This window comes from Microcaecilia unicolor, chromosome 3 (assembly GCF_901765095.1).
Source record: "Microcaecilia unicolor chromosome 3, aMicUni1.1, whole genome shotgun sequence".
NCBI lineage: Eukaryota > Metazoa > Chordata > Amphibia > Gymnophiona > Siphonopidae > Microcaecilia > Microcaecilia unicolor.
Genome location: NC_044033.1, coordinates 177,993,991 through 178,115,886, shown reverse-complemented (window position 1 = coordinate 178,115,886; position 121,896 = coordinate 177,993,991). Strand labels below are relative to the sequence as shown.

Genomic DNA, 121,896 nt, shown 5'->3' with positions numbered 1-121,896 from the left:
TGATACATTATGGAACTTGCAATTGTGCTTTCAGTGGCAGGGCTGCCGAGAGGGGGGGGGGGGGGGGAATTCCACGAGCTTGGCCTCCAAGGGGGGGCCCGGCACCGGCAAGCTTCTTCTGGGTGTGTGTCTCTCCTGCTCCTGCATGCCAGCCAGAAACCGGATGATGGCATTAACGCGATACTCCAGCATTAATGCAATCATCCCCTTCCCAGCAGACAGGAGCAGGCGCAGTCAGACACAGAAGGTACGGGAGTGGGTGTCCTGAATGGGGGGTGGGGGTTGGAGGATGGTGTGAGTGTATGTGGGGGATGGTGTCATTGCAGCCCAGGTGTGGGGGGTAGAGCTGTCGAGAGACTGGGCCGGGCCCGGGGCAAGGCCGCCCCCTGGGCAAGACCGCCCCTGCCGCCCTTGCTGCCCCACCCCCTCCACCCCCCTGAGGTCGCCACTGCTCCCCCCCGAGAGCACTGCAGCCACTTCTCTCCCCTCCACCCCCCCCCCGAGGTCACCGCCACCGCTCCCCCCATCCGTCCGCCACCGGGACGGGCCCCCTGCATTGAAATCGTAGTCTCACCTCCGTGAAAGCAGTGCTGCTGGCAGCAGAACGCCTCCCTTCGGCCCTCCTTGTGTCCCACCCTCACGGAGGTATCGTCAGACGAGGGCGGGACACAGGGAGAGAAGGAAGCTGAAGGGAGGCGTTCTGCTGCCTGCAGCGCTGCTTTCACGGAGGTAAGACTGTGATTTCAATGCAGGGGGCAGACCGTCGATGACGGAGGGCGGGTGGGACTGTGGCGCCGGGCCCCCACCCTGCCCCCCCTCTCGGTGGCTTTGGTGAGGGGGCAGTCTTGCACTGGGCCCGGCTGTCTCTCGGTGGCCCCATTCAGTGCATAGAATCAAGGTCTATAAATCCCACATTGCTTTGGGGTATAAGTCCAGAACAGTATTGGCCAAAAAGTCTTAACCCCCTCCTGGAACTGGGTAACTTGGCATCTCAGTAGGTGATTACACAATTGTAGAAAACTGAAAGATAATCTACTTATAAGTTGACACCACTATGGGTGAGCATTTTTCAGGACTACTACTACTACTATTTAACATTTCTAGAGCGCTACCAGGGTTACGCAGCACTGTACAAATAACAAGGAAGGACAGTCCCTACTCAAAGGAGCTTACATCACTGCATCAATACTGCTTGTATCTTTTACTCTGGAATGGCGATCGCCATGACGGATCAGTGTAAACCACATTGAGCCTGCAAATAGGTGGGAAAATGTGGGATACAAATGCAACAAATAAATAAATAACATTATGGTCAGAATACTAGACAGAACTGCCAAGTTACCCAGTTGTAGAAGGAAGGCTTTTTGGCTACTCTTGCAGAGCTGCAAAATTACCTATTCCAGGATCGAGACTCTTTGGCCAGTCCTGGTTTTAAACTTGCATCCCAAAGCAGTGTAGTTTTGTAGTCCATGATTCTATCCATTGAAATCGGTGCTGCAGGTCCTATAATGAACCAGGATGAGGTTGACCGAAATCCAGGACTAGCCAAAAGGTTCTCCCTCCTGGAATGGGTAATTTGGCAGCTTTGCTTTCATACAATTCTATTGTTTTGTCACCTTATGATCACCTATCCATTTCTCCCTGTTTCTTACTCCCCCCCCCCCCCCACCCCTTTCCTCTTGAGACTTTCATTGGACTGCTTTTATGCTTCACTTATATATTCTGATTTTGTCATCTTTTGCTCATTCCTGACTTGAGGAAAGGGAAATGGGACTTGATATACTGCCTTTCTGAGGTTTTTGCAACTACATTCAAAGTGGTTTACATATATTCAGGTACTTATTTTGTAGAAGAAGCTTTGGCCTTGGAAGGCCTGCCAAAAAATATTTTCATTTAGTCCAATAAAAGGTATCATTTTTTGGGTTTTATTTTTTCTATTTATTAATCTTGTATGTTTAACATTAACTTGAAAGTGAAAAAAATATTAATGAAAATATTATTAATGACTATCCCCAACATGATTCTCAATACATTTGTTCCTCAGCAACTCTAACCATGGCCCTCATATATTATAATGTTTTCTTTGTCTTTACATAAGTTTGTATGCTAATTAGAGGAGAAATCAAAATGTATAGTGTGATCTCTTATTAGCTTCCAGTCATAAGCATTCTGGGATCTGTGGTTTGGGAGCAGGGAGAAAGAGGATTATTGCATTTAATAAAACTACAAGTCCCAGAACACTTAGTATTGAGAACTTAAATGCCTGAGATGGATTCAAGCAGGCCCCTCGTGGTCTGAATTTAAGTTAATTGCTCTGAATTTCCATGTCAGTGAACAGAACCCCCCCCCCCAAAAAAAAAAAAAAAAACAAAAAAACAAACAAGCAAACACTATTTCCAGTTCCCATCTACACAAGACTCAGATATGGCCCAAATGTTTTATTTTCAATAGTTAATTCCCAATCTGACAAAAATACATTACGAAGCTCAGACAGATCCTTAGAAGTTTCATTGTAAACAATAGGTCTCTGAAACTCATACATATAAGAACAATGCTAAGGATCACCACCTAACCAGGTCAAACCTGCTGCATTGTCAAGTTACATTGATCATGAGGGAGATTTGGGTCCAGTCATGGATTTCTATCCTGATGTATTATGGGACCCGCTTCAGTACTGATTTCAATGGGTAGAATCAGGGATTACATATACCACACTCCTTTGGGATAAAAATTCAAAACCAGGACAGTCCAAAAAATCTCCCTCCTGGAATTGGACACCTTGGCAGCTCTGAACCTGACAGGCTATATCAAGCTTGCACTTGTCTGGTCACGTCTCCAGGGATACCAAAATACCAGTTTTTTTTTTTTTTTTTTTTTTTTTTTTTTGGGGGGGGGGGGCGATTTTTCTTTTGGCCAATCCTGATTTTGAACTTACATCTCAAAAACAGTGCAGTATTTGCAGTCCCTGATTTACCCATTGAAATCAGTGCTACAGGATCCATCAAGTACCAAGATATAGTTGTCAGAAATCCTGAACTGGCCCAAATCTACGGCCTGAACTAGGGTAATCTGGCAGCTCTGTATCTTTAGACTTGTAGTTAAGAACTTCTTTAAGAAGGGCAGATGTTCAGGGCCAGGAGGAGGCTGTTCTTTCTTTATACTCCAATCTCATGGATTTATAAGCCCAGTTTTCTTAGGGAAATAAGAGTGGAAGTCTTGAATTTCAGTAGTACCACAACAGGTCTAGCACAGAGTGTTCCTGAAAGTACGTAAGTACATAAGTAATGCCATACTGGGAAAAGACCAAGGGTCCATCGAGCCCAGCATCTTGTCCACGACAGCGGCCAATCCAGGCCAAGGGCACCTGGCAAGCTTCCCAAATGTACAAACATTCTATACATGTTATTCCTGGGATTTTGGATTTTTCCAAGTCCGTTTAGTAGCGGTTTATGGACTTGTCCTTTAGGAAACCGTCCAACCCCTTTTTAAACTCTGCTAAGCTAACCGCCTTCACCACATTTTCCAGCAATGAATTCCAGAGTTTAATTACACGTTGGGTGAAGAAACATTTTCTCCGATTTATTTTAAATTTACTACACTGTAGTTTAATCGCATGCCCCCTAGTCCTAGTATTTTGGAAAGCGTGAACAGACGCTTCACATCCACCTGTTCCACTCCACTCATTATTTTATATACCTCTATCATGTCTCCCCTCAGCCGTCTCTTCTCCAAGCTGAATAGCCCTAGCCTCCTTAGTCTGGTTGAAGGTTGGTTGGTAGTTGGGTAAGCAAACTGTAGGCAGGGTGCCACTAGAACAGATAAGTCTCTCCTAGTTTTTCTCATTATTATTATTACAGTGATACCTCGGTTTCGTTGATAATCCATCAGAAAACAATCAACGAAACCGAAACAGACAAAAACTGAGGCAATTATTTCCATATGAATCAATGTAAATCCAATGAGCAGGAGAACGCGTGGGTTGCCCTTTGTTTTTGCAAAATTAGCAGTGAAAACCGAGACAACCAACAAAATCCGAGACAAATGTTTCACTGAAAAAATCAACGGAAACTGAAACCGACGATAACCGAAGTCAACGAAAACCGAGGTTTCACTGTATTATTATTATTGAAGGGACCCCCCCCCCCCCCAGAATGCTTTGAAATAGAAGTAGAGCAGTCACCAAAGATGCCAAGTTGTCCCATTCTAGGAGGGAGCTTTTGGCTAGTCCTGGATTTCTGACACCCCATTCTGATGCATTATGGGATCAATAGCACAGATTTCAATGGGGGACTACAGATACCATACTGCTTTTATTTGTGTGTGTGTGTGTGTAAAATCAGGACAGAAGTCCAATGGGAACCCTACAGTGGACGGTCAATAACTCTGGGATATGGGGCAATTTGATTGCCACAATTAACTTCCCAATAATTAGCTTATTGTGTCCCCATACAGTCTGTGGCATTCTAGTCCCTGTTTTTCTAATGGGAATGAGAACTGCAAATCCAGGTATACCATGCAGAAAAAACAGGTCTGGATCATTCCTTCCCACCTTCAGTCCCTCTCAGTTTAACTCCTGGGTACAGGAGTGCAAAAGCAAAAGGATCTATAGCTAGAAAGCAGATGAAACCACATTCCTGCTGCCTTTCTACAACACTGCGGCAATAGCAACATCTCCTAATACCCTGTAAGGTCTTTTCAGTTTTGGCAAAAATATTTCTAGCGTTTTGTTTTTTTTTGTCAGAGGATTTGTTTGTTTTTACCTGAACCTAGGTGCAGAAGCCGACAAACTCCATCACCATCCGCAATATAGCGATACAGAACCAATTGATTTGAAAACTGGTGAGAAGGTGATAAGGAGGGCTTAAAAAGAAATAACACTCCCTGTTTGCCTATGTCTTGACTCTAGTTTCCTCTTTAGTCTTATATTTAAGTCTGCTTTCATTTTCAATTTGTTTTATTTTTTATCTTGTCACACCTTTCTCTCTAGAATGAAAGGAGCACACCTTTGATTAAGACCGTATCCTCTGTTTTTTTAAAATTGCCTTCCTCAAATCCACTCTCCAGGTATCCTGCCTTATATTTATCAGAGCAATCATGCACTGGTCCCTCTAAAGCAGGAGTTCTCAACCCAGTCCTCGGACACACCTTGCCAGTCAGGTTTTCATGATATCCATATGTATGAAGCAGATTTGCATGCACTACCTCCATTATATGCAAATTTATCTCATGCATATTTATTTATTTATTGCATTTGTATCCCACATTTTCCCACCGATTTCCAGGCTCAATGTGGCTTACATAGTAACCGTGATGGCGATCACCAGTTCCGGTATAGCAGATACAGAGTGACAATGCAGAAGGTTCATGTAGGATAAACACATCAGGGAATAAGGAGGAAGGGTTGAGTTGTGATCAATTCGAGTCTTAGTTTCGTTGTGTTGTGGGATCAAGGCATTTAAATTGGGTCATCAGGGTATGCCTTTTTGAATAAGTAAGTTTTTAGTGATTTCTGAAAGTTTGATGGATCGTGCATTGTTTTCAAGGTGTTTGGTAGTGCGTTCCATAGTTGCATGCTTATAAAGGAGAAGCTGGATGCATAGGTTGATTTGTATTTAATTCTTTTGCAGCTTGGGTGGTGTAGGTTTAGGTATGTGCGTGTTGATCTTGTGGTGTTTCTGGCTGGAAGGTCAATGAGGTCTGTCATGTATCCCGGGGTCTCACCATAGATGATTTTATGCACTAGAGTACAGATTTTGAAGGCAATCCATTCTTTGATCAGGAGCCAATGTAGTTTTTCACGTAGGGGTTTGGTGCTTTCATATTTCATTTTTCAAAAAATCAGTCTGGCTGCGGTGTTTTGAGCGGTTTGGAGTTTCTTTATGATTTGTTCTTTACATCCCGCATAGATTGCATTACAATAGTCTAGGTGCCTTAGTACCATTGATTGTACCAAGTTGCTGAATATTGCCCTCGGGAAGAAAGGTTTTAATCATTTGGGTTTCCACATTGATTGGAACATTTTCCTTGTTGTATTTTTCGAATGGGTTTCTAGCGTGAGGGTATCCTAAAAACCTGACTGACTAGGTCTGTCCCGAGGACTGGGTTGAGAACCCTTGCTCTGAGCTGAGCGGGAGTCCTCCACCTACAGTCCTGCCAGTAGGGGGTGCTGTTTCACTATCACATTGTCAATAGTGAGGTACAGGCAAGCTCTGTAGGACACCAGGGGACCTGCCTGTCTCTAGCAATTGAAAACACAATATTGAAGCACCACCCCTCACTGGCAGCAATGCAGTTGGAGGACTCCCGCTCAGCTTAGAGCAGAGGTTCTCAACCAAGTCCTCAGGACACACCAAGCCACTCTGGTTTTCATGATATCCACAATGAATATGCATGAGATTGGTTTGCATACAATGGAATCAGTGTATGCAAATTTATCTCATGCACATTTATTGTGGGTGTCCTGAAAATCTGACTGACTTGTGTCCCGAGGACTGGGTTGAGAACCCCTGGCTTAGAGGGTACAGTGTTGCCATGTTACCCAGTAACCAAAAGGTAAGTGAACAAAAAGGTCCCACGGGACAAGCAATAATACACAAAGGAGTGGGAACAGAGGAAAACCTCAGGAACAATACGATCACAATGTATTACTTAAAATACTTATAAAAATAATGTAATATATATAAAATAATAATACACAATAATATAAATATGCTAAAAATCCAATAATGCACATTAAAATCAAAGCTCAAGACTCGACACGGCACTGTGTTTCGGCATGTAACGCGCCTGCTTCAGGAGTCTTACAATAAATGTGTCAGAAAAAGGCTGTTGGGTGAAAGAAGGAGGTCTTTAAAAAGACTGTGTATGTATATAACTAATGCACCCAAAGGCAAAATAAGTGTCAAAAGTCAAAGGCTATCATACCGAAAGAACAATGTGGCAGCATGTCTAGTTGATGCTATGTTCCTGAGGTTTGCCTAGCCTTCCTTTGTGTATTATTGCCATGTTACCCAGTCACAGCAGGGAGACCTTTTGGCCAGGCCTCATTTTACTCTTATATCCCAAAGCAATGTGCTGTCCACATTTTATAATGTGTTATCCACCAAATTCTATAAATGGTATGCAATTGGGCGCGCAGTCATAGAATAGCCTCAGTTATGCATGTAACTTAATTTGCCAAGTAGCGCTAAATTGGCTCTTAATTGGTGACAAGTATTAATAATTGGAAGTAACAAGCACTAATTTGTAGCTATGCATGTAACTGATTTACACTTCTATTTTATAAACCGTGCACCTAATTTCTATGGTGCGTAACTCCAACGGGGGTGTGGATGTTTGCATACGAGTGCAGTCTATGCAACAAGCTGTAATCACTGTGAGAGAAGCAGCCTGCTGCTTTGTGAGCCTTCATTTGTCTGCTGCCTTGCATCAACCAGTCAGGAAAATATTGAACTGCTCCTGCTGGATGTGGACGGTATTTTTTCATCCTTGTTTGCTACACTCGTTGTACTGTTTACGTCAAGGCTCTTGAGGAAGGCACATCAGCCAAAGCATGGTCGTGTTAAATCCTTTGACTATATGATTGCAGTATTTCAGAAGCAATAAAGAAGATCTATACCATTGTGCTTGGACTTCCTTGTTTTTTCAATACCTCATGTTGTGTTTTTGGGTTGTGGATATGGGAAGAGCATGGGTAGATCGGGGCATGCCAAGCAATTAGGCTCAACGTTGTAGAGAATACTGTCATGTTTATACCTAACTGCCCTACCCAGCGTGTTTTTTCTAGCAAAAAAGGTGCCGGTACTCAAATGCCAGGCCATCCTTCAGGGGTGGGGTGATTACTGAGGGACCCACCCCACAATAGCCAGGCCTCCTGCAATCTGTCACAGAACCTATGGCAAGGCAGAATTGGTGTGTAGAGCCTGAGCTCTTTCATTAAAATTTGGGATCCATGGGTCAATTTTAGCAGTGGAAAAGGTGCCGGTATTCAGTACCCCCAAGTACCCCCTCAAAAAAAGCCCTGGCCCTACCTAGGCACAAACATTTAGAGCAGTCTTTGAGCTGGTGTAAATGCGTGATGTAAGAATGCAGACTCGCAGTAGTATTCCATGTGGAACTGCTGTTCTAGAATTTGCACCATTCTGCTGCCATTTCTTGAATTTTGACTTCTCGGATTCTATATAGCACGACTTAAGTTGTGTGCGCAAATCCAGTCATATTCTGGATTTGTGCATGCAACTTAATTAGTTAACAAGCCAATCAATGCTGATAATTGCCCATTAACAAGCAATTATTGATACTAATTGGCATTAATTAGAATTTATGTGCACAACTGTCTAAGCATATTCTGTAATGTGATGCGCATAAATTCTAAGTCGCATATTTGAAAAGGGGGTGTGGCCATGGGTGTGGAATGGGTGGGTCATGGGCGTTTCTAAAATCTATGTGCATTGTTATAGAATACACCCAGTCCACGCCTAATTTAGGCATCAGTCTTTACACCAAGTTTTACTTGGCGTAACTGCACTCAACTAGATTTAGTCACATAGGTGGGCACTCGGTGTATTCTATAAACCATGTGGAAATTTAGGCGTATTCTATAAAGCATGCCTAAATTTAGGTGTACTTTATAGAATGCTAGTGGAACCATGCCCGTTTCCTCAATAATGAAACGAGCCCTAGGAAGGCTGTCATGTAAGCTTTTTTTTTTCTCTCTCCCCTGCCCTCCCCTCCATGTCCATCAGTTCTTCCCTCCCATCCATGTCCCGCGATTCTCTCCTCTACTGTCCTCCCATCCCATCCATGTCCATCAATTCTCCTGTGCCCTGCCCTCCCCTTCCTCCCTCCCTCCCCTCAATGTCCCGCGATTCTCTCCTCCCCTCAATTTGTACCTGAACGTTCTCTGGCTGGATGGCGCTGGCTTCCATTCCATTCGTAACATCCCTCCTGACGTCAGCTCGCCTCTAGTGTTCCCTTCCCTCTCACTGTTCTGCCCTCTGATGTCATTACGTCTTGACGCAAGGGCGGGACAGTGAGGGGGAATGGAACGCTAGAGACAAGCTGATGTCAGGAGATGTTAAGAACCCAGGCAGTCAGACATGGAACGTTGGAGGTGCAAATTATTATATAGGATACCTAGATGTATTTTTTTTCCATCACTGATTTTTTAGGCGTGATATACAGAATCTAGTCTTATGTGTGTTAATACTACAAACTGCACGGAAGTGTGATGAAAGGCATTCTATAAATTAGTGGTGTACATCCAGGTATTTTTCTGTCCCTGGAGGGCTCACAATTTAGCAGCTGTCGGTGTGGAAATGCTGAAACAGCCCATTCACTTGAATGGGCCATGTCCGCATTGCCGCGTGGCAGCTGCTAGCGCGGCTTTGTAAAAGGGAGCCTAAGTTTGTATCTGAGGCACTAGAGGGTTAAGAGGGAGATTCTATATATGATGCCTGGAAAATCCATCTGGAAATCATTTTCTCCTAAGTATATTCCATAAGATTTAGGCCCAGTATATAGAATACACTTAGTTGATATCCCAGCGCCTAAAACTACATGCGTCCATTTACATTAATAAAAATGTGGCGTGTAGATTTACGTGGACGGAGCCATATTCTAAAACAGCACGCATAAAGTATTTCTTCACGGAGAGAGTGGTGGATGCTTGGAATGCCCTCCCTCGGGAGGTGGTGGAGAGGAAAACAGTAACGGAATTCAAACATGCGTGGGATAAACATAAAGGAATCCTGTTCAGAAGGAAAGATCCTCAGGAGCTTAACCGAGATTGGATAGCAGAGCCGGTAGTGGGAGGCAGGGCTGGAGGTTGTGAGGCGGGGATAGTGCGGGGCAGACTTATACGGTCTGTGCCAGAGCCAGTGGTGGGAAGCGGGACTGGAGGTTGGGAGGCAGGGAGGTTGGGAGGCTGGGCAGACTTATACGGTCTGTGCCAGAGACGGTGGTGGGAGGCAGGGATAGTGCTGGGCAGACTTATACGGTCTGTGCCAGAGCCGGTGGTTGGGAGGCGGGGCTGGTGGTTGGGAGGCGGGGATAGTGCTGGGCAGACTTATACGGTCTGTGCCCTGAGGAACACAGGTACAAATCAAAGTAGGGTATACACAAAAGTAGCACACATGAGTTGTCTTGTTGGGCAGACTGGATGGACCGTGCAGGTCTTTTTTTGCCGTCATCTACTATGTTACTATGTATAAATTTGGGAATGCCAGTGAAATGCCTATTTCCCTACCAATAACCATGCCCCTTTTTGGATATGCGCATTAGAATTTAGACACAGTGGGTTACAGCATATACTTAGCGAGTTAAGCATATAAATTCTAATTATTGATAGTTAGTGCTCATTATTGCTTGTTAAGTGCTGTTAACAGTGCTGATTGGCTTGATAATCCAATTAAGGGCGTGGAATGCTAGGCGTGAAACATAGAATCCGGCAGTAAGAGACAAGATCATAAGCAGCCACAGTGGGATTTGAAGTGGGCTTCCCTGGTCCTTAACCCTCTACTCTAACCATTAGGCTACTCCTCCTTCTAGTTCTTGATTCCACTCACCGCAGAACCCATAATGAATCAAGACGGGGGTTGCCAGAAATCCAGGACTGACCCAAAATCTCTATCCTGGAATTGGGCAACTTGGCAGCTCTGCATTTGTCAATTGGATGTCCGCAAAAGTCTGTGTGTGAGGGGCATTTTTAATAGCAAGTAGCACCAAAGTGTCTGCTGATTCCACTTAAGTCATACAAGCAGCAGCTAAGCAGTTGGTACTTTCCAAAACGTTTAATTAAACATCACCCAGCAATGAAATCAAACAAAGGAAGAGGGACATTAATAATGCTTGCTTAAAGTTACCATATTTTCTAATGAAAACTATTTCCTAGTGCTGCTGTTGCTTTAAACCAGGGATTCCCAACCCAGTCCTCAGGACACACACCTAGCCAGCTAGGTTTTCAAGATACCCACAATGAATATGCATGAGACAAATTTGCATACAAGGAAGGTAATGCATGCACATTTATCTCATGCACATTCATTGTGGATATCCTGAAAACCTGACTGGTTAGGTGTGTCCCGAGGACTAGTTTTAAAACCGCTGCTTTAAACTAGAAAACTCAACTGTTGGGAAGGTCACATGTGCTGACTAGTTTTGTGTGTGCAGTTTGTTGGATAATGATTTTATATCTTTGGAGGGTATCATAGGATGTCTAAAGCAGTGTTTCCCCAAGTCTAATCCTGGAGTGCCCCTTGCCAGTGAGGTTTTCAGGATATCCACAATGAATATGCATGAACTTGGATTTGCATACACTGCCTCCATTGTATGCAAATCTCTTTGGCAAGGGGTACTCCGGGACTGGACTTGGGAAACACTGGTCTAAAGAGCTTGGGTGCTGCTGGCTAACAAAGTAGAAGAAGAAGAAATTGTTGCACTTTCATGCTTTGGATACATGAGGATGGCACACGTTCTCGCAGCAGCAACCCAACTGGCTTGTCAAAACAGCAGCAGCTTTTAGGACAAAAAAAAAAAAGTCAGAAAAGGGTAATGTTATTTAATCCAACCGCTGATGGACTTATTTTAAAACAAAACATTCACCTCATTAGGCAAAATTTCTGAAATGAGCACATTCTCCAGGAAAGGGTATTAATTATTTATTTTATAGGAAACTGGAATCAAAGAAACATATTTACCTTGACAGTATCTTTTCAGAATGTACAGTAAGCACAATAAAGCTGCAAGACTAGCAATATGTAGCAGCAGTGCTCTGAGGAAACATGCATTTACAGTGAAGAGCCCTCACAGCCACCTTGAAAGTTGGGGCCATCTCTCTCTGAGTCTTTGAAGCTCTAGTTAATCACCTTGTACCTGAAAAGCAGGAAAATATATGCAGTGAGATGACTGATTTTATTTCTTTCCCTGCAATGAGTGTTCAGAGATGCCTACAGTGGCCCGTTCAGATACTGTGATTTACCACCACAATGAGTTAGACTGAAGGCCAATGAGTGAGATTTTCTAGTGGCGCATCCAGGATATACATTTGGAAAGATCTGCATGTTGTTTTGCTTTGCAAATGAAAGGAGCACCGCAAATTTATTACTTGGTGCTTTTTTTTTTTTACTTGTAATTCTTCAACCTCATATGAAAAATGGATGCAAAACATACAAGGAAAAATCACACACTAACAGAGTCCCTTTCCCTGAAGTTCCAAAATAACAAACAGAGCTAGCAGTACTCACCAAATTCAGAATTAATGACCACAAATAAGAAAATGTGGTGACAAAAAAAATAAAAATAAAACTGAAACAGAGACGCTGGGAAGCCAGACTCTGCTCTGCATACAGTCTGATGAACCAGTAGAGAATCAGAAAACATTTCTTGTACTGTGCAAAATGCAAACATGCAAGAGGTCAGTTGGTGGCAAAAAGTTGGGGGAGAGGGTGAGAAAAGAAAGTGACAAGGGGAATGTGAAAGTCAAAATGATTCAGGAAGGCTTGTAGGGGGTGTCTGGGGAGCAGACAGTGAGAGTACCATGGGTAGAGTGAGTCAGGAGACTAGAGGATGGGGAAGTGTGAAGGCAAAAGGTAAGTGAGGGAAGGTCTGGGAAAGTGAATATGGGGAGAAGGTTCCTGAGGAAGAGAGAGAGGGGATAAGAAAGGATACAGGTGAATAAGGGGACAGGATGGGAGAAGGTTTGGATTGTGTGAAAGGGGGGAGGAGAATGAATGTGGATTAGAGAGGGATGCAGGAAGAGAGAGAGATGGGATCTAAAGGGGGTGTGGGAAGGTGGAGGGATCAAAGGGAATGAGGGAAAGTTATGCAGGGAGTGGGGAGAAAAGGGATCAGAGTTGATACTGTGGAGAGTGAGTGACTTTCAGAGATGGCGATGGTGCTGTGGGATGTGAGTAGGGATCAGGGGTACTGTGGAGCGTGAGTGGAGATTGGAGCTCGTAGGCAGGAAGAGTGAGGGGATCAAAGGACTCTGGGGTTTGAGTGAAGGAGAGGGGGGTGTGGGCGTGAGTCAATTCTTCCCTATTTTAGGATCCCAGAACCCCTTCCCACTCAAGGATCCCTTCTTCTTCTTCTTCCACCCCTTCATGAAGCCCTTTCCGTCTTCTTCCTCTGACCCATGATGAACTGTCTACTCATCTAAACCAGCACTCTTGCTTTCTGTCTGTGCATGTTACACAGATCTTGGACATTCATAGAAACAGAGAAAAATGAAGGCAGATAAAGACCATATGGCCGTTCCAGTCTCCCATCCATGCTATCTACTATCCCTTCCTCTCTGTGAAAGATCCTCTTTACTTGTCCCAAACTTTCTTGAATTCAGGAACAGTTTTTGCCTCCACTGGGAGGCTGTTCCACAAATTCACTGCCCTTTCCATAAAGAAATGGGTTGTTTTTTTCATATTAGTCCTGGGTCTGTCCCCTTCCAGAGTTTCCTTTCAATTAAAAGAGACTCACCTCCTGAGCATTTATACCATAGAATTATTTAAACATCTCTATCATGGGGAGTTATTGCTCTGATCTACCATCCAAGAGTTGGACTCCAGGAATTCATGTGACCAAAAAGCTCCCACACAAGGCCACGACTAAGAAGACTAAGAAGATGGTTATGCCTATGCAGAACCATACAACTTGCAAATTCAGGCAGGCAGGAGGAGTCTCAGTCTCTCACAGCATCTCTGCCAATGTTCACACTTGGCTCTTTTTTTGGAGACAGTAGAGGAGGGGCCTGGCTTTCCCTGCAGGATGCAGGCCAGTGGCAAGGCATAAACATCAAAGTGCACTTGTATGAATGTGATAATTGTAAGTGTGAATTTAGGCCCAATGTCCTTAGGTAGAGCAAGAGTTAATCTGTGAGCCAGAGATGGCTGAATAAACAGACAAAACTGCATTTTTTTTAAGTCAGCAAAAAATCAAACTCAAGATCAATAGTAACTGTACTAGAAGGGAGGAAACCATGTATGTCATGAGAAGTCTGAACCTGAAAAGAAAAAGTGATAAGATGCAAATGTTTATAACTAATTCCAGAGAATACAGTATGTCTTTTCCTGAAATATATAAAAAAAACCAACTTGGTACTCTGTGTTCAGACACCATATGAGGACTTTGCCCGTGATGTCTCTCTGTAATATGCCGGCATGCAAATGAAAAAGATATAAGTTTTTCTTTTTGACATACTGAAAGTAAAAGTGACCCCCACCTGGATGCTTGAGAAAAGGGGTGCCTGACATTTAAGCGTGCTAGGTCAGCTGAATGCATGTCATTTGGTATCTCTGAATGTTTGGCTCCAGTTTCATTTGCTCCTGTAATCACAATTTGGGATAGGGTGGATAACCATGAGTGATGTCACTCCCGACCTACCTAATCTGGACCAATCAGATCATGGTAATGCAGAAAGCTCTTCCAGTCATGATTGTTCCCAGTGTTTTTGGAGGAAATACTCATTTTTAAAATACAGAACATTTAAAATAGATGCTAGCATCCTTTGTCAAGCATATACTTTTCAAATATTGTACAGTTCTTCATGCAATGTATATTCTGGAGATCTCATTTTATATGTGGAAGGGGGCAACAATTCCAGATTAATTTAATAAGGGTTGTTACTCTTACAGGGGGGAGGGCGGTAATTACATGTCATCATTTTTCTGCTACGGAGAGGAGAGGACGAGGGAAGTTAGTAAAACCTCCTTTTACTTACTTGCTGCTCTTAAGGGCCTAGCTTGTTCCATGGCTCCTGCTTGTCTTTCTTCACCCAGCTGCAGAAAGGAAATAAAGTGAAAACTTACCAATATATAGGGATGGGGGGAGGGAACAAATTATAATGTTAGTGCAAATAGACTTGTTGTGTTCAAAAAAATTGCCTTTGGTTTTGGTCTTTCGGTATTTTATCAATATTCTTACAAACACATGTGCACGCTGTCAACACTGGAAGCCTTGTATCCATGGCAACCCTGGAGCTGTTCACCTGTCCTTCAAGTGTAGGTGCATCAGGGATACCACAGCAGCAATAAAACAGGGCAATTTCTTGCCTGCTAGAAGTCAAAGGATGTTATACAATCAACATGAGTGGTGGTACAATTTATTTGGCCATTTTATCTGCCTTCAAATTTTGCTAAACCTTTTTTCTTCCTCTGTGATATTGCAAAAGGGTTGTTGGGTAAAGTTTGCCTCTTTGCGGGTGATACCAAAATCTACGATAGGGTAGACGCCCTGGAAGGTGTGTATGACATGAGGAGGTATCTAATGAAGGTTGAAGAATGGTTTAGAATTTAGCAGTTACGATTTAATGCTATAAAATGCAGAGTCACGTATTTGGGCTACAAAACCCAGGGGAGTAGTACAGTATAGGGGATGACCTACTTGGAGGGGGGAGAATCATTTCTGATCAACTTAAGGTGGCCAGACAGGTAGAAACAGTGATGACAGGATGCTTGGGTGCTTAGGGAGAGGAATATTCAGCCACGGCCACCGAGAGGGGGGGGGGGGGCAAAATTCCCTGGGCCTGGAACCGGGGTCTCTCTCTCTCCTGCTTCTGATGGGACATGAGTGATTGCGTCCCGACAGGAGCAGGAGACAGAAAACTCTGGCGCCGCAGCCGGACCCTCCTTAGAGGCTGGGGAGAACACGGAGGAGCACCTCCAGCGCTGCTCTTCTGCCCAGCTGAGCGGCTGCTTTTCCTCTCAGGCATGCATACTTGGTTTTGAAACTGAGCATGCCCTGAAAGAAAAAGCAGCTGGCACATCAGGCAATCGTCAGAAGAGCAGCACTGGAGGAAGACGTCTTCTGCTGGTCGGGCCTCAGGATCCCCGCCAGCCAACAAGGTATTTCGATTGCAGCAGTGATCTGGGGGGGGGGGGGGCAGCAGTGATGATTGTGGGGGGGGGGGGGGGGGAATGATCCAGGGGGCAGCAGCCACGATCCAGAGAGCTGGTGGCTATGCCCCGGGCCCGGTTCAGTCTCTCGGCGGTCCATTATTTGAATTCGGATGAATAATATTTTTCATTATTCGTATTTGGCCGATTAGTAAAATATGCTGTTCGGTACCACTCTAGTGGATAATACTTTCTTTCTCCTTAGGCAGTCTTTTTAATTTTTAGCCCAGTTGGTTCTTCCTATTCCTTTGGACTTCTAGCACAAATGAACTGGGGCTTGAATTCAGCACCACAAGCCTACCTCTATGCTTCAGAAACTTACATTGTTGCTGTTGTTTTGGTGTTTTATCAATTTTTGTTGCACTTGTGCTTTACAAGCACTGCTGGATAGTGAGATTCACATCGGCAGTGAAGTCATCAAAGAGTGGGGGTCAGTGCTCAAGAAAAAGATCTGGGTGTAGTTGTAGATAATACACTGAAATCTTCTGCTCAGTGTGCGGTGGCAGCCAAAAAAGCAAACATGGTGCTAGGAATTATTAGGAAAGGGATGGTGAGTAAGACCAAAAATACTATAATGCCTTTGTATCGCTCCATGGTGCATCCGCACCTTGAGTATTGCATTCAGTTCTGGTCACCGTATCTCAAAAAAGATATAATGGAATTAGAAAAGGTTCAAAGAAGAGCGATCAAAATGATAAAGGGGATGGAACTCCTCTCGTATGAGGAAAGGCTAAAGAGGTTAGGGCTCTTCAGCTTGGAAAAGAGGGGAAATATGATTGAGGTCTACAAAACCCTGAGTGATGTAGAACGAGTAGAAGTAAATCGATTTTTTACTTGTTCCAAAAGTACAAAGACTCAACTTACATGGAAATCATTTTAAAATAAATAGGAGGAAATATTTTTTCACTCAACGAATAGTTAAGCTTTGGAACTCTTTGCTGGAGGATATGGTAACAGCGGTTAGTGTATCTGAGTTTGAAAATGTTTTGAACAAATTCCTGGAGGAAATGTCCATAGTCTGCTATTGAGACAGACATGAGAAGTAACTGCTTGCTCTGGGATTTGTAATATGGAGTGTTGCCAGGATTTGGGTTTCGGCCAGGTACTTGTGACCTGGCTTGGCCACTGTTTGGAAAACAGGATACTAGGCTAGATGGACCATTGGTCTGACCCAATATGGCTACTCTTATGTTCTTATGTAACAGGTAAATGTGACTTGCTTGTTTACTGTTTCCAAAAATACTAGGACTAGGAGGCATGCAATGAAGCTACAAAGTAGTAAATTTCAAACAAATCAGAGAAAATATTTCTTCACACAGCATGTAATTAAACTCTGGAATTTGTTGTCAGAGAATGTGGTAAAAGCAGGTAGGTTAGCAAGGTTTAAATAAGGTTTGAATAACTTCCTAAAAGAAAAGTCCATAAGCCATTATTTAAGATGGACTTGGGGAAAACCCACTGCCTATTTCTGGGATACTGTCAAAATGTTAAGGCGTTCTACTTATTATGTTCAAAAGAACATAGCAAACATGTACAAAAATAGGAAGTAGAAAAGAGAGTGCCACCAAGTACTGTTCTAATTGAATCTCAGGGACGTCTCATATAATCTCATTTGGCTGTATATGTGACAAAATACTCTTGTCTACCAGCCACGGCAGTCTTTAATCATTGACGACCCCCTCCATCCAAATTTTATAAGTATTTTATGTGCAAAAATATATATTAATGTGAAGAGTACTTAAAGCACACACTTAAAAAACAGTAGGAAGGCATCAATTTAAACCACCACTGTTTAACAATCACAATCACTTATCTTGTGCATCTTGTGTATGAATGAGGAGCATCCAGGAACCTTTGTTATCCCGACAGGACCTGTTTCGCTGGATTGCTTTGTCAAGGGATAATCGGTTTCAACTTCCTGGTATGCCTTATGCTCTCTCTAAGCATGTCCCAGTATGACAACGCTTATGTTCTTATGTTAACGTATATCTGCATGGAACTGAACTGACTTATGCCTACCTCTGTGCTTCAGATGCTTGTGATTTTGCTGCTGTGTTGTTGTTTTATCAATTACTGTTGCACTTGTACTTTACAAGCGCTAATGGGCATGAAATCCATATCAGTATAATCAGTTTATTTATTTATTGCATTTGTATCCCACATTTTCCCACCTCTTTGCGGGCTCAGTGTGGCTTACAATAAGATATGAATAATGGAAATACATTTGTTACAATTTGGTTATGGGTTACATTGTACAAGTTATGCGAGATCATCGAAGTTTCGTTAGGAATATAACAATGGGACATCAACATTGATACCTTGGAAGGAGACAATGGGAAGCATAAAGGGCAGTATTAAGACACAAAGACATATGGTGTATATATTTCTGTGAGTAAATGTATGAGTGATGTGGAATTACGGGGGTTGAGAGATCAGAAGTGGATGTATGATGCATTGATGAACAGTGAGTGTGGACTCTATGTGTTTTGGCTCTTTCCGTAAATTGTTTCAAACAGATGGGTCTTCAATAATTTGCGGAAGGAAGCTTGTTCGTTAATCGTTCTTAAGTTGCGCGGCAGTGTATTCCAAAGCTGCGTGCTCACGTGAGAAAAGGTTGACGCGTGCAGCGTCTTGTATTTCACGCCCTTGCAATTAGGGAAGTGGAGGTTGAGGTATGTTCGGGATGATCTTTTAGCATTTCTGGGTGGTAGGTCTATCAAATCGGACATGTAAGCTGGGGCTTCACCATGAATGATCTTGTGGACTAATGTGCATACTTTAAAAGTGACGCGTTCCTTAAGTGGAAGCCAGTGTAGTTTCTCTCGTAGTGGTGTTGCCCTTTCATATTTTGGTTTTCCGAAGATGAGTCTGGCTGCTGTGTTCTGGGCTGTTTGAAGTTTCCTCAGTATTTGCTCTTTGCAGCCTGCGTATAGTGAGTTGCAGTAATCCAGATGGCTGAGGACGAGGGATTGCACTAGGTTGCGAAAGACGAATCTTGGGAAGAATGGTCTTATCCTCTTCAATTTCCACATGCAGTAGAACATCTTCTTAGTTGTGTTGTTTGCGTGGGTTTCGAGTGTTAGGTGGCGGTCGACAGTGACTCCAAGGATTTTTAGCCTTTCTGAGATTGGAAGGTTTAGGCTTGGTGTGTTTATCGCATTGTATTGGGAGGTGAGTTTCAGGCATTGAGTTTTTTCTGCATTTAATTTCAGACGAAATGCATCTGCCCATGTATTCATGATGTATAGACTTTGATTGATTTCGTTGGAGATTTCTTTGATGTCTTGTTTGAAAGGGATGTATATTGTCACATCATCAGCGTATATATATGGGTTGAGGCTATGGTTTGATAGGAGTTTTGCTAAAGGGATCATCATTAGGTTGAAGATAGTTGGTGAGAGAGGTGATCCTTGTGGAACTCTACATTCAGGTGTCCATGCCTTGGATGTGGTTGAATTTGATGTGACTTGATACGAACGCAGGGTTAGGAATCCCTTGAACCAGTTCAGGACGTTTCCTCCAATGCCAAAGTATTCAAGTATGTGTAGTAGGATTCCATGGTCGACCATGTCGAAGGTGCTTGACATGTCAAATTGTAGTAGGAGTATATTGTTACCAGTTGCTATTATTTATTTAAATTTGGACATAAGGGTGACTAATACTGTTTCTGTGCTATGGTTCGACCGGAATCCTGATTGGGCATCATGCAGTATTGAGTGTTTGTTTAGATAGTTTGTGAGTTGTTTAGTTACCATTCCTTCGGTTATCTTGGTTATTAGTGGTATGGATGCTACTGGCCTGTAGTTGGTTATTTCGCTCGTGTTTTTCTTTATATTTTTAGGAATTGGGGTGAGTAAGATTTTTCCTTTTTCTTTTGGGAAGAGTCCGTTTTGTAGCATATAATTTACATGGTTCGTTAGGTCTATTATGAATTGTTGAGGAGCAGATTTCATGAGGCTATTTGGGCATGTGTCTAGTTTGCAGTTAGATTTGGCATATCTTTTGAGAGTTTTAGAGATGAGGTCTTCTGATAGTAGTTCGAATTCGGTCCAGGTTCTGTCTGCTGGGTGTGTTCCTTCTTCTGGATCTAGACAGTCTAGAAGAGTGGCGTATTCTATAGGACTAGCGGATATTTTGTGTCGTAATAGTATAATTTTCTCCTTGAAGTATTTCGCAAGGTTGTCGACATCTGGTATATCTTTGCCGTTATTTGTAACTGGTGTGGTGTCTAGCAGTTTGCTCACGAGGTTAAAGAGTTTATGTGTGTCTTTGTAGTTTGGTCCTATTATTGTTTTGTAATGTAGTCTTTTTGTCTGTTTTATGGCGTATTTGTATTTTCTCCGAAGTAATTTCCAGTCGTTTAGTGTTTGTTCGTCTTTCTTTTTGTTCCAAGCTCGTTCTAGTTTCCTGACTTGTGTTTTAAGTTTTTTCAGCTCTTCAGTGAACCATGGGTTTGCTTTTTTCCTTTGTGATGTTCTGGTTTGGATTGGGGCGATTTTGTCTAATGTTGTTGTACATAAATTGTCCCATTCTTGGAGGAATTGGGTGGTGTCAGCGTTTATTGTCCATTCGTTCTGGTAGATCTGTTGCCAGAATGTTGTGGGGTCTATTTTTCCTCTCGTTGTGTATGTTGTTCGCTCATGTTTATTGGTGTTTAGATGTGTTTTTCGCCAGCAAAGATTGACATTTGCTTTATGGTGGTCTGACCATAACGTAGGTGTCCATCTGAGTTAGTACCCTAATATGTTTAAAATGATGCCAGGTTTGTAGCATGCTGATATAGGCATGCCAACGAAGGGGAATGACTAAGAAGCACAGCCCCGCCCCTTCATACTCACCCCAGCCCCTTCATGCTCACTGAGTGTGCTATATATGTGGATTGCTGGGACTTCCATAATTTTAATAATTCTTTTTGTTTTCAATACTGTGCTATCAGTGACTGATTATGGGTCTGCCATTGAAGTCGTATGTGGGCAGGGGACAGTGGCAAAGCTGAAGGTGGCCCACACACTTCAGGCTCAGGCCCATCCAGCAGTGGCTCACCTTGCTGTGGCTAGCAGAGATCCCCAAACTCTGCCAGCTGAAGACCTTCTCCCCTAGCAGCCAGAAGTCCTACCAAGCTCGGCAGTCAGCAGCAGTGGCTCTGGGCTGATGATGTCACTGCCAGCACACTGCAGATGCTCAGTTTTTTCCAGCTAAAGGATTTATATTTTGAGTTGAGGGGCACCAGGGATTGTTGGGGCAAGGAGGGGCCAGAGAACAGGGGAAGGGCAGGACAGATTGAAAATTTCATGCTCACCCATTTTCAGCTCAGCCCCACCCAAAATTGGCCATGTTATTTGCATGAATGAGGTAATTTTCTAAAGGCAATCCTTTTAATAGATGGTTCTGTGCTGGACTTGATGAACCTTCAGTCTGTCCCAGTATGGCAAAACCTATGTTCTTATGTAATGTCACATGCACTTCTCTACTCATAGCTAGGAATTACTACTTCTGAAGAGGTGAAAGGTGGTGGGAAATCCACAAATGAAGATTTGTGAGGGGAGGGGGGAAGTAAAGGATAAATGTGGCTCCATGGTGCAGGGGGTGGGGGGGGGGGGAGCACAAATGTATGTTTGCCTAGGGCCCAATATAGTGTCAATCTGGCCCTGATGAAGGTATAGAGGGCAATGTTTGGTGGGAAGTTTTCCTCCCATGAGTGAAGAAACTATATTATCTGTTTTGCATCACACACATCCTATAATGTGTGCTGTGGGCTTTATTTCAGTATCTGGTGTGAAGTCATTAGCTGATATTTTCGGTACATTTCCTAGAGATGTGATGTCAGCTTCTCATAACTGAACAGCTCCTGGCCATTTTTGAAGGAGACAGTTATTAAGCCTATCAAAAACGAAATTGTACCTTCTTTAGTCAAATGTGCTGATTATCATTTTGAAAGATGGCAGCACTCCTGCTCTTACAGATGGGTAGGGGAGTTGGGAAGTTAGGTAACCATGTCTGTGGTGGGGACATATAAATAGAGCTTCCCTTTCAAAATTTGGGCCGGATTGGAGAAGTCCAGTGGTACAAATGTACCTGTGCACATACTAAGTAAAGGGAAGTTTTCAGCTCAGGGAATTTACTCAGCTAACTATTAAGTTACCTGGACAAATTCCTTTGAAGACTGGCCTAATACTATCTCCACTCTATTTATATTCTTTCACAAGCATCAAAGAAAGCTAAATGTCATTTTCTTTTGCTTCTTCTTCCATTAGTGAAATGTTTCACGGGTAAAACTCAGACACATCACCCATAAATCTCACTCTTTCAGGGCAGTCCATCCTTGGCATCTCTAGTTTCTCCCAGGGGGCCATGGAGGATGGAAATGACTTGCTCAACCTCCTTGGTTCTCAGCCTGCTGCAGTCCAGAGCTGTCACATTACCCAGTTCCAGGAGGGAGACTTTTCGGCCAGTCCTGCTTATGAATTTACATCCCAGTTCAGTCTGCTGTTTATAGTCCCTGATTGTACCCAATAAACCGGGATAGGTTTGTCAGAAATCCAGAACTAGCCTAAAATCTCCTTCCTGGGTCTGGGCAACTTGGCAGCTCTCTAAAATCTAACTGTTAAGCTTCTCCATTCAAAGCATGTGCTTGCCTTGTTCCAGTGCTCACTCGCAAACTATTACTGCTGGCCATACCCACAGCTAGGTCCTGCTCGTTCCCTGTTATTTCTGGAGAGGTGAAATGTTGGGGCAAGGGAGCAGGGAAAATTAATGTTATTTGGAGGAGGGGGGGGGATTTAAGGGGTTCCATGGTGGTGGTGATGGAGAGTTCAGTGCTGTATTTGTATTAACCTTTCATTCCTGTGGAGGAGGGCCTAGTGGTTAGGGTGGTGGACTTTGGTCCTGAGGAACCGAGTTCAATTCCCACTTCAGGCACAGGCAGCTCCCTGTGACTCTGGGCAAGTCACTTAACCCTCCATTGCCCCATGTAAGCCGCATTGAGCCTGCCATGAGTGGGAAAGCGCAGGGTACAAATGTAACAAAAATAAAATAGATACTATTGGAGATTCTACATGGAATGTTGCTACTATTGGAGATTCTACATGGAATGTTGCTATTCCACTAGCAACATTCCATGTAGAAGGCTGCGCAGGCTTCTGTTTCTGTGAGCCTGACGTCCTGCACGTACGTGCAGGACGTCAGACTCACAGAAGCAGAAGCCTGCGCGGCCACATTGGTGATCTGCAAATAGTAGCAACAGTGGAGGAGTGGCCTAGTGGTTAGGGTGGTGGACTTTGGTCCTGAGGAACTGAGTTCGATTCCCAGTTCAGGCACAGGCAGCTCCTTGTGACTCTGGGCAAGTCACTTAACCCTCCATTGCCCCATGTAAGCCACATTGAGCCTGCCATGAGTGGGAAAGCGCAGGGTACAAATGTAACAAAAATAAAATAGATACTATTGGAGATTCTACATGGAATGCTGCTATTCCACTAGCAACATTCCATGTAGAAGGCTGCGCAGGCTTCTGTTTCTGTGAGTCTGACGTCCTGCACGTACGTGCAGGACGTCAGACTCACAGAAGCAGAAGCCTGTGCGGCCACATTGGTGATCTGCAAATAGTAGCAACAGTGGAGGAGTGGCCTAGTGGTTAGGGTGGTGGACTTTGGTCCCGAGAAACTGAGTTCAATTCCCACTTCAGGCACAGGCAGCTCCCTGTGACTCTGGGCAAGTCACTTAACCCTCCATTGCCCCATGTAAGCCACATTGAGCCTGCCATGAGTAGGAAAACACAGGGTACAAATGTAAAAAAAAAAATTATAGGCTTTTCAGCACTGTACTTGTATAGAATTAATTTGGACCTCACCCCTTTTTTGATGGCTTTATTATTTATTTATTATTATTATTTTTTTTTTTTACAAAAAGTACTTTTTCATGGCAGGTGCAACCAGCACATTCGTGAATAATTTATGTTTGTTTAAACTTTTACATTTTTTACACTCTTAGATGTTTTCCCGCTGTTCTGGTGGGGTTCTTAACCCTCTAATTATAGGCTTTTTAGTGTTTTCTCCTACACCACTTTGAGTACCTCTCCGTTTAGTACTTCATGTGCATATTTAATTGGCATTTTCTCCCATATATCCATTTTTTGTGTACATCACTTCAGATATGTCCACACGATGTTTTCACATCGTAGATATGGAAAGTGCTCCTTTGTGCTAGTAATCTTTTCTATGACAGTAACTATCTTTACATAGAACTTTTTTTCCCATGACTTCATGTATTTTACACATCTTTTAACATTTTTCCTTCCCCCATATAAGTATATATTTTTCTCTCTCCTCATATGAGCTTTTTTTCTCTTTCCCCATATGAGTGTTTTTGTATATCAACATTTTCATTATTGATTGGTAAGCAAATATCTCTTTCTTCCTTGTGTAGGATTTTCAACAGTAGCTTTTGCACTTATTTTCTTTGTTTCATGAGCAATTTGTTGATGTCATATTATTGGTGAATTCGACTTGAGGAAGTCTATTATTTTATTATATATGAGTGTTTTTTGTTTGTATATGTAAGTTTTATTACTTTCATCATGTTACATTTTAAATGAGTGTCTTCTGTTTGTACATTTAGGGTTTATAACTTTTATTATGCTATATTTTTGGATATATTAAAAAATTCTTTATATTTTTTAATTATAATTTTCATTATATCTTTAATTGTTTATATTATATGTTTACATCAGATTCGAAATGTCTTTTAGACTCCTGAGGCAGGTGCTCTGGCACCAAAACACAGCAGCTGTGTCGAGTCATTTGTGTTTTTCAATAAAGATCTGGAATTATACATACAGCTCCCTCATTGTTTGGAAAGAGCCAGCTTATCCTGCTCCTCTTTTTCACCTGATTGACTTTCGTAAGAATTTAGTGCACCCCCACTTTTTGTGGGTGTTTCTTATTCCTTGCCAGGTGGTGGGGGGCCTAAAGATATATGTGTGCCTTGGGCTCAATGTAGTGTTAATCTGGCCCTGATGAGGTATAGCCATGGAGGATAACATTCAGTGAGAAGTTTTCCTGCCTTTGAATAAAGAGACTGTTGAGCTCATTTTTGAAAGACAAGGATGCCCATCTTTCGACATAAATCAGAAGATGGGCGTCCTTCTTTCAGGGTCGTCCAAATCGGTATAATCGAAAGCCGATTTTGGACACCCCCAACTGCACTCCGTCACAGGGACAGCCAAAGTTCAAGGGGGCATACCGGAGGCATAGCGAAGGCGGGACTTGGGCATGCCTAACACTAGGACGTCCCTGACGAACACTTGGATGACTTTACCTGGTCGTATTTTTCATACGACCAAGGCACAAAAAGGTGCCTGAAATGACCAGATGACCACTGGAGAGAATCGTGGATGACCTCCCCTTACTCCCCCAGTGGTCACTAGCCCCCTCCCACCCTCAAAAAACATCTTTAAAAATATTGATTGCCAGCCTCTATGCCAGCCTCAAATGTCATACTCAGGTACTTCACAGCAGTATGCAGTGCACTGCAGTGCACTTCAGGCAGGTGGACCCAGGCCCATCCCCTCTACCTGTTATGTTTGTGGAGGAAACAGCAAGCCCTCCAAAACCCATCACAAACCCACTGTACCCACATCTAGGTGCTCCCCCTATTGTAAGGGCTATTGTAGTGGTGTACAGTTGTGGGTAGTGGGTTTGGGGGGATTTGGGGGGCTCAGCACATAAAGTAAGGGAGCTATGTACCTGGGAGCAATTTATGAAGTCCACTGCAGTGCCCCCTATGGTGCCCGGTTGGTGTCCTGGCATGTCAGGGGGACCAGTGCACTACAAATGCTGGCTCCTCCCACGACCAAATGGCTTGCATTTGGTCATTTCTGAGATGGTCCTTGGTTTCCATTATCACCAAAAATCAGAAATGACCAAGTCTAGAGATGACTATCTCTAAGGACAACCAAATTTCAGGATTTGGGCGTCCCTGACTGTATTATTGAAACGAAAGATGGATGTCTATCTTGTTTTGAAAATACAGGTTTCCCCGCCCCTGGATCGGGATGTTTTGTGAGGACGTCCAAATCGAAACGAGGACGTCCCTTTCGATTATGCCCCTCTATATTGTCTATTTTGGATAACACACATCCTATAATGTGTTCTTTGGATTTTATTTCAGTGGCTAGTGTAAAGTCATTAGCTGATATTTTGAGTACATTTCATAGAGATGTGATGTCAGCTTCTCATATATCTGGACAACCCTAGGTTCTTTGAAGTCAGTTATTAAGCCTATGAAAAAGAAAACTGCACTTGCCTTACAGTCAATTGTGCTGATGATCATCATCATATTTCTGCTTTTGCCATTTTGGGGGCTGAGTTTGACCTTCTGCAACTACAGTTAGATGACTATGGGGAAGACAGGGGTTGTTAGATGTATGACAACATGGTTGTCGATTAGGTCATGGATCAGAAATGCTGATTACTTCAGCGCTCAATTGCCTTTTGAAGGGGATGGAAGTGAGAAATAATATGTTTTTGCAATAATTTATAGATATTTCTGCTGCGTTTGATTCAATTCTGAAGTTTCTCAGATTTTATTGAGGTGTTTGAGGGAGTTAGGATTGGGGGGGGGGGGGGATAGTGTTATTGTGGTTTGCCTCGTTTTTGAAGGATGGATCATACCAGATACATAAGAACTATCTTGGTGGTTTAGGCATCCCTCAGGGCTCAGTTCTTTCTGCTACATTATTTAATGTATAGATGTATTCTTTATGTGGTCTTTTGGAGTAGTTGGGGATTGATTTCTGTTTCTATGTTGGACCCCATCATTCTAAGAAAGTGAAGTATTTTCAGTCAGTTTGGTTTTCATTGAATGGCCTTATGATTAATTTAAAGGAAAGTGAAGCTTTGGTAGTTCATACTGACCAATTTAACTATCCTCCTTGTGCCTAATGGTTGGACTCTATTTCTGAGCCTGTTCTTATTCATAAGGAAATTTCTTAATTGGGGATAGTGCTAGATTCTATGCTAACTTTTCCCTCACATATCTATAAGGTGCTTTCAGGGATTTTTTTTTAAAGCGGTGTGGTCTGCATTTTGTTTCAGAGATAGAGGATTTTTGTCTTGTCATTCAATTACTTATTATGCCTTATTTTGATTATTGTAATATTCTATATTGAGGTGCCTTTGCAACTCACTTAGAACATAGCTGCCCAGTTGATTAGCAGGAGTTAACATATAGATCATATCTCGCCTGTTCTGAAAGAGTTTCGGTTTCAGTTATAGTGCCAAAACTGGCCCAAAGTCCTTTTTTTGCCTGGTTTTCAGCCAAAAGGTTATTTTAAATGTTCAGTCATATTTTGGGTTTTGGCTGAACATGACCATATGTTTTTGGTGGAAGCTGAAAATTTGTGCTTTGCCCTGTTTCTCTCCCTCCCTCCCTTCCCCTGAACAGGCATTGCCCTTCTTCTCGAACCCACGGTTGTCTTTTCCCTCCCCCAATCTGGACCTACCCTACAATCTCTAGTGGTCTAGGGGTGTTGTTGGCACAGGAGTGATCCCCAGTTACTCCTGACCATTCTGGCTCTGCTCTCAAAATGGCTGCCGTGACTGGGGCATCGCTCCTGCCCTGACTGCACCACTAGACCACAAGGGTTGTAAGGTAGTCCTGGAAAACTCAGGTTTGTTTTTTTTTGGTCCATTTTCAAAAAAATAAAAATAAACACAATCTAAGTGAAAAACGTAGAAAATTGAGCCATTGGGATGTAGGAGGAGCCAGCATTTTTAGTGGACTGGTCTCCCAGATATCCCAGGAGATAAATGGGACACCCTAGAGGCACTGCAGTGAACTTCATGCTCCCAAGTACGCATCTCACCGTTGCTTCCTTATCTTTTCTGCTGAACCCCCCCAACCCACCCAAAACCCACTGCCCACAACTGTACACCACTACATAAGTACATAAGTAATGCCACACTTGGAAAAGACCAAGGGTCCATTGAGCCCAGCATCCTGTCCATGACAGCGGCCAATCCAGGCCAAGGGCACCTGGCAAGCTTCCCAAACGTACAAACATTCTATACATGTTATTCCTGGAATTGTGGATTTTTCCCAAGTCCATTTAGTAATGGTTTATGGACTTGTCCTTTAGGAAACCGTCTAACCCCTTTTTAAACTCTGCCAAGCTAACCGCCTTCACCACATTCTCCGGCAACGAATTCCAGAGTTTGATTACGAGTTGGGTGAAGAAACATTTCCTCCGATTTGTTTTAAATTTACTACACTGTAGTTTCATTACATGCCTCCCAGTCCTAGTATTTTTGGAAAGCATGAACAGACGCTTCACATCCACCTGTTCCACTCCACTCATTATTTTATATACCTCTATCATGTCTCCCCTCAGCCGTCTCTTCTCCAAGCTGAAAAGCCCTAGCCTCCTTAGTCTTTCTTCATAGGGAAGTTGTCCCATCCCTGCTATCATTTTAGTCGCCCTTTGCTGTACCTTTTCCAATTCTACTATATCTTTCTTGAGATGCGGCGACAAGAATTGAACACAATACTCAAGGTGTGTAGCACCATGGAGCGATACACCGGCATTATAACATCCTCACACCTGTTTTCCATACCTTTCCTAATAATACCCAGCATTCTATTCGCTTTCCTAGCCTCAGCAGCATACTGAGCAGAAGGTTTCAATGTATTATCGACGACGATACCCAGATCCCTTTCTTGGTCCGTAACTCCTAATGTGGAACCTTGCATAACGTAGCTATAATTCGGGTTCTTTTTTCCCCACATGCATCACCTTGCACTTGCTCACATTAAATGTCATCTGCCATTTAGCCGCCCAGTCTCCCAGTCTCCCAGTCTCGTAAGGTCCTTCTGTAATTTTTCACAATCCTGTCGCGAGTTAACAACTTTGAATAACTTTGTGTCATCAGCAAATTTAAATACCTCGCTAGTTACTCCCATCTCTAAATCATTTATAAATATATTAAAAAGCAGCGGTCCTAGCACAGACCCCTGAGGAACCCCACTAACTTCCCTTCTCCATTGTGAATACTGCCCATTTAACCCCACTCTCTGTTTCCTATCCTTCAACCAGTTTTTAATCCACAATAGGACTTTTCCTCCTATCCCATGACCCTCCAATTTCCTCTGTAGCCTTTCATGAGGTACCTTGTCAAAGGCCTTTTGAAAATCCAGATACACAATATCAACCAGCTCCCCTTTGTCCACATGTTTGTTTACTCCTTCAAAGAACTGAAGTAAATTGGTCAGGCAAGATTTCCCCCCACAAAAGCCATGCTGACTTGGTCTCAGTAATCCATGTCCTTGGATGTGCTCTGGGTGAAGGGGGCACCTATTTGTGAGTACAGTGGTTTTCTGGTGAGTTTTGGAGGGCATACAGTTTCCCCCACAAATGTAACAGGTAGAGGGAGATAGGGACCAGAGTCCCCCAGTCCATTGTGCACTGCACTGACCACTGCACTACTCCAGGGACCTGCATGCAGCTCTAATAGACCTGGCTCTAACATCTGAGGCTGTCATAGATGCTGCTAAATCATATTTGTATTCACATTTGTTGGGGTTGGTATTGCGGGGATCAACCCTGATTCCCTCCAGTGGTCATCTGGTCACTTAGGGTACCCTTTTGTGCTTTATTCGTTATGAAAACAGGTCTAGCTCAAAACGTCTTAGTTTTAGTCCTGGAAACTTTTGTTTTGTTTCATTATGGCTGAAAATGTCCAAGTGTTAGGAACGCCTAGATCCTGCCCTTAACACACCCCTGACACGCTCCCTTGTGATACGAGCACACTTCTGATGGACTTCATAGAAAAAAAAACATCTAAAAATTGGTTTTGAAAATACCAATTTGGACATTTTTGTGCGAAAAACCTCCAAATGCAGATTTATATCACATTTTGGATGTTTTTCTCTTTTGAAAATGAGCTCCATAGTGGAATAAGAAAAGAAGGGATGGCTGAGGGGAGATACGATAGAGGTCTACAAAATCCTGAGTGGAGTGGAACAGGTAAATGTGAATCAATTGATTATGCTTTCAAAAAGTACAAAAAGTACAAGACACACCATGAAATTACATAGTAATATGGTTAAAACAAATAGTTGAAAATAGTTTTTCACTCAATCCATAGTTAAGCCTTGGAACTTCTTTGTATGGAGTGGAGGAGTGCCCTAGTGGTTAGGGTGGTGGACTCTGATCCTGAGGAACTGAGTTCAATTCCCACTTCAGGTACAGGCAGCTCCTTGTGATGCTGGGCAAGTCCCTTAACTCTCTATTACCCCAGGTACAAACAAGTACCTGTATACAATATGTAAGCTGCATTGAGCCTGCCATGAGTGGGAAAGCACAGGGTACAATGTAACAAAAATAATGAAGGCAATTTCCAAAAGCCATTTAACTGGGTAAATACACTATTTGAAAATTGCTTACCCTTCCAGCAAGTAATATTAAGCACTCACATTTCTTTGAGTTAGTCTGTCTGGACCTATTGTTTTGCTTTGACTGTAGCTGCTTTTGCTGCCCCCAGAACCTGCAGCTCCAGGGAACTGCCTAATCTGCCTAATGGTTAAATCAGCTCTGAGTTACTGACAAGGGAAACTTTAGGGCCTCCTTCCCTTAGTATCATCTGCAAAAAGACACATTTTTTTCTACTAATCCCCTCTGAAATACCACTCATAAAAATATTGTTCTGAATCACCCCACAACAACTGATCCCTGAGGTACTCCATTGATAAACTCTCTTTCCTTGACATTGTCAGTAAAATGCCTCAAGGGTTTGAGCTTATGATCAAAAGACAACCAGATGGCTGAACGTCATCGTGTGGGGGTGGGGGTGGGGGGGGGGGCAGCCTTATGTGGCTTTACGTTGTTGCATCTATGGATATGTAATTCCACTTTCTCTAAGAAAAGCAGGGTCATAGTTCTTTGGATAGAACTGAGGGCAAACAGGGGCTGGCTCAGCCCGTCCCAACGACATGGAACTATCTGGTATTCCTATAATAATATTCTGACATCTGGAAATGCGACATGGGAGGAAGGGGCAATTCATACCTCAGGTCCGGGCTGAAGAGTGCCTGTCTCAGCAGGTAGAAGGTGGCAGTGCCTATTCCCAGGCCCGTGAAGCTGATAAGTGGGATAAGCTGCAGAGGGATAAAAACAAATACATGTACATCTGAGAAAGAGAGCGTGAGATGTTTACCAAGGGTACCTGAGAACTACCATCAGAGGGTTCATTCAGCCAATGGCAATCAGTGTTGTGCTGACTGCTGCCAGCGTTATACCTGGAAATTCAATTCCGGGCCATCTCTGGGCTCCAGCATTGAATTTCCGGGTTTTATGGAGCTGGCAAAACCATAGCCGGTTAAGTGCAATATTCAGCACTTAACTGGCTATGGAGAAATGCATAAAGATAGGACTGATTTTTGTGCGGTCCTTTTGCACTTATTAATATCAACACTTAACTGGCTAACTGCTGACTTCACCCCCAAAATAGCCAGTTTCGAGTTGGGCGCTAACCGGACATTTTCAGCGGCATTAACTGACTGGACATCACCAGTCAGGAGCCCTTTGTGGCTGGTTAAAGTGGTTTGAATATTGACCTCAATAAGTTTAACAGTGAGTAAAATAAATAGCTAAGTGATTGGACAGAGTCTGGTACAGCCACAGGGTACTGGACTGAAGGCAAAAAAAAGGTGGGCACTGGGAAGGAAGGAAGAACTATTCAGCTTTAAAAACAGAGTTTGGAATCTGGTTAGAAATCATATACTGCCTCTTCTCTCTCCTTCTTGCTCCCTCTGTCTCTTTGTTTTGTTACCCTCTCCTCCTCTTTTGTTGTCCTTGGATTCATAATTCCAAATTGCCTGATATTCACTAGTGGTCCTTGAGAATTATAAATAGGTTGGGTTTTCAAGATACCCCTGATGATGATGATGATAATAATAATAATATTAATAAGTACATAAGTACATAAGTACATAAGTAGTGCCATACTGGGAAAGACCAAAGGTCCATCTAGCCCAGCATCCTGTCACCGACAGTGGCCAATCCAGGTCAAGGGCACCTGGCACGCTCCCCAAACGTAAAAACATTCCAGACAAGTTATACCTAAAAATGCGGAATTTTTCCAAGTCCATTTAATAGCGGTCTATGGACTTGTCCTTTAGGAATCTATCTAACCCCTTTTTAAACTCCGTCAAGCTAACCGCCCGTACCACGTTCTCCGGCAACGAATTCCAGAGTCTAATTACACGTTGGGTGAAGAAAAATTTTCTCCGATTCGTTTTAAATTTACCACACTGTAGCTTCAACTCATGCCCTCTAGTCCTAGTATTTTTGGATAGCGTGAACAGTCGCTTCACATCCACCCGATCCATTCCACTCATTATTTTATACACTTCTATCATATCTCCCCTCAGCCGTCTCTTCTCCAAGCTGAAAAGCCCTAGCCTTCTCAGCCTCTCTTCATAGGAAAGTCGTCCCATCCCCACTATCATTTTCGTCGCCCTTCGCTGTACCTTTTCCAATTCTACTATATCTTTTTTGAGATACGGAGACCAGTACTGAACACAATACTCCAGGTGCGGTCGTACCATGGAGCGATACAACGGCATTATAACATCCGCACACCTGGACTCCATACCCTTCCTAATAACACCCAACATTCTATTTGCTTTCCTAGCCGCAGCAGCACACTGAGCAGAAGGTTTCAGCGTATCATCGACGACGACACCCAGATCCCTTTCTTGATCCGTAACTCCTAACGCGGAACCTTGCAAGACGTAGCTATAATTCGGGTTCCTCTTACCCACATGCATCACTAGGGGGTATGTTTACTAAGGTGCGTTAGAGTTTTTAACATGCCTTTAAAGTTAAGGCGCATTAAACACTAACATGCCAATACATTCCTATGGGCATATTAGCATTTAACGTGTCAATCATTAACGCGCATTAAAACCGTTAATGCGCCTATATCGTAAACACAGTCCTTTATTTCTTACCCACTATATCTGAAACATTCTAAGCGGGGTACAAAAATACATACAAAGTAAAATATAGCAATACAAATAAAAAAATCACATCAAATAAAATACAAAATCATACAGTACTACAAAACAAAACAGCATCATTAATCTAACAACCCATATGTTTGAACGAACAAGTGGGTTTTTAATTATTTCTTGAACTGGGCAATGTTCTGCACAGCAAAGGGCTCAGTAGGCAAAGAGCTCCACAACTTGGGGCCCTTCACATAAAAAATAGAAAAACTATACTCTTCCAAGTGAACCTGCCGAAATGATGGACTCTCAATCAACTGTTTTTGAGTGTGAAGGTCGATAACATCTTAGAGTGGAACTGAGTGTTGGGGAAACACATCCATTCAGTACTTTAAAAAAACAATAATACAATTTTAAACTCAATGTGAAACTTCACAGGAAGCCAATGCAGATACTTCATAATGGGAGTAATATGATCACAATGTGCTATAGAGTTCTGAGGAACTTGTAAAGCCCTAAGTGAACTATTTGCAATGCTATAAATAGGCATTGCAGTAGTTCATCAGAGGACAAACCATTGATTGAACAACCTTGCATAAATTATCTTCTATAACAAAAGGTCTATGATGAATATGCATGAGATTTAACACACGTACCCATTTATGGAATAGCATACCCTTTTACAGAACAGCGGTAAGTCCAACGCGGGTTTACCGCTCGCTCTTCCGGGACTACCGCTGGCCTAATGTGGCCACCAGTTGCAGCCCCGCCCTGAGCGCGTGCCATTTCCAGGGGAAAAATAAAACCCTGGAAATGATTTGCGTGGCAGTAACCCGGCAGTAATCGGGCATCGCCATGTGCTGCCCAGTTACTGCTGAATCAGCACAGGAGCCCTTATCGCCACCTCAGTGGGTGGTGGTAAGCGATCCCCACCGCATGGCCACGTGGTAAGAGTTCTCTTACTGTATGGCCATGTGTGTCTGGGGACTTTTTACCCACTGCGTGCCAATCCGGAACTACCACAGGAGCCTGGCGGTAGTTCCCACCCCTAATGTACACCATTTCCAGCGCTACAAAAACATGTCCTATTTTTGTAGTGCTGGAATTTAACTAGCAGTAATTGTGTTCAATTCTGGTCGCTGCACCTCAAAAAAGACATAGTGGAATTGGAAAAGGTGCAGAGAAGGGCGACAAAGATGATACAGGGGATGGGACGGCTTCCCTATCAGGATAGGCTGAAGAGGCTGGGGCTCTTCAGCTTGGAGAAAAGGCGGCTGAGGGGAGATATGATAGAGGTCTGTAAGATAATGAGTGGAATGGAACGGGTCGATGTGGAGCATTTGTTTACGCTTTCCAAAAATACTAGAACAAGCGGGCATGCGATGAAGCTGCAGTGTGGTAAATTTAAAACGAATCGGAGGAAATGTTTCTTCACTCAACGCGTAGTTAAACTCTGGAATTTGCTGTCGGAAAAGGTGGTTAAGGCGGTTAACTTAGCTGACTTCAAAAAAGGGTTGGACGGCTTCCTGGAGGAAAAAGCCACAGAATGTTATTGAATGGACGAGGGAATAATACAGTATTTCTAGGATGGGCGGGACAAATTGCTTGTTCTTTTGGCCGCTGTCGGTGACAGGGTGCTGGGCTCGATGGACCCTTGGTCTGTTCCAGCATGGCGATGCTTATTTACTTATGTACTTAAGTGCCGCACACTGCCTGGTTACCGCTAGGTAAGCACAGGAGCCCTTACCGTCATCTCAATGGGTGGCGATAAGGGCTCCCCACTGAAATGGTCGTGCAGTAAGTGGTTCACTTACTGCATGGCCTTTCATTTTCTTAAAAATGGACAGCGTTTTACCTGCTCCGGTAAAAGGAAGCCTCTGCGTGAGTCAAAAACACATGCTGACGCTTGCGCAGGCCTCCTTTTCCTGCAGCTTAGTAAAAGGACCCCCTACGATTCTACAACACTATTAGTTACATACACAACTGCAAGATTTAGTAGCAGTCATTGATACGGCATAAGTGGCTGCATGTAAATGTTGGCATGGCTCATGGCAGTAATGAAGTAGAGAACTAATTATTGCTGTTTAGGGTTACACGTTAATTTACCTTTTCTGATATAAAAAAGTTTCTTACTTGGTTCTCTTTTTGTTTTCCTCCTCCCCCCCCCCCCCCCTCCCTTCCTTTGTAATTAGTGGTCTAACGTTTCAATGGGATTATTAGCTTTCTTTTATTTGATATTTGTTGCTGTGATTGTATGCCCTGGTATTTCCGTTGATACTTTTCTTCTTCTATACGATGTTATTGTATAAGAGTAAAATAAATTTTAAAAAATATGTTGGCCTGTAAAAGCCCACTTATGCTGGTATTCTATTATGCACATCATCGCTATAATAGAATATGCCCTTAACACAGCATTCTAGTGCCTAAATTTTGACAATCTTTCCAGAATTACCCCTAAGCAGTGCAAACCTGGTGGCACTTTTAGGTGGACTGAGAAGGGAAAATTTCAGACAGGCCAGTTTACTGGACAAATAAATTTGAAACCTGTCCTTTCTGTAGGTTTATTTTTCCTACGATTATTCCCATGCTTTTGAAAAATTCTGCCTTACACATATGCATTCCAACCTGTGCAGAAATTTGCAGTGGCCTATGATAATTCCTTATATAAACGAATATATTTCCCTTTACTCTGTGTCCTTTCAGAGTTGTGTTTTCTTTCTTATTTGACTCTGTTGACCTTCTCCTCCGCATCACCATTCTCCATGTCCATGTAATGGAAGCAGCCTAGGACAGAAATGGTTTCAAGGCCAAATTTTCTGTACCTGATTTCAGTATTTTTCTTTCTCAGTCATGTTTACCTTTTCTATTCCTTTTTTTCCCTCATAAGGACCTTCATTTTCCTTGCTGCTGAAGACTTCTGTCTCCCCTGCCCCAACAAGACCGATTCTTCAGACCAATCCCCTGTGCTTTGCCCCCAATCTGAGTTTGTACACGGCATGTTGACCCCTCTTTAAATGATTGTGACCTGCTGTGTGTGGTGCCTGGGCAGTCCGGCTCTCTGTAATGAACCACTGCCACCAGCTCCTCAACGCAGTTAGAATATAACAGGCTAGGTAATCTCAGACGTGCACCTTCCTCCCGTTTGTATTTCCAGGGTAAAGAAGAAGGAAAGAGAAAACAGATTAATGAAGGCTAAGAGAATGTTTCTTCATACAAGTGATTTTAAGGCTGCACGAAAGACAAAGAAATCTACTCTCCACATACTTCATCCCATCCCCAGTGTCTCTTTATACGCCTGTATTAATAACAACAACAAAAAGCAGAAGACACTTTAGGTTGAAAATTCTTTAACAAAAAACCCCCCACACAATAAAATGGTGAAAGCTTTAAAAGAAATGCCTATGCATATATCAAATGCATGACAGAGTGTAGCAGCAAAAAGCAGCTTAAAAAAGGATCCATTTATCATGTCAACCACCACCAGATAAATGTAACACTGACCTAACATGCTTTCTTCAGACCCAATCTGTCTCTAGAACTGAATTACATTTTTCAGTGTCCCTTTGGATTTCGAATATAAGTTTCCTAATAGCTGCAATCACAACCAAGTCTTCTCTAGAAGCCCCCCACCCCCACCCGGAGGAATAAATTCCCCTCAAAAAGGAATTGTGAGTCTAGCCACATGTTTTTTTTTCATATTTGCAGAAGATTTTGGTACATTTTTTTCCATGTAATTTTTTTTCCATCTCAGAAATAGCAGGAAATCAAACCTTTGAGCAAAAGGTACATTATTTCATGCAAGCAAACCAGCTTGCAGACTTTTCCCTGGAGGGTGTGGATGGCATGAAGAAGGATCTAGCGAAATTTGAAGAATGCTCCGATAATTGCAAACTAAGATTTAATGCTAAGAAATGCAGGATCAGGCACTTGGGGTACAAGAATCCAAGGGAATATAGGGGGTGAAGTGCTTCTGTGTATGAAAGAAGAGTGGAACTTGGGGGTGATTGTGTCTGACAACCTTAAGTTGGCCAAAAGGTGATGGTCAAAGCCAGAAGGATGCGCAAATGAATAGGGAGATGAATGGCCAGCAGAAAAAAAGAGGTGATAGTGCCCTTGTATAACTCTCTGGTGAGGCCCCATTTAGAGCACTGCATGCAATTCTGTTGACTGCGCCTATGGAAAGATATAATCAGGATGAAGTCGGTTCAGAGGGTGGCTACAAAATTAGTAAGCGGTCTTGGACGTAAAACATATAGGGACAGGCTTATGAACCTCAACATATATACGCTGGAAGAGAGGAGGGAGAGAGGAGATATGATAGAGACGTTTAAATACCTCAGTGGCGTTAATGTACAGGAGGTGAGCCTTTTCAAATGCAGGAAAACTCTGGAATGAGGGGGCATATGATGAAGTTAAGAGGAAAAAGGCTTAGGAGTAATCTAAGGAAATACTCTTTCACAGAAAAGGTGGTGGATGCGTGGAATGGCCTTCCAGTGGAGATTGTGGAGATGAGGACTATGTCAGAATTTAAGAAAGTGTGTGACAGGGACGTGAGATCCCTTAGGAAAAGGGGAAATGGGACTTGATATACGAATCTCAATCAGGATTTCTGGTGAATCACAGCACTGAAACTGTACTAGTGTCCGTAATGAACTCATTTAAGCAAGAAATAGCAACCGGCAATAACATACTCCTCCTACAATTCGACATGTCCAGTGTTTTCGACATGGTCAACCATGGAATACTACTACACATACTACAATACTTCAGAGTTGGAGGAAAAGTTCTCAACTGGTTCAGAGGATTCCTGACCACAAGATCATACCAAGTAACAACGAACGAGGACATATCAGCCCCATGGACACCTGAATGTGGAGTTCCTCAAGGATCCCCCCTCTCACCAACACTCTTCAACCTAATGATGATACCCTTAGCCAAACTACTAGCCAACCACAACCTCAACCCCTATATATACACAGATGATGTCACGATTTACATCCCGTTTAAACATGATCTTAAGGAAATCACCAACAAGATCAACCAAAGCTTCGAAATCATGCACTCCTGGGTGGATGCATTCCAGTTAAAACTCAATGCTGAAAAAACACAATGTCTGGTACTCACCTCTCAACATAACACAAGCAACTTCTCCACCATAACCACACCTAACTTTTCTCTTCCCGTCTCAAATAATCTGAAAATCCTTGGAGTCACCATTGATCGAAACCTCACACTCGAAACCCACGTAAAGAACACAACGAAAAAGATGTTCTACTCCATGTGAAAACTCAAAAGAGTAAAACCTTACTTCCCGAGATCCATCTTCCGTAGCCTGGTGCAGTCAATGGTACTAAGTCACCTGGATTACTGCAATGCACTGTATGCTGGCTGCAAAGAACAGACTATCAAGAAACTCCAAACAGCCCAAAATACCGCCGCCAGACTCATATTTGGTAAAACAAAATATGAAAGTGCAAAACCCCTAAGAGAGAAACTCCACTGGCTCCCACTTAAGGAACGTATCACGTTCAAGATTTGCACAATTGTACACAAAATCATCCACGGAGACGCCCCGAGCTACATGCTAGACCTCGTGGACCTACCCCCCAGAAATGCCAAAAGATCATCTCGCAAATTTCTCAATCTACACTTCCCCAGCTGTAAAGGTCTAAAATACAAGCTAATACATGCGACTACCTTCTCTTACATGAGCACACAACTGTGGAATGCACTACCAACGGACTTGAAAACAATCAACGAAACATCTAACTTCCGCAAATCTTTGAAGACATATCTCTTCAACAAGGCCTACAAAGAGAACCCATAGCTTAACTATACCACTTCGCCAACAGATTTGAAAGCTATCTTTCCATAACTATCTGCTTAGACCTCCTTTCCTATCCAGTATCTTTTTTTTTTTGCATTACCAATTGTATTTGATATCCTGGAATGGCGACGCCATAACAGGTCTCTGTAAGCCACATTGAGCCTGCAAATAGGTGGGATAATGTGGGATACAAATGTAATAAATAAATAATAATAATATACTGCCTTTCTGAGGTTTTTGCAACTACATTCAAAGTGGTTGACATATATTCAGGTATTTATTTTGTACCAGAGGCAATGGAGGGTTAAGTGACTTGCCCAGAGTTACAAGGAGCTGCAGTGGGAATTGAACTCAGTTCCCCAAGATCAAAGTCCACTGCACTAACCACTAGGCTACTCCTCCACTAGCAACAGTCCATCTAGAAGCCTGCCCTTGCAGATCAGCAACGCGGCCGCGCAGGCTTCTGTTTCCATCTTTTTCCTAATGATACCCAACATTCTATTTGCTTTCCTAGCCACAGCAGCACCTTGAGCAGAAGTTTTCAACATATCATCAACGACGACACCTAGATCCCTTTCTCGGTCTGTGACTCCCAACGCTGAACCTTGCATGACGTAGTTATAGTTGGGTTCCTCTTTCCCACATGCATCACTTTGCACTTGTTCACATTAAACGTCATCTGCCATTTAGATGCCCAGTCTCCCAGTCTCGTAAGGTCCTCTTGTAGTTTTTCACAATCTTCCTGCGATGTGACTACTTTGAATAACGTGGAGGGGCATAATCGAACACGAACGCCCATCTCCATGGGCGTCTATGTCTGAGAACGGGTACGTGAAGGGGCGGGACAGACTGTATTTTCGAAAAAAATGGGCGCCCATCTTTTTTTTCGATAATACCGTTTGTACCGGCCAAATGCATCAGATTTGTGCGGATTTGAGCAGGGCATAATTGTTTTTCAGCGATAATGGAAACCGAAGGCGCCCAGCTCAAAAATGAACAAATCCAAGGCATTGGGTCCTGGGGGCCAGGATTCATAGTGTACTGGTCCCCCTCACTTGCCAGGACACCAACTGGGCACCCTAGGGGGCACTTGTAACAATTAGAAAAAAAATTAAATACCTCCCAAGTCCATAGCTCCCATCCCTTGGGTGCTGAGCCCCTCAAATCCCCCCCAAAACCCACTGCCCACAACTCTACACCATTACCATAGCACTTATGGCTGAAGGGGGGCACCTACATGTGGGTACAGTGGGTTTTGGGGGTGGTTTAGAGGGCTCCCATTTACCACCACAAGTGTAACAGGTAGGGGGGATGGGCCTGGGTCCACCTGGGTGAAGTCCACTGCACCCACTAACAACTGCTCCAGGGACCTGCATACTGCTGTGATGGAGCTGGGTATGGCATTTGAGGCTCACATACAGGCTGGGAAAAAAAGTTGTTAAAGTTTTTTATGCTGGGAGGGGGTTAGTGTTTCCTACCTTTCAGCCAGTTTTTAATCCACAGTAAGAGACTACCTCTGATTCCATGTCCCTCTAATTTCCTCTGTAGTCTTTCATGAGGGACCTTATCAAACGCCTTCTGAAAATCTAGATGCCATAGAATCTGGGGGATGGATGGCAGTATCACATTTAACTGAATTCTGTAATTACATACATACTAAAATGGCTTAGCGTGTGATTGCAAAGGGAGTGATCACAGGGGAGGGGCATGGGTGTATCATAGGCATTGCTAGCATTTAATCAGGCAGATTACAGAAGGCTGTTAAGTTACATGGCTACATGGCACATTTATTCCAGCCATAGACCTGCCTACATTCCAGTGCATCAGCGCTGGTGTATTTTAGTATTCCTTGAGAATTGATGCACACAGAGTTTTTACAGAAGAGGCTCATTGCCCATCCAAATATGGCATCTAAATGGTGAAGGTCTTTTGTAGAGTTGTCTCCTTTGTGCCTCCAGTCTGACAACAGGGAAATAACCTGCTTAAACCAAAGTCAAAAAGGAGCTGGTGGTAGGGAGACAGGAGCAGGGTTCTCTCTGTTTGTGGCTCCTTGTGCAATAAGGACTTTTCTAAGATGTGTCAGTGAAAGGATGATGTGCAGAGGTGGGATTGGAAGAGTGTGAGGTGAAAAGGAGGTAATATGTGGAAGGTCTGAAAGGAAAAACAGAAATACTAAGACTGGCACTTTAGAGAAGATATACAAATCAGAATTAATGTAATACTCAGACAAAGCCTTATTTCAAAATATTATTTCTTGTACCATCAATGTACATAATCTGTAGTTTCTTAGTATCCAGTCAAACTCAAAGAAACCAATTCTTCAATAAAGATTTCAAAATACTTTCATTAGCTTTTTATATTTTTTAAATATATTTTTATATATTTATAGTGACCTCAGCTATGAACATCGCTGAGGTCACTATAAATATTTAAAAAATATAAAAAGCTAATAAAAGTGAATTTGAAACCTTTATTGAAGAATTGGCTTCTTTGAGTTTGACTGGATACCTAGGAACTACAAATCAGAATTAAGACATCTAGGTTGGGATGTGTCAAGCTCTGCTAGTATTTTAGAACATGATCTGCCGATGTAGTGCCTGCTGTGCAATACATGATGAAATGGATGTTTATGTGCTGGTTACATACAGCAAGAGCATCCATTTTAAAACCATAGCCATCTAAAACAGCAATGAGGTGAACACAGCAACATAAATGTATATGTGCTGGCATATACATGTGTATATTGAGCCTGCAAAAAGGTGGGAAAATGTGGGGTACAAATACAATAAATAAATAAATAAATAAATAAATAAATAAAATACCTACATGCATGTATATGTGCTGGAACATACATGTTTATGTCAGCCATTTAGAAACATGTGTATTTTTTCTGAGGCTGTCACACAGAGGGGCATAATTGAACGGGGATGACCATCTTTAAGGGCACCCATCTCTAAAGACGGCACTGCGAAGGGGCAGGGAAACCCGTATTATCGAAACAAGATGGGTGTCCATCTTTTGTTTCGATAATACGGTTGGGGATGCCCAAATCTCAACATTTAGGTTGACCTTAGAGATGGTTGGCCTTAGAGATGGGCGACCTGGGTTTTCGCCGATAATGGAAACCGAGGATGCCCATCTCAAAAACGACCAAATCCAAGGCATTTGGTCATGGGAGGAGCCAGCATTCATACTGCACTGGTCCCCCTTACATGCCAGTATACCAACCGGGAACCGTAGGGGGCACTGCAGTGGACTTCCTATATTGCTCCCAAGTCCATAGCTCCCTTCCCTTGTGTGCTGAGCCCCCCTCAAACCCCCAAAACCCACTCCCCACAACTGTACAACACTACCATAGCCCTTATGGGTGAAGGGGGGCACCTACCTGTTCCACTTGTGGTGGTAAATGGGAGCCCTCCAAAACCCACTGTACCTACATGTAGGTGCCCCCCTTCAGCCCTTAGGGCTATGGTAATGCTGTAGAGTTGTGGCCAGTGGGTTTTGGGGGGGATTTGGGGGGTTCAGCACCCAAGGGAAAGGTGCTATGCACCTGGAAGCTAATTGTTTTATTTTTTAAATTTTTTAAATGTGCCCCCTAGGGTGCCCGGTTGGTGTCCTGGCATGTCAGGGGGGGGGGCAGTGCACTAAAAATGCTGGCTCCTCCCATGCCCAAATGCCTTACATTTCGCCGGGTTTGAGATGGCCAGCTCCAGTTTCCATTATGGCTCAAAATCGGAGTCGGCCATCTGATCTAACCGGCCCCCGAAGATAGCCGCCCATCGATTTGGCCGGCGCCGTTCGATTATGCCCCTCCATATCACCTTGCCATATACATATTTTTGTGTTTTCAATGTGTATAACCCAGCTTTGTACAATCGGGATTTAGGCATGTATGTAATATTTATGTCTAAGTGCTGATCTATGCTTCTATGATAAACACCTAGTGAAGGTCAAAGTTCCAACATAGTTCAATTTGACTTGTCCAGTGCTTTTGACCTAGTGGATAATGGTGTCTTGCTCTCCCTTCTTAACTCATTAGGGATTCAAGGACTTGGTTTATCCTGGTTTCAAGGGTTTTTTTTTAAAACAAGATCATATAAAATAAAGATGCAAGGTGAACTTTCTGACCCTTGGGATGCAGTGTGTGAAGTGCCCCAGAGGTCTCCTCTTTCACCCTGGTTGTTTAACATCTTAATGCAATCCTTAGCAGACTATTTAGACTCACTTCAGTTGCAGTTTTATATATATGCAGATGACATCACAGTGTTGATAGCTTTTACTCCTAGTACTTTAATCCATGAGGCCAACGTGTTGCGCTGTTTACAGGCGGTTGACACCTGGGTACATTCATTTAGGTTGAAACTAAAAAAAGAAAAAACTAAGTTTCTCTAGATTGATCCTCTGACCTTTTTGAAAGATAATCCTATTATTAAGCTTGGCAATTTTGATTTAATCCTTGATTCAGTTTCGAGAGTTCTAGGTGTGGAATTAGTCAACTTTTTTTTTAACACTCAGGTTAATACAGTGATTAGCAAATCTTTTCCCCTTCTTAAAAAACTTTGGGTTGTCCGTAAATACTTTGAGCCAGTAATTTTTTGCCTAGTGGTTAAGTTATTAATATTGTCATTATTGGACTACTGTAAGTCTATTTATATTGGCTGTACAAAATCCTTAATAATGAAGTTGCAGAGAGTGCAAAATGCTGCAGAGTTGTTTTCTCAGCAAATAAATGTGATTCTATTTCCCCCATTATGTTACAGCTGCACTGGTTGCCAGTAGAGGCTAGATTATAGTTTAAGGTTCTGGTTCTATTCTTCAAAGCTTTTCATGGGATTTCCCAGTTTATTTAAAGAATCATTTTGCTATTTTAAATAAGAACCATGGAAGGATTACTAGAAAACATTTTCTGTTAGATTCCCCCACTGTTCGTAAAGTAAAGGCTTTGCGTCCTTTACAGTCCTCAATGACTTACCAGGCAGCCTGTAGCTGGAATTCTCTTCCTCCTTTTTTAAGGCATATAGATAGAACATTATTCTGTATTTTGGGAATTATTAAAGACTTTCCTTTTTAGAAAATATGTTTAACTTACAGATGTTGTATTTTAGTTTTTAAGATTATGATTATTTTGTGTGATTGTGAAGAAACAGTGTGTTTTAAGTCTGTAAAATGTATTGGATATTTTCTTGCAATAATTATGTCTTGCTTTAGTTTAACATAAACAGGAAGCAAGATGCAGTATATTTTTGAAATGTTGTGTTCAGGGCTCTGATTGGCCTGGAGTTTGAAACTAACTAGCAGTTACTGGTATTGAGTTCAGTCTTAGCCAGGAAGAAAAGAGAGCAGGATCTCTTTGCTGAGACTCAGTAAAACAAACAGTTATATGTCCTGATCTTCCCAAGTACTTTTCAGAAAGTATACAAATGTTTAGCTAGTGTTATAATTGATCCATATTTCAGTTACCTGTTACTGTTTGCTGACTGCACATTTTTTGTTCATTGTTCAATATATTTTTTAAGACAATAAGTAATTATTTATTGCCTCTGCCTGTCTGAACTAATGAAGAATCCTGGTGGTTTGTGTGTTGGGTTGGTGAGTGCTTTCTGGGAACTGTGGGACCACTGGGAGTATGGCTCCAGTAACCTAGAAATCATTAGAGATAATTTGAGAACAAAAACTTTGCCCAGAGGCATTTGTGATCCAGTTGGTGGGAGGAGGGTGCTAGTGTAGACCACAAGCAGCAGGTGTAGATGGACCTGAGCTATGCTGGGGATAGACCCTCTAAGTGGCCGCAGGCTAACCCCAGGTGGGTGGCTAGGCATTTTGTGACAATAAGTATCTGGGGTATGCTATTTTTCTTGATGTTATCCACTTAGAACTTCCGCAGAAGTCTCGCAAGGCTGGCGCTTGAAGTCTCTGCAGCCATTCTGAAGAAGCAGCAGCAGCAGGCAGGCCAGCAACAGCGGAAAGGAAAGAGTGGGGTTTTTTCCTGACCCAAAGAGGCCACTAGACCACCAGGGCACATTAAGGTAGGACAAGGCAGCTTTAGGTTCTATGGACATTCTTAAGAGAACATGAAGTAGCTTTGAGGTGTAGCCTAGTGGTTAGTGCAGTGGATTGAGATGCAGAGGACCAGGTTTAAATCTCGCTTCATCACATTTATTTATTTGTTTAAAATTGTGAGCCTTCCAGGGACAGAAAAATACCTATTGTACCTGAATATAAAAGCCCCTTGCAAGCCTGAAAGCTATTGAAGTGGTGAACGTTCAGGTATAGTATGTATTTTTCTGTACATGGAGAGCTCACAATTTGAATGGATTTGAATGGATGTCCCCTGCTTCTTAGCATACTGTTTTAACTGTTAGGCAATCCCTCTGCTCTTCATGGACATTTGTGTGGCCATTGTATAAGATGAATGTTCCCATGCTGTAGCAAGGAACAGAAGAAGTGAGGTCCAACAAAATGAAGAGTCCAAGATGTGAAAGACCTCACTTCTTCTGTTCCTTGCTGTTGCTCATCGGTGAGGACCTGTTGCTCCTTTACTCCTGTCTTCTGCCTCTGCTGCCACACAGACTTCCATGTCCCTTATTTTTTCACGTTCATAATTTGGATGTTTCCGCTGGACATCTCCGGCACATGGAGGTCCATCTCACAAGTATTTTGAAACAGGCTGTTCTAAAATATATGTGAGATGGATATCCATTTGTGACGTTCTGACTTGGACGTCCATATTCTGAGTTGGATATCCTTTCTCAAATGTCGCCCAGGGTGCCTAGCATAAGAGAATAAGCAGGCATATTCTATAAAGGCAAAGTAGGCACCTTCTTTTCCTTACAGAATACTAGCACAAGTGTCAGAAAATACTCCTACACACCAGCCCTGTGGCTGATAGAAAAGCTCACGCCTAGATGTTAGCCAGAACATGTGTAAATTATAATTTATGTACGTATTTGCATGTCCTGTCCATGCTCTGCTCATTCTTCACTCATACGAATGCCTACTGGGAAAGTTCACAACATCAAAAGATGGTGCACACTTTTTCTGTTATTTGGTATTCTATAAAAGGTGATTTATATAAATTCTGACTGCCTAAAACTAGGTGGGTCCTTATAGAATACATCCTGAGTTGAGCAGCACCCCTGATCATTTTGAAAAGTTGATTCCAATGGACCCTGATAGAGAGAGGCGGTAGGGCCTAGCTCTTGAGTGTTGCTAAACCTGCCTGATGTAATATGTTAGGAGTAACTGACCGGGAAAAGGATCTAGGAGTCATCGTTGACGATACTTTGAAATCCTCTGCTCAGTGTGCTGTGGCGGCAAAGAATACAAATAGAATGTTATGAATTATTAGGAAAAGTATGGAAAACAAAACTAAGAATGTTATAATGCCTTTGTATAGCTCCATGGTGCGACCGCACCTTGAATACTGTTTGCAATTCTGGTCACCGCATCTCAAAAAAGATATAGTGAAATTAGAAAAGGTACAGAGAAGGGCGACGAAAATGATAAAGGGGATGGAACGACTTCCCTATGAGGAAAGGCTGAAATGGCTTGAGCTCTTCAGATTGGAGAAAAGACGGCTGAGGGAAGATATGATAGAGGTCTATAAAATACTGAGTGGAGTGGAACGGGTAGATGTGAATCATTTGTTTACTCTTTCCAAAAATACTAGGACTAGGGGGACATGCAATGAATCTACAAAGTAGTAAATTTAAAACGAATCGTAGAAAATATTTCTTCACTCAATGTATAATTAAACCCTGGAATTTGCTGCCAGAGAATGTGGTAAAAAAGGTTTGGATAATTTCCTAAAAGAAAAGTCCATAGACCATTATTAAAATGGACTGGGGAAAATCCACTGCTTATTTCTAGAATAAGCAGCATAAAATGTATTGTACTGTTTTGGGGAACTTGCCAGGTACTTGTGACCTGGATTGGCCACTGTTGGAAACAGGATACTGAGCTTGATGGACCTTCGGTCTGTCCCAGTATGGCAACACTTATGTACTTATGTAATACAAGGGGAGCACAGGGGAACACAAAGCCACAACTGGAATATCTTCTCTCCACATTTTCTATGTTATTTTGTGTACCTGCTTGACCTGGTTTTTTTTTTTTGTGTGTGTGTGTGTGTGTCTGCTCACTTGCACCCTAATTCTATATATGGTCCTCAAAATTACGCACCCAATTTGCATGTGCAATTTGAGAAACAAATCAATTACTGCTGATAACTGGGTGCACATTTTACACATGCATCTTTAGGTGCCAGGATCTGCACGTAAATTTTACACGCAGATCAGAAAAGGGGGCAAGGTCATGAAAGAGGCATGGGCAGATCAGGGGTGTTCCTGGCATGAGAATTAACACCAGGTTTCATTTGGTATAACTCCTCATGCCCAAAATTGGGTGCAGATCCTGGCACCAAATGCTAGTCTATAAATTGCACCCAACTATGAGCATCATTTATAGACTAGTGCTTAGCGATCATTATTATTTATAAAATGTAGTCCGGAGCGTCTATCAGGGTAGTCCTTGGCTCTTACCCCAGAAGCTAGGAGTACTGCTTATAACTCACAATAATTAGACTGATGGTGCATTACGTAAAGCATGATGGTGAATAAAATGGCACATTACATGAAAAGTGTGTAGGGGGGGGGGGCACAATGACAGTAATGCTTGATATCCAGGTTCTCTTAATGCCTTAATTAGAGCTTCTACAGAGTTTACCTAGAATTGCAGTAATAGAATTACCTGTCCAGAAGGCCCAGCCATTTTTAACTCCATAATGGTCTTAATTGATAGCTCTGCCTGTAATTTGATTGCCAGTTTAAATTACTTTAACCACCCTGCGGGACAATAGAGCATGAGGGGACATTAACAAACCATAATTTCTTTGCTTTGGAGATAAAAAAAATTTAAAAATAGCACCCTTTCCTTAGATGATGATTAGATGAGAGCTGTAATGTTGTCATGTCATTTCTGCCTGCCCCCCCCCCCCTAATACAGATCACTGGCCACAGGATTACTGGTAATCTAAGGAAGGAAAGGAACTGACAAGCACTGCTAGACCCAGTGCTGTAGAGATGGCTGCATGCATAATTCTGAGTTCCTTCTGATTAAGAACACTGCAAGATTTTGTTTAATAAAAAGCTGCTATGAAAAATCCTTGTTAGAGCTCTAACTGATTTCTGGGGGAGGAGGGTGGGGGGTAGGAGGAGGTTGCCACATAAAGGAAGATGCATAGAATACCCTCCCAATGGAGTTGGTGGAAACCAAAAGAATAAGGGGCCCTTTTACAAAGGTGCAGTGCATCCAGCGTGCACCAAAGTGGCATTATTGCCCGGCTACCGCAATCCGCAGGCGGTAATTCTGAATTTGGTGTGCACCGAAAACATGCGGTAGAAAATATTTTCTCTTTTTTACCATGGGGTGCCTGCCCAGCTGTAAATGGCAGTTGGTGCACACTGCATGCTTACTGGCCGGGTAGCGTATGAGAACTTACTGCTACGTCAGTGGATGGCGGTAAGGTCTCAGGCCGAAAATGGATGCGTGCTGGTTTTCATTTTGCTGCATGTGAATTTTCCGGCCCAGTAAAAAAAAATCCCTTTGTTCCAGATGCGGTACAATAAGGGTCCAGTGCACGTCAAAAACACATGCCCACACACTGATGCAGATCAGTTTTTGGTGCGCCTTTGTAAAACAGCCCCTAAGAGAATTGAAGAACTCCTGGGGTAAGAATAGAGGGTCCCTAGTTACAAAAGACTGAGAGGGCAAAAGAGAGATCAACTAGGAGTTTGCAGAATTCATCAGAAAGTGCATTGCATGGACTGGATGGGTCTAATAGTCTCCTTTTATTTTGCTCTGTTTCTGTCAGCCTCTGTGTTTTCATTTCAGCCAGGTTCTAGGTCAGTGAAAGCATGGACTATTTTGTATGAATTTCTCCTTAAACAGAAATAGGAACATTGCCGCTTGTTCTTAAAGAAGTAAAAAGTGAAGTTGCAAAGATGATTGGTAATCTAAACTGACTTTGATCCCTATGTAATTTATTGCTTAAATAATGCCATCCCGCCACACCACAGTATAGACTTTCTAAGTCTGAAAGACTTCACTCTGTATTCAGAGTAGATCTCCCCAGTCATTCATAATGTATTGAGGTTACAGATATGTGTATACACACCCTTTATTATAATGAATTTTTTATGGTGTGGGAAATTTCTAAGTTCAGGATTTGCATTCGGCAGACTGTCCATCCTCTATACTTTCAGAAAGATGGGAGGGGTAAATCTAAAACGGCTTGTTTTGCACATAAAGGAATGCTGCTAATTTAAAATTAGAAAACTTTTCATGGATTTTGTCAGTTTATTTAGTGTCAACCGTGCATGTTACTAAAGTCATCAGTGACTCTTTGCGAAGGTTGCGAAGGTTGAGGAAAAGGGAAAAAAATTATGAATATTAAAAGGTTTAAGCAGAGAAGCAGAAGGAAGGCAGCTACTGCACCTTGAATTGCAAAGTAAGATTTGTGATAGTCTTTTCGGCACTGAACACATTTTAAGTCCCAAGAAATCAACAGAGATGAAAAAAATGTGAAGAGGAATAAAAAAAAGATTCACATAAAACAGAAGGGTAACTAACCTACTTTTTTTTACAACTAGGTATCTTTACAACCACCAATTAAGTGACTTGCACACAGTTTTCTACAGAGAAGCAGGAGGTGCAAAGGCAGAGAAGGAAAATTAGTTTGTGAAAAAAAGAGAGAAGAAAAAGAAAAAAAAATACAGAGGAGTGAAAAAGCAATGAAAATGAATGGAAGGAAGAAAGAACAAGATAGCCATAAAAATGAAAAGAGAAACATGACTGGACAGAACAAAACAAAGGAGTGAAAAGGTGGATAACGTTTTCAAAAAAGGCTAAAGAGACAATGAAAGATAAAAGATAAGGAAAGAGAGAGAGAGAGAGAGAGGAGAAGAGATAATTACAATGATGGGAAAAAAAGCTAAAAAGTGGATAAAATCTTCTTAGAAAAGTGGAGAAACAATTAAAGAACAAAGGAGGAAAAGTTGGTGAAGGAGAAAGAGAAGAAAATAAAAATGGAAAGGATTAACCAGTAAAATAAACCAGCCTGATGTGTTCCTCATCCATGAGAGTAAAGCTGTGTGAAGTGGAATTAGGAAAGGTGAATAATTAGGACTCACTCCGGGGTATTTCTTCACCTGTCTGGACAGGATCCTCAGCATGGTTCTTCCTCCTTTAAAATCCTAAAAGTTCTGCTTCTCTTCCTCCTGCATCCAACAGGTCTGTGACTGAGAAGGATGCTCTTGTTCGGCTTGACCCTCTTTCCCACTCCTTTCCCCTCTGCATCAGCCACTGCAGCTTAGACACTCTCCCCAGGGAGGGAGGGAGAAAGCAAAGGAGGGACAGGGCAGGATGGGGCAATGTAGGGCTGCACTTCTTTCTCTGTGCCACCAGCGGGCACTGCCTTGGTGTCTTCTGACATGTCCATGGCCCCTTACTGTCCCAAAAGTTACAAAATATTATTCTGGACCTTTTATTTTGTATTTAAATAAACATTTTGTGCAAAATTCAGTGACTTCTGCCAGACAGAGTCTAGAATGGAGAAAAAAATGATTGGAAAAAACTTTGAAATGTTTTTTTTTTCTTACTCAGTGAGGGGCTCTTTTACTAAGCCGCTGTAAAAAGTGGCCTGCAGTAGTGTATTGGGTGTGTGCCGGGCCAGTTTTTACCGCATCTATAAAAAAAAGGGCTTTTTTTTTTTGAATGGGATGGGAAAAGGGCCTGCGGTAAAAATGAAACCAGTGTGCACCCAAAACCGGCTTGAGCCCTTAATGCCACCCATTGATCTAGCAGTAAAGGCTCATGCGCTACACACGTGGTGACCGGTCGGCACGTACCAAGTGCCGATTACCGCCGGAACCAGCATGTAGAAGGAAATAAATAAATAATTCATCCACGCATTATGGGCACGCACCAAATCTGAAATTACCACCAGGAGGAATATGCTGACCTGACGGTAGTCTCATTTGGGCACGCACTGCACGCGCGTAGAACCTACCACAGCTTGATAGTTAAGAACCTGGTTCCAAGATGGCGCTGTAAGCGGACGCACCTGTGTGTGCTCCTGAGGTTGCTTAGGATTTCAGCTCCGTTGGTGCTTCTGCCGCCTCATTTTTCTGGATGGGGAAGCGGAGGGGAAAGGTTAAGGAACATCCCTCGGTTCCTGAGACCATTCCAACGTTGAAGCAGACGACCTTGCAATTTTCAAAGCAACAACCGTGTCCTCGGGGAACCTTGACCCCTACTGCAACATTCGACGCATCGCTGTCGATTGAGAGTCCTAACGGGGCTTCCCTGAGCCCTGTGGATCGTATTGCTCCGCCTCAGCCTGGGAGAGAGTTGTTTGCAGCCCGAACAGCGACGGAAGCCGAAGTGGTTCAACCGAACCTGTTCGAGGGAAGGTCTGCAGCTACAGAGAGCGGATCTCATGAACGAGAGCAGCTAATTCAATCAGCTTTACAGGTACTGCCTCAAGACATTGTTTCAAAATTATCTCGAGCTGAGGCTCAACCTCAATCTCTCCCAGTCTCTAGTGGCATGGTTAGACCAGCAATAGTGACACTTGAGTCACTGTGGGACATGGTTTATGGCATTCAGGTCTCTATGCAGAACACATTGAAAGAAAACACTGGTGATATTAAAGTTTTGTCTGAAGCTGCGTTGCTCCAAGCGCAAGTGACTGCACAGCAATCCTTGAAATTAGATAAAGTGAATACTGAGCTTCAAGAAATGGGGAATTTGGAAACTGCATTGGTTAAAGATAATAATTTAATGCACAAGCGAATGGAATACCTGGAGAACCAGGTTATGAAACTTAACCTTAGGTTTCTAAATTTCCCCAAATCTCCTTTAATTCCCCCTATGGAAATGGTGAAAAAATATATGGTTGACGTTCTTGGAATGGATAAAGACTCACTACCTCCCATTACACGGGCCTACTATATCTGGAACCCGAAGGGGACTGATGGAAACCCCCCAGTAGTGGGGGATGGAATGAATCTTACTTCCTTCCTGGAAAGTTCACTGGAAATAATTACACAGAGGTCAACTATGCTGGTCACTTTTGTACTGGAACCTGATCGCAATGCTGTTTTAAGACTTTCCTTAAGACACTTAGAAAACTTGTTTTTGGGCTCAAAGGTTCGAATTTTTCCAGATCTCTCGAGGCCCACACAAGTAAGGTGCAGGGCTTTTTTGGAGCAGCGCCCTAGAGCGTTGGCACTGGGAGTAAACTTTGTATTACGATTTCCTTGTATTTGTAATGTATTGCTTGAGGGTAAACAGTTTCAGTTTGTAGACACAAAACAGTTTAAAGAATTTCTTGATGCTAGAGCCGATGTGAATGTTGTATGCCCTCCCTAAAAAGCAGGCTAGGGTCGGCAACCCGAGGTAGCAACCGCTAAAATTTTCTTTAATTTCTCTTAGATTTTTGAATTCTTGGAACCTAATTTCTTTGCTTGTGGACAAATAGGCTGTTAAGAATTTTTTTTTCTATTACTTAATTGTATTTTGAATTTCATTTGTAAATAATGCCGGTTGCATATTTACACTTTGTAGTGAAAATTGAATTTATTAATAAAGATTTAAAATGAAAAAAAAAAAAGAACCTACCACAGCTTAATAAAAGGACCTCTGAATTTATTCGGTTACATGAGTTACTACTACTACTACTCAACATTTCTAGAGTGCTACTAGGGTTACGCAGCGCTGTACAGTTTAACAAAAAGGACAATCCCTGCTTAAAAGAGCTTACAAGCTAATGGGCGAAATGTCAAGTTGGAGCAGTCTAGATTTCCTGAATAGAGGTATGGTGGTTAGGTGCCGAAGGCGACATTGAAGAGGTGGGCTTTGAGCAAGGCTTTGAAGATGGGCAGGGAGGGGGCCTGCGGTAAAAATGAAACCAGTGTGCACCCAAAACCGTCCTGAGCCCTTAATGCCACCCATTGATCTAGCAGTAAAGGCTCATGTGCTACACGCGTGGTGACAGGTCGGCATGCACCAAGTGCCGATTACCGCCGAAACTGGCACGTAGGTTATATAGGTAGTATTGATTTAAAAAAATAATAAACTTATTTTTACTTAAATAATGAGCCTGAGGATTAGTCACAGGTGCAGGGCCTCACATACTGCAGTGAGCTGGGTTTGTTTGGCTCTCCTGCGTGACAGCGCACTGTACACTGGATAACAAGGTGTAGCGCAACATTCATAAAATGTTCTGTGGCCATGACACCATTATGGTGGCCACAGAAAGTGAGCAAACCACTGGAGGCATGAGCCAATGATGTCTCTATAAAGGGTCTGCCCAGGTTGCAACCTCAAACACAGGTTTGGGGCGGCAACCCACAGTTTGGGGAGCTCTGGTATAGTGTGTTCAGTTTACTCAGTCACCTGATTAGCTGAATGCTCTCAGGCATTTTATTTTATCCTGTTTCAAAATGGTGAACAAAAGCGGTACAATATAAGAGAATCTGTTGTGTCTCATTACAATGCTATCTATGGTCTGAATTTTTTATTAGAGGGAACCTTATTCAGTGGTCATGTAACTGCACTCCTTCCTAGCATTTTTCCATCCATACAGTTGAAATTATTGCATATAATGTAAAATAAAGAAGATATTTAAAAATCCTGAGTCCTAATTCTGCTTCCTCTAGCTGTTTACCACTTGATGGACAAAGTGGTCCTACTATTAGGTCTACAATCCTCTCAGCAACGTCCCATTAATTAGGGCAAGCTGGCCTGGGAATCTGCTCTCTTTGTACAAGGCCAGGTGACCACAATAGAAGGCAGCTCTCTGCTGCTTTTAGCAGCCTAGAACAATGATGATCTATGAATCTGTTCTTCTGGATTATGGCCTTTTGTTCTGGGTTACTTTGCACCTGAGACTAGCTCATACGCTGGATGATGCTGGCAAAAGTGTTTCAGCTTCTTGGATGTGGATGATTTTACAAAGGCTGCTGGGCAGAGATGAGGTGAAGGGTCTACTATTGAAGAAGAGATGAAGTGTCTTCCATGACAGAATGGTTAACCAACTGAAGAGGGTTTTAAACTAGGATTGATGGGGATGAGTAGACAAAAACCTGAGGAAATAAACATTAAAACGCTTGCACTGAATGTGGAAAAGGGCATTATCTGGAAAGCTCACAATATAATAACCAAAGTTTTGGATCTACAGACTGTATTAGAAGAGTCTAACTTGGATTTAGTGGCAATCACAGAGTAATAGTACATAACTGGGACCTAGTTATTGTATATCAGGCTATAATCTATTCAGGAAGGACAAGAGAGAAGGAAAGGGAGGAGAAATGGTGTTATATCTATCTATTGATAGATAGATAGATAGATAGATAGATAGATAGATAGATAGATAGATAGATAGATATAACACCATTTCTCCTCCCTTTCCTCTATATACATATACACCCACCCCAGCTCAACTCTTCATTTATAGTCAATCTAATTATGTGTGTGCTTGATGCAAAGAGCCCCTAGCGCACAGAGAATGAGTCTGTTCTCTTGAGGTTAGAGCAGCAGACTTGCAGGAGCTGAGGGAGACAGAGAGGTACATAGAGGAGGCCTACAGGGACGTTGTAGAGAAGTCCCACCTCCAGTCTGGCAGCCCCTGTGCTGCCTTGGAGGAGGGAGGTCTTCTAAATGGAGACCATCACCTTGGTGCAGCTGGAAGTAATTCTGTACCTAGGACCAGCACACCAGGAGATGCCATATCCTCTCGCACTGAGGATATGTCTCCAGGATCTTCTGTCCAGGAGGGAAGAGTTAGGATGGATATTATAGTTGGTGATTTGATTATTAGGCATGTAGATACCTGTGTGGCTGGTGGATGTGAGGATCGCCTGGTCACTCGCCTGCCTGGTGCGAAGGTGACAAACCTCACTCATCAGCTAGCTAAGATTTTAGATAGTGCTGGGGAAAGGCCAGCTGTCTTGGTACATGTGAGTACCAATAACATAGGTAAATGTGAGAGAGAAGTTCTGGAAGCCAAATTTAGGCTCTTAGGTAGAAAGCTCAAATCCAGTACCTCTAGGTTAGCATTTTCCAAAGTGTTCCCTGTTCCACCTGCAGAGTCCAAGAGACAAGCAGAGCTCCAGAGTCTCAATTCATGGATGAGGCGATGGTGCAGGGAGGAGGGTTTTAGATTTGTAAGGAACTGGACAACATTCTGGGGAAAGGGGAGCCTGTTCCGGAATGATGAGCTCCACCTTAACCAGGTTGGGACCAGGCTGCTGGCATCGGCATTTAAAAATGAGATAGAGTAGGTTTTATACTAGAACCTGGTGGAAGGTCGACAGTCATTCAAAAATGCATGGTTCAGAACAAAGTATCTTTCAAAGATATCACTAAAACAGGGAAGATAGCGAGGTTGCAATACAGACTATAGTAGATCAGGAGGCATATTTCAAAGCACTTAGACTTACAAAGTTCCATAAATTACTACGGAAGTTTGTAAGTCTGAGTGCTTTGAAAATGAGCCCCCAGGTGTCTTTAAATTCTTTAAATAAAAAGCAGACTATAGACTGCAAATTAACACTGTCAGCTGTTGAGCAAGATGTAAATAGGAACAACAAACATAGTTTGAAATGTCTATATGTGAATGCCAGAAGCCTAAGAAATGAGATGGGAGAGTTAGAATATATTGTACTAAATGAAAAATTAGATATGATAGGCATCTCTGAGACCTGCTGGAAAGAGGATAATCAGTGGGACACTGTAATACTAGGGTACAAATTATATTGTAGTGATAGGGTGGCATCAGCAACAGTATAGCTCTACTGAGCCTAAATGGTGGAAGCAGCAGGGTGGCACCCTCGGGCTGGGTCCCTGGGCAGCTGCCTAGCTTGTGTGCCTCACAGAAGCATCTGTACCAAGTTACTATTCTGTAAAACATATGGAGAAAGAGAAGACCCTAAAGTACAAAAAAATGCAGACAGCAAAAAATATGGCAGAAAGATATGGAAAGTTTTCCAACTGTAATGGATATCACTGGACGGATGAAAGAGTATTTCAATTGCGCTTTAATATTTTACCTGTAGTTATTATACTTTATAAACTCCAGAAGGAGGCTCTCTTCAGCATAATGCAAACATTGACACAAGCACTAGCAGTACATTTGAGTGACTCAGATTAAGAGCAGTCTAATGCTTAGAGCCGTGGGTTGAGAACTCAGGAGACCTTGTTCAAATACATGTGAACATAAGAATAGCCATACTGGTTCAGACCAATGGTCCATCTAGCCCAGTATCCCAGTGGCCAATCCAGGTCACAAGTACCTGGCAGAAATCTAAATGGTAGCAACATTCCATGCTACCAAACCCAGGGCAAGCAGTGGCTGGCTTCCCCCATGTCCATCTCAATAACAGACTATGGACTTTTCCTCCAGGAACTTGTCCAAACCTTTTTAAAACCCAGATACGCTAACCGCTATTACCACATCCTCTGACAATGAGTTCCAGAGCTTAACTATTCTTTGAGTGAAAAAGAATTTCCTCCTATTTGTTTTAAAAGTATTTCCATGTAATTTCATTGAGTGTCCCCTGGTGTTTGTACTTTTTGAAACAGTGAAAACTTGATTCAGTTTTACATGTTCTACACCACTCAGGTCAGGATGTTATCAACCTCAATCATATCCCCCCTCAGCCATCTCTTTTCCAAGCTGAAAAGGCCCAACCTCTCTAGCCTTTCCTCATATGACCATCCCCTTTATTATTTTGGTTCCTCTTCTTTGGTCCTTTTCTAATTCCACTATATCTTATCAGAATTGAACACAATACTCAAGGTGAGGTCACACCATGGAGTGAAACAGAGGCATTCTAATATTTTTGGTCTTATTTTGCATCCTTTTCCTATTCCTAGCATCCTGTTTGCTTTTTTGGCCGTCGCCTGTGGCTTTTTGTGATCTCAGACAAATTATTCAACCCTCCATTGCTCAGGTAAGAAATTAGATTGTAAGCCCTCTGGGGACAGGAGAATACCTACTGTACCTGAAAGAACTTTCCCTGAGCTTCAACTGAAAATGACATGAGTTAAATCCAATCACTTCCCATAAACACACTCTTGCTTACTAGTGTTGTTCCTGGTATGTGAAAATTATAAAATATAAAACCTTGGATTGGATCATGTGTGACCAAGGAGGCTCATTTTCAAAACCCTTAGACTTACAAAGTGCCATAGGTTACTATGGAATTTTGTAAGTCTAAGTGCTTTGAAAATATGCCTCGATTCAAGTGTCACTACAAACCTTGTGGATAGTGATACAGATTTCTTTTTATACCCTTCGAGGATTGGAAATACCCTGGAAGTGTCATGAAGGAATAATCCTCTAGAATTTTCTAGCTGGGTACCTAAGTGGGATGTTCTCAGAGGAGGACTGGGTAGGTTTAATTAAGGCCCCAGGTTTGGTCTCTTTTTTGCTAGCCAGCATGAAGCCGCTTCAAGGGTTGCTAAGGCAAGACCCTAAGCACCATCCAGGTTGTAGGACAAAAGAAAAGGAGAAAGTCCAGTACTGAAGGAAGGTAGGAAATCCCAGACTCTTGCCCTGAAGCAGTTTGACTGGAGAAGGGAAACACAATGTCTGTGAAAGGGTTACCCTAGTGAATCTGCAGAGGGAAGGGACCAGGGACTACTTGGAGAATACCGGTGTGAAGTGGATGAGTAACCTAATGGTCAGTGCAGTGGCCAGGGAACTTGGGTTCAGTTCCCACTGCAATTCCTTGTGACTTTGGGCAAGTCACTTAACCCTCCATTACTCAAGGTACAAAATAAATATATAATATGTAAACCACTTTGATTGTAACCACAGAAAGGTTGTATATCAAGTCCCATCCCCTTTCCCTGCGGAGGAGAGAGACATGTTTTGCACTGAGAGGATCTCAAGAAGGAAGCTTTTGCCTAGCATAAATTCCAGTGAGGAGCCAGTAGCATAGGAGTCAACTTTTCAAAATGATTGGGGGGTGCTAAGCCCAGTGGAAATAACCCTTCCTTGGACACATGCAAGGAATTTTCTCAATACTGGGGCTGCTCAAGCACCCTCAGCACCCACAGAGTTGGCTCCTATGCCCAGTAGTATGGTACTGGAGCTCAGCTGGAACCTGAGACCCATGTAGAGTTACAGCAGTGGGTAGGAGAAGGTTAGGAGAAGTGCTATGAAGAGAGCATGTTTGAGAGATACAGTGGAGATTTTCTGAACAGAAAGGAAAGAGTGATGGCCTGGATTATTTGATGGCTGATAGCCATTTTGATTGTGGAGACAGTATGGGCAGGAGTGACTGGGGCTCGCTCCCACCCCAGCTATACCACTAGACCATCAGGGACTCTAAGGCAGGCCCAGGGGATCCTTAGAGGTGGACCTAGTGGAAAGATTGGGGCTACCTTCATTTGGGGGGGGGGGGAGAGGGAAGGAGAATGTGAGGGGAGTGGGGGCTGCAGCAGTTTCGGGGGGAGAGGGAGGAGGGGTTAGAGGCTACTACTATTTGGGTGTGGGGCCAATTTTGGTTTCAGCTTCAGTTTCTGTCAAAGCCGAGCAGCAATTTTTGGCCACAGATTCGGTTTTGGCTGAAACCGAAAAAGCGTTTTTAGTCTCCCTCTATTTCCATGGTGTGACCTCACCTTGAATATTGCATTCAATTCTGGTTGCTGTATCTCAAAAAAAGATATAGCAGAATTAGAAAAGGTTCAAAGAAGAATGACGAAAATGATAAAGGGGATGGAACTCCTTCCAAATGAGGAAAGGCTAAAGAGGTTAGGGCTCTTCAGCTTGGAAAAGAGATGGATAAGGGCAGATAAGATTGAGGTCTATAAAATCCTGAGTGGTGTAGAACGGGTAGAAGTGAATCAATTTTTCACTCTTTGAAAAAGTACAAAGACCATGCTGGAACATTCAATGAAATAACATGGAAATACTTTTAAAATAAATAGGAGGAAATATTTTTTCACTCAAAGAACAGTTAAGCTCTTTAACTTGCTGCTGGAGGATGTGGTAACAGTGGTTAGAGTAACTGGGTTTAAAAAAGGTTTGGACAAGTTCCTGGAGGAAAAGTCCATAGTCTATTATTGAGATGGACATGGGGGAAGCACTGCTTGCCCTGGGATTGGTAGCATGGAATAGTGCTACTAATTGGGTTTCTGCCAGTACTTGTGATCTGGAATGGCCACTGTTGGAAGCAGGATACTGGGCTAGATGGACCATTGGTCTGACCCAGTGTGGCTATTCTTATGTTCTTAATGAGGGGCTCTCATCATGGGGCAGTTGAAAGCTGGGCAGAGGGAAGGAGTGGATCTGTGCCAGTGGAATGGGTAATAGTATTGCAGACCAAATACAGCAGGGGCTGTGCGGCTTGCAGCAGCTGCCACTCCAGCACCAGCACAAATGACTGGTGCTACACTTGTACAGATGGGTGCTGGATTTTAGCCCCAGAGGAGATTAATGCCAGCAGTGGTAATGCAACTTACTCTGCCCATGGCTGCAGAGAAGAAGGATCATCTCTAGGGAAAAGAGTATTAGGTGCTACAAATACAGCAATTTTGGCAGGAACGGCTGACATTTTGTGTGGAGCTGGTGTGGAGCAGAGTCCAAGATAATGATCCTCAGGGCCAGATGCACTAAACTTAACGAGCCCTTAATGAGCCATTAACAAGCAAGTAGTAAACCCTGGCATGCACTAAAGTCTCTTCCCCCCCCCCCACCCCGACGACAATGGTAGCAGCTAACAAAAACGGAATGCAGATGAGCAAATTGTGTAGAAACCCTGTTGTAATGAGATGCATTAACCTTTTCCGATCGCCTTAACGCTGGAAAATCTAACGAGAGGTCTGTACCTCTCGTTGGGGCTGCGCGGGATAAAACTTGGCCCAAAGTAACAAAAAAAAAAATCGGGGAACAAAAAAATGCTCCGCTTCAAAAAAAAACATCATCCCCCCCCCTGCAGTCTTTAACCCTGCTGCTGAGCCCTGAAGAAGAAGAGGTTTTTCCTGCTCATCACCCCCCCCCCCCCCCCCCCCCGCAATAATAAAAACGTCTTTTTTGGCAGTGCTTCACTCAGCTGAGAGACCTGGAAGTCTCTGAGCCAATCACAGCTCGTTTAGCTCGGCTAAATGTGTTGTGATTGGCTCAGGGACTTCCAGGTCTCAGCTGAGTGAAGCACTGCCAAAAAAGATGTTTTTATTATTGCAGGGGGGAATGACAGCCAAAATGGACACCCATCCAAAAAAAAAAACCGTCCATTTTGTGCATAATCCTGTGGCAGGCCAGAGGGAAGACACTTCAATTCTTGTTGTTGTGGGGCAGGGCTTAGTCCAGGGATAGGCTTCACCCATAGGCGTAGTTTGACTGTTTCATTTGGGGGGGCAAAGAATGGGCGAGCATATTAGCATATTCATTTGCATATATACATATGCAAATGAATATGCTAATATGGAGGAAGGAATTGAAATTTACAGGCAAAATATCACAGATGCACATTTCAAAAAACTGACATATTTCAATTAATAAATTCTGAATAAAATACTTTTATCTACCTTTGTTGTCTGATCATTTAGTTTTTCTATTCGCTTGGTCCCAGTGTCTTCTGTTTTATGCAGTGTCTTCTTTCCAGTAGGCTTCCCTCTGCTCCCCACCCTCCCAGTCCCATCCATCTCTTGCTCCTTCCCTCTGCTCACCATCCCTCCGTCCCATCCATCTTCTGCTCCTTCCCTCTGCTGTGCCTGACCTCTCCCAATCCCATTCATCTCCTGGTCCATCCCTCTGCTCCCCACCCCTCCCAGTCCCATCCATCTTCCCTCTGCTCCCCACCCCTCCCAGTCCCATCCATCTTCCATCTGCTCCCCACCCCTCCCAGTTCCATCCCTCTTCCCTCTGCTGAACCCCCCCCCCCCCCCGGCAAGGTCCAGGATCGTGGACTCCATTTACCCCCTCTCTTCCTCCCTCCCTCCGGCACAGGCAACAGTCTTCTTCAGCTTTTCTGTGTTCCTGGCAGCGGTAGCGACATACACGCTGCCTTCGGTCTGCCCCGGAAGCCTTCTCTTCAAGTTCCTGTTCCCACCTATGCGGGAACAGGAACTTGAAGAGAAGGCTTTGGGGCAGAACCGAAGGCAGCGTGTACATTGCTACTGCTACCAGGAACGCTGAAAAAGACTGCTGCCTGCGCCGGAGGGAGGGAGGAAGAGAGGGGGGTAGACGGACACGCTCCTCTCCATCCGCTTGGCTTCCCTGCCCTCTCTGTCTGCGTCCCGCCCGAAAGGAAATGACATCAGAGGAAGACAGGACGCAGACAGAGAGGGCAGGGAAGCCAAGCAGACAGAGAGGAGCGCGTGCTTGCTTGTGTTTTTTTTTTAACTACTGGCGCGGCGGTGCCTCGTCGTCGTTTGGGGGGACATTGCCCCCCCTCGCCCCCCCCAGTCTACGCCCATGGCTTCACCCCTGAAATTGTTTTGTTGATGTACCAGACCTTCTGTCTGAAGAAGGGCCTGGCAGCAGGGAGCCCTTCATCTGTCAAGAGACCTAAGCTAACCCTGAAAGAGGATTTGTAGAACAGAGGCGTGGTTTCAAGTTACGTTATGTAAAGGGCACCGGACCCACCGGATCTCCAGCCCTCCCTGAACCTGGGGGGGGGGGGGTGGGATCGTCGGGGGGACCGGGGGTCCGTCGGACCTCCAGCCCCTGTTGCTCGGGGCAGGGGTAGTCAGGGCCTGGTAGTCCCATGGACCTTCAGCCCCTGTGTTTGACAGGTTTGGGCTTTTGACAGCCCAGACCTGTCAAACAAGTGCGGGAGGATTGTGCTGAGCGCATGCTCAGGCACAATTCGCCTGCACTTCTACCCCATGATCAGAGATAATGCATGCAAATTTAAGCAGCATAGTTATCTCTGATCATCGGTGCGGTAAAGCCCCGCGCTGTTCCAGCTCTATTTTAGAGTGCTAGTTGGAACAGCGCGGGGCTTTTGATCATATGCCTGTCTGTGCATAAATTTAGGCACAAGCATTTGCACCTTGTTTTCATTAGTGCATATGGTGGCACCCAAATTTATGCATAGCAGTGACGCTTAAGCGTTAGTCTATAAACTTTAGGTGCGGCTTATAGAATAGCGCTAAGGCAGGTTTTTTCGGCACCATATATAGAATCCAGTCCAATTTGCATATAAGTATCAGTCATCTTGTCACTGTAAATCCTGTACATATGCACTACCACACAGTTTTATAAAATGCCTTTCCTCTGTGAAAAATCTATATAAACGTGTATTTCCACATGATCTAGTGTGTTACCTAATGCAGTGGCTGGCTGGGGGTGTGGGGGGGGGGGGGGTTCTCACTAGCGTTAGATGCTGTCCTGTTTATATACTTCAGCAAGATGACGGGAGAATGTCACTAACACTGGATGCATGTTAATTTTATATAAAGAGAACTATATTTGCATGCATCTACTTCACTGGTGCACTTCACTCCCCCCCCCATCCCCCCTGTGTGATGCACAATGTACATTATTAGCTCAGTAACAGCAGCGTGACCTGATTGACTGAGCAATGCTGATTGAAGTGTCATTTGGGTGATAAAAGTCACTGTTCTGAAAAGAAATTTAAAAAAGCTTTTTCTGGAGGGTAAGTTACCAAGTGACTTCCAACTAAGATCTCAATTTTATGGTTAAAAATCTATGTTTAATACTGTTATAGTGCAGAGCAAGAATAGAATGCTAAATTTTATTTTTCTACACAAAGAAAGTAAGTGTGTGTGTGTGTGTGTACATGTTGTATTATATGTGTGTGAGAGAAGTATCCATCGAAACAGATAGGCTAACATGCCCTCCCCCTATCTGCTCATAGTCTTCACTTTGCCTCTCTCCTACATCTGCATTTGCTCTCTGTCCTCCACTGCAGACTTCTGCTGCCCTCCATGTATCCTGTTCCCCCACTCCTAGGTGACCTCATCCACTGGAGTTATCTATTGAGCCATGCAGAACAAAACAGTAGAGATGACCGAAAGCAACCAATGGTGTAACGCTGAAGTCATTAGATACTAGCAATCTTTAACCTATTTTGAAAAATCAGCCACTATGCCCGAAGACTGGAGCGTGATCAATGTAGTGCAAATTTTGAAAAGAGCTATGGGGAATCTGAGAAACGCTAGACCTGTGAGCCTGCTGGGCAAAATTTGTAGATGTGACTTAATGGGGCAGAGGACATTGGATTTCAAAAAGAAATGTTTTGTCTTATCAATCTATTAGAATATTTGGAAGGTGTAAATACATATATACATGTGGGTAAGAGTGAGCTGGTTCATGTGGAGGGGCATTTTTGAAAGAACGTCCAAGTCAGAATTGAGATGTCCTGCTCATAATGTCCACAAAAAAAAGTAATCTCACAGCAATTATGAAAAGGAAAAATGGGATTTCCTATTTGAAAATACATGAGAAGGGCATTCTTGTGCAAAAACATCTGAAATGAACAGTCATTTTCCAAAATGAAATGTTCAAAATATGAATGCCAAATAAAGCAGGCAGAAGAACATCTGTCTGGCATCATTTGTACAAAAATGGCCACGCAGATGTTCCTGCAGAGCACAGGGGCAGCCTAGTGGTCAGTGTAATGGACTTTATCAATGGGACCCAGGCACAAATCCTTTATATGTTGTTGTGAGCCCTCCAGAAACAGATAAAAATCTACTGTGCCTAAACGTACACCACTGCAATAGCTGTCTTGCTTGCAGGTAACTTATAAATTCAGGTACATTAGGTATTTCTGTGTTCCAGGGGGGGGGGGGGGGGGTCACATATTTGTACAGAAATAAGAGTTAGAGTGGGAGTTACACCCGGGTCCTGTTGTTCAAAGCCCACTGCACTGACCACTAGGCTACTCCTTACATTTTGCTTGCTGCTCTATCAGGAATGTCCATAACACCTGAAGCTGTCATATAACCTGGTATTCACTGTCACTTTCACTTCTTAGGGGGGTGGGAGGGGGTCAGTAGACCACTGGGAGATGAAGGAGGGTCATTTATTCTTGCTGTACACCGACTTGAGTGAATTCCTTCAAAAAGGTGGTAAATAAATAAATAAATTAAAATAAATATTCTACTGTGGGTAAGAATCTGGTGAAAAGAAAGAAATAGAATTGGACACAATGGTCAGTTCTGCAGGGCATGGGTACCGCCAGACACCGAACTTTGGGTGGGCCCGAGCCCAAAGTGGGTGGGCATGAGAACCCCCTCCCCCGAGCCTCACCACTACTACTACTACTTATCAGGGCTGTACACTTGAACATGAAGAGACAGTCCCTGCTCGACAGAGCTTACAATCTAATTAGGACAGACAAACAGGACAAACAAGAGATAAGGGAATATTAAAGTGAGGATGATAAAATAAGAGTTCTGAACAAGTGAATAAGGGTTAAGAGTTAAAAGCAGCATCAAAAAGGTGGGCTTTTAGCTTCCCCACAGGTGTTCCAGGGTTTCTCAACTCCATCCTCCACCCCTCCATACCTTTTAAATTTTCAGTTCCTCACCAGCAGCCAGTGGTGACTCAGGCCAGCTGCTTGCACTGGCCCTGAGCCCTCCCTCTGATGCAGCTTCCTGTTTCTGCATAGGTAGAACCAGGTCAGAGGGAAGGCACAGGGCCAGCGTGAGCAGCTAGTATGAATCACTGTTGGCTGCCGAGAAGAACTGAAAGATTTAAAAGATTGGGGAAGGTTTGTTGGGCAGAGTTGAGAGAACCTGGAACGTCTAAGAGGAAGGGGAGGGAGAGATGCCAGGAGTGTTCAACTGGTGGGGCATGGGGGAGCCCTGACAGCCACATCAGAGATGTGCCATTGTTGGGTGAGCCTGAGCCCAAAATGGGTGGACCTGTGCCCACCTAGCTAGGCCCACCCATGGCTACACCACAGATTCTACCAGTGGAGAGATGGGATAGTGGAATGGCCCAGGAATCTGTACTGGAGCTAGTGCTGTTTAACATTTACATAAATGATCTGGAAAAAGGCACATTAAATGAGATGATCAAATTTGCAGATGACACAAATTGTTTCATAATTGTTAAAACATAATTGGATTATGAGGAACTGCAGAAGAACCTTGTAAAATGGGGAAACTGAGCAACTAAATGCTAGATGAACTAATATGGACACTTGTAAACTGATGCACATTGGGAAAAGTAAACCTAATTGCAGGCACACAATACTGAATGAATTCCATATTAGGACTCACCACTCAGGAAAATCATCTTGGAGTAATTGTGAACAATAGGACAAAATCCTCAGCTCAGTGAGTGTCCTTGGTTGAAAGCAAATCGAATGTTAGGAATTGTTCAGAACAGAATAGAGAGAAAAAAAGCGGAGACTATCTTAATGTATGTGTAGCAATTCACGGTGTGATGTGCAGCACTTGTCAGACCATCTCAAAAAAAGATACAGTAGAACTGGAAAGGGAGCAGAGCAGAACAACAAGAATGATAAAGGGGGTGGAATAGCTGTCTATGAAAAGGCAGGCTAAACAGGTTAAGGCCCTTCTGCTTGGAGAAGAGGTAGAGGTTTAAAATCATTAGGAGGGTGGACACAGGTAAATAGGTACTATAACATAGACTGTTTGAAAAAGATGGGAGTATATAAAGGGAGTGGGAACTTAAGAAGGCTAGACAAACCTCTGGATAAATTAAAAACAATATTTATTGCTCTGGTGTATATAAAAATAGGATAAAAATTACATACAATCCAAAATATGTACATAAGTACATAAGTAATGCCATACTGGGAAAAGACCAAGGGTCCATCGAGCCCAGCATCCTGTCCACGACAGCGGCCAATCCAGGCCAAGGGCACCTGGCAAGCTTTCCAAACGTACAAACATTCTATACATGTTATTCCTGGAATTTTAGAGTTTTCCAAGTCCGTTTAGTAGCGGTTTATGGACTTGTCCTTTAGGAAACCGTCCAACCCCTTTTTAAACTCTGCTAAGCTAACCGCCTTCACCACTTTCTCCGGCAACGAATTCCAGAGTTTAATTACACGTTGGGTGAAGAAAAATTTTCTCCGATTTGTTTTAAATTTACTACACTGTAGTTTCATCGCATGCCCCCTAGTCCTAGTATTTTTGGAAAGCGTGAACAGACGCTTCACATCCACCTGTTCCACTCCACTCATTATTTTATATACCTCTATCATGTCTCCCCTCAGCCGTCTCTTCTCCAAGCTGTATAGCCCTAGCCTCCTTAGCCTTTCTTCATAGGGAAGTCGTCCCAACCCCGCTATCATTTTAGTCGCCCTTCGCTGCACCTTTTCCAATTCTACTATATCTTTCTTGAGATGCGGCGACCAGAATTGAACACAATACTCAAGGTGCGGTCGCACCATGGAGCGATACAACGGCATTATAACATCCTCACACCTGTTTTCCATACCTTTCCTGATAATACCCAACATTCTATTCGCTTTCTTAGCCGCAGCAGCACACTGAGCAGAAGGTTTCAGTGTGTTATCGACGACGACACCCAGATCCCTTTCTTGGTCTGTAACTCCTAACGTGGAACCTTGCATGACGTAGCTATAATTCGGGTTCTTTTTTCCCACATGCATCACCTTGCACTTGCTCACATTAAACATCATCTGCCATTTAGCCGCCCAGTCTCCCAGTCTCGTAAGGTCCTCTTGTAATTTTTCACAATCCTGTCGCGATTTAACGACTTTGAATAACTTTGTGTCATCAGCAAATTTAATTACCTCGCTAGTTACTCCCATCTCTAAATCATTTATAAATATATTAAAAAGCAGCGGTCCTAGCACGGACCCCTGAGGAACCCCACTAACTACCCTTCTCCATTGTGAATACTGCCCATTTAACCCCACTCTCTGTTTCCTATCCTTCAACCAGTTTTTAATCCACAATAGGACATTTCCTCCTATCCCATGACCCTCCAATTTCCTCTGTAGCCTTTCATGAGGTACCTTGTCAAACGCCTTTTGAAAATCCAGATACACAATATCAACCGACTCCCCTTTGTCCACATGTTTGTTCACTCCTTCAAAGAATTGAAGTAAATTGGTCAGGCAAGATTTCCCCACACAAAAGCCATGCTGACTTGGTCTCAGTAATCCATGTCCTCGGATGTGCTCTGTAATTTTGTTTTTGATAATAGCCTCTACCATTTTCCCCGGCACCGACGTCAGACTCACCAGTCTATAATTTCCCGGATCTCCCCTGGAGCCTTTTTTAAAAATGGGCGTTACATTGGCCACCCTCCAATCTTCCGGTACCACGCTCGATTTTAAGGATAAGTTGCATATCACTAGCAGTAGCTCCGCAAGCTCGTTTTTCAGTTCTATCAGTACTCTAGGATGAATACCATCCGGTCCAGGAGATTTGCTACTCTTCAGTTTGCCGAACTGCCCATTTACATCCTCCAGGTTTACCGTGAAGTCAGTAAAACAATACACAATAAAATGGTATTAATACTAAAAAAATGGCATTACACAACATGTAACAGAGAGAGGGAACAAAATACAAAAAAAGTCCAAGCAAAAAAACAGCACAAAGGGCCTTTAAAAACAAAGGGAACACAATTCTTTCATCAAAAGAGTCCTTTAATAATAAAATTTGATTGGAGGAAGACCTGACATGGGCCGTGTTTCAGTGCTGCTGCACCTGCGTCAGGAGTCACATCAATGACAAAAGAGGCTTCAACAGACTAATTTCAACCGTCTGATGATTTCCAAAGTGTTCTTCCGAATATCATGTAATGCAAGGTTCACGCACACCATTAGTTTTATCGAGACTGTAGGGCAGGGGTTCCCAAACTTTTTCAGATCATGGCACCCTCAGTGTCTGAGCAATTTTTTACAGCATGGGTCTCTGCACCCATCCTGGCCACATGGGTCTCCACCCCCCCCCCCCCAAGGCCACATGGGTCTCTGCACCCCACCAGCCACATGGGACTCTGCACCCACCCTGGCCACATGGGTCTCCACCCCTCCCCACTGGCCACATGGGTCTCCACCACCCCCCCCCCCCCAAGGCCACATGGGTCTCTGCACCCCACCAGCCACATGGGACTGTGCACCCCACCGGCCACATGGGTCTCCGCAACCCCCCCCCCCCCCCCCCGGCCACATGGGTCTCTGCACCCTACCCCGGCCACATAGGTCTCCCTTTCCCTACAGCCCCCTCTTCCCAGAAAGTCCAGCACACTATTTCCTGCATCCCCTCTCCTCCCGTAAATCCAGCACACCTCTGCCTTCAAGAAATCCAGCATCACTAGCTACCTGCCTTCCTACGGGTCCAGGATCACTGCCGCTTCCTTCTCCTTCCCCCACCACCGCTGCAGTGCTTGCAGCTTACATTTTTGGGCTATCCGCAATTTACATAGGCAGTCACTCCGGGGCCTTCCCGGTCTGCTGCTTCTGGCCCTCTCTGATGCAACTTCCTGTTGTGAGGGCTGGATGCAGCAGAGGGAAGTCCCTGCAGTGCCTATGTGAATTGCGGATGGCCCGAAAATGTAAGCTGCAATCACTGCAACAGCGGTGTGGGAAGAAGCAGGAAGCGGCAGATTCCGGACATGCGGGAGGGGAAAGTAGGGAGCAATGCTGGATTGTGGGCGGTGGGAAGGACGTCAAGATGTGCCTTGGTAGGGTTACCATACGTCCAGATTTACCCGGACATGTCCGGATGTCTGGACGGGTTTTGCCAGTCCGCCTGTTTGTCTGGATTTCTGGACAAACGGGTGGGCGGGCGGCGGACCTATCCTAGCCTCCCCTCCCCTTCCTTTACTTACTATCTACTACTACTACTACTACTATTAAGCATTTCTATAGTGCTACAAGGCGTACGCAGCGCTGCACAAACATAGAAGAAAGACAGTCCCTGCTCAAAGAGCTTACAATCTACTGCCCTGGTGGTCTAGTGACCTCTTCGGGGCAGGAAAAAGCCCCCTCTTTCCTGCCCGGAGCGCTGCCCTTGCCCTGCATCCTGTTGCTGTGTGACGGTCTCGGGATTCAAAATGGCCGCTGAGAGTTGAAGCGGCCTCGCGAGACTTCAACTCTCGGTGGCTATTTTGAATCCCGAGACCGTCACAGAAACAGGAGGATGCAGGGCAAGGACAGAGCTCCGGGCAGGAAAGAGGGGGCTCTTTCCTGCCCCGAAGAGGTCACTAGACCACCAGGGCAGTAGATAGTAAGTAAGGGGAGGTGACGGGGGGGGCAGGGGAGGGGAATATGTGACCCGTGGGGAGGGGAATATGTGGCAGGGGGCGGGATGAGGATGCGAAAGGGGCAGGGCGTGGGCGGGACAAGGGGTGGGGCATGGGCAGAGCAGGGGACGGAACATGTGCCCTCTTTTTCAGAGGACAAAATATGGTAACCCTATGCCATGGCACCCCTGAAAGTTTGCTGCGGTGCACCAGGGTGCCACAGTGTGCTGTTTGGGAAATGCTGCTCTAGGGACAGAGTAACCACCTGCATATAATGTGTACAGCACTGCATAGTAGCACTGTAGAAATGATTATTATTAGTAGAACTACATTTAAATGCTATTTGTGCTAATCTTTGGTGCACACATTGTCTCCTGCACTACAGCCCTCTGAGCATTCTGCACTCACTAACGCCAGCGCTAGTCTGGTTATAATTTCCTCTTGTGCCGGCCTTACATTTTGAGCATCGCCTATTAAAATTGTGAGCCCACTAGGAACAGAAAAAGCGCAGTACCTGTATGAAATATGTAATCTGTTTTGGTTGTTGCACAGAAAAGTGGCGTATCAAGAAACAAACAAGCAGTAAGGAAAGGATCTGCTAGATAACTTACTAGTGATCTGGGTTTAGGGTTACCATATTTGGTCCCCCCAAAAAGAGGACACATGCCCCGCCCCTGTCCCTGCCACACCCCACCCCACCCCTGCCAATTATCAGTTTACTATTAAATTAATTCACGTGCATAACTGACCTTATTCTATAACTTGCATGTGTGACTTTCCATATTAACCCTCGGCTTCTATATATGGCAAATAAAGTTGCATGCACAACTTGTTTAATAAGCCAATTGGAACCAATAATTGACCAACTCAGGGACAGCATTCCTCTTTATTTTAAATAGGTTTATTTTTAAAAGCGGTTGTAGCCTTCTCTGACTCGGGGAAACTCCATCTACCATCAACACCATGAACAATAGTCCACCCAGCTATTACCCAGAGAGAGCATCGCTGAAGCTAAGCGGGTGCTGCATCTGCTGCTGAGAGAGACATGGGGAAGCCACTGCTTGCCCTGGGATCGGTAATATAGAATGTTGCTATTTGAGTTTCTTCCAGGCTTTTGACACGGTTCCCCACAGGAGGCTCTTAAATAAACTAGACGGCCTGAAGATAGGACCCGAAGTGGTGAACTGGATTAGGAACTGGTTGACGGACAGACGCCAGAGGGTGGTAGTAAATGGAGTTCGCTCGGAGGAAGGAAAGGTGAGTAGTGGAGTGCCTCAGGGATCGGTGCTGGGGCCCATTCTGTTCAATATATTTGTGAGTGACATTGCCGAGGGGTTACAAGGTAAGGTTTGCCTTTTTGCGGATGACACCAAGATTTCCAACAGAGTGGACACCCCGGAGGGTGTGGAAAACATGAAAAAAGATCTGAAGAAGCTAGAAGAATGGTCTAAGGTTTGGCAATTAAAATTCAATGCGAAGAAATGTAAAGTGATGCACTTGGGGAGGAGAAATCCAAGGGAGACGTATGTGTTAGGCGGGGAGAGTCTGATAGGCACGGAAGGGGAGAGGGATCTTGGGGTGATAGTATCTGAGGACCTGAAGGCGACGAAACAGTGCGACAAGGCGGTGGCAGTAGCTAGAAGATTGCTAGGCTGTATAGAGAGAGGAGTGACCAGCAGAAGAAAGGAGGTTTTAATGCCCCTGTATAAGACGTTGGTGAGGCCCCACCTGGAGTATTGTGTTCAGTTTTGGAGGCCGTATCTTGCGAAGGATGTTAAAAAAATGGAAGCGGTGCAAAGAAAAGCTACGAGGATGGTATGGGATTTACGTTCCAAGACGTATAAAGAAAGGCTTGCTGACCTGAACATGTACACCCTGGAGGAAAGGAGGAACAGGGGTGATATGATACAGACGTTCAAATATTTGAAAGGTATTAATCCGCAAACGCACCTTTTCCGGAGATGGGAAGGCGGTAGAACGAGAGGACATGAAATGAGATTGAAGGGGGGCAGACTCAGGAAAGATGTCAGGAAGTATTTTTTCACGGAGAGGGTGGTGGACGCTTGGAATGCCCTCCCGCGGGAGGTGGTGGAGATGAAAACGGTAACGGAGTTCAAACATGCGTGGGATATGCATAGAGGAATCCTGTGCAGAGGGAATATATCCTCAGAAGCTTAGCTGAAATTGGGTGGCGGAGCAGTTGAGGGGAAGAGGGGGTGGTGGTTGGGAGGCGAGGATAGGGGTGGGCAGACTTATACGGTCTGTACCAGAGCCGGTGATGGGAGGCGGGACTGGTGGCTGGGAGGCGGGAAATACTGCTGGGCAGACTTATATGGTCTGTGCCCTGAAAAGGACAGGTACAAATTCAAGGTAAGGTATACACATATGAGTTTGTCATGGGCAGACTGGATGGACCATGCAGGTCTTTATCTGCCGTCATCTACTATGTTACTATGTTACTATGTTACTATGTTACTATGTTACTATGTTACTTGTCACCTCGATTGGCCACTGTTGGAAACAGGATACTGGGCTAGATGGACTATTGGTCTGACCCAGTACGGCTATTATTATAATAACAAGGAATGATCAGCACTAATTGGCACTAATTAGAATTTACCTGCGCAACTTTCTAAGCATCTTCTGTAAAGTGGTGTGTGTAAATTCTAATGCACGGATCTCAAAAGAGGCGTGGCCAAGGGAGAGTTGTTTCTAGAAACTATGTGCATTGCTATAGAATACGCCCGATCTGCACCTAAGTAAGGTGCGGGCATTTACACCAGGTTTTACATGGTGTAAATGGTCACACTTAAATTTAGTCACGGGTTTGGGCGCTACAAAAATTCTATAAAGTGCATCTAATGTTAGACGCGGGTTATAGAACAGTGCTAAGGGCCAGATTCTATATATGGCACCTACAAAATCCAAATTTCCACGTAAGCGTATTCTATAAGTGACACCTAGAACATGCTTAGTTGATATCCCAGCACCTAAAACTACGCGCCTCCATTTACACAAATGAAAATGTGGCTTAAATCCCTGCATGTTGTTCTGGAATTTTCTGGCCTTTTCTTTTGGGTCTGCTTATTTCTGTTGGTGTTTCTGTGAGTTTCCACTGATGGTTGCAAGACAGGAAATTCTGGCTGACAACATACTGACAAAACCATTGCCATGACATCCCAACCAACTGTCTTGTTACAAACAAACTGACAAGACCCCCCCCCCCCCCCCCCCCGTTGTCATGACATCCCCACTATTTTTTACTGAGCAGAGGTGTGGCAAGGACACTAAGGCCCTATCACAGGACTCCTATGTACTTGCAGGATTGCTGATTGGGTGATATATGAAGTGGTCCTTTGTGATGGGAAGGGTATATAAATAACTGCTCATCTAAAGAGACTCTGAAATAGACCGGCTGACAAGAGAAGATTCATATCCTTGCTCAGCAGGACTATTTCCCAGGAAATACACCTTTTTCTCTTTCTATTATTGTACGGGTGAGAATTATATTTTTGCAGCTGAGAACTTTATAACCTTTGTATTCTTTCATATTTTTCTCCCTTTTTCTTTTCTTTCATTCACCTTTATTTTTCTGAAACAGCTAATGATATTTCCTGTCATTGGTATCCTCTAAAAGCTCCTATCCTTCTTCCTCTTTCTGCAACATAAGATATAATTACTATTTCTTTTGCAATTGCCTAAGTTAGCATTGTCCGATTTTGTATGATTCCTAGTACCTGCCAGTTATACAAACTCCTGTTGTACTAAGTAATAAGGTTTCCTTCCTTTCTAGCTACAATCTTGTTTCTTTTACTTCTAAGAATAGCACCAAACGCAGCCTAGTATAGTGTAGATTTACGTGAACTGGCCATATTCTATAACTATGCATGTAAATTTTGGAACGACCACAAAATGCCAATTTCCCTGCCCATAGCCATGCCCCTTTTGAACTGCGTGCTTTAGAATTTAGGCGCAGTTCATTACAGAATATGCTTAGCGAGTTGTATGCGTAAATTCTAATTATTGCCATTTAGTGCTCATTATTGCTTGTTAATTGCAGTTATCAACGCTGATTAGCTTGTTAAGCCAATTAAGTTATGCACATTGTTATAGAATACACCTGGATTTTGGCGCAGATCTCTAGGTATGCTATATAGAATCCAGGGGTAAGCGTGCATTTATTTATTTATTTGTTACATTTGTATCCCACATTTTCCCACCAATTTGCAGGCTCAATGTGGCTTACATAGTACCTGAGAGGCGTTTGCCGACACCAGTGTGAACAAATACAAAGTGATGTGTGTAAAAAGTTCGTGTGGCACAGCCACATTAGGGAATCGTACAGCGGGACAGTTGTGTTATGTCCAATACGTACTTTAGTCATTTGGACGTGCAAGTTTATAGAATCCAGAGGCTTATGTTACTATGTTTTGGGGGATGAACAGCATGAGGGTAGGACCATATGGCTCCAGAAAAAGGAGGACCGATTGAGCCAGTCTGGGTTTTACTTCCATTGCTTTCAATGGAAGCAAAACCCAGACTGGATCAATGTGGCTTCCTTTTTCTGGAGCCATATGGTAACCCTAGGTGGGAGTAGCACTGCAGCTCTTGTGTCCTGGTATGTAAGTGCCAAACCATTGCATTTGCTACATCTACTGGATGGCTGCTGGCCAAAACAGGGGGGAGGGGGATGGACAGACAGGGCAAGTGCCCCAGGCCACACAGCTCGAAGGGGCCCCAAGGTCCAGGCATCTCTTCCCTTTCTCCCCACCACAGTCCATCTCCTCCTCCCTTCCCCCTCATCTTCCTGATCTTCTTTAAAAATGTATTTCCCTTCTCAGAGAGGCCTCCGTGCAGCAGCCATCGTCACAAGCTGCCTCCAGCTGCCCCAAAGCTTTCCCTCTCTGCCACGATTCCCCCCCCCCCCCCCCCCGATGAAATGTTCTGTTTCTGCCAGGCCAGATCGTGGCAGAGGGGAAAAGCTTTGGGGCAACTCGTGAGATTGGCTGCTGTGCCAGGGCCCCTCTGAGAAGGAAAATACATTTTAAAAGAAGATCGCAAGGTGAGGGGAAGGGAGGGAGATGCACCGTGGTGGAGAGAAGGATAAGAGATGCCCAGACCATGTAGTAGAAATGCAAGTGGGGAGATTGGGGGAGGGGGAATCGTGGATCAAGGGCCCCCTCCTTAATTTCTGTGCCCCACCATGTTTAAAACCGGCCCTGTCCCCAAGGCCCAAAGAGCAGCCATGCATCCAAACCACACCTGATAAAATAAATGCACATCCATAGAGTTCTTTCAGGGGTTTCTTTTACTAAGGCGCGTTAACAGATTTAGTGCATGCTAAATGCTAAGACACCCATTCCTATGGGCATTATCATTTAGTGCATGCTAATTCCGTTAGCGCTCCTTAGTAAAAGGACCTCTTAGTTTGCAAGCTCAATTTCAGGTCTGTAAATTGCAGTCTTTAAAGCAATGGCCCTGACAGACACACAAGCTTTTGTAAAAAGTATCCTATATAATAATTCTCACCTCCAACGTTCTGTCTTGCTGCTTGGGACCGTGGCTCCTTCCGAGTTGGTCTGCTAGGCTCCGTAGATCAGGCTGACATCACCATAGCCATTATGATGTCAACTTCAGAACCCGGGGGAAAAACAACATGCCTCACAGCTGATCCATGTCCAGAGGAAGGTCACTGGACATGGGTGGCTGGAGGGGGGCAGGCTAGAGAGGAGGGTCGCTGGACATGGGTGGCTGGAGGGGGGGCAGGGGAGGGAGGAGGGTCACTGGACATGGGTGGCTGCTAGGGGGGCAGGGGAGAGAGGAGGGTCACTGGACATGGGTGGCTGTAGGGGGCAGGGGGTCACTGGACATGGGTGGCTGTAGGGGGGCAGAGGAGAGAGGAGGGTTGCTGGACATGGGTGGCTGTAGGGGGGCAGAGGAGAGAGGAGGTTCACTGGACATGGGTGGCTGCAGTGGGCACAGGGGGAGAGGAGGGTCGCTGAACATGGGAGGCTGCAGGGGAGCCGAAGAAAACCTTGCTAGCACCTGTTTCATTCAGAAACGGGCCTTTTTTACTAGTTATTAATAAAGAAGACAAAATGACAAATGTTGGATTACTGTACTTAGCACTACAAAACAGAGCCCATAATTGCAAAAGGAGGCAGTCATTGGAAAATGCCACAATATGATGGATAGAGAATCAAGATAAGGTATAAGGAAGAGAAGGAGCCCCATAGGACGGATCTTCTCTCCCCCCCCCCCCCCCTGAAGATTCAATCACTTTAGTTTTCTTTGCAATGACTGAGGGCTACAAGAGAGAGAGAGAGAGAGAGAGAGAGAGAGAGAGAGAGAGAATTTCTTGGTAAACATTTCACATAAGAGGAAGTGACTGCAACTCAGAAACTAAGGAACAGTCTGCACATTCATCTACCTCAAGATGAGAACAAGGAAAATTAAAAGATGATGTATTCCCGCTGCACAAATAGGACGTGGAAGCACTCTGAACATTTTAATAACGCTCAGGTTTCCTCATCTCCATCTCTCCTTAGAAGGGCTTCATCACCCCCAGCGTTCCTCTGAATATCTTCTCCCTTCTATCTATCTCTGTGAGCAAAAAAGGAGGGTTAAATGAGCAGAACTGCCCTTTATCAAGGTTTCAGTTCTACAGTCAGTGGGCAATCGAGATATCGGTCCTCTTTGTTTTAGGAAATCTTTTCTCTATACCAGAGTGTTAAATGCTGGCAGCAGGCACGATACGGAAAAGGACACTTATAGAAATTAGGCTTGGATAAGGTAATATAGGGGCCCTTTTACTAAGCCATGTAAGCATCTACGCACGCCCAACGCTTGCCAAAATGGAGTTACCGCCAGACTACTGTGTGGCTCTTGTGGTAATTTCATTTTTGGCGCGCATCCGATATGCGCATCTGAAAAATATTTTTTATTTTCGGGCACACGTAACGGATGTGCGCCAAGTGCTATTTAGGTCATCACCGCCCGGTTACCGTCTGAGTCTTTACCACTAGGTCAATGGCTGGCAGTAAGGTCTCAGACCCAAAATAGACGCACGGCAATTTTGATTTTGCATCACATCCATTTTCAGCAAAAAAAAGGCCTTTTTTACAGGTGCGCTAAAAAAATGGATCGGCGCATGCCCAAAACCCGCGCCTACATTACCGTAAGCCATTTTTCAGCATGCCTTAGTAAAAGGAGCCCTTAATTACCCAGAAAAAAATAGGAACCAAACCCCTGGTTCCGCACTGAAGTGCTGAGCTGGGGGGAGGAGTAAATGTCCTTTCATTTATTTAAGAGCAAGGCAAACCCATACAGTGTTTTTTTTCCCCTTGTGCTGCTGCTCATTTCATCTTGCAGTGTGCAGAACTCCAGAATGACGGTATTAAACTTGTATCGGTTCAATAACAGCGGAAAGGCAAAGGATGGGACAGGAGTGATTACTCTGCCAGAGCAAGTCCTGTCGATAGGCCTGCAGCTCTCGGGGTGTTTTTCTTTTTAATTTTTGGTTGGTGATGTATTTCTGAAAATCTATTCAGTAATCGTGTTACCCTCGCCCTAATCTCCCTCCCCCTCCCCTGAAAAAAAAAAGTGCTGATGCTAGTATATATATTACCTTCAAAATGAGAAAAGAAATGTAATGAAACTATGTTGACACCGAGAAGAAAAATCCTCTAAGTGGAAATAATGTAACAGTTTGCAGAAAATGTCTTTGAGGTACTGATACATTTATCTTTATCAATAATACTTTTCTATGTTTTTTTAAAAAATCAGTTATGTGTTTTCGCACACAGCTGGCACCAACTTATTTTGGGGGTTGGGAGAAAGGGGTGCTTCAGCCATATTAAATGCCCCTCCCCAACACAAGCTTGCATCCAAATGCCCAGTTATTTACAATCAGGGATAAAGCCTATTTGCTGTATGTTAATCATGCTTACTATTATTCATGGAGTGCACTAGCCTAGATATCTCAGTTCTGGAAGAGCAGGGGGCCTTGCAGGGCAGGATTGAGGTGCATTGGCAGAACTGTGATAATCATAGTCCTCAAATCCATGGGTGTGCTGCAGAGCGTCTGTTCACGCTATCCAAAAATACTAGGACTAGGGGGCATGCAATGAAGCTACAATGTGGTAAATTTAAAATGAATCGGAGAAAATATTTCTTCACTCAACGTGTAATTAAACTCTGGAATTCATTGCCAGAGAATGTGGTAAAGGCGGTTAGCTTAGCGGAGTTTAAAAAAGGTTTGGACGGCTTCCTAAAGGAAAAGTCCATAGACCGTTATTAAATGGACTTGGGAAAAATCCACTATTTCTGGGATAAGCAGTATAAAATGTTTTGTATATTTTTGGGATCTCTTGCCTGGTATTTGTGACCTGGATTGACCACTGTTGGAAACAGGATGCTGGGCTCGATGGACCTTTGGTCTTTCCCAGTATGGCAATACTTATGAGGTACAGTTGGGGGTAGCAGGTAGTTAGTACTCTCAGTAATTTCCACATGCCTGTTTTTATCCAATTTTATTACTTTTCCAGCCTAGGAGTGCTTGTGTGCATCCCATAGCTTTTTATTTTTTTTTTTTTATATATAAAGGTTAATTGGGGTCATACAATATAAACAGGTTTATTATTGGGTCACTCTCCGATTAACCCTTCTCCTGTTTCCCTTCACAGTCTGCTCAAAAATGGTATTTTGTTCACATCCTCCCTATTTCTCTTGTGTAAATCATGTTTTGGAAATCTTTCTGCCTGTTGGGTGTGCTGAGCTCTGCACAGCTCAGTTCTCAGGCTGTATCCAGAAACACATAGAAGTTTTAATATACCACATTACTCTCCTGAAACTTCTTGGGGCACACTCTAACCCTATACCCTGATACTGAGATTAGCTCCCTATTAGACCCACAGATAGGATCGTGTATTGCAACCCCAGAGAAGGTGTCATTCACTTAAGGAACGATGCATAGGACTCCTATGCTCAGGGCTGGGCGTAGCAATTGTTGGGCCCTGTGCAGACCAGTTCAGTGGGTCCCGCGCCTGCCTGCCACCATAAGCCATAATTTATCAGAGTTTAAAAGGAGGTTTAGAGTTCTCGGAACTCACCTCATACCTTGATGTGCATCCATCACATTTCAGTAGGGAGCGGCAGCAATTTTCATATCCCGTCAGCTGCTGAGCCCAGAGCTTCCTCTCTGCTGCATCCTGCCTTTTCTAGAAGCAGGAAGTGACATCAAAAGGGGGTGGAATGCAGCAGTGAGGAGGCTCTGGGCTCAGCAGCTGACAGGATATGAAAATCGCTCCCCCTGCCTGATACTTTCTACTGAAATGTCGGTGAACATTAAGGTATGGAGCAGGGAGGTGTTCTGATACAGGAGGACAGATGTGCCAGAGATGCGGGGCCAGCTCTGTGCGACTAGGGTTACCATATTTTGTCCTCTGAAAAAGAGGACACATGCCACGCCCCTGCCACGCCCATACCATGCCCCCTGCCCCGCCCACATTTCGGCCCTTTTGGATTCTCGCCCCGCCCTTTCTCACTCTCACCCCTGTCACATATTCCCCTCCACTCCCCCATGTCACATAGTCCCCTCTCCTTACTTACTATCTACTGCACTGGTGGTCTGGTGACCTCTTTGGGGCAGGAAAGAGCCCCCTCTTTCCTGCCTGGAGCACTGCCTTGCCCTGCATCCTTCTCGGTCTTGGCTTGGGATTCAAAATGGCCGCCGAGAGTTGCAGTCTCGCGAGGCCGCTTCAACTCTCAGCAGCCATTTTGAATCCTGAGCCGAGACTGAGAAGGATGCAGGGCAAGGACAGGCAGCGCTCTGGGCAGGAAAGAGGGGGCTCTTTTCTGCACCAAAGAGGTCACTAGACCACCAGGGCAGATAGTAAGTAAGGGAAGGGGAGGGTAGACCCGCAGTGCTGCTCGCCTGCCCGCCCGCCCACCCGCCCATTTGTCCAGAAATCTGGACAAACAGGCGGGCGGGCAAAACCTGCTGGATGCCCCGGACATGTCCTCAAAAAGAGGACATGTCCGGAGAAATCCGGACATATGGTAACCCTATGTGCGACCGCCCCTGTCACCCCTGCCTAAGGCCAGCCCTGCCTATGCTACAGCTCTTGTGTGCATGCACCAGGCAAACCCAAAAGGGAAGCACATATCAGCGCTGCTCTTCTGCACCTTTATAAGCTTTTCAATTTTTTTTTTTTTTTTTACTTGGAAGGTTTACATTTAAACGCAGAAAACAGGTGCCAATATGGTGGTAGGTTTCCAGTGTTAAAAGCAGGGTTTGTTTGTGCCCTGCCTGTTCTCTGAGCATTGGGAGGGAATAGCAAATGAGCTTGTTAACTTCCGTTTGACTACATTTAAATACAATTTGCAGCCATCTCTGGCTCACATGTTGTTTCCTGTGCTAAAGTCCTGTGAGAATTCTGTGCAGATTAATATGCATGACATTCTGGCTCTAACTGGCCTTAAGGTCAGTGGTAAGGATTTGAGAATCAGCCCCTTAGAAATGAAGACAGGAAGTGAAGAGGAAGCGGAGGAGTATACAACTAAGTTATATTCTATTTCATCCATTCCGACTAATAGAAATCACATGTGTGGTACTACAGGCTTGGATGTAAAGGAAGGGAAGAGGGAGATGTGAGGGAAAGAGGTGGAAGAGATAAAAGGAAGGTTATAGGGGAAAGTAAGTAGCAGTGGATAAAATGATTTGAAGATCCACAGGGATTTAGAGACTGCTCCCAAGACACATCAGGATAACAAAGCATAGGAAAATAGCCTCTGAACTTCTCTAAGCAGCCCACGAGCAGGGTCTGATTCAGGGGGGTGGAAATGGGTTGTGCTGGAGCCCCTGAGCTCCCTGCTGCTGTCTCTGGAGTTTGAGGAATCATTTCCCTTGGAACTCTTCCAAGCTATAATTTTCAGCAAGGGGATATAAAGTGCTGGGCTGCATTTTAATGACTGCACTGAACTACTCGGTTTTACAACAGTTCAAAAAATATTATTCAGAATGTAGAGAATCATTGTTCACCGAGCCGGAGAGAACACGGGGCTTAAATCCATCATCTTGGATGGACTTTTTTTTCCCCTGTTCTCTGATCTTTCATGATAAAGTACTTCATTAATTTGAGATACAGTGTTTCCGTGAATTGTTTGAATAGTGTTCAAATTCTGCCCTTCTCCTTTAAAGGAGAATTAGGAGCCCAACAGCTAGTATATCAGGATGATCCTAACCTTGGGTTGGGCAAACTACACAGGGCCTGTAATGTAGACCAAGTTAAAGGGGGAAGGGCTCTCGGGATGGGAGGAAAGGAAATGAGTAGGCAGGGGAGAGCAGAACCCACTGGGGATAGGGGGATTTACTTTTAAATATTTTTCCCACCTGGGAGTTTGAGCAGAGATTGGTACGAAAATTTGGGGGGGTCAGCAGTGGGAGAAGGTATTTAAAGGACCCTCCTCTGGATATCAGGTTCTTTTCCTGCTCTTTGGAGGAGGCTTCACCCACCCATCCTCCCATTGTGTGTTCTGGGCTTGTGGGAGTGTGGATTGGTTCTTGATTTGTCGTTATGGCGGGTGTCGCAGCTAGGGGAGAACACCTGACTATGGGCAGCAGCTCATCAGGTGATGAGCACCTAACAAGCTCATTCAGCTGGTGGGTCAGGTGACCCGGAATCAGTAGGGCATTGGAAGGTTATGCCATGCACGTGCTCTAGTTGCTACGGCGGAACACAAAGGCCAAATGTTAAATATATAGTAATATTTTTAGCTCGAGTGCATAAGTACATAAGTGTTGCCATACTGGGACAAACTGAAGGTCCATCAAGTCCAGTATCCCATTTTCAACGGTGGCCAATCCAGGTCACAAGTACCTGGCAAAATTCCATAACAGTACAATACATTTTATGCTGCTTATCCTAGAAATAAACAAAGATACTGATCTAACCCCAAAAATACACCTGCTTGAAAAACTCTGATAGTCAGAAAACGTTCATCACCAAATGTTACTATACAAACTACAATTTGATCTGAGGGGGAGAAAACAAGTCTCATATATGCACCCGGGCTACTGAACAGTTGTATACGCCTAGTATTAGGGTATTTGCCCCATGGTAGGAGGGGGCTTAGTCAATGATTACACATTGATACAATGGGGCAAATACCCTAATACTGGGCATATACAACTGTTCAGTAGCCCGGTGCATATATGAGACTTGTTTTCTCCCCCTTAGATCAAATTGTAGTTTTATTGCAACATTGGTATGAACTTCTGACTATCAGAGTTAACCTAGAAATAAGCAGTAGCTTTTCCCAAGTCCATTTTAATAATGGCTTATGGACTTTTCTTTTAGGAAGATAGCCAAACCTCTTTTAAAACCCTGCTAAGCTAACTGCTTTTACCACATTCTCTGGCAATGAATTGTATGTTGAAAGTTATATCTATTTAACAAAGCTGTGGCCTATGTTTTTTACCATACATATTGTGAATGGTGTTATTTGTTCATCAAGGGACAGGATGAGGATCTTGGTGAGTGGGGGGAAGGGGGAGGGGTGTCACCCATTCCTGGGACTTTCACACCAAGTGTTACTTGCCTGTCTGATCAAGTGGCACAGTCTTAATAGAGATCGACATGTTCCCTCAGGCTGTAATTATCCTGGACCCTGTAAGTAATATCCTGAAGACTTACCTTGTGTTATCTCTTAACATGGCCTCTTACCAGAGGGTTCCATTGTAACCCTTTCGGTCTTGGTTTTAGCCTACTGATTTCTTCTGTATTTCTCTTTTCATGTTATTTCTTTATATATACAGTTGTGATATTTTGCTTGTAACTCATTTTGAGCACTGCATTAGAATGGCACATACAATTGAATAAATACATTACAAATACAAGAGATAAGCTTGCTGCAAACTCTATCACTTGCTCTGTGCCTGGGGTCAGGCTGTTAGGGCTGCCAAGATAGCCAGTTCCAGGAGGGAGCATTTAAGCAAGTGCTGGATTTCTGACAACCTCATTCAGATGCATTATGGGGCCTGCAGCTCTGATTTCAATGGATTGAATTAGGGACTACAGATACCTCTGTGGGATGTAAGTTTAAAAACCAATACTGGTCACAATCAGTCTTATTTTCGAAAGTGATCGCCGGCATTGGAGCCGACTCTGTGGGTGCTGTGGGTGCTTGAGCACCCCCAATATTGAGAAAATGTCTTGTATGTGACCAGGGAGGGGTTATTTTCATTGAAAAGTTGGCTCCTATGATCGCCAGCCATCTTCCGACATAAATCGGGAGATGGCCGGCGATCTCTCAAAAGCGGCCAAATCGGTATAATCAAAAGCAGCTTTTTTGACAGCATCGCCGCTTTCCCCGTTGCCCTTGCCGACGAAAGTTCAAGGGGGTGTGTTGGCGGCATAGCGAAGGCGGGACATGGGCAGGCATAGGCGTGGCTACCAGATGGCCAGCTTTTGTGGATAATGGAAAAAAAAGCGGCGTTCATCAGTATTTCGCCGGGTTACTTGGTCCTTTTATTTTCACGACCAAGCCTCAAAAAGGTGCCCCAACTGACCAATGACCACCGGAAGGAATCAGGGACGACCTCACCATACTCCCCCAGTGGTCACCAACCCCCTCCCACACTAAAAACACAATTATAAACATATTTTGCCAGCCTGTATGCCAGCCTCAAATGCCGTACCCACCTCCATGACAGCAGAATGTGTTCTATCCTCTGACAGCCTTTCCCTAGTTGTGATTTGGCTCTTGGGTGAGTGTGACACCTTTTCTGTTAGGTGCACTGCAGAGTCACATCAGCAATGCATTGTGGTGGGTATAGGGTAGTGGGCTCTACTCCATGGTGCTTTCCCCCTGCTAACTGGGTCAGAGTGTGTCCAGTTTTGTTTCCGGTAGTCCATGAGGTAGTGGTCATTTTTGTAAGCCAGTTTTAGATCCCTTTCATGTGTTACCCACGTTAGAGAACTTAGTTATTACCTTGAATGTTGCTGAAAGAGGGCATTGTACACCATTCTGCCAGCTCTGACCTACTGCTAATCTCAGTACCAGGGAGACTCTTTGCCAGTGGGGCACAACCTCTGATCTGCAGTTAACTGTGAGTAAACGTGCTTATTTAAATAAAGGACTTTTTCAAAGAGATTAGTCTTCAGGTCTCAACTGGTGTGCCAAGGTTATACAGCAGCAACAAGTCCTAGAGGCCTCCGTGTATCGAGGTCCCTGGAGCACTTTTAGTGGGTACTGCAGTGCACTTAAGGCAGGCGACCCAGGCCAATCCCCCCCTACCTGTAACACTTGTGCTGGTAAATGGGAGCCCTCCAAAACCCACTATACCCACATGTAGTTGCCCCCTTCACCCCTAAGAGCTACGGTAGTGTTGTACATTTGTGGGTAGTGGGTTTTTGGGAGGGGGGGGGTTGGGGGCTCAGCACCCAAAGTAAGGGAGCTATGCATGTGGGAGCTTTTTCTGAAGTCCACTGCACTGACTCCTAGGGTGCCCAGTTGGTGTCCTGGCATGCCAGGGGGACCAGTGCACTACAAATGCTGGCTCCTTCCACGACCAAATGCCTTGGATTTCACCGGGTTCGGGATGGCCGGCATTTTTTTCCATTATCGCTGAAAAACAAAACCGGCCATCTCAAACCCAGCGACCTCTGGCATTTGGCCAAGCTAAACCGTATTATTGAAAAAAAAGATGGCCAGCCATTTTTTCGATAATATGGTTCCGGCCAGCTGTTGCGCCGTCGCCAAAATAGATCGCCGGCGCTCTATTTCACTGGCGACGTTCCATTATACCCCTCCAAGTCTCCCTTCTGGAACTGATAACTTAATAGCTCTGGACTGCTGCAGAGCTAGTAGGAGAGTTTTTAAAGACCACTAGAGGCAGAGAATTTTCCATTGGGATTTATGGTGCCACTGCTACCCAGCTCAGTCTGAACAGGCACACACCTGACTAACCACATTGCAGATGGGCACAAGACACAGTCTTACTTTCTTAGGGAACTCAGAGCTACAGTTCCATGCTGCAACTCCACATCAGGCAAAATCAAGACTGGCTCAGTCAGGTTGGGAGTAAGGCTACCAGATGACTCCATGTCACACAGATTGTCTGTTAGTACTGATTTTGCACCAGTAACATAGTAGATGACGGCAGAAAAAGACCTGCACGGTCCATCCAGTCTGCCAACAAGATAACTCATATGTGCTACTTTTTGTTTATACCTTACCTTGATTTGTACCACATACATAGTAACATAGTAGATGACGGCAGAAAAAGACCTGCACAGTCCATAGACCAATACATCTGACCTTGTGGCTCCAAGCCAGTGGTTGACAAACATGGTCCTTGAAGGCCACAGCTCAGGTTTTCAAGGTTTCCACAATGAATATGCATGACATTGATCTACATGTACTGCTCCATCATATGCAAATAGATCTCATGCATATTCATTGTAGAAATCATGAAAATCTGACAGGGTTGTGACCCTCAAAGTCTGTGGTTGCCCACCCTTTAAGCTAAGAAAAGCAGGAACTTGCTACAACTCTATACTGTAGATACAATGGTAGTCCACACCAGGACAGATCCATGTCTCTAGATGACATGGAGTCAATTGATAAGGCTAATAATCAGCGTGGATGCTGTATATATAACCTCTGACTTTCTCCTCTTTGTTCTGGCAAATGTTATGCAGAGCTCCCAAGTTACTCAGCTCGAAAAGGAAGAGTTTTGGACAGTCCTGGATTTTAACAACCTCATCCTGATGAATTATGGAACCTGTGCAGAATCAAAGACTACACAATCCTTTATGTGAAATCCTTGGGACCAGGCACATTTTGGAATTTTAGATTTTGGAATGGTTATGTTAAGTCACATAAAAGAGAGACCGTAGGAGGAGTCAAGATGGCCACCACATAGAGGTAGGACACTGAGCTCTAGAGCTGTTGGTCCAAGTTGGCGCTAGAAGAACATGGTTAAGTACAATGGGAAAACCCATTCTTACCCATCTGGGTTGGGTGTTAACCGCTCTCCCATGCAGCAGTCCATTTTGAGCTATGCAATTTCTGTCCCCGGTATTAAATCCTCAGCACCAGCACTAGAGAAAGGAGCCCTCATGCAGATCATCTTGGACATGTCTCTGAGTTCCGAGGTTCGTGAGATTCCACTCAGACCCAGAAGAGGTGATGCACCACCACTGCAGGGAATGCTTCTGGATACCAAGGTGGTTCCTGGATTACACCCCTCAGATAGTAACATAGTAACATAGTAGATGACGGCAGAAAAAGACCTGCACGGTCCATCCAGTCTGCCCAACAAGACAACTCATGTGTGCTACTTTTGTGTATACCCTACTTTGATTTGTATCTGTGCTCTTCAGGGCACAGACCATATAAGTCTGCCCAGCACTATCCCCGCCTCCCACCACCGGCTCTGGCACAGACCGTATAAGTCTGCCCAGCGCTATCCCTGCCTCCCAACCTCCAGTCCCGCCTCCCACCACTGGCTCTGGCACAGACCGTATACTCTGCCCAGCGCTATCCCTGCCTCCCAACCTCCAGTCCCGCCTCCCACCACTGGCTCTGGCACAGACCGTATAAGTCTGCCCCGCACTATCCCCGCCTCCCAACCTCCAGCCCCGCCTCCCACTACCGGCTCTGCTATTCAATCTCGGTTAAGCTCCTGAGGATCCTTTCCTTCTGAACAGGATTCCTTTATGTTATCCCACGCATGTTTGAATTCCGTTACCGTTTTCCTCTCCACCACCTCCCGCGGGAGGGCATTCCAAGCATCCACCACTCTCTCCGTGAAGAAATACTTCCTGACATTTTTCTTGAGTCTGCCCCCCTTCAATCTCATTTCATGTCCTCTCGTTCTACCACCTTCGTATCTCCGGAAAAGGTTCGTTTGCGGATTAATACCTTTCAAATATTTGAACGTCTGTATCATATCACCCCTGTTTCTCCTTTCCTCCAGGGTATACATGTTCAGGTCAGCAAGTCTCTCCTCATACGTCTTGTTACGCAAATCCCATACCATTCTTGTAGCTTTTCTTTGTACCGCTTCGATTCTTTTTACATCCTTAGCAAGATACGGCCTCCAAAACTGAACACAATACTCTAGATGGGGCCTCACCAACGACTTATACAGAGGCATCAACACCCCCTTTCTTCTGCTGGTCACACCTCTCTCTATACAGCCCAACAACCTTCTAGATATAGCCACCGCCTTGTCACACTGTTTCATCACCTTCAAATCCTCAGATACTATCACCCCAAGGTCCCTCTCCCCGTCAGACTCTTGCCACCTAACACATACGTCTCCCGTGGATTTCTATTCCCTAAGTGCATCACTTTGCATTTCTTCGCATTGAATTTTAATTGCCAGACCTTAGACCATTGTTCTAGCTTCTTCAAATCCTTTTTCATGTTTTCCACTCCCTCCGGGGTGTCCACTCTGTTACAGATCTTAGTATCATCCGCAAATAGGCAAACTTTACCTTCTAACCCTTCGGCAAGGTCACTCACAAATATATTGAACAGAATCGGCCCCAGCACCGATCCTTGAGGCACTCCACTACTCACCTTTCCCTCCTCCGAGCTAACTCCATTCACCACCACCCTCTGGCGTCTGTCCGTCAACCAGTTCCTAATCCAGTTCACCAATTTAGGTCCTATCTTCAGCCCATCCAGTTTATTTAAAAGCCTCCTGTGGGGAACCGTGTTAAAAGCTTTGCTGAAATCTAAGTAGATTACGTCCATAGCTCGTCCCTGATTCAATTCTCCTGTCACCTAATCAAAAAACTCAATGAGATTCGTTTGGCACGATTTCCCTTTGGTAAAACCATGTTGTCTCAGATCTTGCAACTTATTGGCTTCCAGGAAATTCACTATCCTTTCCTCAGCATCGCTTCCATTACTTTTCCAATAACCGAAGTGAGGCTTACCGGCCTGTAGTTCCAGCTACTTCCCTATCACCACTTTTGTGAAGAGGGACCACCTCCGCCGTTCTCCAATCCCTCGGAACATCTCCTGTCTCCAAGTATTTATTAAACAACTCTTTAAGAGGACCCGCCAGGACCTCTCTGAGCTCCCTTAATATCCTGGGGTGGATCCTGTCCGGTCCCATGGCAGGGATGGAGCCAGGTGCAGTTGAAGGTGGTGAAGTGGTGGGTCAGGCTCCAGATGGACATTTAGAGCTTTGCCAGCTCCAACAGACTACTTCATGAAAAAGAGTTCTGCATCAAGGATAGGAGGAAACTTGGAAAAGTTACATTAGATTAATTTTGGGATGCTATTGGACAAATGGAGGACTCCTTGTCAAGATGGTTGGATAAATCTAATTCAAGCCAAGATACACTAAGATTGCAGGTGCCAAAGTAGGAGGAGTTATTGGTACAACAGGGGGCTGTGGTACATAATTTTGAGGAGGAATTGAGAACTTTGAAGGAAGGACAGGCTTCATTAGTTAAGGGCAAATTGATGACTCATCAAAAGTTGGAAACCATAGAAAATTATGAGTCGTTTAAATCTGAGATGTCTCCATTTTCATAAATCGCCTGCATTGACACCAACAGATATGTTTAAAAAATATCTGATGGAAGCTCTTCAATTTAGACTGGTGTACCTCTGACCAGTTAGGGGCAAGAAGAGAAGGAGCCACAGATGGTTTTGTGGAAGGCCTCAAGCCTGTTATATGGACGGCAACTCTCCTTGTCTCTTTTGCATTGGAAACAGACAAGAACTGAGTCCTAAGACTTGTTTTGTCATACAGATGGAATTTTCTGGTACAGAGAGTTATGATTTTTCCTGAGCTCTGTAGGGCCACTCAGCTTAGGTAGAAGGATTTTTTTTTTTAAAGCCCTCAAGCCACAGCTTTTGGCACTTGGAGGGTCGTTTTGCTACAGTTTCCATGTAAATGTTTTGTTAAGATGGATGCTCATGTTTACAGAACCTGCCCATTTAAACATTTCTTAAGCAAGAAAACCTTCAGTATCAATATTAGTTTCCATGCCATCCCCCAGTGTAAATTACTTCTTGCTTTAAATATGTAGTAACAAGTTTCTTTAAATATTTTTCTTTGGATTGGTTGTAGTTTATAAAGAGCTACTGCTTAACTAGTTTACTTTTACTCCTTTCCCGATAAGTTATTTTCCCCTTTATTACTTTGGTATGTTGTATATATTCCTTATAAAATAGGGGTTTCTTTTCTCTCCCCCCCCCCCCCCCTTCCGGGTAATTGGAAAGATTTCTATTTTGTGTGTTAAGGAATATTTTGCTTTGGTCACGTTGTTCTTTATATGTGTTTGTAAAATTATAAATATAAAAAAAAAGAGAGACCATAAAATTACCAGCATACTTTATTTCAAAGAAAAATATTCAGTAAACTTCAAACACAAACAGGCAGAAATCAAGCTAAACATGCATCATCTCAGGTCACAGACAACTTTGTACTGATGGGGAGAAATAGCCCTAATGGTTAATGCAGTGACCTGAGAACCAGGGGAACTGGATTCAGTTCCCATTGCAGCTCCTTCAGGCAGATGATCAAAAGCTCCGCACTGTTCCAAACAGCACTCTAAAATAGTGCTGGAACAGCATGGGGCGCTATTAGACCTATGATCAGTGATAATGCATGCAAATTTAAGCAGCGCAATTATCTCTGATCATGGGGTAGAAGTGCGGGCGAATTGTGCCTGAGCATGCGCCAGCACAATCCTCCCGCACTTGTTTGACAGGTCTGGGCTGTCAAAAGCCCAAACCTGTCAAACACAGGCCCTGACTACCTCTGCCCTGAGCAATGGAGGCTGGAGGTCCGGCGGACTTCTGGTCCCCCTGACGATCCCCCCCCCCCCCAGGTTCAGGGAGGGCTGAAGATCCAGTGGGTCTCCAGCCCCCCCGAACCCCCAGAAAATGGTCTCTGGTGGCCCAGTGGCCGCTGGCCAACCCCCCCCCCCCTCCCAGCGAGCGACGGGGGGGCTGGAGGTTCTTTTTGCCACCAGACCACCAGGGATTAGGCAGACAACACTGGAGGGGGGAGTTGGGGTGGGCTGGATGTCCACTGGACCTCCACCCTCCCCGTCACTCGCTGGGAGGAGGGGTTTGGCCAGTGGCCAGTGGACCAACAGGGACCATTTTCTGGGGGTTTGGGGGAGCTGGAGACCAACCAGATCTCCAGCCCTCCCTGAACCTGGGGGGGGGGATTGTCAGGGGGGGGGAACGGAGGTCCACCGGACCTCCAGCCCCCTGTTGGCAGGTTTGCTTTGGGGGGGAATGACTGCATGCTAGACAGGACTCACCATTCCTCCCCAATGATCTGCAAACCCTAACGCCAGCTCGGAGCTGGCATAGGGTTTGCCATGGCCAGCGACCCAAATTTTGGTGCGCTGACCACTGATCATTGGCGATGAATGCACTAAGCCCTGTTTAGCATGCATTAGCATGCTACTTGCGCAAAGAGCACTCGAGTGCGTTGTTTCACGTGCTTGAGGGCTGTGATCATGGGGCGGGTAGCAAACACCAGCTCTAGTATGGTGCTAACAGCCTCTAGCGCCGGCGTTTGCTTTTGATCATCTGCCTGCTTGTGAGTCTGGGCAAGTCACTTAGGGGCCCTTTTACAAAGCTGTGGTGGGGCTACTATGGCAATGGTGCTCAGCAAATTGGACCCACAGCCAGTGGCGTTCCTAGCCTCGATGACACCCGGGGCGGATCGCCGATGCGCCCCCCCCGGGTGCAGCGCACCCCCCCCCCCCCCCGGCGAAATGACACACCCCCCGGGTGCACGCTGCTGGGGGGGGTGCCACGGCATGCGCCTGTCGGCTGCGAGTTCGCTACGCGAAATTCTCTCATTCACTGCAGCTCCCTCCCTCTGCCCCGGAACAGGGGCACCCCCCAGCGGTGTGCACCCAGGGCGGACCACCCCCACCCGCCCCCCCCCCCTTGGTACGCCACTGCCCACAGCAGGAGCCCAGTGGTAGTTCAGTGTGTGCCATGCACCATTTCTGGTGCTAGGAAATTTGTTTTTTTTTAGTGCTGGGGGCTAACCTGGCAGTAACTGGGCAGCTTCATAGGCTGCCCGATTAGTGCTGAGTTAACGCAGGAGCCCTTACCGTCTCCTAAATAGGAGACGGTAAGGGCTCCCCCCCCCCCCCCCCAGGAAATGGCTATACGGCAAGTGCTTAACTTATTACACAACCATTTCCTTCTTTCTAAAAACCTCTATTTGAAATTAAAGAAGTCTTTATTAAATAATGAGAGACAATACAAAGAGAGAATCACAACAGCATACGCAAACAATAGTAAACTGCAGTAAAGAGGGGCATAATAGAAGGAAAACGTCTATCTCCATGGACATTTATCTTTTTTGAGCTGGGCGGTTTTGTTTTTCAGCGATAATGGAAACCGAAAGTGCCCAGCTCAAAAACGAATAAATCCAAGGCATTTGTTCGTGGGAGGGGCCAGGAGTCGTAGTGCACTGGTCCCCCTCACATGCCAGGACACCAACCGGGCACCCTAGAGGGCACTTTTACAAAAACAAAAAAAAAGGTAAAAGAGCTCCCAGGTGCATAGCACCCTTCCCTTGTGTGTTGAGCCCCCCAAATCCCCCTCAAAACCCACTGCCCATAAGTCTACACCCTTCCTATAGCCCTAAGGGTTGAAGGGGGGGCACCTATATGTGGGTACAGTGGGTTTGGGGGGCGGTTTGGAGTGCTCCCATTTACCAGCACAAGTGTAACAGGTGGGGGGGGGATGGGCCTGGGTCCACCTGCCTGAAGTCCACTGCACCCCCTAATAACTGCTCCAGTGACCTGCATACTGCTGCCAGGGAGGTGGGTATGACATTTGAGGGGTGAAAATAAAAGTTGTGAAACGGCATATTTGTGGTGGGAGGGGATTTGTGACCACTGGGGGAGTCAGGGGAGGTCATCCCCGATTCCCTCCAGTGGTCATCTGGTCATTTAGGGCACTTTTTGGGGCCTTATTCGTGGAAAAAACAGGGTCCAGGAAAAGTGCCCTAAATTCTTGCTAAAAAACGCATATTTTTTTTCCATTATCGGCAAAAGGCGCCCATCTCTGATCGCCCGATAACCACGCCCCAGTTCCGCCTTCACCACGCCTTTGACACGCCCCCATCAACTTTGTCCGCATCCGCGACGGAGTGCAGTTGAAAACGTCCAAATTCGGCTTTCGATTATACTGCTTTTATTCATTTTTGTGAGATAAATGTCTCACTCTGGGCAAGTCACTTAAACCCTCCATTGCCCCATGTAAGCCGCATTGAGCCTGCCATGAGTGGGAAAGTGCGGGGTAGAAATGTAACAAAAATAAAAATAAAATCTCCCGATTTGGGTCACAATATACGTGTTTTTCTATTTCGATTATAAGCTGGAAAGTATCATAAAACCCCCATATAATATCAAATAAAACACAATATAACAACTTCTATATTTTATAGTAATTCATGAAAAAAAGGGGGGGAAGGAGAAAGGAAAAACAAAACAAAACACCCCCACCTCCATAAAATACTGTGCTTAAAGGAACAATGTGAAATAAAAGGCTCCCAAACCACCTCCCAGTTAGATATTGTTTTACAACATATAGTCCTCAATCTTTCCATTTCACAAACGTATCACAACTTAGTCAACCACTTAACCAAAGAAGGGACTTGTGGGGTCTTCCAATAGGAAGCTAGTGTTACTCTAGCCACTGACATAGCATGGCAAACAAGCTGGGACCAGGGGCGTAGCTTCGGGTGGGCCTGGGTGGGCCCAGGCCCGCCCAATCTCGGCTCAGGCCCACCCAGGCAGCCGGCAGCTGTCCAGTCCTCCTCTGCCTAATTTTGTTTTTAGTGTAGGACTGCAGCCATTGTATTACAGGACGCCGCTATTCCGTCGCTCACTCCCTGAGTCCCCATCCAGTTTTAATCTAGTTTCTGGGACTTTGCTGTTTTGATTTGCTCCTCCCACTCATGCGCGACGGCACCGCAGTGCTGCATGGGAAGGGAAACTGTGCCGGCTACCCGCTACCGTCGCGGTTGCGGTTCCGGTTCCTCAACTCTGCCTGCAAATCCTGGCAAATATAATGGGAGTCAGTCCAGTGAGTGGTGGCACAAGAGGAGAAAGAGAGTGGAGGACCCGATCCCCGACTCCCCCCCTCCCAGTGTGGGACTCCTGAGTTCAATGAAAATTGTGCTGATGCCTTGTTTTGGAAGTGAACTATATAAGAATGATTGGAGAGGTAAGAATGGAACCAGGAAAAGGCTAGATCTCGGACACCTATTTGGCAGAGTCTGTCCAAAAGTACAGTATGATCAACCAAGTCAAGTCAAATGCTGATGAGAGGTCAATTGACAGTAACAGGACTGAGTTATTTTGATCTCATCTCTGGTGTATGTATGTTGTAATGGCAAACAAAGCGGTTTCAGTGCTGTGGTGCAGCCTGAATCCAGTTTGATTAGGGTGAAGTGCATTTGTTTTTCTCAGGAAATCTTGGAGTTGAGAGTGAATGATATTCTCTGCAATCTTGTTAAGGAATGAAAGGTGGCAATAGGATGATAATTGCATTTGTCCAAAATAGATTTAGAAAGATCTTAAGCTTAGGGTTTCAGGACTGCAAAGTTTCCAGGCCCCTGGGACTGTTCCTGAGGAAAAAGACGACAAGATCATACGAGAAATAAAAGAAGCAAACTCTGGTGAGATCATTTTATAAAAATAGAAGGAATGGGGTCTTTTTTTTTGTGGGGGGGGGGGGGGGGGCTGTAGTAAATTTCATGCCCTGAATAATAGTACATAGATGAGATTATGTTGGGATATTAAAGGAAGAATGTGTACTGGTTGGCAGTAGGGTGTAGAAATAGGCTGAGCAATTGCATTGCTAGGGGTTGGTTTAAGAGAAGCAATCAAAGTGGTAATTTTGGTCCTAAAGTAGTCTGCAAGATCCTGAGCCATAGGAAGTGAGGCTGGAGCAGCTTGGGGGGGGGGGGGGGTGTTTAGTAAGGGATTTCAGTGGCTGAAAAAGAACTGCTGTATTAGGTGCCTTGGCTATCGTTAAGAGTAATATTTCTTTTTTTGCCTCTAAGAGTGCTAATTTGTAGGAGTTCGCTGTATCTTTGTAAATGGTGAGAGTGGGCAATGAGCATTGACATCTCCAACTACATTCAGCTTGTCTGAGTTGATGTTTCTGTGTATTAAGTTGTTTGCACTTCAAAATCAGCCAGATCCCTATCTTTTGTTGTGGTAACATTGTCATGGTATTATGTTGGATGTGGAATTTTCACAGCATTCATTTGCAAGCATGAGATTTTGTGTACTCCTGTAGTCAGTCATACATTTAACCACACAGATTTAGAAATGCCACACACATCTGAATTTTATGTTTGTAGAACCACCATCCCTATTCATTCCCCCTCCCCTATACACTCCACCCACTTCCACTCAACCATTGACAAGCACACAACCCCCCCCAATATCAACTTGACGATAACCCCTGCCCCACTCAAACACACTCCATCCACCAATCTCCATTCAGCCATTTGTTACACACACACTCACACATATACACCTTTGTACTCACTGATTAAAAATTTGATCATGTGACACCATTTTATGGTTACATTTCCAGGTTTTGGTGCATAAGGTCCTTCATGTAGGTCTACCAGAATTTCTTGCTAAATATCTGGTCCCTTATATTCCATCACATTTGTTTTGTTCAGCTCAACAGCATTTACTGTTGGTGCCTTCCTTCCTCCAATCTCTGACAACTTATAGGAAACCATGTTTAGTGTGGTAGGCCCAGACCTAGCTTCCTTTACTTTGCATTCCAAGCATACTTTCCTACTTTTAAGAACTTACTTAAGACTTTTTTTCACGAAGCCTTTTTTGGTTCATGAGCTATTCTTCTAGAGTTAAGATGAGTTGGTTTATAGGGGATTTAGGCTGGAGCTTGAAGCCATGGAAGCAGGACCCAAGGTGTTAGGCTATTAAATAAATTATTTTCTGAAAACCTGATGCACTGAAAAGCAGCACTTACCCCTGTGTGACAAATGCATCTGATTAGTGTGACTAAAGTTTGCTGGGGGAGGGGGGGTAGAGAGAAAATTTTGTGCCCACCCCCTTTGGGTTCAGGCCCACCCAAAATTGGCAGCCTGGCTACGCCACTGGCTGGGACTGAGATGCAGCTAACCTGGAGGTTTACCCGGAAATAGAAAATATTCAGGTGACCACCTAACAGGTCTGGAAAGCCAACACTGGAGTCTAGACGCTGTATCGCTTTCCAGTAAGCTCGCACCCTTTACCACCAGATATGCCCCATAGTACCCCGCTGTCCACACCCCCTCCAACATAAAGGTGAGATCACAGGAAAGATATGATGCAAACGAGCAGGGGTCAAATACCACCTGTACATAACTTTTACAGCATTTTCTTGGAAAGGTACACATACAGAAAGTTCTAGGTAATGCTTTTTCCATAGTTGTCCATACATCATCACTCAATGTCAACCCCAGCTCCCGCTGCCAATGCAAAGGATGGGCAACAGGAGGCCGCTTCTTTTCTTTAAAACCTCTGTTTACCACACTGTGGTAAAAGGAGGGCCTCGGCACACGGCAAACCCATGCGCCAATGCCACTGCAGGGATCCTTTTACTGCAGCTTGGAAAAAGAACCCCTTAGGGCCTCTCATACTAAACCGCGCTAGTGATTCCCGGCTCGACAAATGAGAGGAAGCCTATAGGAATTGAATGGGCTTCCTCTCATTTGTCATGCATGAATCACTAACACAGTTTAGTAAAGAGGCAGTTAACTCTGCATGCCCCAGGTATAGATTAAGTACCTGTATATAATATGTAAACTGCTTTGATAGTAACTGCAGAAAGGTGATATATATATTAAATCCATCCCCTTTCCCATAATCTCAAACATAACAGGCTTAAACTAAGCTTAACATGCCGATCTTCAGTCTGGAGTCGGCTATCCAGTGATGTTGCAGGAACAGAGTTCTCTAGTTCAGCAGTACAATGAAAGACATATTTTTTAAAAGGCTTCTTCTTAGTGTCATCTGTCTAATAATGTCATCTGTTTGTAGACGAGTGGTCTAGCTGGTTTATCTACCAGTCTTGACATCCAGAGGTGGGCAATTCAAATCCTACTGCTGCATCTTGTGATCTTGGGCAAGTCACTTAACTCTCCATGCCTCAGGCAAGAACTTAGATTGCAAGCCCTCTAGGGGCAGGGAAATACCCAGTGTACCTGTAGTAACTCACCTTGAACTACTACTAAAAAGGTTGTGAGCAAATCTGAATAAAATAATTAGTACAGGGTTTCTGTCTCAAGCAGTCTCTCTTTAATCAAGTAAACTGCCATAATGTAATAGTCATTGATAATGTACATTGTTCCATGATTGCAATTAACTGGTCACACATTTTCACCATATCATCTATTCACACTCACCTTCAAGGTTTCAGTTGTTCACATTTGCCTTCAATGTTCAATTTTTGAGCTTATTTATTTATTTATTAGGATTATTTACCCACCTTTTTGAAGGAATTCACTCAAGGCGGTGTACAGTAAGAATAGATCAAACATGAGCTGTAGGCAATTAGAGCAGTAAAAATATTTGAACAACAATACAAAGTATGGCATGGTATACTGCTTGCAATGACAACACCAATATGTACTAGAATATTATAATTGGTAGTGAGGGGTAAGGCAAGTTGTAACATATAGATGAGTAAGAAAGTAGGAAGAATTAGAAAGTAAGGTGATTGATTGAAGAAAGTTGCACGTGAGGTCAGAGAGATGGTTAAAATATTATCTCAGCTAGGGTAGGAGTGGATAAACATGTCCCACTGCAGTATGTGCAGCTCGAGTCAATCCTTGTGTGTGTGAGTGAGACTAATAAGTTAGTTACTTCTTCCACTAAAGGTCTGGTTGAAGAGCCAAGCTTTCACCTGCTTCCTGAAGTAGAGATAGTCTTGTGTTAAGCGGAGCCTTTCAGGCAATGCATGCCAGAGTGTCGGGGCTACTCCCAGTGGTTGTGCTGGTAAATTTTTAACAACAGGCTCTCTCCCCGGTCCACCTCAGCGCCCCCCACCCGTCCACCTCTGCTGGCCCCCCCCCCAAATTGCAGAGCTGGCTATAGCCGGGGGGGGGGGGGGGGGGAGGGGCAATGCATTACTCTCTCCAGGAAAAAACTATTAAATGATCCCAGGTTCCAATCTAATTCATGTTTAATGTGGGATAAAATGCCATAAATAAGTAAATAAATATAAACTTTTAATGTTGAGCACCTGATTCTCAAGGTGAACATATTCCAAACACTATAATGAAAATAAAATGAGTTTTTTTCTACCTTTGTTGTCTGGTGACTGTTTTTCTGCTCATGCTGGCCCAGTACTCCGATTCTGCTGCTATCTGTCCTCTTAACTCAGTTTCAGGGCTTCCTTTCCATTTATTTCTTTCCTCCTTTCTTCTTTCATTTCTGGTCCTCAGCTTCTGCCTATTTTCTCCATCCATTTGCAGTTATTCTCCTCTCTTTCCTTTTCCATCTTCTCATCTCATTTCTCACTCTTCCCTCCCTCCACCCATATCCAGCATTTCTTCTCTCTCCCCTGCCCTCCATCCCACCCACCCATGTCCAGCAGCCCTGCTCTCCCCTGCCCTCCATCCTCCCACCCATGTCCAGCAACCCTCCTCTCCCCTCCATCCACCAATTTCCAGCGACCCTCCTCTCCCCCCCTGCCCTCCATCCACCCATGTCCAGCAACCCCTCCGATTCCCTGCCCTCCATCCATCCACCCATGTCCAGCAACCATCCTCTCCCCTCCATGCACCCATGTCCAGCAACCCTCCTCTCCCCTCCATCTACCAATGTCCAGCAACCCTCCGATTCCCTGCCCTGCATCCACCCACCCATGTCCAGCAACCATCCCTCTCCCCTCCATCCACCCATGTCCAGCAACCCTTCTCTCCCATCCATCTACCAATGTCCAGCGACCCTCCTCTCCCCCTGCCCTCCATCCACCCATGTCCAGCAACCCATCCGATTCCCCTGCCCTCCATCCACCCACCCATGTCCAGCAACCATCCTCTCCCCTCCAGCAACCCATGTCCAGCAACCCTCCTCTCCCCTCCATCTACCAATGTCCAGCGACCCTCCTCTCCCCCTGCCCTCCATCCACCCATGTCCAGCAACCCTCCGATTCCCGCCCTCCATCCACCCACCCATGTCAGCAACCATCCTCTCCCCTCCATCACCATGTCGAGCAATCCTCATCTCCCCCCTGCCCTCTTCTCCGCCATCTTCCAGCCCTCTCTGCTCCCCTGGTCATCCATCTTCCGTCTGCCCTCTGCTCCCCGATAGTAGCCCTGCTGGTTTCCTTTCTGCGCTGCCGCCCTGCCTTTAAAAAATGTATTTTCCCGGGGGAGTCACGTGATGCGCTGAGAGGGCAAGACGTAAATCTCTGCTCTCCGAGGCCGACGCCTAAAATTGACAAAATTTGGCGGTAAACTGCGCAGAGTTAGCCAAAAAGACTTACCAGAGCTAGGAGAAGTCGTGGATGGACAATTTGTGGAAAAATCGAATAAAACAATGCCTGCCCGGAGCGCCAAAAAGGAGCTAGAGAAACCGCGAACAGCAGACTCGGGCGCAGAGCGACAGGCACCATGCGGCGGGCCTTCCTTTACAGAAGAGCAGCTCCTATAACTAACCACCGCGGTGACTCGAGCACTGGAACCGCGTTTCGAACAGCTATCAGCCCAGATCGGAAGCTTCGAAACCAGGCTGACGGATGTCACGAAGCAGGCGGGGGAATTAGAGCACAGACTCTCTGAGCTGGAGGACTCCCACTCCCCGCTTCAGCAATCAGTCACACAGTTGCAAGATACGGTGAAAGCGCTCAATGAAAACTAGATGACCTCGAGAACAGGTCTAGGCGCAGCAATTTGCGGATAATTGGCCTACCCGAGTCGGTCAGCGACACTGCCTTAGCCACTGTAGTGGAAAACTGGCTGAAGTCAGAATTTGCCCTGTCGGACCACTCCGGGGCTCTATGTCTAGAACGGGTACACAGATGTGGGCAGAATACAAGATGGCCATCAGGCCCCGCGTGCAGTCATCCTAAAGGTCCCAAACTATTTGCATAAGCTGGAGATCTTGAGAGGCTACAGATTGAAGCGGGAGACAACAATGTATGATGGACATCTCATAAGAATCTTTCAAGATTACTCAGTCTCCTTGCAAGAACGACGGAGGAAGTTTAACCCACTTTGCCGCCGGCTGTAAGACCTCCAGATAGATTTCATGTTCACCTACCCAGCGGTGCTACGCATCCGCCATGATGTGCAGATGGAGAGCGTTTGATTCTGATCGAGCAGCAAAGAATTCATCTCAGGATTAGAGAACGCGAGGCCAGAACAGAAGGGCCAGAATGCCGGGACTGACATAGCGTGAGCTGACTCTGGCTGTTGTAACTGGTGTGCAGTAAGTAATGACAGCTGATAATAGGTTTGCATCATTAGGGTGAGAGGCCTCGTGCATGGTAGGGACTCCCCAATTAATTACATCGGGTAGATGATAGGGAGATAGGGGAAGAAAGGGGTTGGGGTAGATCTGGGGGGGGGGGGGAAGGGGGGGGAGGAAGCGTATAGGGGGACAACACAAGATACCACATCCATGAAGGCACATACTATTGGGTCAGTCTTACACATTCAAATAGCTTCATCGGAAGCAATTGAGAGTCACACAGGGGAGTGGCGTGCAGTGGTAAAGGAGACCCCCGGAGCAAGGCTGGGTGCCCTGGGGCAATAGAACATTTCAATCTTTGCGATTGGGAACCTCACAGATACATATGTCGACGGGTAAGGTACGGCTTGGCCTCTTGGAATGTTGGGGGCATTTCCTCCCCAATCAAGAGAGCTAAAATCCTAGCAGCCCTTAATCGCCACAAAGTCGGATAGCGTGTCTCCAGGAGACGCGAACTCTCCCAGGAAGAACACGAGAAGCTTAAGCTTCACTGGGTGGGAGAGGTGTTTTGCTCCCCAGCCACAGGTCGCAGAGGGGAGTAGCCATTTTAATCCACAAACGCTCATGTGCTCCACAGCCCTGCAGTTCAGAGACGGAGAGGGGAGACTGGTGGGGGTCAAACTAACTTACAGGGGAAGGAGTTTCTATTGGCCTCGGTTTATGGGCCCAATAATCAGCTCAACAATTCTACGCACAACTATTAGCACGCTGCCAGGGCCAAGGAATACAGCCATTAATACTAGCTGGAGATATGAATCTGGTCATGGATGCAGATTTAGACAGATCGCATACATCGTCGCAGCGCGCTGTTCTCTCCCCTCCATTCTTGAACTCTTCTGTCAGGAGCTAGGATTGGTAGTCCTTGGAGGACTCTGCATGGAGAGGAGAGAGACTACACGCATACCTCCAGAGCACACCAAACACAATCGAGAATAGATTACATCCTTGCTTCCAGGATCTCTTTGCTAAAATCACGTCAGCCACGATTGGACCAGAAGAGATCTCTGACCACTCCCCCATCTGGGTAGGATGGAGTCTGGGGCACCCTCACAAGGGGCGTCGGGGTGGAGGTTTCCGGCATACCTGTCATCCTCAAATGAGTTTCAGTTACACTTACACAAGAAATGGGAGGAATTCAAAAACCACAACTCTGAGCACTCAGGGACTCTATCTTGTTTTGGTCCACCGCCAAGCGGTGCTCAGAGGCGAGATAATGCCTATGTAAGTCACCGAAACAAAAAGATAACACAGAGAATAGTGGCTTGGAAAAGGAGTTGAGAGGGGCAAGAAGAAAATACACCAGGGATCCCACTCAGTCCCACTATGAGCTGTTTATGTCCCATCAAGGCAGCCCTAAACAGTCTAATACACGAGAGGACTATGAAATCCATGTTATTTAGAAAATATCAGCTTTATAGTTTGGGGATAAAGCAGCAGGATGATGGCCAGGCTGGTGAAAGGCGCTCGGGAAGCCACACTTTATCCCAGCCATAAGAAAGAAGGGGGGCGGGATTACCAATAACTTAAAAGAAATTGCCCAGACCTTTTTCACCCACTTTGCCACATATATGGGGGGAAAGCGAGAGCCCATGAACAAAAAGGACATCCATTAAGGCCTATTTGCAAAAGCGGGATTTGGGGGATACCATGACGGCACACCAGGACTTGTTCAATCAGCCGGTGCAGCAAAGAGCTGCAGCAGGCCATAGGGGCTTGAAGCATCATTCCGCACCGGGCCCCGATGGGCTGTCTGGGGAATTCCTATAAAATGTTAAAAATGCAGATCCTGGGCCCACTGATGGATTACCTTAACTCAGTGGTGGAGGCGGGTAGCCTCCCACGACATGAGAACATGGCCTCCATTTGCCTCATTCCCCAAAAAAGATAAGGACCCTCTAGAACCTAGTTCATATCGGCCTATCTCACTCATAAATGTGGAAGTTAAATTATTGTCCCGCATCCTGGCGGATAGACTGGCGCCCCTGATGCCACAACTGGTGCACGAGGAACAAGCAGGGTTTGTGAGGGGCCGCCAGGTCTGTTCTTAATGTCAGGAAACTACTTTTAGCCGTGCTCTCGGGGGGAACATCCGGAGGCAGACAAGATGCTTGCGAGCCTGGATGCGGAACGTGCTTTTGACAGAGTGGAATGGCCATTTTTGTTTGAAGTCCTGAAAGACAGAGGATTGACAGGGTGGTTCCTTCAAGCTGTGGGGTCACTGTATACAAATCCGCGGGCTAGGATTAGGGTGAATGGGGTCCTCACAGAAAGCTTGCCATTGAAAGGGGCACTAGGCAGGGCTGCCCCCTGTCCCCATTGCTTTTCCTGTTAACGCTTGAGCCGTTGCTGGCTGAGATTCGTGGGAACAAAGACATAAAAGGTATCCAGGTGTCCGGGAGGGAAATAAAAGTGCTCGCGTACGCGGACGATGTGCTGATGTTGTTGAGCGACCCACAGGTTTCATTACCAGCTCTCCTCTCCATCCTAGATAGCTACGGGCACCTCTCTGGCTACAAACTCAATAGAACAAAGTCCCTGGCCCTACCACTTAGTGAGGCAGTGGAACACACATGGAGAGGCCCGTTTCCACTTCTGTGGGCACAACGCCAGATTAGATACCTGGGAGTAATCATTCCAGCAGATATGAAAAAACTGTACGAGCTCAATGTCCTCCCCCTACTAGAGACAACTAGGAGACTGTTGTGGATGTGGGGTGCGTGCCCTCTCTCACTCGCAGGGCGGGTGGGTCTTTTCAACATGATGATCGCCCCGAAATGGCTTTATACGTTTCAGATGTTGCCCCTGTATTTGAGGACGAGGGAGGAGCGGGCTCTTAACCATCTGCTACAGCAGTTTCTGTGGGACCGGCGGAGACCCAGACTGCCAATACAGGTGATACAGAAACCGAAATCACATGGGGGGGATGGGACTGCTCAACATTCGGCACCTAACGATAGCATGTGCCATGAGGCACATCAGAGATTGGCTAACTGGAACGCAAGATTTCTCGGCTACGCTCCTAGAGATGGGCATGGCTCCCACTGCACACCTGGGGTGGGGATTACACTCTTTAGGACAGGGATGGAGGAGGGGTTAGGAACGCACCCGCTAATGACAGCAGCCAGAGCAGCGTGGCAGTGGCTATGCAAGAGGCACCATTTTGACTGGAAAGCGACTCCATTTTTACCACTGCTTAACAATCCGGACTTCCCGGAGGGGACTTCCTCAGCTGCCTTTGCCCGATGGCGGAGGAATGGAATACGATACATTTATCAGTTGGTGTCGGAGGAGGGCAAGACACGACCATTTGCGGAACTGCAACGGAATTTAGACTGACTGAACGCGACCGGTTTGCTTATCTGCAAATTCATCACTATATCACAGCCTTGGGTTGGAGCAATTTGAGCGAGGACGTCCAGGATACCCTAAATACTGCCCTGACACTGGGAGCACAAAACCCAGTGCCGTTAAAATTCCATCATAGATTCCTGCAGGATTCAACAGAGGACATAGACTATCATACTAAAGCACGAAAATGGGCGGTTGACCTGCAGGCAGAAATCACAGGAGAAGTACTGAACAGATTTCTGACCTCCATACTTGGAACAACTCCCTTTGCTCGACATTGGAAGACGCAATATAAATTTGCTTTAAGACTGTACGTCTCCCCAGCGAGGGCCTTTAAGGCAGGCTTTGGTCAATCAGATGCCTGCCCATGGTGTGCGGTGGCCCCCGCCTCGCTGGCTCACATGTTTTCGTTTTGTCGCCATGTGTCCAAATTGTGGACTCTCATTCTTGGTGAGACGCAGAAATATTGGGGGCGCACAATCAAGAGACAACCTCTACTTCTCTTTGGAGAATTCAAACAAACTAAACCCACATTGCCAGGTTTTTGTTCGTTTGTACAGCGAGCGGTCCTGATGGGGAAAACGGGTCATCCTCCCTCCAGTGGAGATAACACAGAGGACCATCCATTGGAGCATGGAGGTCACAAATGATAGAACTGCTGAGGCTGGAGAGACGCGGAGTGCGGATCTGGACTCCAAAGAGGGTCAGGCGCTCCAAAAAACATGGGCGAACTTTTGGGACACACTGCAACCACTAGCACGCAGTAGACTCTTGAATTGACAGTGTCACAGGAACGGAGGATAGGCTGTTGAGTGTATCTTGTGTTGCGGGAGGGAAAGGGGGGGTAAAGTGGGGGGGGGCTGCTTTCTTGGGGGGGAGGGGGGGGAAAGGGAGGGGGAAGAAAGGGGGGGGGGGTTGGGAGAAAATTGTACATTGTTTCTAGTCAGACCTTAAATGGACCAGTGGAGATGTTGTGTATGTGGATCATGTCTGGCAAAGTTTTGTTATGGCTTAATAATAAAAAGATTTAAACAAAATGTATTTTCCCTTGAGGCGGCCAGCGTTGAAGCGAAGGCAGCAGGCTCAGCTCAGTTCCTGCCTTCGTTCCGTTCCTTCGCATCATGGCTCCACCCTTGCCTGACGTATTTCCTGTTTGCGCAAGGGCGGAGCCATGATGTGAAGGAACGGAACGAAGGCAGGAACTGAGCTGAGCCTGCTGCCTTCGCTTCAACGTTGGCCGCCTCGAGGGAAAATACATTTTTTAAAGGCAGGGCGGTGGCGGCAGCGCAGAAAGGAAACCAGCAGGGCTACTATCGGGGAGCAGAGGGCAGACGGAAGATGGATTAGCGGGGTGGGGGAGCGGAGGCGAGCCGGCTCGCACCGGCCAACAACCGGCTCGCAAGATGCCAGAAAATTTAACAAACGGCTCTTGCGAGCCGGTGCGAGCCGGCTCCAGCACACCACTGGCTACTCCAGAGAAGACTCGCTTGTGGGTATCACATCGTGTAATGTCTTTTGGAGAGGGTGTAGTTAGTGAAAGTCCTTGGGAGGACCTTAGTGTCCTTGGCGGTGTGTGGAGGATCATCCTATTCTTCAGATACTCGGAGACATTTCCTTTCAGGGCCTTGAAGATCAGACATAGAGTTTTAAATTTAGCCCCGTATTGTACTGGTAGCCAATGAAGTTTTTGCAAAAATGGTGTGATGTGGTCACGTCGCTTGCAACCTTCTATGAGTCTTGCTGCTGCATTCTGAATCAATTGGAGCTGGTGCAGGCCCTTTGTAGTCAGACCATTGTATAGTGCATTGCAGTAATCCAGTCTTGATGTTACCATGGCATGCAGAACTGGGATAAGATTTACCTTCTTGATGTAAGGAGACAGGCAGCGTAGCTGTCGCAAATAGTAGAAGCAGCTGTTGAAGGTCTTGCTTGGATTGGGGAATCAGAGTAAGTGTTGAATCTAACTGTATTCCAAGGTTCATGACTTGTGATTTGAGGGGGAGTTCATACTTCCAAAGGGATTGTGATGTCAGGTAGTGTATCCACTTGTGTTAGGGACCCAGAGAAGCTCGGTTTTACTTGGGTCTCAGGCAAAGTTTGTTGTTGTTTAGCCCATTCTTGAATTGATGCTAGACAAGTGATCAGTTTATTCAAGGCTGTAGGTAAGTCAGGTCAATGGGTATGAGTAGCTGCACACATCCACTTAGATGTAGAACTGAGTGTCCATTGACGAATCAGCTCAGCTAGTGGCTTGAGGTAGAATTGAACAGAATAGGTGACAGTATCAATCCTTGTGGTACTCCGCAGGTCAGTGTCCATGGTGGTGAAGAGTTGCTGCCAATCATTATGGATTGTTTGCCTGTCTGATAGAAGAATCTGAACCAGGCAAGTACTGTTCTATTGATACCTGTTTCTGTCAGTCGTGCTAGCAAGATATCATGATACCACAGTGTCAAAAGCTGCTGAGAAATCTAGCAGTACTAATATTTAACCATCTCTGACCTCACGTGCAACTTTCTTCAAATCCCTGTCTCGGTTTCTGTGAAGATATCTAGCAGGATACGAGGACCGTTTCTGTTCCATAACCAGGTCTGAATCCAGATGACAATGGATCTAGCCAGTTACTCTTTTCTAGCCATTCATTAAGTTGAACACAGACTGTTTGTTCTATGAGTTTCCCTAGAAACAGGATGTTGGATACTACTGGCCTGTAACTTTCAAGTTTGTCCTGGTCAAGGTTCTTTTTCTTCAGCAGCTTGCTGCGTAACCATCAACCTAGTCAATGGCATACGTCACTTTGTTGTCGAACCCACTCAATTAGCACATGGTCCAGATCTTCATTTTTTGCCCTATGCAACATTTTCCTATTTTTCATTAGTTTCTGCTCATCACTGTCACTGTTAAACTTCAACAATTTATCTTTCTGTTCCTTTAAGTCATATGTGGTTGTAGTTCCCACACCATGACCTTCAGTTAGATGCTGCATAGGATACACCATGATCAAGCTTCTTCAATAAACTCTACTTCCTGTGCTATTAATAGTGACAGATGCTTCTTTTTCTGCTTCTTACTGCTACCCCAAGGGGAATTTGCAGCTCTTCTTTAAGTACAAACCATTTTTATTGAATTTTAAGCAACAAAACAATTAAACAACACATTACAAAAAGGAATAAAGAAATAAGAAAAATAGTAATATGCAGTGCTTTAGAAAATATGATTATGGATGTTACTATCAACAATATTTGTAGAACAAAATAGTACAAAAGGTTCCCAAATTTTATTAAGTTTCTTAAGTGAACTCAAATTTTTCAGCTATTTTCACTTCACATTTATATAATAGACAGATGGAGTTCCACCAAAAGGCCCCTCACTGACTCGTCTCTGAAAGATCTCACCTTGAAGACCATCTTTCGGTGATTATTTCTCTTCCACCTGCCACATTTCGGAGTTGCAGGCTCTGTCTTGTAGAGAGCCTTTTCTGCAGGTTTCTAATGAAAAGACGGTGTTGTGTCCGGTGCCCTCCTTTCTGCCTAAGGTGTTTTTGGCATTTCATATAAATGAATCGGTTTCTCTCTCAGTTTTGGGCAGTGGCGTAGCTACATGGGGCCACGGGGGCCTGGGTTCCCGTAGATTTGGCCCTGGACGCCCCTGCCAACGACCCTCTCGACCCCCCCTCCCGCCGCCAACCCACCGTCGCCTACCTTTGCTGGCGGGGACCCCAACCCCTGCCAGCCGAGGTCCTCTTCTTCCAGCGCAAGGCTTCATTCTGTTTCATAGTAACATAACATAGTAGATGACGGCAGAAAAAGACCTGCACGGTCCACCCAGTCTGCCCAACAAGAATAAACTCACCATGTGCCATTTTTTGTGTATACCTTACCTTGATTTGTACCTGTCTTTTTCAGAGCACAGACCGTATAAGTCTGCCCAGCACTATCCCCACCTCCCAACCACCAGCCCTGCCTCCCACCACCGGCTAAGGTTCTGGGGATCCCTTCCTTCTGAGCAGGATTCCTTTATGTTTATCCCATGCATGTTTGAATTCCGTTACCGTTTTCCTCTCCACCACCTCCCGCGGGAGGGCATTCCAAGCATCCACCACTCTCTCCGTGAAAAAATACTTCCTGACATTTTTCTTGAGTCTGCCCCCCTTCAATCTCATTTTATGTTCTCTCGTTTCTACCGCCTTCTCATCTCCGGAAAAGGTTCGTTGCGGATTCATACCTTTCAATATTTGATGTCTGTATCATATCACCCCTGTTTCTCCTTTCCTCCAGGGTATACATGTTCAGGTCAACAAGTCTCTCCTCATACATCTTGTAACGCAAATCCCATACCATTCTCGTAGCTTTTCTTTGCTCCGCTTCCATTTTTTTAACATCCTTCACAAGATACGGCCTCCAAAACTGAACACAATACTCCAGATGGGGCCTCACCAACGTCTTATACAGGGGTATTAAAACCTCTTTTCTTCTGCTGGTACACCTCTCTCTATACAGCCTAGCAATCTTCTAGCTACGGCCACCGCCTTGTCACACTGTTTCGTCGTCTTCAAGTCCTCAGATACTATCACCCCAAGATCCCTCTCCCCTGTCCATACCTATCAGACTCTCACCGCCTATCACATATGTCTCCCGTGGATTTCTACTCCCTAAGTGCATCACTTTGCATTTCTTCGTATTGAATTTTAATTGCCAAACGTTAGACCATTCTTCTAGCTTCCGCAGATCTTTTTTCATGCTTTCCACTCCCTCTGGAGTGTCCACTCTGTTGCAAATCTTGGTGTCATCCACAAAAGGCAAACTTTACCTTCTAACCCTTCGGCAATATCACTCACAAATATATTGATAGAATTGGCCCCAGCACCGATCCCTGAGGCACTCAACTACTCACCTTACTCTCCTCCGAGCGAACTCCATTTACCACCACCCTCTGGCGTCTGCCCATCAACCAGTTCTAATCCAGTTCACCACTTGGTCTAGTTTATTCAAGAGCCTCCTGTGGGGAACCGTGTCAAAAGCTTTACTGAAATCTAAGTAGATTACGTCCATAGCACGTCCTTGATTTAATTCTCCGGTCACCTAGTCAAAGAGTTAATGAGATTCGTTTTGGCACAACGTGCAGAATGTCAATGAGGTTCGTTTGGTACAACGTGCAGAATGTCAGACTCAGAAACAGAACGAAGCCTTGCACTGGAAGAAGAGGACTCGGCTGGCGGGGGGTTGGAGTCCCCTGCCAGCAAAGGTAGGCGATGGCGGTGGCAAGAAAGGGTTGCCGGTGGGAGGGGGGTCAAGAGGGTCATTGGCAGGGGGGGTCAAAGTTGTTGTTGGTGGCAGCGGTTGGCAATGGTAGGGGGGGGTCAGCGGTGCCGGGGGAGGGCTAAATGTGCCCCCTCACCTCGGGCCTCTGGACCCCCATCCGGCCGAAGTCTGGCTACGCCCTTGGTTTTGGGGAATTCCAAGGGGAAAAAGTTCCGAAGAGCTCTTTTTCATCTCAATGTTTGGAAAATGTTATTGATGTACTTGAAGAAAACTGCAGATTTTTGTAGTATAGGCCATTTGTAACACTATTGCTAGAATGGAAAAGACACTGGTAAAATTTCTTTTCTGTTTTAACTGTGGCTCTTTTTGACATTTTTCAGTCTTCAACGCGCTAGCATAGGCACTTCTGACTTGTAGAAGTGCCAAATAAGAAAAGACACAATGGATATGTGTGGTTTGAGCATGTGTCACATCAGGGGACTTCTGGGTCCAAAACTTTGGGTTTTGGAGCTTTTCGGGTTTTGGAATTTTGGATAAAGGTTTGTATATCTGTACCACACTGCTTTAGGATGTAAATTCAAAATCAAGACTGGCCAATAAGTCTCTCTCCTGCAACTGGGTAACTTGAGAGCTCTGAAATATGGATAGTCTGTGCCTTCAATTAAAACAGTCCTCTGCCAAACTCAAATCCCCAGTCTGATGCTTGTTTAGAGAATATGTAGATGTTTTTCCATTGATGATTAACTTGGCCCTTTGTAATATGTTTCTCTAACCAGTAATATAAAATGACAGATAACACTGTCTAGCAGAAAAAAATACTTTTAAGAACATAAGAATAGCTATACTGGGTCAGACCAATGGTCCATCTAGCCCAGTATCCTGCTTCCAACAGTGGCTAATCCAGGTCACAAGTACCCGGCAGAATCCCAAATAACAGCAACATTCCATGCTACCAATCCAAGGGCAAGCAGTGACTTCCCTGTGTCTATCTCAATAGTAGACTATGGACTTTTCCTCCAGGAACTTGTCCAAACCTTTTTAAAACCCAGATACGCTAATCGCTGTTACCACATCCTCTGGCAAAGAGTTCAAGAGCTTAACTATTCATTGAATGAAAAAAATATTTCCTCCTATATGTTTTGAAACTATTTTAAAAGTCTTGCAGTGTGCAATGGTAAAATTAACTGCTCCATTTTATGCCATAGTTCTCAGAACTGACAAAACAAATTTTGCAGCAAGAAAACAAATGTTATTTTGCTTGCTATTTTCTTGTTGCTGCTGCAGCTACTGTTGATGAAATGTCAGCAACCGACGACGGGCAGATAGATGTCGCATTTAGAAATACTTCTAAATGCGACATATTTTGCAATATTGTGGGCAACGTTTCTTTCTAAGGTAGCCTTAATATTTTATTATCCATAGTATGAATGTCCTGACATCCCAGTCAATAATTAATTCTCCCACTCTCTGTATATTCTGCCACTAATTACTCTGTTGAAGGTGAAATGGTCTGGAGGTCGCAGCTGATTGGATTTCTTTAGTTCATGTCCCAGCTTTGCTGCTGACTCTCTTCATTATTTTTTGGGCATTTGAAGCAAAGAAAAAAAAGTGTATGGGGGGGGGGGGGGGGGAGAAGGAAGATTTTTTTTTGTTATGTATAAAAACCACCAGGAGCTAAATCTAGCAATGCTTAGAAATATAAGATAGGAGCACTCAGTTAATGAGACATTGAAGAGAAATGTGTGAAGGTCTAATTAGAGCTAGAAAAATAAGAGGAAAGGCTTGGTTAGTGAAAGAAGAGATATCGGGTGGTTAAAAAAACACAGAGAAAGAGTAACATTTTTCATATATTAGAAGCAAAGAAAGATGAACGTTTCGACTATAATGTGTGTCTTGCAAGGAACAAGAAGATTGAAAACAAAGGGGCCCTTTTACCAAGTAGCGGTAAAAGGTGGCCTATGGTAATGTCAGCGCGTGGGATTGCTGCACGCCGAGGCAACCTTTTACTGTCACAGGTAAAAGAGCTTTTTTTTAAAGAAGCAGTAAATGGCCATGCATTTTTTAAAAAATTGCCACGTTGCCAATTACTGCTGGAGCCCTTACTGCCTCCTATTTAGAAGGCGGTGAGGGCTCTGGCGGTAATCAGGCAGCACACTGGCGCTCCCCACCAACCGGCACTAGAAAACACAACATATTTTCTAGCACCGGAAATGGCACACGGCAGACCCAGAACTACCGCTGGGCCCCTGGGAGACCCCGGCGTAGGGTCGACTCGCTGCACGCACACCCAGCGGTAGCCTTACTGTCTTGTCATAAAAGGGCTCCAAAGTTATTTCAAAAAAGGGTATCTGTAACATATGAATGTTGAATGTTGAGGATAGTGCAGAAGGTAGCCCAGACTGAGACTCAATATTTACGCGCATAAATGCAATGAAAAAGTAAATGCTTAAATGCTCCTTGCTAGATATATTACTGTCTCTCGTTCTTAAAATTGCTTTAGCCTCTTGGAAAAATTGAGATCAGATAAGACTACGCTAAATGGTGGAATTAGGTGTGTGTCTTACTTATATTTGAGATAGGTTGTTCTATTTTTTAATGCTAAATATAAGTTTCAGGTAACTTTTACTTAAAGTGGTCTACCTTAAAGAATTACCTTTCCATTACTGACAATTTATTCAGATTATCACTTTGGTTCTTTTTTTTCTTCATGTTTCAGTGATTTAACTAATACAGACATTGATTGTGGATCCCATGCTTTGTTAATTCAGTTCCTGTTCTTATTATGTTCCCAATATAATTATTTGTCTTCAGGGCTGCCAAGAGGTGGGGGGCAAGGGAGCCCGGCGCCGGGGTCTTTCTGTCTCCTGCTCCTGTGTGCCGGGTTATCGTCTTAACGTGATGTCCTGGCACACAGGAGCAGGAGAGAGACAGATCCTGAAGCCAGGCCTCCCTTGGAGGCCAGGAAGGAGCTGATGCACTGACGCAGGGAGATAGGGAGCAATGGTAGCCTGAGTGAGTGAGTGAGCGAGCGAGCGAGACAGGGGTGGCAGCAGCAGATTGTGTCCCAAGTGGGAGGATGGCAGCTGCAGCAGCCCTGCCCCCGAGCCTGTCTCTCGGTGGCCCTGTTTGTCTATTGAATTATTCAAAATTTGAATAAAAATACCAAGAGTTAAATAAAACAATGTGCTGTCTTCATGAGTGTGTTTTTTTTTTCTTGTTTTAGGAAAAATTAGTGCTCCCATTTCTGAATTCCCAAGAAGAATCTCTGCTGAGGGAGCTCTCTAGAACAACTTCCCATCTCCAGACTGGACTGTGGAACGGTAATTACAGATGGTACAGCTGAAAAGCAGAGCCCTCGAAAAATAAGCTACACGCCAAGCAGGGGAAGAGAGGCTAAGAAAAATGAAGCGAGGAAACGGATTTGCCGTAGAGGTCACTCAGGGGTTTGAAAATCACTCAGTGTTCCTGGAAATTCAAAAAACTCTTAAAAATGTCCTTGTTTCAGTGTTAATAAGTGCTGTTATTAACACTGAAACAAGGACATTTTTGCACGTCTCTCCAACGACCCTTGGGGGGGGGGGAGGCAAGTAAAGGAAAAATGAGGGGAAATAGAAAGAAAAACACAGAGCATCTCTTTTATGGTTGCATGTTGTAGCTCCAAAAACCATGTAAAGCAAAAGAGATCCTAATGCAATTCATGTGGTCTACAATTGATGACGGCATATGGATCAATAGTTACCTATTTATCCCATGTGAATTTGTGTCTGAATCTGATGTAAAACAAAACAAAATCATGGGTAAATTATTATAAATTTGCCATTGTTTTCCACCATAGACAGTTGTTTTTTTCCCCTTTTCTATAATGGCTGGTTTTCTACAATGCTGTCTTCAACTTTCTGTAGATTTCACCTCTCTTTTGTGTGATGTTCCAGTTTAGAATCTATCTCCTTTCAAAAGATCACCAGTTCATCCATGGTCTGCAAGGACTCTGGAGATGGAATGAATTACCTTCTGGGCTATGACCTTATGCATTAAGGAAGAGCCTTATAGATTCCAGAAAATCTACAGATTGTATGATGTGCTAAACAAACTGGTATACTAGGGTCAAGGAACATCCCTGAAGCATATAGGCGACAGTAGCCACTTAAGCAACTGCCCTATTGGTTGTGTGAGGAAATGGGAAAAATCCACAATTCCAGGAATAACATGTATAGAATGTTTGTACGTTTGGGAAGCTCACCAGGTGCCCTTGGCCTGGATTGGCCGCTGTCGTGGACAGGATGCTGGGCTCGATGGACCCTTGGTCTTTTCCCAGTGTGGCATTACTTATGTACTTATGTACTCTGCATCCCTTCTGGGATGCTGAGGAGAAAGAAGAACATAAGAGTAGCCATACTGGGTCAGACCAATGGTCCACCTAGCCCAGTATCCTGTTTTACAAACAGTGGCCAAGCCAGGTCACGAGTACCTGGCAGAAATCCAAATCATAGCAACACTCCATACTACAAATCCCAGGGCAAGCAGTTGCCTCCCATGTCTTTCTCAATAGCAGACTATGGACTTTTCCTCCAGGAATTTGTCCAAACCTTTTTTAAACCCAGATACACTAACCACTGTTACCACATCCTCCAGCAAAGAGTTCCAGAGCTTAACTATTTGTTGAGTGAAAAAATATTTCCTCCTATTTGTTTTAAAAGTATTTCCATGTAACTTCAAGTGTTTCCTAGTCTTTGTACTTTTTGAACGAGTAAAAAATTGATTTACTTCTACTCGTTCTACACCACCCAGAATTTTGTAGACCTCAATCATATCTCCCCTCATTCGTCTCTTTTTTCCAAGCTGAAGAGCCCTAACCTCTTTCATCTTTCCTCATACAAGAGGAGTTCCATCCACTTTATCATTTTAGTTACTCTTCTTTGAACCTTTTCTAATTCCGTTATATATTGTTTTGAGATACGGTGACCAGAACTGAATGCAATACTCAAGGTGCGGACGCACCATGGAGCGATACAAAGGCATTATAATATTTTCGGTCTTATTCACCATCCCTTTCTTAATAATTCCTAGCAACCTGTTTGCTTTTTTGGCCGCCACCACACACTGAGCAGAAGATTTCAGCGTATTCTCTATGATGACACCCAGATCAGGAGTGCTGACCCCCAGCTGGTTTATATGTGCATTTGTTCCAGCAAGACAACCTGGATTTCATCCCATCTACTGGTGGTCCAGGAACATCCACTGAGCTGAAGGAGAAAATTTACCATATAAAGCTACAGTGTTTCTGAGGAGTCAGTACCACCCCAGTGGAATTTGTATTCAGGGATCTGCAGCAGAGATATATCCCCTGTTACCCACAGTAGTAGGTACCTTAAAGGAAAAAGAAGAGCTGGACTTTCTCAGAGATATGGAATTAAAAGTATATGAACTCTGAGACACTGCAAATATTGAATTGCTATTTGTTGCATCTTGCCTTGTATCTGCCTCCACCACACTGTTATGTTTGTCTGCTTAGATCCATAGAGGAGAACCTAATGAAACATTAAAAAAATTATTAATAATAATAAAAACTAAATATTAGAATAGCTTAGCATATAGCTAGCAATCTTAGGGGACTTTAGTTTACATATTCACACTCCATTAGCAACAAATTAATTAAGAAATCACCAATAATAAGATGCAGGCAGAAGTCCAGCAACGAGATGGGGGCTATTCAGTCTTTGGTACTGAATGTCACATATCTGATTCTCTTCCTGTTGTTTAGAAGTTGTATGTGTGTACTCTGTGCAAAGTGCTCATAGCATTCAGGGAATGAGTCCAATCTCTGGAGGCTAGAATAGCAGACTGAGGCAAACAGAGAAGCTTATAGAGAAGGGCTACAGGGACATAGTAGAGTAGTCCTACCTCCAGTCTGACAACCTCTGGGCTGCCACGGAGGAGAAAGGTCTTCTGAAGGGAGATCATTACCATGGAAAGACAGGAAGTCATCATGTAACAAGGACCTGCCCTCCAGTGGATGCAATATCCTCTCACAATGAGGATGTCTCCAGGGGCTTCTGCCGAGGAGGGAAGGGTTAGGATGGCCCTTCTTTTTTCCCTTAGTGGCCGAGGATGCCCATGTGTTAAGCACACCCCAGTCCCGCCTTTGCTATGCTTCCGACATGCCCCCGTGAACTTTGGTCATCCCCGCGATGGAAAGCAGTTGAGGATGCCCAAAATCAGCTTTCGATTATGCCAATTTGGGCGACCCTGGGAGAAGGACGCCCATCTCCCGATTTGTGTCAAAAGATGGGCACCCTTCCCTTTCAAAAATAAGCCTGATAGTAAAAACTTTTAAGGGTATATTAGAAACAAGAAGCTGATAAAAGAATGAGTTGGACTACTAGGTGACAGAGGAGTAAAAAGGGGCACTCAAGGAAAACAAGGCCATAATGGAGAGACTAAATGAATTGACTAAATGAATTTTTTGCTTTGATCTTCACTGAGGAAGATGTGGGAGAGCCACCAGTGCCAGAAATGGTATTCAATGCAGATGAGTCAGAGAAACTCAAATAAATCTCTGTAAACCTTGAAGATGTAATGGGACAATTTGATAAATTAAAGAGTAGCAAATCAACTGGACTGGGTGGTATATATCCCAGACTACTGATAGAATTGAAAATGAACTTGCAGAGCTATTATTAGTAATATGTAATTTATATTAAAATCCAGCATGGTACCAGAAAATTGGAGGGTGGCCAATGTAATGCCAATTTTTCAAAAAGGGTTCCAGAGATGATCTGGGAAACTATAGACTTGTGAGCTTGAGGTCAGTGCCAGGCAAACTGGTAGAGTCTATTAAAAAGAACAAAATTACAGAGTATATACATAAGCATAGATTAATGAGACAAAGCCAACATGAATTTAGTCAAGGGAAATCTTGTCTCACCAATCTACTACATTTCTTTGAAGAGATAAACATGTAGATAAAGATGAACCGATCAATGTTGTGTATCTGGATTTTCAAAGGGCATTTGCCAAAGAAACTCATGAAAGACTCCTGAGGAAATTAGAAAGCCATGAGATAGGAGGCAATGTCCGATTGTGGATTAAGAACTGGTTAAAAGATAGAAAACACAGAGTAGGGTAATTGTTAGAATTCTCAATGGAGATGGGTAGATAGTGGGGTTCCCCAAGGGACTCCTGCTTTTTAACATATTTATAAATGATCTAGAGATGGGGGGAATAACTAGTGACACAAAGTTATTCAAAGTTGTAAGTGCAAGAGGATGGTGAAAAATTGCAAGAGGACCATAAGAGACCGGGAGACTGGGCATCCAAATGGCAGATGACATTTTATGTGAGCAAGTGCAAAGTGATACATGTGGGAAAGAGGAACTCAGATCATAACTATGTGATGCAGAACAGGGCTGTGAACAATCTATAAAATTAAGAAATAGCTGGTTCACTAGAAACCAGGAGAAAAGAACTACAATCAGTATAGGTTAGCAAAACATTCAAACCAAAAGATAATAGATACTACTCAACAACAACAAAAGAAAAAATATCTATATATATAAAAGGCACCACCAACGTTCTAATGAAGCCTCACTTCCGTTTTGCATGGTGGTGTGGATATCTGGTTTCACGAATCACAGGCAGGAGTAAGGAGTAGGGAAACACGCGCAGTGTGTTTCCCTATTTCTCCCCCTGCCTCTCAATCAGCTGACACTGCTTGAATGCAGGGAGGACTGGAGGTGCTGAAATCGGCAGGGTCATAAAAAAACAACATTGAGGCACATTCTTACCAGCAATCCTCCCCCCGCCTCACAATGAGCTGCCACTGCTTGAATGCAAGGAGGACTGGAGGTGCTGAAATCGGCAGGGTCATAAAACAAAAAAAAAACAACACGGAGGCACATTCTTACCAGCAATCCTCCCCCTGCCTCACAATGAGCTGCCACTGCTTGAATGCAGGGAGGACTGGAGGTGCTGAAATCGGCAGGGTCATAAAACAAAAAAACCAACATGGAGGCACATTCTTACCAGCAACAGCACACAATCCAGATCGCCAGGTTCACCGACTTTCTCCTCCCCCACCCCAACAAATAACACAGCTTTAGAAGTAATTAAGAGAACTGCTAGCAAGTTCCCACATTCATGCCCTCTGCCAAGAGTAAAGCTTTTTCAACAAGCTGTCCAGCCCAGTGCTTCAAGGAAAAAGGCACAGCTCAGGTCTACAGTAGCATGCCCATTTTTCAGCATGCCTTAGTAAAATGACTCCCTAATGTTTTGCGAAAGAGAGAATAAATTTCTTTAGGAATATTAGCCAAATTTTTCAATCTTGTTGAGAAATATAATGGTCTAGCTTCTCTTAACTTAGCATTGTAATTTCTGTATGATTCAGTTGATCGAGCATATCAGATAAAGAAGTGTGAAAAGTATTAATTTGAGAGTCCAAAGATTGGTTGTCAAAATCAGCTGGGAGAGAAAATAAAGAGGAATGTATGCAAGTTGGATCAATACTCGACAATTTCCTAGCCCAATATTCTGGTTTATCAACACATGAATATGGTTGTGGACATTGCTAAGCAATCTCACCAAGATAATGCAGTAGAAAAAAAATTTGTGGGGTTTCTTAAAGTGTTTTGATGTGTGAGAATTAAATCCAGTGTGTGACCACCTGAATGTGTAGGAAAAGTTATCCAATGTCTAAGATTCAGTTCCGACAAAAATACAAGAAATGAAACTACTCTTAGATGGTGGGGACAGTTGACATGAATATTAAAGTCTCCTAACATCACATAATTTTGAAATAATATCATAGCTTCAGCAGTAGCCTGAAGATAAGAATCCCACTGAGCTATGGTCAAAGAAGGTGGACAGTAAAATTGTACTATGTAAAAAGGTGGAAGACTGGAGATTTTTAAAACTTGCATTTCCAGATAATTAAAAGGAGATTAAATTTCTACAATTGATAGACTGGTTGAATTAACAATAGCCAGTCCACTGCTGGCTCTAGCAGTTCTAGAGACACTGTGAACATCAATACCCAAAGGCAGGCAATTATATAAATGAGACTCCTCCCCTGTCTTTAACCAAGTCTCAGTGAGACACATTAACTTTACACCAGATGATCCAATAAAGTCCCGGATCAAAAAAAAAAAAATTGTACGGAGATATTGACAGTTCAAAAGGGACGTGGCACAGTAATAGTTGTGGAAACAAGTTTGGAATGTTCCTGCTTTGCAAGAGGGAGAATGTATGCAAGAAACCTAGACAAAAACAAAAAAAAACAAACCAAAAAGGCACACAACTGCTTACAAAACAGTAGATAAAAAAAACAACAAAGCAGTGGAATCAAATGCATTTATTGGAACAATACCCGACGTGGCCACGTTTTGTCCTCAGGCTGTGTCAGGGGTACAAACTATCAAAAGTGTATATAAATATAACATATACACTAGTAGTTCCAAAAATCTAGTTCCATTTATCTGCTACTTCTAACTAAACTGATATGCACACAGCTATGGAACGCAATTCCAAACGCCATGAGAACAACATATGACCACCTGAACTTCCGGAAATGACTAAAAACTACCTTGTTCAAAAAGGCGTACCCCAATGATCCAACGTAAATACCTTAACCCAGTAGCACAACAAAACCAAAGCTCTTACTGGCCACAACTTAACTCTTCCTCCTTACAACTCACGTAAGAACTAACTTTACCACAACCTCACTTTGTATTTGTTCAAACCGATATTGGCGATCGCCTCTACGGTATTATGTAAGCCACATTGAGCCTGCGAATAGGTGGGAAAATGTGGGATACAAATGTAACAAATAAAATAAAAATAAATAAAAATATTGTGCTCATGATCTAAAACAAATTAAGCTTCTTTTTGGCCTGGCATAATTGATTCCATGCACTGATGTTGTTGGAACAAAGGCACACTAGATTTTATGTGTGGCGTAAAAAGTTAGTTATGTCTATATGGGAGGTATACATCCAATCACTGCCACACGGAGCACGCAGCCTCATTTTGAATTATTTTCCATGATTCTGGTTTATGAGGGGGGGGGGGGGAATCTTTTGGCCACCAGTTTAATTTTTTTTTTTGTCTTGGTTTTTGGTTGTGTTCATTGCAGATGCCAATCTTCTTTCAGAGGGTAAAGGGTGGGTGACTTTGAGATGAGAATCTTTTTCTGTACTTCCAGGTTCATCTCGCATGTTTCACTGTTGGTGGTGTTGTTCCAGGGTTTCTTCTTCTTCTTTCTGGACTTGTATTATATAACCCACAGCTGGGGTGGTGGTTATGGTGATAAGGGAGTATAAGAACATAGCTCCTTATGTTACCAATATGCCTCATCAATCTACTACATTTATTTGAACGGGTGAATAATCATGTAGGTAAAGGTGAGCCAGTCAATATTGTGTATCTGGACATTCAAAAGGCATTTGACAAAGTATCTCATGAAAGACTCCAGAGGAAATTAGAAAGTAGTAAGATAGGAGGCAATGTCCTATTGTGGATTAAAAACTGGTTAAAACACACCTAGTATCTGACCTGTTACAAATCAAAAACTCAATAGCAGATATCAAACTGCTTTCAACTTCTTTAAATTGACAAAATCTCTTAATTGTTCTGGAGAGAAGAAGATATATTTAAGCCCTAAATATTTTATTACACATTTACAGGGGTAGTTAAGGTAGAACGAGGCTCCTATTGCTAAGGCCTCGTTCCCAATGGCTAAAAATGCTTTTTCATGTATTTATAAATGATCTTGAGATGAGAATAACTAGTGAGGTAATTAAATTTGCTGCTGACACAAAGTTATTCAAAGTTGTTAAATCGCAAGAGGATTGTGAAAAATTGCAAGAGGACCTTACGAGACTGGGAGACTGGGCATGTAAATGGAGTCACCGCACAGGAAAAGAATCTAGGTGTCATAGTTGATGATACGTTGCTCAATGTGCAGCGGCGGCTAAGAAAGTAAATAGAATGTTAGGAATTATTAGGAAAGGAATGGAAAACAAAACTGAGAATGTTATAATTGTATATCGCTCCGTGGTATGACCACACCTCAAATACTGTGTGCAGTTCTGGTCACCGCATCTCAAAAAAGATATAGTAGAATTAGAAAAGGTACAGAGAAGGCAACGAAAATGATAAAGGGGATGGGAAGACTTCCCTATGAGGAAAGGCTAAAGGGGCTAGGGCTCTTCAGCTTGGAGAGAAGATGGCTGATGGGAGATATGATAGAGGTCTATAAAATAATGAGTGGAGTGGCACAAGTGGACATGAATCGCTTGTTTACTTTTTCCAAAAATACTAGGACTAGGGGGCACGCAAAGAAGCTACTAAGTAGTAAATTTAAAACGAATCAGAGAAAATATTTCTTCACTCAAAGAGTAATTAAATTCTGGAATGCATTGTCAGAAAATATGATAAAAGCAGTTAGCTTAGCAGCGTTTAAAAAAAGGTTTGGATAATTTCCTAAAAGAAAAGTCTATAAGCCATTATTAAGATGGACTTGGGAAAATCTACTGCATTTTCTAAGAAAAGCAGCATAAAATCTGTTTTGCTGTTTTGGGATGTTGCAGGTACTTGTGACCTGGATTGGCCACTGTTGGAAACTGGGCTTGATGGATCTTCGGTGTGTCCTAGTATGGCAATGCTTATGTTTTTAGTCCATATACCTATAATTGTGGAGGTCCTCGAGGGGTGAAATTAACTCAGTTTTGGGGGGTGAGGATGGTACTATAGTTCTTTGAAATAGGCTTGGAATGTTGTTCTGTATTATGGATGTACTTGTTATCGTGTATTTTGTACTTATGACTTCCAAATTAATAAACAGATTTAAACATAAAAAAAATTCTGTCTTTGTTGCCTGGGCATTTTATTTTTTCTAATCATGTTGGTCCCAGTGAATTTCTCTCTTCTACTTTCCTGTCTCACATCTGTCTCTAACATATTGATTTATCCCTGTTAGTTCTTTCTCTCTTTCTTTTCTGACTTTGCCCACTCAAAATTTCACCTTCTTTCTCACCATCCAGTTCTCCACCTCTTTCTTTTATCTTTTCACCTACTTATCAACTTTCCATCTCCATTTCTCAATCCCTAGTTCTCCTATCCTAATCTCCTTGATAACCCCCTAGTTATCTCCCACACAGTCCCATTATGGTCGGCATCTACTCCTACTTAACATTTCTAGAGCACTACTAGGGTTACGCAGCGCTGTACAAATTAATAACTAAGGACGGTCCCTGCTCAGAAGAGCTTACAATCTAAAGGAGGAAATGTCAAGTTGGGGTAGTCTAGATTTCCTGAGTGGAGGTGTTGTGATTAGGTGCCGATAGCGACATTGAAGAGGTGGGCTTTGAGCAATGATTTGAAGATGGGTAGGGAGGGGGCCTATAGCTCAGCATATCTTCTCTTTATATTTCTCTCCACTGCCCAGCATCTCATCTCCCTCTCTCCATCCTCCCACCCTTATAGCCTAACATCTTCTCTCTCTCTCCACTCCCCACTCTTGTAGCCAAATATCTTTCCTCTCTCTCCCCCCACATTTGTAGCCTAGCATTTCCCTTTCCCTCCCTTCCCAACAGTGCACCTTCTCCTTTTATCCCCATAATCCTCCTCCTCCTCCTCTCTATCCCTTTCTCCTTCCCCCTCAGTCAGAATCTCTCCTTCCATTCTTCTCTTTCCCACCATATTCAGCAACTCCTTTCTCACTTCATATCTAGAATCCCATTGTCTCTTCCCTTCCCTTGTCTCTCATTTCTCCTCTCCTCCTTGTCCAGCATTTCTCCTTCTCTCCCCCACATAGCCCAGCACTTATCCTTCTCCCCCCCCCCCCACATGGTCCAGCATTTCTCCTTCCCTCTCTCTTCCCCACTGGTCCAGCATTTCTCTTTCTCCCTCTTCCCTACTAGTTCAGCAGCAGGAATTGAACCCAGTTCCCCAGGTCTGCAACCCACTACACTAACTGGACACCATTCTGAATATCGGCTGCTGCCTGGTTAACTTTCAGACCAGTGCACATATCTGCATTTTCAATGCCAGAAGTCACGCATGCCTCAGCATTGAATATCCAGTGTTAGTTCTAGTGTTTTACAAGCCACTTACCACAATGGGCAGAATATTAGCCCCCTAGAAGATATATATACAGTCCACACAAAGGTGAGCATTATTCTTCATCAGATTTAATTTTATAATCACATGTAGTAGGCTGCCAAAATGTACTTTATTATGCAATTGCAGAAAGAACATTCTGGGCCCCTGGTCCAAGAAGCTGTCAATCAAATCCAAATAGGGGGGGTGGTCTATTCTGAGAAAGCGACCAAACAGAATTGAAGCCTTAGATTTTTTGGGGGGGAAGAATAAAGCACTGAGTTCAGGGATGGGCCTTGCCTTCATCTCCAAGAGGAGGTCCAGCTAGGAGGGGGGTCTTCCTTCCTGGAGGTGGTCCACAAAGGAGCACATAGAACTAGAATGGTAGGGTTACCCCCCTCTGGGGCCCACAGGTGCTCTGGCTACCCACTCAAGGGGCTGAAGGAGAAAGAGAAATGAGCCCAGGAACTGCCGGTCTAGTCTGGTGCATACCTAAAAGAAAGCCTGTTCCCACAAAAGACTGAACTAATCAGGGGTTGGCAGTCTGGTCCTTTGATCCTGATCCTCTGAGGATAAAAACTGAGTGAAGCTGCTGTCAAGAGAAAGCTGGGAGCAGTGTAGCTGGTGAGTGCTGATATCATAAGCCCCAGCTCTGAAGCTGATCAACGTGCCTGTTGTACACTCAGCACTAGGGAATTCAGGACTACAAGGAAGTGAGAGAGTGGACAGAGGTGCGACACTGAAGCACAAGACATGCCAAGAGAGAATGAGGTGAGTAAAGAGCCAGTCTTAACCTATGGCCAAAAGTTAAAGGAGAACTGTGAAGGACTGAGGGTCTACTGACCAATTTAAAGAAGATAAACATCACAATACCAAGAAGTAAAGATTTTTACAACTGTCTATCTACAAAGAGGTATGAAAGATGTATGAGTTAGAAGAGAAAATTATTAAATGCTTTATATGTACCTAATTCTGTTAAACTGCTTTCTAAACTTCAGCTATTGAGGAATACAGCGGCTAAGTTGATTTTAGGTCTTTAGAGACATGCTAGTGCTACTTTTGCATTGATATCCCTACATTGGCTTCCTATCCATTTTAGAGCACTTTTTAAAGTAGCATGTCTGATATACAAGATATTTGATGGTTCCTCTTCAGACTATATTTTGAAATTGATCTCATTTCCTCTTATACAAGTTTCTTCATAATTTAGAGATCTGTTTTCACTTAATTTTACCATCTTTTATTGATATTAAGTACAAGAAAATATTGGAATCATCTTTCTGTTTTTATGCTCCTCAATTCTGGCTCTCCATACCTATGGTTCTTAGAAATTATTTTGGTTATCTTCAATTTCGTAAAAATCTTAAGACCTACTTGTTTAAGTGGGGGGGGGGGGGGGGGGGGGGGTTGGTCTTAAAAATGTCATTTTATGTTAATTTATTTTATATTTTACTTTGTTTTCTATTAATTTGTTGTAAACCGCTTTGAACTACTTGTTAAGTGTATGTTAGTGGGATACACTGATTATATTACTTACTTATTATAACAAGGGCTGTGAACCCTTTGAAACATTTTGCTACTTTTTGCAACTATTTCACTTTGCTTCTATGGACTATTTGCCTGCTGGTTTTAATATCCCTTCTTATATAGCACAGTATTGGAAAGCCCAATAAATATGAATTTTATTATAATGAAGAACTGTTTCCCAATTTAAATTTTT

At 44.2% G+C, this 121,896-nt stretch overlaps 1 long non-coding RNA gene across 1 annotated transcript; it reads right to left on the bottom strand.

The window, feature by feature from the left end:
* Positions 1–11,642: 11,642 nt before the first annotated feature.
* Positions 11,643–50,078, bottom strand: LOC115464866. The gene is made up of 4 exons (XR_003941281.1): positions 49,902–50,078; positions 30,943–31,031; positions 14,711–14,768; positions 11,643–11,871 (listed from the first exon to the last, which is right to left on the bottom strand). It is a non-coding gene; the product is annotated as an uncharacterized LOC115464866 (long non-coding RNA).
* Between the last annotated feature and the right edge of the window lie 71,818 nt (positions 50,079–121,896).